At 59.3% G+C, this 140,468-nt stretch overlaps 1 protein-coding gene across 2 annotated transcripts; it reads right to left on the bottom strand.

Annotated features, from left to right (window-relative positions):
• Positions 1-26,170: 26,170 nt before the first annotated feature.
• Grm4 (glutamate metabotropic receptor 4) lies at positions 26,171-116,287 on the bottom strand. Of its 2 annotated transcripts, XM_026383604.2 has the most exons (10): positions 115,769-116,287; positions 81,293-81,509; positions 58,999-59,134; positions 56,165-56,319; positions 54,092-54,232; positions 42,048-42,248; positions 41,717-41,853; positions 37,726-38,661; positions 31,408-31,654; positions 26,171-26,220 (listed from the first exon to the last, which is right to left on the bottom strand). In XM_026383604.2, exons 1-10 carry the CDS (start codon positions 116,285-116,287, stop codon positions 26,171-26,173), a joined length of 2,739 nt encoding a protein of 912 aa, XP_026239389.1. The 2 variants fall into 2 exon arrangements, with proteins under 2 accessions (XP_026239389.1, XP_026239390.1); XM_026383605.2 differs by lacking the exon at positions 54,092-54,232.
• Positions 116,288-140,468: the final 24,181 nt, after the last annotated feature.

The raw sequence follows: 140,468 nt of genomic DNA, 5'->3' as shown, positions 1-140,468 counted from the left end.
TCGAATGTCCTCTAAGCAGCATGGGGTACGCTGGCAAGGAAATTTCGATGCGTCATTCCTCCTTGGCAATGGCCCTCAGCATTTCTGTCCCACGAAGAGCTCAGAGACTCAGGTCCGTCCAGCTCCCGCTCCACCTTCCCTGTGTTTCCCCTTGGTCATGACCCACAATGGTGGCCATAAGGGCTCTGTTCTAGGCGAAGGAAGGAAGAGAGAAGACGAAGGGCCAGGGGCACGCCAGATGTCTTTTAAGGAAAGTTTTTAGAGGCTGCCCCATCATGTTTCTATTTACATTCCAAAACCCAAAACTTAATCACATGACCATGCTGGCCGCAAGGAAGACTGGGAAATGTAGTCTTCACGGGGGGGGGGGGGGTGCCTTGTGCTCAACCACAAGGATGGATGTCAGGAAAAGATGTACAGTGAGCATTTCTCAGGAAGGGGCACAAGGGGGAACTTCTGAGGTGACAGTAATGTTCTGTGACTTGACAGAGGTTGGATCACAAGATGCATACATTTTTCAGAGCTTACGGAATGATCTAGTTAAGATGTGTGCATTTCATTTTGTGTAACTGTCATCTCTACGCATCTCTAAATGAGCACAAAAAAGAACTGTAAACAAACATTGAACTCTAGTTAATGATGTGCACGTGAAGGGTGTCTGCAACTTTGAAATGCATCAAAAATAAGATGGATGGGAGGATGGAGAGACGTGAAATGAAGTAAATCTAGGGATTGTAGAACCTGGGTGATGGGTAAAATGTTTAGAGAAAAGATGGCTCCCTTGTCCCTACCCCATCTTCTAACCACCCAAATCCACCTGCCTGCTAATAGTGTGTGCCAGTGGCAGTGGTGCAGCCATGTCCAAATGCCATACACACATTGAGTGTGGTGGCACATGCCTATAATCCCAGTTTCTCAGGAGGCTGAGGCAGGAGGATCACAAGTTGGAGGCCAGCCTCGGCAACTTAGCCAGACTCTGTCTCAAAATAAAATAAAAAGTGCTGGGAATGTGGCTCCCTGGATTCAATTCCAGTACTTAAAAAAAAAAAAAAAAAAGCCATACACAGAGCAGTCTTTGTCTTCCCAGACTGCCAGCCTGCTTGTTCATTGATTGAGAGAAAGCCTTGATTGAAGTACTTGGGGACCTGCCCTAAGCATCCAAAGGTGGCAACCCCACTGTCCACCGCCCCTCATCACCTTGAACATCAGCTGCCCATCAGGCCCTGACCCTCACCCATCTGCTCAGTGAGTCCATCCATCAGATCCCCTGAGAGCCCCCTGCCCCTCAGAGCCTCATGACACCCCCTGGTCCTCCCAGAGAAGCTGCTCACCCCGCTCCTGCACCCTTTGCTCCTTGGGCTCCTCCTAGTCCTTTGGGTCCAGCTCTTTCTCCCACCAGAAACAGTGACTGGGCCCCATGGCTGGCGTTGCAGCATCCGTGGTAGGTGCTACAGTAAGGACGGGCGATGTGCCTTCTCCAACAGGCCGCCCGTGGGGGGCGGGCTCTGAGGGGCCGAGGCCTTTGGGGACAGGCAGATGCCTGGCTAGGAGGGTCAGACATGTCTAACTTTGAAAGAAAGGCTTGTCCAACTCCCCAGTGAGCCCTTCCCCTCTGCAGCGAGGCAAGTCCCCAGGCTGGCTTTGTCCCTGATGCTATGAATGTGTCCTCGCATGGTGCCTGGAGGCCCGGCAGGGGTGCAGTTTCCCTGTGGATTTGCAGAGAAGCCTTGCCCAGAGCTCAGGCCCTCTGCAGGCCTCCCCACTCCTGCCTCCAGTACTGAGGTTCCCCACCCCCACTGAGCTCCTCCTTCCAGATTCCGTTCAGGGGCCTCCTCCAGGGAGCCCTCAGCCCTCTCTCTGGGTGAGCACTCCCCACGCCCCATGTCCACCCGCTGTGGGCTTGGCTCCAGCCCAGCATAAGCCTGGGCATAGCCACTTGGTTTACCACTTGGTCCAGTAAAACAGAGAAAAGGGAAGAGAGCTCCTAACCAAGCCCTGGGTTCACTGCAGCCTCTTCAGACTTGCCTCCTACTGATAGAACATTCTGTCTCTGCTTCCTTTGAAAGAGGACACAGCTGTCCACGCCAGGATGCAAAGCCCTTGGAGTTGAGTTGGGGGAGGGGAGGGTAAATCCAAGGATTCACAACCTAGAGAGAGGCCCAGAAAGACTACCCAGGTATCTTACTGGCCCATGACCCTCTCGGTGTTTCCTTGTCACCAGGAGCTGAGAGACACAGGGAATCCAGAGCCCAGCCCCGCCCTGAGGTGCTGGGGTAGTTTCTTACCTGGGTTAGTCAGCTGTTCGTTACTATAACAAATACCAGAGACAATCAAGTTATAAAGAGGAAAGGTTTATTTTGGCTCATAGTGTTGAGTCCACGATCAAAAGGAGGTCTGAGTCTGCGATCAATTGGTCCCATTGCCTTTAGGCCCATGGTGAGGCAGGGTGACAGTGGCAGAGCAGACCTTCCCACCTCGTGACCGGAAAGTGGGAGAGGGAGAGAGGAGGGTGCCACGGTCCCACCCCCTTCAAACATAACACCCTGAAGACCTCCCACTAGGCCACACCTCCTGGGGACTCCACCACCTCCCTGCAGCACCACGGGCTGGGGACCAAGCTTTCAATCATGGCTTTTGGGGGACACTTGTTACCCAGAGCATAGCATCACCTCAACATAACTCAGCCCGTCTTGACATCCGCAGACGATCCCCGGGCAGACAGGAGGGCAGCCACTGTCTCCCGTTATATAATCCAGACACAGGCCCAGGGGCGCAGGCTGCAGCTCTGGCTCTGGTCCCCCCACCCCCCTGGCCGGGTCAGCGCCTGTGGAGCAGGCCCCGGGCACTGCCCTCCTGAGCCCGCTGACCCGTGGGCTGAGACGGCAGGAAATAAAAAGGCAGCAGGTCCGTGGGGGGCCTTCACAGCACGTGTGACAAGAGGCAAAGCCGCACGAAGAGGGCCCTGACCGTGGGGGTTTCGTCCTGGCCATGGTCAGGCCTCTCTGAGGAGGTGACGTGGGCAGAGACTGGAAGGAAGTGAGAGGGAGGGCCAAGGGGCATCCAGGGGAAGTCTGCAGCAAAAGGGTCTGAGCTGGGGGTCTCCGTGGCCCCTCGTGGGAATCCCAGATGCTGAAGGCCTGAGGCAACCGAGCTGTGGCCCTGGGGCACGTCCCCTCCCCTCCCCTCAGCCAGCAGCCAGGAGGAAGGATTAAGTTACACCAAGTTCCAGGGGAGCAGGACAGGCAGGCTGCCCTGGGGCCTCCTCCTTTGGAGTGCCTCAGCCTCCAGCCTCCAGCCCCAGACCCCCTCGGCCAGCCCTGGGGCCCTCCCTGGTGACAGGTAGCCACAGGAGCTGCTGCGTCCAGGAATCCAGAGCACCGTCTGCGCTGCTCGCCAAGTCCCCTGACGGGTTGTTGACTCAAAGCCAAACGTCATAATGCCTGGCAGCCCGGAACCGGGCTCCCCAGTCTAGATCCCCTGGAAACAGACTCGGGCAAGTCTGGGCTCTTCCTAGCCCCCCCCCCCCAGGCCCTTGAGGGTGCAGGTTCTGTCCCCAGCCCGGGGGCAGCTGGTCATTGGGCTGTCCAGAGCACTTACAGTGGAGCAGAAGGGTTATGTCAGGGAAAACCCAGGGGCTCCTGGAGGCTGCTGCCCCAGGCCACCAGGGCTGGGTAGACCCAAGGCCACACTGACCCCCCCTCCATGGGCAGTTGATCACCCAGGAGGTGCCTCCCCCTGTAGGAGGGCCACGGTGGTACCAGGGGTAGGGCGAGGACTGAAGAGAGAGATCTGCTCGGTGCTTAGCGTGACAAGGGCCATAAAAGTGTTTCTTAAATAAGAAAGGAAAGTGCTTAGTAGAGTGTATTTTAAAATCACTCTTTATTGTAATTGTATTTAAAATGTGCGGTAGGGAAAGGGTTTGCCCCTTTAAGAAGAGTCTGGGGAGAAGCTGCTTCTGTCAGCAGAAAGTCAGTGACTAGGAAACAGAGCCCAGTCGCCAGGGCTTAATTAGCTCCTTTCAGCACTAAAGCCCAGCCCAGAGGGACGCCTGAGCCGGTGGCCCTGGTGACCAGCCTGGGAAGGGCCCTGGCCCCAACCGCCAGGCATCCTGAGGCCCCAACCGCCAGGCATCCTGAGGCTCCGCCTGTTGGCACCTGGCCCCCAACAGCTTGGAGGCTGAGGGAGCGGGGCGCCAAGGCCTGGAGGGAGAGTGGAGGGTAAGAGGCAAGGACACCCCGAGAGAGCAAGAGGCCATGGAGGAAAGAGGAGTTCCAGGTCACCGCCACTTGGGCCAGGCCCCTGGGGGCCTTAGACAGCTGTCACCTCTCCACATCTCTTTGGTATTAAGGTACACATTCATTTGGCCCCTAGAAGGTGGGGGGAGCAAGACCCCTGGAGAGGTTTCAATTTGTGTCCACATTGGTGGCATCGGTCTTCCTTTGGGGAAAAATATACCCCAGTAGCACTTATTGAGCACCTAATAGATGCCCTGCAATGGTCACTCCTCACAACTGCTATTCACAGAACCCATGCTCTGGGAGGTTCGAGGGCTGTGTCGTGAGTGTCCGACTCACCCAGTCCAACTCTCCTCCCTAGAGCAGATTCTCTGGGGACAGGTCGTGGCTGGGTCCTGGTGGTCCGGCTTCCTCTCTAGATCTTTCCGTCTGTCCTCCTTTGGGACCTCATTTGCTGGGTGTGAAGGGATGAAGCCACATAACAAACTTCCTCATGGCAGTCACACGGCGGGAAGTTAATTCCCACCAAGGGCCACAGTCAGTGGGGTTAAAGATAAGCCCAGATGCCAGAAGAGCTAAGGAAGGCATTCACAGATGGAGAGACGAGCTGTGTCCCTGGACTGCAAGTTAATCTTGGTAAGATGCCGATTCTCCCTAAGATGATCTGTAGGTTCAACACCATGCCCATCAACATTCTAGCAGGTTTTGGTGGAAATTGACGAGCCAATTCCAAAATGTAGGACTGGGGGCATGGTTCAGGATGTGCTCAGCATGGAGGGACACAGCCCGGGTTCCAGCCCCAGCGCGAGGACAGGATAGGACGGGGTGGGATAATAAAATGAAGTGTGTGTGAAAAAGCAAAGGACCTACAGTAACTCAGACAACCACGAGGAACAAAGATGAACTACTTAAATGACACGATTTTATAATTTTCTGTAAAGTTTCAAGCAATTAGGCCATTGTGATACTGGCTTAAGAAGAGACAAAAAATATGAAAGAAGAGAGAATCCAAAAATAGACCCAGACGGATATGATCAATTGATTTATAACAGACTCTCGTGTAATTCAGCACAAACAAGATTACCTTTTTGACCATGGTGCTGGGCCAGTTGGAGCAATTGAATGGGGGTGGGTGGTGGGTGAAGCTTGACTCCTACCTCACACCATAAATACAGCTTGCTTTTTTCCCCTCAGTGTTAAGACTCGAACCCAAGGCCTCACTAAGCAAGCACTCTACCATTGAGCTACACCCATCCCAGCTCCTCAAAAATTAATTCTGAATGGATCATAGAATGTAGATGGCTAAGCAAGAAAGGATGTAGACAAGAACGTGACATCTAGACAAAGCATATCTTCAGGACCTTGGAGTAGGAAAAAGATTCCTTAAACATAACACAGAGATCTTATTTGTAGAGGAAATGATTGGATTTCATTGAAATGCAAAACATCTGGTCATCAAAAGACACCAGTAACAGCAAAAAGGCCGCAGAGTGGGAGGAGATACCTACTCCCTCCTGGAGCCAACAGAACTCTGGAAAGAAACAGTTCCTACAAATCGAAGCGGCAAAGACAAACAAGTCTATGAAAAATGGCCAAGAGACTTTGACAGACAGATCACAAGGGAAGATATCCAAATATTCAATAAGCTGTGGAAAAGTGCTCAACACCATTAATCACCAAGAAAATGCAAATTGAGACCAAAGTGAGACGCCATGATGCACCCACGCTCTGAAGATGCAGACCATCCCTTATGCTGAGGACGTGTAAATTGATGCAACCACTTTGGAGAACGATTTGGATCTATCCACCCCAGCTAAGGATGTGCCTCGCCCATGACCCAGCAAGCCCTCTGCTAGGGATTGACTCGAGATCCATCAAAACGTGCACACATGCCTGCGAAAGGACATACATGTGCAAGAGTGTCCACCACGGCTTCATTCAGAACAACACCCAAAGCTGGAAAGAACCCAAAGGATAAAACAACTAAGTTGCGATTCGATCATACAATGGAAGAGCACCCACCACAAACTGGAACAGTCTACTGACATATGCAACGACAAGGATGAATCTCACAAATATTTTACTGAATAAAATAATCTGGAAATAATCAAGCTATAGACTGATATTCACGAACTTTAAATGGGTTATATTTCAATTTTTTTCATGTAATAATTAGGACTGGGGTAAACAGCTCAGTGGAAGAACTGGGTTCCATCCTAATAATAATAATAATAATAATAATAATAGAGGGGGCTGGAGTTGTGGCTCAGTGGTAGAGCACCTACCTGGCATACAAGAGGCCCTGGTTCCATCCCCAGTGCCACCAAAAAAGGAAAGTAAGTTTGGGATGCTGAGTCTCTCTGGGGCTTCATCTCTCTCCTCACACAAAAGCCCCAAAGTCCAGGTAGGCTGGGGGCGAACCTCCAGAGATACCATACTTATCTTTGCTGAGTCCTCGGTCCTGCTCCTGGGTCCTTTCTTCAGTTCACCTCTCATTCCCCACCCACAAAAAAAATATGGCAAAAGACTTTGAAATGAGAGAAAGACCACATTCTATCGCGCAGCTTGGGGACCTGATTCTACAAGGACTTCTGTCTTTCCTCACCTTGAAGCTACTTTCACGACTCTTAGGTTGTACAAAATCGATGGATAAAGTATATTGCTCTTTTGCACAGAAATACAAATGAGTTTTGTCTAGCGAAGGTGCCATCACTGACCTGTGGATATTGGCCCATTTTGTCATCTCTTTGTGAGTTCATTTCTTGGGGGGGTCTATATAAGGATCTGCTCTTTGGAGTCTCCTTTGAACCAGTTGTAGCATCTAGCTGGTTCCCTCATTCAATAATGAGTTGAAGGTTTTTGTTTTGTTTTGTTTAAAGAGAGAGAGAGAGAGAGAATTTTTTTTAATATTTATTTTTCAGTTTTTGGAGGATAAAACATCTTTGTTGGTATGTGGTGCTGAGGATCGAACCTGGGCCGCACGCATGCCAGGTGAGTGCGAATGAGTGCGAACCGCTTGAGCCACATCCCCAGCCCCAAGTTGAAGTTTTTGACATGTATTCGTTTTATATTTATAGGACAGTCAAGATTTCTTTAACGACCTCTAGCCCCATTCCCTCTCCACCCTTTCTTCTCTCCGTCTCCCACTTGAGTTCAGGCCCAGGCACCCGGGAGCCTCTGATGTTTCAAATTCACCCCCATCATTGAGCGCCTGGTAGACACATGAGGGAGGGAGCCCCGTCCTGCCCTCCCCATCCAGCTGGTTTCTAGGGTTTTGAGGACCTTAATGGCTCCTCCCACGCTCTTTCAAGGCAGCCACTGTTATTGTTGGTGTTGGCATTCAGGGCCCCCCTTGGCTGGAGGGAGACTAAGGTCCTCGGAAGTGAAGCAGCTGGCTCCAGGGTGGGCCCAGGTCTCAGTCTCAAAGCCAGACCTCCAAACCCATGAGAAGCCATTTCACCAGGGGCCACTGAGAGAACTGGATGTCACTCTGCCCATCCCAATATCTCTGTCCCTCCAGACAGCCTGGTCCCACGGTGAGCCCCACCTCTGTGAGCCCCACCTCTGTGTGTGTGTGTGTGTGTGTGTGTGTACCTCTGTGGAGAGAGGACTTGCTGCATTCAGAGGCTGGGGGAGCTCTGGCAGGCTTGGGGACACACTGACACCTGAGCACCTTCCTCCCCCCTCAAAGGCAGTTTTGTGTTTTGTTTTGTTTTTTTCCCCCGGGGAGGGACAGCAGTGTCAGCCTGAGTCACACAACATCGACAGTGCTCACGGATGAGATCGCTGCTGCCACCGGTGGTGCTGGCCTGGGCACCCCCAGGTCCCTCCAGCTTCAGAACCTGCTTCTTCCAGTCCAGGCTCTGTCCTCCTTTCCCCTTCCTTGCCCCACTCCCAGCCCCCACGTCCACTAAGGGCCTCTCCAGAGACCACAGCAAAAAGCAAGAGGACTCAGGGGTAGAGAGAGGGCTGGAGGGCAGAACGGAGGGAGCACGGGGTGACCCTGGCTCCATGCAAATCCTGCTCCCCAAACACTAGAACACAGAAGGAACCAGAGAGATCTTGGTCTGTTTTGTGCCTCTGGCCACCAGAGAAGCTGGAAAGAGGACCCGCAGGAGGCCAAGCTCCTGGCTGAGAGCAGAAGGAAAGGGGAGACAAAGGCGGGCAGGGTCTGTGGCACTTCATCCCCCACGGCCCCCAGGTCCCTGACCTACACACTCTGCTTAGCGCCATCAAAGACTCCCCAGAGAACCCCAAGAAGTCTGGCCATGACTGCCGCATTTCACAGATGAATAAACAAGGCGAGGAGGTAGCTAACACGCGGGGATCGCATCGCTAGCAAGTGGGGGAGACAGGCTTCAGCGCCACGAAGCCAGGCTGGCATGTGGGGTCCCCCTCCGTCCTGATGACTCCACAGCCTTCACATGGGACCTCCCGCCGCCAGGGTCTGCCCTGCACTGGGCATCAGTGAACAGCAGTTTCTTGGCTCACAGAGATCAGTCTAGGGGGCTCCCAGAGTTAGGGTGTCAGGGAGAGGCTGTCCTCCATCCAGGAGATGAGCATGTGAAACTTGTCTCCCAAAAGAGGTGTGCAGTTGAAATGATTTTCTCTGCTGTCCCAAGCGTGGCTCCTCACCCTCGCCCCAGTCTAGGGAGGAACTGATACAGTTGATCCAGAGGGGAAGTGAGGGCCAGAGGGGGACCGGCGCTGCACCAAGTCTCACAGCTTCAAGGGAGCAGCAGAGGAAGGATTTGAACCCGGGTACCATGAGCTTCCCACCCAAAGGCCATGCAGTTACCGCAGTGGGCTGAGGATGGGGACAGTGAGTGGGGCTAAAGTTCGAGGTACCGTTTGATGAGTGAATAAAACCATCCACATACCCACACAGACACCCCCCCCACCCCGCTCGCATACTTGTTTTGGAAGGGTTCGGGTTTTCTGAGCTCCCGGAGGTGCGTGCCGGGTGTAGACGAGCTATCTCGCCGGTGCGGGGTGGGACGAGGGCGGGAGGCGGGTCCGCGGAAGGTGTGACCCGCAGCCCAGCGCCAGCCCCGCAGGGTAGGCTGAGCCTGCACCGGTTGGGGCGGGGCGGCTTCCACCGTCTCCATGGCGACGCGAGGTGGCCTGGGGAGGGGAGAGGAAGGGGGGTCCTCCGCAGATTGATCTCGCTCAGTCAGATTCAATCCCGAGTGAAAATGGATTTTTTAATGCGTCTATTAGCTGCTTTGAAAACGCAAATTGAGTTCAGGGGAGACGGAGGCCGTCATCAGAAAACAATTTGGCGTCTGAGACACTGGGGGGCAGAGGCGCCCCCGTGGGAAACAGCCCCCCATACCTGAACCTAGTCTCGGTGAGAGCAAAGGAGGGATCCTTATGCCCCCACCCCACCCCCCAGGCCACCAGATACACGGGTCTAGCCACCGGGGGTGGGGTGGGGTGTCCAGCTTTGCTACAGAAGGTAGCAAATTGCCACCCCAGAGGAAAGCCAGCTCTTACAGGGGGTGCAATCCCCGAGGGCTTCCCGGATGAGGCAGCTTCTGAGGGGCCTTTGAAGTTGCAGGCTAGCCAATCCTGGGCTTGGGTATAAACAACGCCCCCAAGACTCTGCCCGGTGCTTTGCCAAAGGCCCCTCGTGCATCCTTAGTTTAAGTCTTCCTAGGTCCCGTAAGGCCATGTAAGAATGTGGGCCATTCTCCAGCTGGGGAAACCGAGGATGGATGCTAGCACATGGGAGGCCTGTTGCCCAAGGTCACTCAGGCATGACCAAAGCTGCAATTCCCAGCCGCTGTTTAGTGAGACCCAACTCTCTGCGATGTGAAGGGGCTGCACCTGGGAGCCTGGGACCGCTCAGCTTTGCAGTGACATCAAGGAGGCAGGCGACTGGAGGAGAAAGAGGTAGAGGGAGAACTGGAAGAGTGGGGTCAGAGACGCAGTTACTTCCCTCTGTTGTCGGTTGTCGTTCTCTGGGTCTGGAGCCTTCTTTGCATATGCAAATGAGTTCATCCTTCTGCAATTACACAGTAATCAGGAGCAAATTACCTTCTTGCTGTTTACTTTCAGCGTCCTTAATTAATCCGGTTATTAGACAATTAATGGAGCTTGTTTGGTGAGAAATTCATAGCAAGAATGGAGGAGGAGGTGTGTATGGGTAGTGGGGGGACCAAAGGAGATACTTCCCCTACACAGAAATGAGGGCTTCCCTGGGGACTCCCCTCTGCACCCTCCCTGAGTAGCCTCTCTCCCAGCTCTGGGACTTCCTGCACACCCCTGACCCATCCACCTTTCCTCATCCCACTCAGCCCAGCTTCATCTTGGGGTGGGTCACCTCCTCCTTGAAGCCTTTGTGGATAAGGAAGTAGCCTCTACTGTCCTCCAGGGTCCCTTGGGAGCAGAGCCCCAAGCAGCTTGGAGTTCTAGGACTCGACACCCAGGCTTTCTCCCAGGGCCACTCCTGGTGCCCCAACTCCCACTCCCTCATGTTCGCCACCCTCCCCAGCCCTTGCTGTCTGCAAAACCAGCCCTTCCTATCTGGAGACTCAAGTGAGTTCCCCCAGCCCCAGTCCAGGCCTCTGCCCAGGGGTTACTAAGTGTGCCCCACATGTACCTGTACCCAGAGGGCCATGAATAGGGACACAAAACCACGAGGCCCAGCTTGAGGGAACCCTAAGATCAAATTTTAGAAATATTTTTAACAGTAACAGTCTGAACCCCCACCTGCTCAAACTACCAGTAGCCCAGCACTTCTCCTGGGGTCCCTTTCCCTATGTCATTTCTGGACACCCTGAGCACAGTGGTCACGTCCCACAGTTCAGTCCTGGGATCATTGTAATCCTACTTTTTCTGTCCAGCTGCATTTAAGATATTCTTTGGGGGTTTCTGCAAGTTCCCCTGTGATGTTTTAGGTCTGGGTTTCTCCTTATTTACTCTGCTTAGAATTCTTTATGCTTCCTTCCCAGGATTTGTCTTTTTTTTTATCATTCTGAAAAATTTCCCAGTTAACATATCAAATATTGCCTTTCCCAATTCTTTAAAGGTCTCTCTAATTCCTAGATGAGCTCCTCATTCTGTATCTCAGATCTTTTTTCCTTTTATTCCTATTTGTCTCTCTGTGCTGCATTATGGCTAATGATTTCTTCAAATCTATTTTCCAGTTCACTAACTATCTTTTCAACTGTATCTAATATGCTGTCTAACCCTTTGGTGGGGCTTTACATTTCAACATTATTATTTTCATTTCTAAATCTATTTGTTCACTTTCATACTTGCCTAGTTTTTCTTATAGCATCTTTGTTTCTTTAAGCATTGTAAACATCTTATTTTAAATAAATTGTATTTATATAGTCTGGACCTGATAATTTCCATATCTTGTCATGGAGGTCTAATTCTGCCATTTGTTCTTTTTATTGACTCATTTGTGATCGATTGCTTTGTAATTCTACATTGTAAACAAAGCTTAGCTGGGCTTTAGCCACAGGAATCCAGAACAGAGAAAGTTCTCCAAAACTCAAGAGAATTCACTTTTGTTTATTGCAGCCAGTTGGACAGCTGCTAACAGCATCACTCCAAACACACAGGTGATGCAAAAGCTCACCTAAAGCCCTGCGAGGGTGGACTTGTGGTCACAAGTTTAAAGAGCCCTCGAAATCTAGTACACAAGGAGACAAATGTCCTTGGTTTTGATTGTCACACTGGAGAGGGGAGGTGCTGCTGGCATCAAGTGGGTAGACGCCAGCAATGATGCTGAACTCCCTTCAGTTATTAGGGAGGACAGTCCCCCATGACAAAGAATACCCTGATCCCAAAAGCCAAATGTGGTGCTGTTGAGAAACTCTGATCTGGCTCATGGAAATGCATGAATAACCTGAGGTCCTCCCACAGCTCAGAGTCCCCTGACACTCAGGCTTCCAGCACCCTCTTTGACCCTAAAGGATTTCCTTAAATTCATTTATTCATTCATTTTACAAATACAGCCTTGCAGTTTTGGGAGCACTTCTGGGTGTTCTACAGTAGGAGATTTTCAAGATACCCACTGTCACTCTGTTATAGTTTGGACCTGGAATATCCCCTAAAGGCCCATGTACTAAAGGTTTGTTTCCCTTTAACAAATGAATAGAGTACCACTAGTGGGAGGTTGTGGGACCTTTAAGAGGAGGAGCCTAATGGGAGGTCTTTAGGTCTCTGAAGGTGTGGCCTTGAAGATGGTAGGGGGACCCCAGGCCCTTTTTGTCTGTCATTCTTGCTTTCCAGCCATGAGGTGGGACTTTGCTCCACTTGGTCCCTGCCTCAGAGAGACCCCAAAGCCATGGAGTCACTAGAACATAGACTGTAACCTCCAAAACTGTGAGGCAATATAAACCTTTTCTCATTATAAGTTGATTGTCTCTGGAATTTGTTAGACTACCTCGAAGCTCACACACACACACACACACACACACACACACACACACACATGCCCCATTCCTCTACCTAATTTTGCCGCTCCAGCCTGCAGCTCACTGTGGTCATCGCCTTCTCCACTTCATCTCGTCTCCATGTACCCCAGCTGGGAGCCTGGAAAATGTATCCCTGAAGGTTCCAGAGGGAGTCATGAGAGCTCTGAGAGTGTGTGACGTGCCCAACAGCAGCGGCTCTCATACCCAAGTCCCACCCTCCTGGGGCCCCAGCCTGACTCTACGAGGCCAAAGTCTGATTCCACAGCCTCTGGGCTCCTCAGATTTCTGGGTCCTCTTCACCTGCCTGGCTCACAGCCTCAGACAGAGTGTGGTCCCCACTCCAAGCCCAAGACCTAAGCAATTCCTGCTGCTAGAACATTCCTTCCTCGCTTCCAGGGTGAGCATCAGCCTGTTCCCGCTGACAGGCAGGCTGTGGCCTGCTCGGGCGCTCAGTACTGACCTGTTGAATGAATGAACAGATGGTGCGAGGCCTAGAATCCTGATACCCCAAAATACATTTCCCAGGGTCTGGGTTATTCGACTTCACATGGATACAGTGTTAACCAATATTTCCGGTTCTCTCCTCTTAGGCAAATGGGATTACTTAGCCTTAGTTCTTGGGGTTGATGAGGTCATAGGACTCACTCTGACCAATGACAGATGAGCAGAAAAGACCTGTGTTACTCCCAAGTGGAAGCAAGTAAGAGCTGAGGCCTCCCTGACTTCTACATTTAGGGAAAAGCAGTTCTCTAAGGCCTCGAGGGCGCAGGGGGCAGAGCTACTCCCACTTTACCTGACTGAAGAGCATACTTAACAGGCGAGCTGCCCCCTCCCTCCGGGTCCAGATTGTGGGACTCCCCCTGTGCACCTGTAATCCCATTGGCTCAGGAGGCCGGGAGGCCAAGGCAGGAGGATCACCAACCTCAGCAATTTAGCCAGGCCCTAAGCAACTTAGCGAGACCCTGTCCCTAAATAAAATACAAAAAAGGGCTGGGATATGGCTCCATGGTTAAGCAGTCCTGGGTTCAATCCCCAGTAAAAAATAAATTAAAAGAAAAATCCAAATTGTGGGATTTGACATCTCAGTTTCCACTGGGAAAAGCACAGTGGGCTCTGCTCTGGGCCTTGGGTGAAGCAGCAGCCATGGAGTCTCTTCTGAGGTACTTAGTGCTTCACTCCAGAGTCCCAAAGGCCAGCCAATCCCAACTGGCCTCCCCCTCAACAAAACAAAGCAAGGTGTCCGTCTGGGTCATGCCTAGCCCTCAGGCTCCCTCCGATCTTTCAGTTAATCCGTATCTACAGAGCATCTTGCACGCGCAGGTGCTGTTCAGGTCCGGAACATTCGATATAAAACAGAGCAAAGTCCCCACCAGCACAGAGCCATGTTCTTCTGGGGAGAAAGACGAGGAAACGTGGCGATATCAGGGGAGACACCATTGAGTGGCCTGAAGTGGGCAGTGACCGCAGCGGTGGGCGGCCAGGAAGCACCTCCTGAGGAGAGCCGCTGGCACCTCGAGGGAACAGCAACCAAATGCCCTCCAGGGGGGTGGGAGGCCGAGGGTTGGAGGGAGGAAGAAGGCAGGCCATGGGGTGGGCAGGCGTCTCACAGCTTGGCCAGAGCCTCGGGTTCATTTCCAGTGTGATGGCTGGAAGCAGGGTGGGGAAGAGCCGATTGACGTTTTCCCAGGATCCTCTGTCTGCTTTGGACAAGAGAGGAAGCCAGGAGCCATTTAGGGGTTTTCAGATAAAGGGTGACAGGGGTTTGGACCAGCAGTGAGAAGCACTGGGATGATGGGACACCTAAGGCAAGCCATCGGAGGGGCTGATGCGCTGACCACAGGGGGAGGGAAGAGAAGCCAAGGCTGATCCCCCCTTCCCAGGATGATGGTGACTCCTCCCCTCCCCCTTCCCCTCCACCATTCTCCTCTCCTTTCTCCTCCCCCTCCTCCTCTTCCTCCTCCTCCTGATCCTTCCCTTGTATCCTCCTCTCCACACCCTCGACCACTCTGAACCAGCCTCACAGGCCTCCTTCAGTTCCTCAAACATGCCAGACCCCCTTCTCACTTCAGGGCCTTTGCACATGCTGCTCTCTTTGCCTAAAAAGTTCTTTCAGAGTACTTATTACAAACTGAAATTATCTGTATCTGAGTGTATTTATTTGAGTAGTAACTGCCCACTGTCTGCCACTGACCTTAAGCTCCAGGAGACAAAGAACCTTGTCTTTCATGGCCACACATGGTAAAACGTATGTTGAAGGATAGGTAACTGGGGAATGGAAACGGGCCCTGCTGCGCCTGGACTATGTTTTTAATATTGTGGGACCTTTTAGCCCTGGATCATGTGGTGATCAACACGGCTAATCAGTATTTCTGGTTTTCTCCTCTTAGGCAAATGGGATTAATTAGCCTTAGTTCTTGGGGTCGATGTGGTCACAGGACTCACTCTGGGCAATGACAGATGAGCAGAAAAAACCTGTGCTACTCCCAAGTGGAAGCACTTAAGGGCTGAGGCCTCCATGCCTTCTACAGCCAAAAAGGACTCGTGGGGCCCACGGTGTCTCAGATGGCAGAGGCCCCGCCATCTATGGTCCCTGAGGAACTGTGATGAGCAGGCTCCCCTCCCTGATGCATGTGGGTAGGTGGTGTAGACAAAGGAAAATCCCTGGCAGCACAGCCCAGACCACCTAACTAACACAGCGAGCCCATTCCATCCTTCCATGCCCGTCATGCTGTCTGTGCCCACTTCTCAGAAGTATTCCACCAAGGTTGGGCCCAGTGGCACACGCCTATAATCCCAGTGGCTCAGGTGGCTGAGACAGGAGAATTGTGAGTTCAAGGTCAGCCACAGCAATTTATCAAGGCCCTAAGCAACTCAGCAAGACCCTGTCTCTAAACAAAAAATAAAAAGGGCTGGGGATGTTGCTCAATGGTTAAGGCCCCTGTGTTCAATCTCTGGTACCCCCCCCAAAAAAAAAAACCCAAGTATTTCTGGGTGTAGTGGGACAAGGCCACAATCCCAGTAACTTGGGAGTCTGAGGCAGGAGGATCACAAAATTGAGGCCAGCCTCAGCAACTTAGTGAGACTCTGTCTCAACATAAAAAAATAAAAAGGACTGGGGGTGTAGTTTAATGGTAGGGCAGCCCTGGGTTATATTCCCAGTTCTCTCTCTCTCTCTCTCTCTCTCTCTCTCTCTCACACACACACACACACACACAGTATCCATCAGTACATATAGACTGAGCCACTACGTAAAGGAGGCACTGACCACAGAGAGAGAATAAGGTGTTCACATCCCTGAGACACTGGTGCACAAGAAAGGGTCAAATAATAGAGGCACAGCAGAAAGACTGCCCCCAGAGGAAGGAGTACCCAGGTAGAATGGGACCTGATGGTGTCCGTAGTCCAGGAAGGTGTGCCAGAGCTGGCAGCCCTGACACAGGGTAGGCAGAGATCAAGACGGGAAACGGCATGGTAAAAATCAGTGGTATAGAGTTCAAGTACACACCACGCTGCTCTCCAGAGACTGTGAAATGTTTTAAACAAACAGAAATTGCATTCTCTCACATGCACATTCCAGACCTGAGTGCTTCTAGGCTATAGTGTGGTTCTGCTCTTCCCCACACTTGCCTCAATCTCTGAGGTCAGAGTGCTACTCCAGCTCCTGCCATCACATCTGTATCCCAGCCAGAGAAAAGGAAGAGTTAAATAGAGTGCATTCCCATTCCTTTCATAGATACAACTTTGAAGCACAAGTCTTTACTCTCACAGTAGCTCTACCTTCCAGGCATCAAAACCAGTTATTGCCCCCAACTCTGTCCCCTCGTTACCTCTACATCCAATCGAGTGCCTCCTCTCAGGTCCTCACCTCTCACCAGGCCTGTGGCACTAGTCTCCTACTAGGACTCAGTCTCCAGGCCAGGCCCTTCCAATCCATGATACATGGAGGGAACAAGCCGACTGACTGCCCCAGCCAGGCCACTCCCTACTTAGAAGAGTTTCCAGGCCACCGGACACAGCACCTCCCCACCCCCTTGTCCACCTGTCCAGTTTCATCTCTCACCACTGAGTGACCATCTTCCTCCTCCCAATATCCCTACTTGGTCTCTTTCCCCAAATATGTCATTTATCACCACTGTCTCTTGCCCATCCCTGAAACCCTCCCTGCCCCCATCGTGTAACCCTCCATCCTGCAGGAACCTGCTCAGGTCACTGCTGCAGGAAATGGACTCAGGGCCCTCCTCTGAGCTCCTGGTATGGACGGTTCCATTCCATATTTCATAATGATTTCTTCCAACTCGTCCCACGTGTCCAGGAACTAACAATCGCCCTGGGCACCCAGTGGTGCTTGAAAAACAACTAAAAGGAGAAAACCGTGGTGGAGGAAGAAGATGCCCAGTGTGTCTTAAAGAGGCAGCACGGAGTGGAGGCTGAGGGTGGAGACTGGAGTCGTGCTGCCTGGGCCCAACTCCCAGCTCCACCACCTCCTGGCTGCACGTAATTGATTAAGTTACTCAGCCTCTCTGAGTCTCGGTGTCTCAGTTGTAAAATGGGAACAAGAAGAGTATTCCCCTCATATAGACATTGTAAAATTAAATGATTCAATGCATGTATAACTTAGAATAGTTCTGCTTGACACTGAGCTCGCCCTTCTTGCTGTTAGGCAGTGAGAAACCTCAGATGAGCAGGGGAATGGCCTGATCAGATCTGCATCTTAGAAGGACCGGAGGACGCTTCCACTTCTAACTGAACTGGAGTATGGGGGCTGTCTTAGTCAATTCTGGCTGCTATAACAAATTCTCATGGACTAGTTGGCTTATAAAACATCAGAAATGTATTTGTTCTAGTTCTGGAGTCTGGAAGTCAGAGGTTAGGGCCAGCATGCTCAGGTACTGGAGAGGACCTCTTCCAGGCTGCAGACAGCTTACTTCTATCTTCTTACATGGCAGAGAGAGACGCAAGGTCTTCAGGACTCTTACAAGGGTGCTAATCTCACTTTTGAAGACTCAGACTTCAAGACCTCATCTAATTAATTAATTAATTAATAACCTCCCAAACCTGGCCCCTAACATCAATACTTTAGAGGGGTAGTTTTCACATATTAATGTTGGAGGGGGCGGTCCCTAAAAAGGCACCAGGTTACTTTCCCATCTGAAATAAGGAAAAAAAAAAAAAAGGAAATACATGAGATCATGGTTCTCAAGACATTAGACATTAAGCAACAAATGACCGTGAGCCCTAAGAGATTGGAAAACAAAGGAAGTAAGCCTACAATTGTTGTCCTCCTTAGTGCTCAGAGAGCTCTCAGCCTGTGATACAGGAGCAGGGACACAGGCAGAGGAGCCCACACTAGAGTCCATAAAAGCTGAAGTGGCCAAAGGGTCATGGACAAAGTCCAGAGAAGAGAGAACCCAAGAGGCCCCTCATGTGTTCCCCTGAACATGATCAATGCCTCAGGTTCCAGAAAGGAAATGAGCAGAGGCTGCTGGAGGGGAAATTTCCCAGACCTCCCACAATCCACCAGCCACAGGGGAAGACTCACAATTCACAGGGCACAACCTTGAGTGGGCACAGGTCCTGCCTACCAGTGGGCACAAGGAGCCCTGGAGGACATGCCACTCAGGTCCCTACAAAGCTGAAAAACAACACCCGAGGGATCCAACTATTTCCAGGTAGCAACCACACTCCAGTTAGAGCTCGAGATTTCTTTGTACCCAATAATAAGTAGCACCCAATGAAGTCAGATTCACAATGCCTGGCACCCGGTAACCAATTACCTAGTACACAAAGGGGGAAGCTGAGGACCATAATGAGAAAAAAAATCAATCAATTGAAACTACCCAGAAATGACACAGGTGGCAGAATTAGTAGACAAGGATATTCAAACAGTTCTGATAATTGTATTCCATATGTTCAAGAAGATGGGGGAGGGGGGATATGAGCATTTTAACTAGAGATGTGGAGGATATCAAAAAGACCCAATCAAGCTTCTAATGATAAAAGCTACAGTACTGAGATTTTTTAAAAAGAAATGCACTGGATACAATCAACAGAGGATTGGGTGACACAGAAGAAAAGGTTAATGAAATTGAAGAGAGCAATAGAAACAATACAAAATGAAACACAGACAGAACCCCCAAAATAGAGCGTCATTGAGCTGCCGGACAATTCTGAGGACTGATATGTGTGTAATAGAAGTCTCTGGTTGAGGGGAGACAAAGGGGAGACTGAAACAATTTTGAAGAAATAATGGCCCCAAATTTTCCAAATATAATAAAAACTATAAACCCGGAAATCCAAGAGGCTCAACGAAATCCGAGTACAAGAAACCTACACAGAGGAACATCGTAATCAAATTGTTTAATAAAACTAGCGACAAAGAGCCCTATGAGGAGCCAGAGGGAAGAGACACCTCCTATATAAAAGGACGGAGATAAGATGACAGCAAAGAGCCACCCTTTAAAAAGTGCTGAAATGAAGACTGGACTGCGTCCTTCCGTGGCCGGGGGAGGGATGAAAGCAGGGCGTGAATCCAGGAGGGCTGTGGGGGGGAGGGCAGAGACCGGCTGCAGTGAGTGGCAGCCGATGACAGGTGGGAGGGGTCCGAGGAGTGTGCAGGTTCCTGGTGAGCGGGCTGCTGATCTCCCGATAGGGGACATGGGGTGCCGGAAGAGGCACAGCAGGAGAAGACTGTGGGTCCCCCCCCTCCCGCAGACAGGTCTGCGCAGCCTGCGGGGTGCTGGGGAGGCCGAGGCTGGCAGAGGTGCATGCAGCTGTCACTCATCTGATGCCCTTAGGATAGGCGAGGCTGTCACTCAGTGACACCGAAACCCTGACATCTCGGCACCGAAGCGTAGAAGTTGATTCTTATTCAAAGAAAGGTCATCCTGGGTTGGCAGAGCCTCTGGCCCTGGGACCAGATCCCCTTGCCGTCGCGCCTCCCTGGCCTCAAGTAACTCCCGTCTGCTCAGCGGAAGAAGGCACGTGTGGCGGCGTCACTTCCGCCTACACCTCATTGGCCAGCAGAGGCACGTGGCTGCGGCCCGCAGGGCAGGCTGGGAGTTGTCAGGGAGGACGCCGAGTGTGCGCAGAGCCCCGAGCGCGCTCTTTAATGAGGGGCTGCGGAAGTTTGGAAGTGGAGGAATAGAGATGGACTCAGGCCTGGGGCTCCAGAGAGGCCCTAGAATTTGAGGAGTGGGCAGGAGGAAGGAAGCTCAGCACCACAGGAGAGCGTGTCGGCTGGAAGGAGGGAGCGTCCGTCCTGGAAGGTGAGGCAGCTGGACTCCGGGGTAGGGCCCCTCTCCTGGTCTCTCACAGAGGTTTGCTTTTGTTTTGTTTTGGTACCAGAGGTTGAAGTCAGGGGCGCTTGGCCACTGAGCCCCAGCGCCGGCCCTTTTTTAATTTTAAGACAGGGTCTCACTGAGTTGCTGAGGCTGGCTTTGCACTCGTGATCCTCCTGCCTCAGCCTCCTGAGTGATGACAGGGTTGGGCCACTGCGCCTGGCTGTCACAGTGATTTTATGGTCTTAAGATATGACAATCTTTGTTCCACAGAGGCAGCAAGTGAAGTTCAGATGGCTTCGAGGCTTCCCATGCCCAAGACAGAACCAAAGCCAGGGTCTCTAGCCCCAGATCCCTGTGGGCTGCTTCTGTGTTTGCCTCCTTCCTGCCACACCTAGCAGGTGCTGAAGGCAGCGGATCACCCCAGGGTTAGATGCTCAAGGTGGCTCCCTACCCCCACGCTCCTCTCCTTGCTTTTCTGAGAGCAACTCAGAAGCTCATCAGGGAGAGTGTTTCCAGGCTCAGCAACACAGAGAACCCCTAACTTTTGGTGAGAGGGAGGGGGAGACAATGGTAGCCAATCAGGATGCAAGAAGGGTCTTTCTGAAGCCTCTCAAGTTTTGACAAGCCTTTGACTCTGCAGCCCTCAGTTTCCTCCCCTGTTCATGTGTGTGTGTGTGTGTGTGTGATGGAGACAGAGGATGGTCTTTGGGGCCTCATCCAGCTTAGACAGTTACTTCTTTGTTTTCTTTACTGTCTAGTGAAGGTGTTGCGGTGTGCAGAGAACCCCTCTCCTCTTGTCCTCCTCCACCTTTTCCACCCTCTTCCACTGCTCCATAACATTAGCAAAGCCTCTTCCTCCTCACAGACAACCTAGGCTGGGGAAACCAAAGGAAGGGTCCGATTTGCATACTCTAGCTCCTCCCCCACCCCTTTCCGACTCAGTTTCCATGGCAACTGGCTCCAAAAGACTCTTATCTGAAGTCACCTCCCCTTTTCAGTACTGAATAAATGTTGGCAGCCTACTCAGGCTCTGAGCTCAGAGCTCAATTCCTCATTTTAAGGCTGAAGAAACAGGCCCAGAGAGGGAAAGTATTTGCCCAAGGGCACACAGCAGAATTGATGCAGAGTCTTACCTAGGATCTGGAAATCTTCTGATTTCCACTCCAGGTTGCCTAGCATCCTCGAAAGGGACATGGGAGCCAGTTATTACCCAGTGACCATCATGCTATATCCATTCTCTTCTAGGTCTCTGGGGAAGATCTTAGGAAGCTCAAGTGAAGAAATTACCCATTGGATTTGGGGCAGAGACTCAGAAATAGAGGTGAGTGCCGTGGTCAGGGGTATAACTAGCCAGGTCCCTCTTGGGGCCCCAACCAGCTGCCCTCACCCAATTCAGTCACTCAGCAGGTATTTACTGCCTGCCTGCTCTTCTGTTCTAGGCCCCAGGATTCAGCTGTGATTAAACAGACACAAGCCCCTGCCCTAGTGGGGCTGGCATTCTGGTAGGGGACAGAGACAATGAGCACACAGATTGAGTGTGATATGATGACTAGGGTGAAGGTGGTATTCAGAAACTGGTCTGGGCTGCTACTTGGGTTAGGGTAATCTAAGAGCTCTCTCAAAGCTTACCTGTCCCTTGTCCCTCACCCTTAGGTGACTATGTGTTCAGGTCTGATTCCAGTTCTCTTGCCAGGTGGTTGATGTGCTTTGGGTGTCAATGTCTTGGATCAAAAGCCTAAGGCTTTAACTGCAGAATTTAAGGCACCAAAGCTGGCAGTGGGCTCCCTTGAACCAAGTCAGCAGTTCCTAGCTGGCCTGCGGGCTTGACAGTCTGATTTTGGATGCCCCAGATGAATGGCAGAAATGCATTTTCTGGCCCATAAAGATAGCCCTTCCCCCGCCCCCCCCCCCAGAAAGGACAAGGGATGGGGTACAGACTCCAGACCCACCCGCAGGAAGCAGCCCCGCCTGGAGCAGAGTTTACTTAACTTTTTATTATGGAAATTTCCCAACATAAGCAGGAGAACAGTAGAAAGAATTCCCCTGTGCCCATTCCCAGCTCAAGAATCAAGTTATGGCCACTGCCATTTCCACTGTCCCTCCCTGGCCGCTGGCTGACTTCAGCATACTGGGACTGGTTTTATGAGGAAAAGGGGAGGAAATTATGGGTGGAGAGTTCACAGGGAGGGGGCTTGGGCACGAAGTTCACTGGAACCCTGAGAGCTGAGTGGCCCCCAAGAGGTAGCTGCACCAAGTGGGGCAGGAAGAGGGGCTGGTTGTGGATGGAGGAGAAGCCTGCTCAGGGGCCAGCCCCACTTCCTTCCCGACCCTGCCTCTCTTTGTTTCCTTTCTCCCATCTTCCCCCCCCCACTTGCAATAAAAACATAATTATGGGGCTTTATAAAAAAAAAAGAAAAAAGGCAAATTATGGTGACATGCTTTAATTATCTGCCGAGCGAGGCGGGTGAGTTACCCGGGCAGGGCCTTGGAGGCTACCTAAAAATAAAGCAAGAAGCCTCATTAGATGCTAATTGCTGCTTTTGCCAACTGAAGTGAGATTTTGGTGCTGAGTGTCATTCAGTGCTGGGTTGTCTGGGGGGGTGACCCAAGCCCCAGGAGGCTCCGAGTGTCAGGGCCAAGCCCTGGGGGTGGCCAAGGCGTACAGGACAGAAAGGCAGGAGGAGCTCTCCGTTTCATCGGGGGTGCCTCAGTTTCACCTCAGTGGGAGATGGAAGCTGGGGGCTGGAGGGGGTGGGGCCAAAGGGAGCACAGGCTGAGCTTCTGCCTGGGGCTTCTGAGATGCCCTTGGTGGGGTACAAGCTGGGCATGGTGCGGATATGCAGAGGGAGGCTGGCTCCAGGTCTCCGTCCCATGTTGCCTCTACCTCTAGGGCTTGAGAAGGCAGAATAGGAGGGACAGACCACAGGACATTAGAACCCAGAACCAGCCCATGTGCGCTGGAAGGGACCTGGGTGCCAGCAGTCTGGCAGCTCCTGGGCTTCTGCTTGGGCTGGTGGCAATTCAGTCTTGGGGGTGAGTCCCAGGAGAGCTGGTGTGGGGACATTGCTGTTCCTTCCTTGGCTTCACAAACCCAAGGTTTGGCCCACACCCAGGCCACTTGGCCGCACAGCCCGTTCTCTAGGGAGCTTCCAGAGCATTCTCAGCTTTACCCACAGGGGTCCAGATATTGTCCTGGGAGGCCCCTGCGTTCATGTTGCCTAAGTGTTCCCCAGGTGGTCAGCAAGTGCACGTGAAGGCCGGGCACGGTGGCGCATGCCTGGAATCACAGCCATTCAGGAGGCGGAGGCAGGAGGAAGGCCAGCCTCAGCAACTTAGCAAGGCCCTGTCTCAAAAAAATATATAAAGGACCAGGAATATAGCTCAGTGGTAGAGCACCCTTGGGTTCAATCCCCAGTACCCACTACCAAAAAAATTAAAGAAGTAGAATTCCCACTGGCCCGATCCTTTTGGCTTGAGGAGCCCCATGGTCCCTGGGGAGGGGAGACTCTAGACCCTGGAATAGCACAAAGACCTTTGGCGCTGCTGGCTCCCTGTCCCTCAGGGGCAAAGCCCACCCCCTACTTAACCCACCTCATTGCCATAGTGATTTGGCTTTGGGACATCAGCCTTTCTTCACTCAGCATGGCTTCCTGGGGGCTGCCACCCTACTTAGATGGGAAGCCCCCTGAGGGCAGGGCTGTTTCTCCCCACTGACAGAGGACTAAAGCCCCTTGAGGGAGGTGCCTAGCTGCCCTTCACCTGTGCCTTTTCAGAGCCCCCAGTAGGCTAGCTTCAGCCCTTGCTAGGATGCCTAATGGCTGAGCCCCAGCAGGGCACCCGGTCCCCACAGGCCTCTTCTCCCTCCTCCCCACTGGGAGAGACCTTAGATGTTGGCCTCTGCTTCCTTCTCAGCCTCCACTGCCCTCCTGAGTGCTGAGGGGAGCCCAGCACCCCCGATTCTCCCCTGGAAGCTAGATGTGGGCTCTACAGACAGGGTGGGGGTTGCTCCTGGGCTAACATCACATCCATGGCTGCAGTCCAGACCACCGCCTATCTAGCCTTGAGCCCCAGAGCATCAGTCACCTCAAGAGGGGAGTGGGCAGAGAGGGCAAGGCACCAAGATCCAAGTGCTACAGGGAATCCCAGGGCCAAGCTGGTCACAGCCCTTCTGCATCCAACCCTCCCCTAGGCCAATGCTACCCTGAAAGCTTCTGGCAAATACCTTGGTCTGACAACCTATCTGTGACTGCACCACAACTGGAGGACTCCCTTCTGGGTTGAGGACTCGGGACCATCCTGTACAAGCAAGATGATCAGCGGAGACACCCCTCCTATCCTTCCCTTACGCAGACACTGACCGAGCACATATTAAGTGCACAGATCCGGTGGAGGGAGGAGAGTTTTCCTGAGCACAGCTGCATGGGACTCCCTGGGCTAAGGACAGTCTCATTAAGGGGCAGTAACACCTGGTGCCATTCAGTGTCCCAGCCTCACCTCTACTTGGTCCCTGCCCAGGTCTCCGCCCAGGTTCTTCCAGTCCCTTGGCCATAGCTGGCTGTGGAGGAGGGAGGGGTGCTGTAGGGGGCAGCACAGGCACCCTGGGCTCCAGCTGTGGCCTCTTTGTGTCGCTAGCTCTATAATTTCCGCTGGCAGGGCCCAGCCCCTAAGTCACCCCCTTCCCTACCTCTGGACCTGCTGGCCATTTGCCTGGGACAGGTCCTCAAGACAGGGCCATAATGCAGACTCACCCTCTTGGGCCTAAACAGACAGACAGACATGAAAGACAAACAAGCGCACACACTGGGTGCAGTGGGAATAGACCAACGCAGCAGGGAGCCTCACACCACACCCGTGCGCCACACACGCCACGCGCAGGCCTCCAGGACGCATGGCTCAGGGCCACGACTTGGAGACAAGACCAGCAGGAGAAGGTGCCGTGGGGACCAGTTTCTTCAGAGGAAAAGGAGGGAGAGGTTCAGATTATGGGGTGGGCAGGGGCCTGGGTGTGAGGGCAAGGCACAGGAGAGGAGGGCAGGGTCGGCCTCCCCCTAGGGCTGCAGGGCAGGGGTGGGGCATCCTCTTCACTAGAGGACCACCAGCTGCCAGTTTCGGGAATGTCCTGCAATGTCCTTTTCCCCACCTGAAAACCCAGCCCTTCCGCACCCAAGGTTCTGCAGAGCACCCCAGATTCCACCCTTCCCCAGGAAGCAGCCCCTCGCAGTCCCCAACCCTGCATCTCCATCACCCAGCGGCTCCTCCTAACTCCAGGCCCCCTGCTGTGGCTTGAGCCCGTGGTCCCACTGCAGGGCCCTTAGCGGATGGAGCCCAGGTGCAAAACCATGTGTTTATTTTTATTAGAAATGTTCTTGGTATAAAAACAATCATGCGCTACACATTGTCATCAGTAACCATCACCAGACACCCAGGCACTGAACTCCGTGTTGTCGGCAGGAGGGGCAGGCGGGCAGGCGGGCAGGACACGTGGCAGACAGGCGGGGGCAGGCGGGCAGGCTGCGGGCCACAGGGACACACACAGAGGCCACCAGGAGGACGCAGCACTTCGCAACACACTCGAGATTTGTTTTTGTTTTGGCTTTTTTGTGTTTTGATTTTTTTTTCCTTTTTTTTTTTTTTTCTCTTTTGGACATGGAAGATTTTGTGGATCAGAAAAGGATGGTGGGGTGGGGGACTGGAGGAGAATGACAGGGACAGAAAAAAATGCATAAGAAGTGACATGGGGGGACAGAGAGGGAAGCCAGAGGAGCAGGACAGAGCAGATGGGGGGCAGAAAGAGAAGGTAGAAAAGCAACTGAGAACCCAGGTGACAGGGACGCGCAGAGGGAACAATGGCGATACCAGAGAATGAAGAGGAGGGGACAGAGGCAGACTGAGAAGTCACCAACAGGACAGATGAGGCAGTGGAGGGAGAACAGCTCTGGGCCCCAGGATCTGAGCCCCTGTGCTTCAGGCCGGGCGGCGACAGTCCAGGACGCAGGCTCTCCCGTGGCCCGAAGCAGCCCCGCCTGCCAGCCACCTCCGGTCGCCCCCCTGGCTTGCCCAGGCTGCCCAGTAGTGATGGCTGGGGGCTCCGCTGTTGTCAGCACCAAGCCACGTCCATGGGCACCATGGCAGGCAGGACCCCACTGGGCCCTCAGGAGCAGCTCTAGCTGGGTGCCCGTCCCCATGGGGCGCGGCTCCTCGGCTGCTCGGCTCCGCGGCTGAGCTAGATGGCATGGTTGGTGTATGTGACGTAGGTCTGTTTGGTGGCCAGAGCTGGAAGGAGAGAGACCAGAGGGGGTCAGGGGTCAGGGGCCACCTTCCTCAGCCATCCTTCCACACAGCGCCCTGCTCACCACCCAGGACCCAGGCCTCCAGCTCCGGCCCCCCTGCCACGGGCCTCCTGCTGACCCTGACCCCGCTCCCAGCGCCAGGTCCACTGTCCCCGCAGGGTGCCCTCCTTCACACCCCTGCCCAGGCGGGGCTGCTGTCCTGAGGACCTCCTGCCTCACTAACCCCCCAGCTCTACTGTGGAGGCCACCGAGCCACCGTCACTGCCTGGCCCCACCACATACTGACGTCATGATCTTATTGGTACAGCTGTGTGACCTTGAACTCCCGCAGAGGAGAAGTCTTGTGGAAGACAACCACAGGCGCTGTGGGAGAGCACGTGTGAAGAGTGTCCCTTAAACATGGGGGCAGTGGCGGGAGGAGTGAAAAACAGAGGGCGCCTCACTCTGGCGGAAACAGCCTCAGAACTGAAGTGGCCCTCTGCCCTAGGGAATTGCAGGGCCCCAGCCCAGGCCTCTGGGCCTCTGCCTTTCCATTTCTTGGCGCCCCGTCCCCTCCTCCAGTCTTGAGACCTTTTTGTCCGCCTGTCCCTCTTCTACCCCACAACTGGGAATGGCCTGGACCTCTGGGTGTCTCCTGTTTCCTGGCCACAGCCCCCGGGGCCCTCTCCCCACAGATCCCGGTCCAGTGTCAGCTCTAAAGCCAGATGTTGACCTGAGTGTCCCCTGCCATACTGGAGGACAGAACTCACAGCGCCTAGTGAGAAGGCCAGAGAAGTGCCACTCCATTTGACAGAGGAGAAACTGAGGCCAGAGGTGCAAGGGTTCTGGCCAGACTTCAGCTTTGTCCTGTCCCTCCAGGGCTCAGGCTCTGTCTCAGTGGTTAGTCACCAGGGGCAGTACTGCTGCCCACTGAGGGGCTGTCTGCAAGCTCAGAAGGAAGAAGCTGCCCTGACCCTCTGCTGGGCTCTTGTCAGCTTGGAAGAGGAAGCACACCTGGCAGCTGAGGAGGGGAACATCTGGCCTAGAGAAGAGGAAGCCAGGAGACCAGTGTGCTGGTCTGCAAAGCATCGCCAGTGCGCCAGCCTGCCTGCCTTCCCTGGGGACAGTGTTACCCAGCCTCCCTGGCAGCGAAGTGGGGCCTCCCGTGGCTACAGTCTCACAAATGAGATGAGGGAAGGGACTTTGTGCAAACTTCTAACTAAAGCAGAGTGTGTCCCCTGGACTTCCTCTTTTCCCATCTTAGAATGGACACTGTGGTCAGCTAGCCTCAACCCACTAGGAGCCAAAAGAACAAGATGGAAGGAACCTGGGCCCCACTCCGGCCCCATCAGGTCACAGAGAAACAAACATCAGTCTGATTTGAGTCTCTGTTCTGTGCTGGGACCTTTTTGTCATAGCAGCTTAACCAAACGAGTACAGGCAGCACTGCTGTGTCCACGGGGCCCATCGTGTGTGGAGGGGAAGGGGCGAGCTGGGGCCACCACGGGAACAGCAGGGAGGCAGGAGGACCAGATTCCAGCCTGGCTGGAGGAAGAGCTCTCTCCTGGCCAGAGCTGGGAGCGTGCCTGTCACGGCAATGTTCAAGCAGAGGATGAACAGTCACCGTCCACCCCCTGCTTGGCTGGGTCTGTTCCCTGCCTGAAGCGAGAGCGAGTGCGGTGGCCCCTTTTGCTGAGGCTTTTTTTCCTGAGGGGCTGCCAACCACCTCCTCCACCCCTCCCAAGCCCCCATGGTCAGAAAGAGCCTGCGGCTGGCTCTGCCAACCCCCGCAGCAGGCCCGGCCACTGAGAAGCGGCCCCCCAGGGTGGGCTCCGTCACCCCCCGGGTGAACTGAGAAAATTGAGTTTCCAAACCTGTAAAGCCCTCCAGCGGCTCCTGGCTCACAGGTGAGAGAAAAGCTCAGCAGCATCCAGACCCCTGGCTGTAGGGGACGCCAGCTGAGCCTGCTGCACGAGGACAGAGGGACAGCTAGGCTTTCCCCATGGTGTCCTCTAGAAAGGCCAGTTCACGGGCTCTGGCACCCGGGGGAGGTGACCCTCAGCTACAAGCCAGGGCCTGAGTCCCCCAGGTGAGCCTCAGTCTCACCAGCCAGAAAATGGGAGCCGTGTGTCCACCTGGGCCCCTAAGCTCCACGCAAGGCTCAAAGAGAGTCCGCCCAGGAGCTGGGGGACCTGGCCAGCCCTGGCCTCGCCACAGCATCTGCCAAAGGCCATATGTCAAAGTGACCCTCTCAGAGCTGCACTTTGCCCATCTGTAAATGGGTGATGATAAACCCCATGGCTGGCTACCAGCCAAGGGTGGATTAGACCCTCCAGAGCCTACAGAACGCTGGGCAGAGGGCAGGGCAAGAGGCCACACTGACAACGGGCACAGTGACACTGTGGAGCATCTTCAGGAGAGTGAAGGGGCAGGGGTGTGGCAGAGGGCCACAGCCACCCCTGACTGATGACAGGCCTCCTTGCTGTTCTCTAGGAACTGGAGGCTCAGATGACAATTAGCTGGTGGCACAAGGCGTGAGCTGACAGTCCCCATTTGTTGCCCCATGTCCCCGCGCCCAATCTGCCTGCAGTCAGGCCCTCAATTATTTATTCTGTTGTTTGTTTAAAGATACGCGGCCTGCCAGTGACAGAGTGAAAAGTGTCCCTGCTCCACAAAAGTGACACCTCCCCTCTCCTGCTTGAACTGCCCCAGTCTGGCTGTCCCAGGAATCTGTCGCTGGGTGCCTGCGTGACCCCTGTCACCGCACTGAGAGACAGCGAGGGCCGGGGCACCTCGGCCTCCATGGCAGGGTGCCAGCTCTCAGCCATCCCCCACAGGAGCAGGGACCAGGATGCTGCCCCCACTTCAGGTGACCAGCCAAGCAGATGCAAGGACAATGTCAGTGTTGGGCCATCACAGCTCTCCTGGAGGCCCCTGCCCTTGACGGTCCCCTCTGGCTGTCGCAGCACCATTACTGTCCCCTTCTGGGAGCGGCTCTCAGGAGCACTGGGGTGAAGCCCACAGGCACAGGCTCAGGGCCTGGAGGAGGGAAACCCTTTGGGTGGGTGCAGGAAGGGCTCTGCCTCTGGGCCCTTCCTGGCTAGGCCTGGGGAGGGCTTAGCGTGGGGATGCTGGACATCCAGGTGGATGTGGAAGGCCAGAGCAGAAGTCCTGTGAGGACGCTCTGCCCTTTCCCATCTTGGTATGGAGGGCCAGGGAGGTACCTGAGGGGAGGCCTAGGGTCACAGTGGAGGTAAGGAAGGGTAGAACTGGAGGGAACCAGACTCATGAGGGTATCAATCAAAGGGGTGGTGTCAGGAGCCAGGCATACTGCTCCACACAGAAGGTGGGGACCACAGACAGGGAGGCTTCGTGAGTCAGAGCCAAGGAAAAGACACCACGGTGGGGTCTGCTAGTCGCCATCTTGCTGTGTGACTTCAGGAGAGCCATACACCCTCTCTGAGCCTCAACTCAGGATCAAACCTCTCGCCCAACCAGGGCCTCTCAGGACCTGTGAAGATCACTCAGTGGGGAAAGGACTCTGAGAGTGAAAAGCCCCATTTGGAAGTGAAGGAAACTTGCCTCCCTTTCAGTTAAGATTTATTCTGTCAACGCACTAAACATGGCTGAGGAGGGAAGGAAGGTGCTTCATCCAGGGTCTTAGGATGGGCTGCCCCCCCAGATAGCCCGGGCGGAAGGTCTCCTGTTTCTCCCAGCCGTGAGGTGAATCACCAACCAAGGGCCTCCTCTCTCAAGCTAGGCTCGGGGCCTCCTCAGGGTCCAGCCCACACCCCAGCTAAGCACCTTAGCAAGATGGCATCTCAAAATTTAAAATAAAAAGGGCTGGGGGTGTGGCTTGGTAGTTAAGCACCCAGGTCCAATCCCTGGTACCAAAAAAAGGTCACTTCTGGACCTTCCCCAGAACTAGAGGGAGGGAACCCAGGGTCTCTTCCCAGGTCCCCCAGGGTAGAAACCTGTGGGAACAAGGGCTCTTGACCCCGGCCCCGCAAAAGCCTCCCAAGACTTGAGTGGGGGCAGATGCAGAAGGAGCTGCATTTGGGCCACTTTCAGGTCCAGGGAGGGAGCCACGGCCTGCAGAGGATCCGGGTGACCACAGCCACCTCTCTGTTCCACACGGCCCCAGAGCAGCTGGGAGTGAGGCCTGGGGAGGCCCTGGTGCTACGCGGGCAGAGGACCCCATCTGTCTGAGAAGGCAGGGGCAGCAGGTGGCTCGGTGACCCTCCCCTCCTGGTCCTCATTTGTAAACACACGATGTCAAGTGCCGCCTTCCGCCTTCCGGGTGCCTGCAGGACAGGAGCATCAGGGAGTAGGCGTGGCCCAACTACGGGGACCTGTCCTGCCACGTCCTCGCACCCCGCCCCCGCTCCTGGCTGCCCCTGATCCCCACACGGAGAGCCGAGGGCCGGCTCCACCAGGAAGAGAGACACCGCTGCTTCCCTCTGCAGCCCTTCACTGGGGCGCCCTGGGGAACGAGGTCCCTGCTGCCCTCCCTCCGGTCATCCTGGGTCTGCGGCTCGGGTTCTGCGGCTCGGGTTCTGCGGCTCGGGTTCTGCAACTCAGGCGTCTTGTCCTGGAGAGAAGCTCACACACACCCGGCAAGCATGGCCTGCCTCTGCTGAGCCTCCTGACGACCCCCGGGTCACACTGCCACCTGAGAACTTCAGCCTCTGTAGGTCCCAAAGCCCAGCCCGCCCCTCACTCACCTGTCCTGGCCGGCCCATGTCCTGGGTCCCCATCTCTCAGGGCCCTGCTAGGGGGCTGCTGGACAAAGCCAAGTGGGGTGTTACAGCTGCTCTGGCACCAGAGCCCCTCCCAGGTCACCAAACGGCCAGTGGCAGGGCCCCCCTGAGCAACCCATCCTCCCTGAGGCACTGGAAGGGCAATCTCGGGGTCCCACTGCCAGCATCACCACCACTAGAAGGGGGCGGAAGCACAGGGTTCAGGGGACTCTGCTCCCCCAAGGCCACCAGGACGGGTGAGACAGCACGGGCTTCAGCCTGGTGCCCAAGCTGTCCCTGAGCCCCCTACGGACTGGTGCTCATCTGTGGCCTGGGGGTGCTCCGAGTGTCCCCAGAGATGGCAGCCAGGGGCCATGGCCAGGAGCGCCTCCCCAGAAGAGGCGGGACTGGGCGGGTCCCTGGGCTGGGGCCAGGCCGGGGCGGCCACTCACCTGGGGCCTCAAGGTTCTCGCAGAGCTCGGACTTGGCCTCCCCATTGGGACGAAAGTTGCCCTTCTGCGTGAACTTGTTGGACATGGTGGCGGCGGTGACGACGGCTTTGAGGCTGCGCTTGCGCTTGGGCACGTTCTGTTCCGGGTGGAAGAGGATGATGTAGACCTTGGGCATGTAGAGCATTCCCAGGGACACGGAGGCGCTCAGGCTCACTGAGACCGTCAGTGTCGTCGTCTGGATGTACAGCTGCAGGTGACCAGGTGGCAGCATCAGAGCCAGCTCTGCCAGGGCCTCCTGGCCCAGACCCTGCCCAGGACCCACGTGGTGTCTGCTTCAGGGGACAGACCTGCCTGTGTCTGCTGGACTTTAGACCAGAGTTCCTGGACTCCAACCTGGGCTCCAGCTGTGATCATGGGCAAGTCAGGTCCTTGTGCCCTACGGGGACCATGATCCCAGCACTCGCCCCTCAGGGCTGTTGGGTGAAGCTCCTGACCTAACACTAAGCGTGGGAACCCTGCCAGGCAGGTGAGCGCAATGGGGTTGCCACAGCTGCATTCTAGCTGGGGGACATCCTTGAGGAGGGCCTCTCATGGGACCACGGCTGACCTTCTCAGGAATGGTCCCCCGAACAGGGCAGAGGGTGACAACCACCTGTTGGTACCTTGAAATGACTCCCAGTGGCCGTGCCACCGCCTGCACACCAGCCCCTCATTCAGTGACTGTCCCTCTCCCCAAGTGCCAGCCTGGGAGAGCAGGCCCTTGGCATGGGACCCACAGCACCCGGCACAATAAAAGCTCATTTCACGCTCGTGTGCCAGCGCTAACGGTGACAGATGTTTAGTGAAATGAAAGCCCATTAATCTGGGTGTCGGGTAATCCGTTCTTCAATAGTGGCGCTTTCCAGGCAGGCCGGTGGGCCCAGCAGCACCCCCCCCCCAGGCCTGGGGTTCCCTCCAGGGCTCCAGGCCTCAACCGCCCTCTGGCCTCTCAGCCAGGACGGCGCCAGGGGAGACCCAAGCTGCACCTCCCAGGTCCAGGGGTGGAGGAGGCCGAGCGTCCCCATCCTCAGATCAGATGGCCCACACCCTGCCCAGGGCTGCCTCTCCAGGAAGGCTTCCCGGCCCTCAGGGATACCTTCACTTGCACCCAGACCAGCAGTAGGGGACACAGCTCTGGACTGGCTTCCTGAGGTCATGGGCCCTGGCCCCATCGGTGGCCCCTGGGGATAGGGGCCAGATGTCCCACTGTCATACTCCTCCCTGTGACCTGTCCCCAGCCTCACAAGCACCTCATGACACTGGAACCAAAGGCCTGCCTTCCCAGCCACCCCTCCCAGAGGTCGGAGTGTCTAAGAGGAGAGTCGCCCTCTCGGGTCTCAGTGTCTTCATCTGTACCAGGGTGACAACGCCGACCCAACCATGAGGTTACCCAAGCACAGATGGCGAGGCCACACGGAACCTGCTGTAAGTAGTCACAGGTGCCGAGACCTGCCGGCCTGGCACACAGCCTCGATGCCCCCACGCCCAGGAGATGGCAGCCCTCAACTCCCTGTGTCTGCTGGTAGCTCGGCCCGGACGCAGCCAGGCTCCATCAGGGAGGCGGGTGGAGAGGCTGTTCCACTGTTCTGCACAGAGCCACAGTCACAGTCACAGTCACATTCGTCTGTCCCCCAGTAAGCATGTGCCCCAGTGAGCATGTGCCCCCAGACACAGACAGGCAAGCCCCAGTCCTCACCCACCATCCACGCTCACCCCAGCACAGAGCTCCCTTCCTGGCAGGACAGGGCAGGACAGGCCGGGGATGACCAGGTGGCCCTGGGGGACAGGTTCCTGAGGAGGATCACAGACCACTGGAGACCTGGCAGCTTGAGAACAGCTTTGTCATCTGGGTCTTCCCTCTCAACTGGGAGGTCCCTGGGGACAAACTGTGTCTCCCTCATTGAACTGGAGCTTCCCCGAGGGCAGGGCTGTCTTTGCTTTCACCTGGGGGCTCTTGGGCACAGGCTGTGTTCCAGGCCAGATGCCCATCTTACCCGCCTGCCTCCACCTCGCTGATGGGAGGGTTTGCACCTGGGCCCATAGGAGCCTGCAAGGCTGGGATGGAGCCTCTCTCTGGGCAGAGTGAGCCTGCAGCAGACGCTGTGTTAGGGGTTGGGGCTGGGCTCCAGGTGCCACTCCGCCCTGGCCTATGTGGTGCTGAGCAAGTCTGCCCCACTCTCTTGAGCACAGCGCCTCAGCAGGCAGATCTGACTTCACGGGGACTGTTGCTAGGCAGGGCCCACAGTGGTTTGATGCCCTGCTGCCGCCATCGTGAATTCGGAACCATTTCTGCACAAAGGGCCCTGAAAATGGTGCTAACCCTGAGCCTTCGTGGCGCTCTGCACTGCTCTGTCCTCCAGCCTGAGAGCCTTCAGATGACAAAACACAGGAAAGGCACAAAGAGACCAAACAGAGCAAAGGCGTCCTGTAACCTGTTGGGCCTGGCATGAGCCCTCCAGGCTCCCTTAGCCACCCCAGCTCTGCCCGCCCCAGCTTCTCTCCCTGCTCCAGCACGTGGCACCCCCCTGCACCCCTGGAGCCTGCCTCGGGCTCGGCATTGTTTCTGGCATCCCTGTGTGAAGGTGCACGTGGTCACCAGGAGGTGGTGGCAGGTGAACCCTTCTCATAGAAGCAATGGGCCCACAGAACCCAGCAGCCACCCCTGAGGGAATGCATCCAGGCACCAGGAGGGTCCTAAGGCAGGCAGAAGGAGAGGCGGCCACTGGAGTGCGGTGACTTCAGTTCTCTCCTGCAACTCATCCCTGGCCGGCTACACGCTGACCTCCACCATCCCCGGTCACACTCCACCTTCATGAGGAGCCCTGCACAATCCTCACCAGCCACCGGCTCCCAGAGTGCAGGAGGTTGTCTACCCTGGACTTGGTGGAGGCAGGGGCACAGAAAGAGCAGCCATTGCGTAGATAATGTTTTCGGGTTTCATGGGAGGCAGGGGTGGGGGGTGGGGATGGGGGGTGGGGCCCGGACTGTGCCAGGGGCTGGACAAGGAGCTGAGCTCTGCTGCTCTCGGCTTCTTCCCAGGGCACCCCCTGGGGACAAAGATTCTCAGAATCTGTATGAACCAGACCATAAGTCCACACACACCCTGGCTGGCTTCACCACCACGTCCTGCCCCAACCTGGCTGAGCAGTCACCCTCGCGGTGGAGAAAGCCTGCTCAGGACGGCCCTGGTAATGCCCGGGGCTGCGGGGCTAAGCCCTGGAAATCCAGGCTAATGCTGGGAAATCCGTCCGCCCGCTCAGTAGAGCGGCAAGACAGCTCCACTCCACCAGCACCTGCGCTCCAGGGACAGGCCCGGTTCAGCCAGCACCCCTGGGACACACCACGCTCCTCGCAATCACTGTCACACTGCACACCTGTACTCCTGCACCTCTGAGCTCACATGTGCACACTCATGCCGCAGACACCCGCTACCCAGGTGCACTCCAGCACAGCTGTGCAGTCACCTGTGTGTACCCACTCACACCTGCACCCCCACACTTGCACATCTGCATGCAAATACACTTCTAGGAACACACATTCAATCTGCACACTTATACGCACACTGGCAGCTAGGAACCCCTCTGCATGCACACTGCCCAACTACGAGCACAAAAGGGCACACTCAGACCTGTCCACACACACTTCTGTACCTGTGTCACAACTCCTGACAACCGCCCCACCCCCCACTGACCCATACACACAAGAACATGCACACCCGTGGTCACACGTGCCACTTGCACGGGGGCTTTTCCTAGCTCTGGTGCAAGTGACACAGCCGTGACACAGCCCAGACACAGCCCGGAGGCTGCCTGAGCCTCTAAGAAGCCTGGGGCCCGAACCCATAGGGACTTCAGAGCGTATGTCCACCACCATGCCACTCAGAGGCCCAGAGAGGGACTGGGTGGCTACCACGGCCCATGCCCCCATGGGTGGAGCTGGACGGTCCACTCAAGTCTCTGTCCCTCTGTGGGACTGTGAAGAGATCATCTTGGGCTCTTTCATGGTCAATGCTGAGGCAGCCTAAGGAAGAAGGCATCAGAGACGGGTGGGCAGCCTGGAGACTGGGAGGGGACGCTGGGCCCTCAGCCCGAGGCAGAGGGTCCTGAGACTTGGGATGACAGGAGCCCACTGGGGAGGGAGTGCGGCAGCAGTCGGGGATCGCAGGGAAGGAACGGGCTTCCCATCAGCTGCGGCCCCCGTAGTCCTGGCTCCTCAAGGAGGCAGGAAGAGGCCTCTGGTGCTGCCCAGGGTGATTTCTCAAGCTGCAACTTCCTGGTGGGTGGGATCAGCCACCCAGCCAGCTCCAGGGACCTGGTGGGCACAGAGGGACATGGGGCCTATGCCTACTCCTGCCCTTAGCAAGGAGGGCCTCCCACAGTGGGGGCCACAGAGCTCGGTCCCACTGTGTGCTGGGGAGGCAGTGACCTGGCTCAGACACGGGGGCATGGCATCCCTCACTGAAGCCAGGCCTGGTCTCAGACCTCAGGCCACTCCCTGCCAGGCCCAAGGTCTGTGTCTTGGAGTCCCCCAGTCCCCAAACCTGCCACCAGAAGACACACTACAGGTTTGCCTGAGCAAAGCCCAAGGGATTCTGGGTGAAGGACGCAGCTTCTGCCCTTGAGGGAAGGAAGTGGGCGCCTACAAAGGATGTCCCAGGGCAGTGAAAGTGTCCCAGGGCTGCAGTGCAGGGGCAGTGGGGGTTGGAGGAGGGAGGGTCCTGAGCTAGACAGAGACAGCTCAAGTCCAGTTGTGCCATCTACTGGCTGTGTGATCTTGGGCAAGTCACTTTACCTCTCTGTGCCTGTCTTGGTCTATAAGTGGGGGTGGTGATACTTACCCTTGCCAGCTGAGGTAGGGCCTGGTGGCACATGACAGGTACCCTGTCCATGGCAGTTTTGCAGTGCCTCTGTAAAGGCCAAGCATCCCCAAGAGCTCACGCCTGGGCCCCCAGCTTCACGCTAGTCCCCAGTTATGTCTCCACCTGAAGTCAACCCTCTCTCAGCTGCTGATGTGACAGCTGCACCTGGACATGTGTAGGTGCCCCAAACTTGGCACGTCCAAAGGTCCCCAGATCCTGCCCCACACAGCCTCCTGTCACCTCCCCCTTCTTAGTGCACTGGAACTCTGTCCTCCTGGTCACTTGGACCAAAACCTTGGAGTCATTGCGACTCCCCCTGGGCTCCCCGGGCACGAGCCACCAGAAGCTGCCACCTCTTCTCCAGACACCCAGACTCCCCTGCGTCTCGCCACTTCTGCTGCATCACCTCCTGCCCCCCACCACAGCAGCCTCCTCACAGCCCTGCTCCCATCTCACCTGGCCAGGGCCCACCAGCAGCTGGCATGCTCCTAACCCTGCACCAGGTGGCCAGGTGTGCCCTCCCTCGGGGCTCTCTGATTGCTCACAGGAGCCGGGTCCTGCCCCCAGCCCCTGGGTCTTGCCATCGGCCTGTCGCCTCTCTGACCTGGTCCCTCGCCTTGCCCGCGTCCCCAGTCCCACTCCTTAGAGTCTGCACTCACTGTCTCACACTGTGACAGCGCCTGGAAGGACCGTAGGAAGGCTCGTGGTCCCATCTTATGGTGAAGAACCGGCCAGCGAGGCCGGCCAGCTTGCCCAGAGGCCACGTTTAGACGGGAGCCCAGGCCGGGAGCCGGGATCCTCGTCGGCCAGGGTGCCTGGCCTCAGCGACTCCCAGCCCTTCCCAGTTACCCAGGCAGCGCCGGGCTGTGTGGGCAGAGTCCACGGGGGCCTCGGTGTACAGACCCCAGGCCAGACAAACGGCCCTCAGCTGGCACTGCCAGGGCCCGGGCTGCTGGGCCTCAGGGCAGCTTGGGGCTGGCTAGAGAGGAAGCGAACCCCTGAGACACATCACACCTCCAAGGGGCAGCAGGCCCAGAGGAAGACGGGGCGGGGTCCAGAAAGCACATGAATGGGGGCGCAGCACCCTCCGCTGATAAATGGGAGGGGGAGGGGAAGGGAGGGCCAGGCAGGCAGAAGAGGGGGGGGAAGGGAAGGGGAAGGGGACACAAAGAGGGAAGAAAGGAGAAGGATACAGAGGGAGAAGGTGGAGTGGCAGGAAAAGGGAAGGAAGAAGAGGAGGCAAGCCCAGAACCCCGGGGAAGGACTTGCACCCCGTAGAGAGTGGGCAGCAGGAAGCATGGGGGGCAGCCTGGGAAGCTGCCATGTCCCCATCCCCCACCCGCCCTCCATCCACCTCCTTCCCCCCTGCCCCCCCACCCTCCACCCACCCCCTCTCCCCCCTGGCCCCCCCACACACATACCTTGTCCGCGGACTGCGAGGTGCCAAAGAAGATGGGGATGAAGGCCAGCCAGACGATGCAGGTGGTGTACATGGTGAAGCCGATGGGCTTGGCCTCGTTGAAGGTCTCGGGCACGCCGCGCGTCTTGATGGCGTACACGGTGCATGTGACCATGAGCAGCATGCTGTAGCCCAGCAGGCAGATGAGCGACAGGTCCGAGATGTCGCACTTGAGCACCCCCCTGGCGAAGCGGGGATCGAGCGTCCGCTGGTCCTGGAAGTCCACCACCGAGTGGGAGGGGTCCACCACGAACCACACGCAGATGCCCAGCAGCTGCAGGGAGATGAGGCTGAAGGTGATGGCCAGCTGCGAGGCGGGGCTGATGAAGCGCGGGGCGCTGACCGACCGCTTGCCCTGCTCGAAGATGCGGTAGATGCGGTTGGTCTTGGTGAGCAGTGCGGCGTAGCTGATGCTCATGCCCAGCCCCAGGAAGATGCGGCGCAGGGAGCAGGTGCCCAGGTCCGGCTCGGCGATCATCAGGAAGGTGGTGGCATAACACAGGAAGATGCCCGCCAGCAGCACGTAGCTCAGCTCGCGGCCCGAGGCCTTGACGATGGGTGTGTCATTGTAGCGCACGAAGGTGACCACCACAAACAGCGTGGCAGCGATGCCCACCACGGCCAGGAAGAGGGGCAGCACTGCCCAGGGCGAGTCCCACTCGAGCTTGATGATGGGGATGGGCCGGCAGCCTGTGCGGTTCTCTGTGGGCCTCATGTCGTAGGGACAGGTCTTACAGGTGTAGCGGTCCACCTGGTACTGGTACCCCGTGCAGGGCTCGCAGTGCCAGCAGCAGGGCATGCCCTTCACCGTCTTCTTCCGCTCGCCCGGCTGGCAGGGCAGGCTGCAGATGGAGCGGGGCAGCTGCTGCCCGCTCCCCGGCCAGTGCATCCTCTCTGTCTGGCAACAACAGCACCACAGAGTGGACCTCAGGACGTGCCACCCAGCGCCCCGCCCACCCCATGGGGCGGTGCCCCACACCTACATGGGACAATGAGTTGGCTCAAAATGCAGCTGCCTGGATCCCACCAGGATTCACTGCATCTGACAGCTGGATTTAAACAAGCTCCAGGCAAGACACTGACCTGGGGGCAGCCCAAGTGACTCCAAAACTCTGAAGACTCCTATGGAGACACTGCGCCCAGAGAGCAGTAGTGACAACCTAGTGTCACACGGAGGCTCCACAGCAGGGCACAGAACTCAGGATCCTGATTCCCAGTCCCTGAGGCCTTGCCAACAGCAGCGGCAGCACCCAGGAGCAGCACCCAGGGAAATGTATGTTCAGCCCCACCCCAGGGACCACCCCAGGTTCTGTGTTCCAGCAGGAACCCCCTAGCCCGTGATTGACGCGCACTTCAGAGCAGGAGATGCGCTGCCCCAGCTCAGCCCCTGGCACTTCCACCCAGCGGCAGAGGGAGCGGGCTGCGCAGAGAGTGAGGAGGAACCAGGATTTAACCAGAGGATGCTGGACGGGCGCCCAGGGGGTAGCGTTTCCTTACTTCCTGCTCTAAATTAGCACTGCTCACATTCCACGTCTCTGGAGATACAAACGCTGGGAGCAAAGAAGTCACAGAGTGCTGTCGCGCCCTGCTGAAGGTGCCACAACATCTGGAAAGTAAACACGTGGCCCCAAAGAGACGAAGAGGGCGGCGCAGGGCAGAGGGAGCCCGACTGCCTCGGGGCCTGGTCAACGCGCTGCTGCCGGGGAGCTCGTTCCCCGGGGAGCCCAGCCACCTGGCCCCGAGTGTGTGTGTGTGGGGGGGGGGGTCCTGGAGAAATGTAGCCAGTGGTTTGGGGGCTGCTCAGAGGGTTTCGGAGCGGAGAAAAGCAGCAGGGAGGTGGCAGGGAACCCAGAGCCGGCCTCGTGGCAGGTGGGAAGAGGTTATAAGAGGTTTGTTCTGTGGCTCTGGGCCTCATAAAATGTGTCACCCGAGTAGCCAGAGGGACAGCAGTGACCAGCACAGGGTCTGGAGGAATGAAAAGGCCCTCACCATCCCTGCCCACTGAGCCCCCCGCAGGGGAAGACCTTCCTCCCAGCTCACAGGACCATGGTGGGTGTTCTGGAAACCTCTGTGGTTCCAGGGGAAAGGACAGCAGAGGTGGTCCAGTCCTAGGATCACGGTTCTGTGGCGAAGGGACTTCACAGCCCTGAACAGGACCTTGGCCTCTCGGGCCTTCGTTTTCTCATCTAACTTAGCCACAGCAGGTAGGACGGCACTTTGCCCCTCCTTACTTAAGGGCAGTCCCCTGGAGGTCTTCATGGGACAATTTTAATACTTCATGGAAACAGCAGCTCCGGGAGGACAGGACATTGCTGCCCTGGCTGCTGGAGAGATGGCCACACCTGGGCAGCCAGGCTCGGCTGTAACGAGAGGCCCTGGCTCAGCCCCTGGGGAAGACAGTTTCAGGTAGCAGAAGCCTCCCCCGCGGGTCCCAGAGGGCCCACAGTGCAGCCCAAACAAAGCCACCTAAGGAGAAAGCCAGCCAGGCCCAGCCAGCCCACGGCTCCAGCAGCTGACCGCCATCTGGGCCTCCAGGCAAGGGGGACCGAGGACCAGGAGGGCATCACGGGCTGGGCCAGGCTGGGCCCTGGAGATGGCCAGGCAGAATGCAGGGGCTTGTATTGCTCGGGAGGAGTCCAGGGCCACCTCCACAGACCCCTCCCTTCATCAACAATCTGGGCAGTGGGGATAATGGCAGTGCCTACCTCGGAGCTGCCACCCTCACAGGAAGGCACCATGCTCAGGACAGCCCTGGTGCACGCAGTGCTCAGGAAACCAGCAGCCAGCCTGCTCTGCCCTCTGCCCCCAGGGAGACACCTCCATTGCCCGTCGGGCTCCACCTTGCTGAGTGCCTCCGCCCTGATCTGTCTGTTCACAGCCAGGGGCCTCCTCACAGGAGGCTCTGGGTGCCCTGGGAGAGCTCCTTTGCCTCCTTGGGGCTGGTTTTCCTGACCTGTGTCCTCTGGCCTAGAAGGGACTGCATGGTGCTGGGGGCTAGAGAGTGTCACAGGAGGACACGGGGACACCATAAAGCTCTCCCAGCATCCTGGAAGAAAGAGGACTGAGGCCGGGTTAGGACCTGGTCTCCTTAGTCTAGCCCTTTAAGGTGTCACACTGTGCCCACCAGAGCACAGCTCACCCCTTCACCCTTGCAGGGCAGTGACATGTCCACAGGGGTGTCCCTAAGGAAGGAACTGGTGGTATTTTCTCTTCCCAAACAAGCCTCTATTTCACAGATGGGGACACTGAGGGCTAGAGGTAAAGCCACCACATTCCTGGGTCATTCTGTGAGCTGGGAAGGTGTGACTAGGAGAACCCAGAAAAATGACTGCCATCTAGCGTGGTTTGAAGGGATGGGGACTCACTCCCTGGCCACAGCCAATGCCAGAAACCCAGCGCCTCTCTGTGCCCCACCATGAGACTCCACCCCCTGTCCAGACGCAGACTCCCAAGTGGCCCCTCCCGCCAAGCCTCTGGCCAGGTCTGCGTGTGTGAATTCCTCTCTCCAGAGCCCCCAGGCTCCCTTGGGGAGCAGCCTGGAAACCCCTGAGCCTTGGGAGAGGACAAGGCACAGAATGGCAGCAGAACTCCAGGCACTGCCGGGCACAGTGGCACACGCCTGTAATCCTAGTGGCTCCAGGGGGGTGAGATAGGAGGACCCCAAGTTCAAAGCCAGCCTCAGCACTGGTGAGGCCCTCAGCAACTCAGTGAGACCTGTCTCTAAATAAAATACAAATAGGGCTGGGGATGGGGCTCAGTGGTCAAGTGTCCCTGAGTCCAATCCCCCGTATGCACCCCCCAAAAAATAAACTCCAGGCATCCTGTTCTATTTTGGGGTGAGGTCTGGGAGAGACCCTGGGAAGGAGGCCCGGCTGGCAGCCACGCCTTCCATTGGCGCCCACCCACAGCTTGGGATGGCATGAGCCCCTACAGGCCCCTCCCGCCCCGCTTACTCGGAGGTGGAGGTGGTCTGTCCAGGAGCCAATGACCTTGTACTCGGCAGAGCCGTTGCGCAGCTGGTACTGGTAGATGTCATAGCGCCCAGGGGCATCTCCATTCTCATTGAAGGTCACGGGGTTCCCTGCGATGCCTGTGGGTGGGGTGTCTCGCTGAGCCTCTACACAGAGGCAGAGACATCTCTGGGAGGCCCCTCCGTGGAACATCTCGGGGTCCCTCCTCCTGGAGGTAACTGAGGAGACTCCCATTTCCAACCCAGGAGCCCCAGGACTCCTTCCCGCAGCCCAGGACCCCGGGGTTGAGCAGCGCCCTGCGCCACGCCCCCACCTGAGAAGTTGACGTTTCGGATGTACTTAAGCAGCTGGGTGCCGTCCACGGGGTCCATGCGGGGGCAGAGCCCCACGCGACCAGGACACAGGTCTCGGTGCATGGCATGCAGCGCGTGGCCCATGGCATACACAGCGTCGATCACAAACTGCACCTTCCCCTCCTGTTCGTATGCCGAGTCCTGCCCAATGCGCTCGCGATCTGAAACGAGACCCCCAGGACCGGGTGCCTGTGAGCCCCCCATCTCACAGTGGAACCAGAGTGGCCGTTGGGGCCTGGAGGGGCGGCCCAGCCAGTCCATGCACACATCAGGGCTTGCTCTGCCACCCCGGGAGCTGGTCCTGCAGGGGCACCAAGGAGATGAGAGGGTGCACTGTCCTGCCATAGCACCACTCACGGCTGGGTTCCCCGCGACCCCAGAAGAGCCAGGACGCCCCGTCACCTGCCACCCTGTAGCTATGGAGTAGCTGCACGGCTCAGGCTAGGGAACGGCCAGGACCGGGCTGTGCCTGTCACAAAGGAGAGCCATGCTCCCAAAGCAGCTCACCACGGACAGCCTCTGCAGCCAGAGGACGCCAAGCTCACCCCAGGCTGCAGGTGGAGACACGGAGGCCCAGGGAGACTGTCTGGTCTCCTGAGGCCCTCAGTGGTTTCCAGCCATTCCAAACACCTGAGTCACCATCATCCCCAGCCACTCCATCTCCACCTCAGTAACAGCCTCCCCCAGGAGCCAGGGTGGGAGAACGTGGCAAAATGGGGAATGGCCTCCATCACCCCCTCACTGTCAACTGCCACAGCCCTCCAGGCCTCGAGACTCTGACCTGTCCTCGATGCCCACCCAAGCTCTGCAGCATGGCTGTGTGACGCTCCTGTGCCGGGAGCCATGCATGAAATGTGCGAGTCCCAAATCGACATGGAAGCCATTGGGCAGGACAGTCTGGTGTTGGAAATGCCCAGCGCAGCTGTCCCTGCTGGTTTGAGACCGACTGCCCACTACGTGTGACTTCCTACTCCGCTCAGCCAGGCTCAGCACTTCACTGGACTCGGGTGACCCACTGGAGCCACACAGCCCAACGGCCTCTCAGAGGTAGGTGTAGCTTCCAAGATGCCCACAACCTGTTGCCTGCTGGTCACCACCAGGCAAGGCTCCACCCCTGAAGCCTATTCCTGCCCTGGATGCTCTGTCAATCAAGAGCCAGAGCGGCTGCCAGTTGTCCAGCTCTGCTCCTGTGGGCCCGCAGGACCTCTCAGGCACCGTCTTCCCTTTTAAGTCTAACTTCTGGCTCTTATTTCTTTACTAATTATTCCAGATTTTCTTTTTCTCAGGTGGTTCACACCTTCTGAGCAGGAAACTATTCCGGTGGGGTGCTGGCCACCCTGCGATACTCCTGGGCTGCCAGAGGCCTCTGGGTCCTTGTCAGTAGAAAGAGGATCATAACTGCTCCAGAGGCATGAGGCTGCAGTGGGGTGAGGTACAGAAACACTGGGCACAGAGTGGACGGCCAGCATGTAATGCTGCGTGCAAGGTCACAAGGGAGGCTTCTGAAGTGGCCACGGGGTCCCTGGGCTGGAGCAGCACAGGAGGTCTCTTGGAGAAGGAGGTGGCTCTGGCAGGGGCCCTAACAACTAGCACTCCCAGCTCCCAACGAGCACCTGCCACAGGCCAGGCCTGGGCTGGGTGGCGACGGGCTTTACCTCCCAACAATGCTATGACCTGGGTCATGGACCCCCAGAGAGAGGGGGAAACGGAGGCCCAGAGAAGCTGGCAACGCTGCGGGAGCGCGCGGAGCGGGATCTGGACACGGGCACTCCTGCCCGAGCCTGTACACCACGCTAGACAGGGAGAGGCAGCAGCAGGTGGGGAGAGCAGGAGAGGAAGGCTGGGGTCACCAAGGAGAGGACACGAGGGCAGGAAGACAAGAGGAGGGGGACAGAGCCCTGGGGAAGCCTGGCTTCACTCCCAAGGCCACAGCCTCTGCACACTGCCCGGCCCACAGTGTCCTCTCAAGGACGGAAGAAGGAAACTGACCTAAATAAGCCCCACCCCCAGCTCCCAGGGGGGCCAGGTTGGCACTGGGCCCTGATTCCCTGGGGATTCCAGAAGTCACTGTGTCCGTCTCCTGCCTGGGACATCTCAGAGGCAGATCCAGGGTGCAGACTTCCCACTGCCTTTCCCTGTGACCTACCCACCATCCAACCCCCCACACCAGGAAGGGCAGTCACCACCCACAGCCCCGGAACGGGGCTGACTGGCCTGTGGCACGTCACCCTTCGGCCAGCCTGGTCACTCGGTTTAACCTGCCGGCCAGGAGCCCACACCCTGCTCAGCCAAGCTCAGGTTAGACATTCGCAGATGGCCAGGTGGATGTTAGAAATTGTGGAATGACCCCTGTGACCCCAGCTCCCCTGGAAGGAGGCAGAGACGGGGAGATGGGAAGTGCAAGGCAAACTCAGCAAGACCTTGTCTCAAAAAATAAAAGAAGGCTGGGGATGTAGCTCAGTCGGTCAAGCACCCCTGGGGTCAACTCCCCGAGCTGCAAAGAACAGACAGACATAAATAAATAACAGACTCGCCACCCTGGGGCCAGGGGTCACCTGCCCCACTGACGTTTTACATCCAAGAAGACCGAGGCCTGGAGAGGGAAGCCCCGGTCACACGGCCAGGGAGCTGGGCTCTGGCCACTGCTGAGTGCTCCCAGCTTCCAGACCCCACCCTGCCTCCCTCGGGCCGCATCTGACCCGAGGCCTCTTTTCTGATGTGACGCTGCAAGCTCGGCAGCACTATTTCTAGGTCAAGCACAAACAGAAGGGGACGAGCATGAGACACATTCTCCAGCTTCTCCATCTGCCTCTCTGTCCAAGGCCTCTGACCCCGGGTTCTGAAGAGCCAAGAGAGAAAGAAAAGGGCCAACTGTGCCCAAAGGGCAGGTTCCCTTGGAAAGCAACTCCTGCAGCCAGGCTAGACCCCATGTGCACCCCGACCCCCAGCCCCAGCACTCGCTCCGGCAGCTCCCACCACACCCGACTCAGCGGAGAAGAGATCAATTATTAAGCAGGGACAGAGCGGGAGGCTGCGGCCACTGCAGGAAGAAGACAGCACTCTCCCAAGGCCAAGGACACCTCAGGTGACAGAGGCTGGCTCCCCTCTGGGGAGATGCAGCTCCCCCACTAAGCCATCCTGGGTCTGTCCTCTCCAGGTTGCCCCCCAGGTCCCTCCTCAGAGGCCCCTGCTGAATCTCCATTCCTGAGTCCCTCCAGGTCTCTTGCTGGGCTCACAAAGCCACCAGGGTTGCTGCTGGAGGGTGGGCATCCCCCAGGGGTATCCTTGCCAAGAAGGCGCTCCCCCCCTGGGGTGGCTCCTGCATAAAGGGGTCCGGGGTCCTGCAGACCCTCAGCAGCCTCGCGCCCCGCCTCCCGGTGGTGCGGCCCAGGGACCCTGGAGACCTCTGCACAGCTGCCCGCCGTGACCTGTCTCCAGGTTGATCCTGTTACATGAGACAACCAGGGGGCAGTGAGGTGCCCTGCAAAGGGGACACCAAGCCATGAGCACGCATATTCTCTCCCTCCCTCCCTCCCTCTCTCTCTCCCCCCCCGCCCAATGCCCTCTCTCAAATGGCAGCTTGGACTCCAGGCCCGGGGCCCCTCATCTGCACCCCCCAGGACCCAACAGTGTCAGGCGAAGCGCACTCCCACGGTGAGGCCAAGGGGAGGGATTTTGAACCCAAATCTCTTGACTCCAAAGGAGTCCACTTCCTGAACAGCCCCCGCCCTGCCCCGGCCCCTCCCCTGGGGTCCAGGCCCTGCCCCTGCCTGGCCAGGCTTCAGTGGGGTGAAGGAGCACTGCGGCAGGTCCAGAGGCGGTAGGCAGCAGTGGAGGGAGGGGCCTAGAACATTCCCTCCCGTGGGCAGGTGGGGTCCTGGAGCCCAGGACCCGCAGCTCTGGGAAGGAGCACGACTCGCATATCTGAGAGCTATTGAGGGAGATAAATTCCAGACACATGGCGGCACTGACAGCAGCAACAGTTTGAAGATGTCCTAATTGTGTCCCGGGGCACAGTGAGGCAGAGATGTGTTTGGCTCTGCCACGGGTGACAGCCAGCCGGGGAACCATCCGGAGGATTTTCGCCGTCAAACCCTGGAGCTGTGGTTACTACGGTGACTGCAGCCTTTGTCTGCAGGTTGTAAATTGTAATTGAAATGAGTTTTCAAGGTTGAAATAATCAGAGCCCTCCCTGTCTCCCCCTCACCTCCTCACGGCTCCCCGGCCAGCCGAGGTCTGCTGGTGCACGCAGGGGCCTCGCACCCAGGTACACAAAACAGCCACCCAGACGCACGTCCTCGCATCCACGCATGCAGAGTAGCCAATGCACGAACCGGCACGCATTTACGGAAGTCATACACACAACATGGCAGGTGTCTCATTTGGGAAGGGAAGGTCGCCAAACCAGGTGGGGGTCAGTCCCCCTGAGGACCTCCAGGAGACTGTGCAGAGGGCACCTCAGGGTCACCCCATCTGGTCAGTCTCAGGCCAGGGATGCCTCCAGGAGCATTAAGCCCACTCATACCACAGGGTGTGAGGGCTGGGGTCCTGGGGACAGTGACGGGGGACTGACAGCATCTGCATAAACACGTGCATGCTCCTGAGTGAGACCAGATGTAGATGGATGCACACGCCACACACACCTACACACACGAACCTGCCTCTACAAACACACACACACACCAGTTTTTGTCCCTTGAGAAAATGTCCAGAGAGCAGGTCCAGGGCCCGGGTGCCCCCAGGAGACCAGCTATGGGATCCTGGCCAAGCAGCGGTCTCCTGAGGCCTCTGTGTCCTCCGCAGACGTGAGGCCCAGGTGGTAACACTGGCCTTGAGGGGTTACTCGCGACTGAGGGAGACGGGGAGGTGGCCCCCAGAGCCACACCTGTGCCCAGACAGCTCCCCTCGCCCCCCACTCTCTCCTGTTAGAAGATGCCCGGTCCCTGAGGCCAACCTCCCCCCATGGCTTCCCCACCCCGTCCTGTGCAGCTGGCTCAGGCTGGCCCCAGTGCTGACCCACATGGGCTGACATGGGATGGGCACGGATGTCCAGTGCACCTGGACCTGCACAGAGGGGCGCCTCCCTCCTCCCCACCCACCTCCTGCCGCGGCTGAGCCGTCCTCCTGCCCCCTGACCCACCAGGGCATTCTGAAGGCCCCTCCAGTCCTGCTCCTGAGGCCAGGATCACTGTCACCTGATCCTGTGCAGAATTCCCAGAAGTCCCCAGCCAGGGATCCTGGGCCGGTCACCTCCTGCTCTCGGCAACACACCGCGGTTTCTGCGGGTCCCTCCCTGGACCTGGGGCACCTCCAAGCCACTCAGCCCCTCCTTCATCCCCAGCTCTGTCCCCCAAACTCATCCCCAGATCCATACCAACTCCCTCCTGTCCCAGGGGATGCTGGACCCCAGCGTCTGGGGGGACAGCTGGCACACACGGGGTGGCCATTTCATGAGGAAATGGAAGCTCAGGAAGGTGACGCAGTATGTCCAGCGGAGACCCGACCTGGCCACCCAGGGGCTCACGGTGAAGCCCAGGGGCTCTGTGGGGCAGAGCCGGCTCCTCACCCTGGGGCCAGCTGCAAGCATTCGGGTGTAAACCACCCAGCCCGTCCCGCGAGTATGACCAGGATGACAAGGTCTGCTTCAGAGCTCCAGTCCCAGCTCTGACAGTGACTCTGACAGTGACCGCAAATGATCACTTCAGCAGAGAGGTGGGGACTTTGGAGCTGGCGGAAGTCACTTCAGGACGCCCTCAAAATGAAACCGTGAACCTTCTGGATCCTCCCGAAACACCTGGGTCCCCAAAGAGTCTGACCCCAGGGATCCGTCTCCAGATGCCCACGGACCCCAGTTTGAGAAGCAGGACATGATCACCCTGCGTCCACCTCTGGCCGGGCCTGGGGAGATCCCCAGCCTCTCTGAGCTTCGGCGTCCTGGTCTGTGAAGTGAATGGCACCTGGGGCCACAGGAGGGGAGTCACACCTGCAGCTGCCGCACCTGACGCCTACCCAGGCCAGAGCCCAGGACAGACGGGTCCCCAGCCCCACCCTGGTTCCGAGGTCTCCCCTGCCCCAGGGCCAGCCCACCTCTCCCTAACAGGACGGAGCTGCAGGCAGAGCCCATCTGTGTCCTGGTGACCCCCACCCAGGCCACACAGCCCCATCACTCAGCACCCCCGCGCCCGGGCCGCCTGTCCTCTCCCGCTGCTTCAGTCCCCGCAGCAATTTCTCGGCTCCATTTTCTCCCGACCAGCTCTGGAGTTTGCACCTGCCTCTCCAAGGACACTGAGCTCACGGCGGTCACCAAGGACCCCAAGTGGCCAAGTCCAGTGGTCCAGCCCAGGTCCCCCTCTCCCTGGGCTCCCTGCACCTCCAGAACCCCATGCTCAGGTTCCTGCTGCCCCCCCCTTTCCCTGCCCTGCCCCCAACCTGCCCGTGTCCAGGGCTCGGTCCTGGCCCCTCCCAGGTCCTCCCAACAGCCCCCTCTGTGCCCTGCCACCTCCTCACAGTCCAAGTTCCCAGCTGGCTCCTCCTCCCGTGGCTCATCTCAGGCAGAGTGGCCATCCCACCTGCTGGCTGGGCCAGGGACCTTGGAGACACCCTGCTTCCTGTCACCTTTCTCTCCCCTTAAATTCTTCAGCAAACTCCACACACCTCTGCCTCAGGCCCTGGCACCGCCCACCAGGGTCACAGCCCCAGTGTCTTCACCGTCTCCCACTCTGCCCTTGAGCCCCACCTCCTCCGCAGGAAGCAGCCAGAGTGAGCCATCGGAATATAAACCAGGTCCCCTCCATTCTCTCAAGCCCTGCAGTGGCTATTCTCATCCTGTGAAAGAGACTAAGGCCTTTCAAATTGCCCACACGGCCTTCGTGATTCTCCCCACCTCTCTGACCTCATGTGCCCACTGTTGCTCTGCTCAGTGCTTCCTCACGGCTCCCCAGACCTGCTGAGCTTGAGCCCACCTCAGGGCCTTTGCACGTGCTGTCCTCTACCTGACATGCTCTCTCCTAGATTCCCACATGTCTCATTCTTCCTCTGCCTCCTTGTCTTTGAAGGTTTGCCTCCTCGGTGACACCTCCTCCAGGAGTCCTGGGTCCTCCTCTGGCCTCATGGATAGCCTGCCCTGGAGCCCATGACACTGGCTGCCAGGCCACCCCACCCTCTGCCACCTTGTCTGCAAGGCCAGATTATCTGCCATTTGCAGGGCTTGGGGGACTCTCCAAAGCAGGTCTGTCCCCTCGACCAAGCCTAGCATAGGCTGGGCACCTAGTCAGCCTCTTAATCAGTGCTGGTTGGTCTCCTGGCTGAACAAGTGAGAAGGAGCATTGAGGGGCAGGGCCAGGACCCTGTCACCACCCTGCAGCGGAAGGTCTGAGTGACAGCAGGTTCTTCGCATGGTTCACAGAGGTGCACAGTGGGTGCTCCCAAACACGGGTCCCTTCCTGTCCCCAGGAGGGAGGCTCCTTTGGTTCCTCTGGGGATGTGGAGCTGGGAAGATTCTGCAAAAGAGTCTGGGGTGACCTGGGGCTGGGACATCAGCTGGCCTGAGGCAGGACATCTCTGGAGCCAGATGGCTCTGGGGTTCAAATCCCAGCTCTGCTTCTTACTCCCTGGGGCAAGTCCTTAACCTCTTGGGGCCTTAGTTTACTCGTCTGTGAAATGGGTTTTTGTAAAGACAAAAGGCCAAACCCTAGAATTGGGCACAACCTGCACTCTTCAATTAACGGTGCTATGTAAACATTCGCTGTTATTATTCTTCCATTTTTATTACTGTTGTTATTGTGGCTGTTGGCCCAGGCGGGTGATTGGCGTCCCCCACACATCCCCAGCCACCCTGCGCCGTCGCCCCCCAGCTCCCCGCCCTGGGAGCAGCAGGCAGTACATTTTCCCTGTCTCCTCGTAAACCGTGCCTCCTCCGCGCAGCCATCACCTGGCTGGCAGGGCTGTCAAAAAGACGGATGCCACATCTGCCTTGTTTATGGCTTTAATTCCCCAACCCTGCTCTGGGCTCCCCGGGAGGGGCTGGGAGGAGGGGCGGCAGGCGGTCCCCCCACGGGCTCCGCAGCTGCAGAGGCCCCTCCTGGTGACCCCGACCCCGCCTAAGTGTGGGAGGCCCAGGGGTGAGCACCCCACAGAGCAGCGCCATCTCCAGGTAGCTGTGGGGAAGGGAGTGCCCTGCGGGACGGCCCAGGAGGTGCTGGGCAGGGGGGACAGATTCCTGTTACAGATGAGGCAATGGAGGCCACCCGGCGAGTAGGTGGCAGCACCAGGAGGCACAGCCAGGGCTGCGCACAGTCCCCAGGCCGCGGCCCCTGCCCCCTCCCGAGGCTCTCTGGGCCCAGCAGCCGGTTCACACGGCTGAGGTCCCCGGACCACCACCCAGTGACCGCCCAGGGACGGGCAGCTGCTCCCACGGCCCAGCTCCCACGCCCAGGGGAGGTCGGGGAGTTTGCGCCTCTGTCCACCGTCCCCAGGGGACAAGCGCCAGGTGTCCCCCGGTAACCTGCTCAATGTCACAGTTGCTGCTTCCTCCTCTCCTCGCTCCTGGGAGCCCTTCCCAAATAAATGGCTTCCCCTGGAAGCCTGGTCCCAGGGGAAGCCGACTTCAGACAGCCCTGCAGGACGGATGGAATCTTCCCGAGTGTCAGCCCCCGTGCGAGACGGTCCTTCCCACCCTCTCCAAAGGTCCCCAGGCCCGTTTGCTGACAGAGGTGAGGAGGAGTGGATTTGGCAAAGCAGGGGACAAACACAGGAATGGCATCTGCTGGGTCTGGGACTGAGGCTGGCACAGGCAGGCTGTGGACTGTGGGGAGCTGGGGAACCCGGGAGTCAGGGGCTCCTGGCCACAGCTGGGGGGAGGGGGCAGAGGGAGGCCTAGAGGGATCAGGAGGGACCAGGGAGGGAGGCAGGGCCGGGAGCCGAACTGCCTGTGAGTCAGCTCTGCCATCTTTCTCACAAGTGACGTTCACAATTCGCCTCCATTTCCTCTTCTGTAAAATGGGTGCCACTCCTGTAACCGTCACACCGCCCCTCGGGGTGGCACAGTCCCTCCTCCAGGATACGAGAGCAGACAGACAGACTTGGTACAACACAGGCTAGTACACGACCCGAGTGCCTGTCTGGATCCCACGGCTCCTTCCGGTCGACGGGGACAGCCCTCCATCAGCACCTGCCATGCGCAGCACTTTCCAGACAGCCTCGTTATAGGCTGCATCCTCTCAACCACCCCCGGAGATGGGAGGTGACATCCCTGTTCTATAGAGGAGCATCTGGGACACAGAGAAGTTCAATAACTTGCCCAAGGTCACACAGCAGGGAGAAGACAGGGCTGGATCTAGACTCAGGATTGGGTCCTTCCCTTACCCTCCTCCCACGTGCCCAAACCAGCACTGGGGTCCCCCTGTCCTCCTCTTCCTGCTCACCCCTGGGCAGGACATAGGGCACCAGCACCAGATCTCAGTGTCCCAGGTCCCACACACATTCCCAGTGGCTCCCTGGCCCTCGCTTCCCCCAGAGATGGGCACGCTCACGGTGTCCAACGTGGGCCACACAAGAACCTGGACCAGCCTCTATGGAGCTCCACAGGCAGCGAGAAGATACAGGTCCCCCATCCCCCTCATGTCCACCCGTCTCCCTCCACCCCTGTGCCGCACCCTCTGGAGCCTGGGGTGCCTGCCGTCCTCTGGGTGGCTCTGCCTTCCCTCCCACCACTCAGGTCTCCTCTGAGTCAGAGAATCCCCAATTTTCTGCACAGTAGAACCACCTGGGGTTCTTTAAAAAAAAAATCCTGCTGTTCAGATGTACCCAGAACAAATTAAATCAGAGTGTTCAGGGGTAGAAGTCAGGTGTCCGTGTTTTTAAAAGGTCCCCCCGATGATGCAATGTAGGAAACGCATAGGGACCACTGCTCCATCCCTAGGTACATATTAAAATATTAAAATCACCCGGAAAGCTGAACAGAGAAAATATCCGCAGCCCCTGAGGTCCTGGCTCAGTTGGCCAGGCAGCAGGGGACGGGGGGTGGGGGGTAATAGTTTTAAAAGCTCTCCAGGCACAGCCAGGCTTGAGAGCTACCATTTTACAGTTCAGCAAGTACCTCCATTAATGATCCCTTCCTTGCAGAGACATCCCCTGGGCTGGCTCGCCATCAACCCCGTTTCTCAGATGAGCAAGCAAAGGCTCAAGAGGGTCACGGGGCTTGCTGGAGGCTCGGGACAAAGCTGCCCTCTTCAGAACCCAGCTCAGGTCCCCCTCTCCTACCTGCTCTGACAGGCGGAGCGGCGCCTCCCTTCAGGGCTGCTAAAAGGGTTCCAAGTCCCAACCCAGGTCTGCACAGGGGCCTTCTCCCCTCCGTCCCCCACACACAGTAAGGTGACTTCAGACAGTGCCTGGCCCTGGACGGCCTAGGCGCTGGGGCTGGAGGCCCAGTTGCCTATCTTGCCCCCCGTACCAGGCTCACCATGCCATTCCCATCCCTAGGATCAGGGGTCAGTACAGTTTTTCACTCCACTGGGAGCACTTTTGAGAATAAAAGAGGATGTTCTCCATAATTACACCAGAACAGGAGTGAACCTGGGTATGTGGTCACACTGGCCTGAGGGCCCAGCCTCTGTGACCATGTGGCTCTAGACAGACAAAGTGATTTGGGCTGTGAGCTTGCCTGGGTCTCCAGGGGATTCCCCTGCGCCCCCCCCCTCCCATCCAGTGGCTATGAGCCAGCACAGGACAGCACACCCTCCACTGACTACCCCCCACCTCCCCTGGCTCCCTCCTCCCCTGGCCCTGGTGGACCAGCATCTGTCAACGATTCCAGGAAGCCTGTCCCTGGCCCCCCTGAGCCTCTGCTTACACTGCGTGGGCAGAGTGGAAGGACAGAGGACAGAGCTCCTCACCCTCACTTAGGTACCACTCAGGTTGGGAGGCACCCAGAATTCCCCTCTCATGTCACTGAGGGGTCCTGCTGCAGAGCTGCCCAGACCCAGAGCACACCCACAGCCACATCCAGACACGCCCCCGGGGAACAATCTTGCTACCTTAAGTGCTGAAGGCCAAGAGCTCAGACCCGGGTTCAAATCCCGCTTCATCATCTCCCATCTGTGGGAATTCAGGTCCCTTTACTCACCTCATCTGGGCCTCCCTTTTCCCACCTGAAAAATGACCAGTCGCTGCCCTCCACCAGGTTCGCTTCTTTCTTCTTTTCAGCCTCAGACGTCTCCTTTGCAGGGAGGGCTTCCCAGGCCTCTTGACGGTTGCAGTTCCCCTCCCCGCACAGCCTGCCCATTCTTTTTCCTATCCGTTTTGTGTCTCCTGCACATTTCCCTTCGGACATAGTCTATCACTTATTTATCTTGTTTATCATCTGCTTCTTCATTAGAATAAAAATTCCAAGAGAATTCTGACTCTTCCGTTCATTACTAGATCCACTATGCTCAGCGCCGGGGCAGGGCGTCCTGGGAGTCAAGCTGGTGTTTGTTGAGTGATTGAGAGAAACCCAAGGGGTTAGAATGGTTTCTATAGCGTCCAGACCACTGCGTGCCAGGACTGGACACAGGGCAGGTGGGGTCACTTCCGTCCCACTGGTCTAGGGCTAGGGATATGCAGATGAAACCCAAAGCACACGCTGGAGGGGGCCCCTGCAGAGACCGAGGAGCCCCTCTGACTGTCTCCGGAGAGGACACAGTGGTTTGCTCTAACCGAAGCCCTCCACAGCACCCTCAACTGGCTGTGGCTCCGCCCCCAGGCCCCGCCCATGCGCTCCCAACTCCGCCCCCAGGTTCCCCTTCATCTCCACACCTGCTGCCTCCCGCCTCCAGCCCAGGGGTCCCGAGGTTATCAGCTCTTGGACCCCCTGGACTCCTCCCTGCCAGGCTTTCTCCCTGCAACTCCACAGGCTCAGGGCCCAGCCCCTGGCCCCTCCAGCAGTCCCCGCCCCCACAGGCCCCGCCCATCAGGTTCCGCCTCCTCATGCCCCGCCCATCAGGCCCCGCCCCAGGCTGGTGCTCACTGGTGCACTTCTTGACGTGGCTGCCCTTCTTGAGCGCGTGGCGGCTCAGCTTGCAGTGGAAGTTGTCCTCCCAGAACTCCGCAAACCAGATGTTGCGCCGGTTGTTGTCCAGCGTGCGGCTGGAGAAGTAGCGGTCGAAGCCTGGGGAGGAACCGGGCGTCAGGGTCTCGGCCCCGCTCTCCCCGGTGCCCCCGGCTCAGAGGTGGCCCAGGCCAAGAGAGGGAGGGAAGCGCACACCCTCTGATCCAGGGCCAGCTGGCAAAAACAAAACTGGGAACATTTCATTTCATTCAAAATGAAAAGAGCTGGATTAAGTCCCAGGGGGAGCATGTGTAATCTACGCTGCTGCTTTATGGGCGCGAAGCACGCTGACGGGGACGTTCCTGCAGCCTGAAGCCACCCAAATGCTAACAGCAGACTTCTGGGAAAAGGAGCGGCCCGGGGGTCCCGAGATGAAGGCAGAGAGGCTGGTGAGGAGCCCTGGCCAGAGAAGGGGGGTTCACCCAGGGCACACTGCAAGGCCAGGACCTGGATCTTCCCCTTCAAATCCAGAATGTCCCCACTGATGACAAATGCAGCCTTCTCTTCTCGTGCTCCGCTAGACTCACAGCCCTGTTCCAGCCCAAGCAGGCTGCTGCTGGTGAGTGGTGCCCTCTCCCTCCTCCCAGATGCCTCTGCAGCACTGACTCCCCTGTCCCCAGGTGGCTAACTGCTGGGGACAGGCCAGAACATCTGAAAGTTCAGTGGCACCCACATCAAGTGCTGAGCACCCTGTCCATGGAAAGGTCCAGACAGAAGCTCAGTGACTGTCAGAGCTGCAGGAGAAAAACCCCTGAGGGATGGTGACACTTGGCCTACCCCAGGGCTGCTCTGCCTCTGCTCTGTGACACTTTGGGTCAGGTTGTGGGGGTCTCTCCTGTGCAGTGTAGGATGTTGAACAGCGTCCCGACCCTCTACCCACTAGATGCCAGAAGCATCACCCCCTAACTGTGGCAACCAAAGGAATTGCCAAGCTTCCCCTGGGGGCAAAAATCACCCCCGGATGAGAACCACTGTTCTAAAAGCTTCTCTAATGTCCCAGAGACAAAAGGTACTTCCTAAGCAAGTCCTGTGTTCAAAGATCTACTCTGCCACTCACTGCCAAAGGTGCCAGTCTCTCTGAGCATCACTATATTCCTCCAGGAGAGTGGGTAGGGGGGCATCACATAGTCTGGGAACACTCCATGTGGGATCTGAAAGGCGACTAGCATTTGAGGGCACCGGGAAGCCAGGGCTGTTGTCATTTTGTGCTTATTAAGGTTTGGGACCGAGAGGGGTGGTGTGGAAACTTCCGCTGCCTGTGCGTGCTGTGCCTCAGGGTGAAGAGAGGACACTGCTGCATGACCTTGAGCTTGTCCCCTCCTTCGGCCTCAGTCTCTTGGAAAGTTTGACCGAGAGGCAGATGTGCGCTCCATCAACGCTGGGTTCCAATGAACAGAGAGAGGGCAGCAAAGGAGGAGGCCACCAGCCCGCCTCCCCCGTGGCGAGACCGCAAGGTCCCTGCCAAATCAGGCCATTAATGGAAACTTCATGCCTAGCACCCTGCAAGGCTCTGCCAGAGCAGTTTGTCCCTATCCAAGGTGACTGTGGGTTTTGCCCTGAAAGGAGGGGATGCAGGGCAGGCCTAGCCCAAGGCCATCGGAGGCCTGCCAGCCTCGGCAGGCTCTGGAGGCACCCCGTCTCCCAGCCTGCTGGCAGCTCCCCACCCTGCTGGCAGAGGGCTCTCCCAGATGGGAGAAGGGTGGAATCATGTGGGGGGAGGAGAACCCTTCGCAGAGGAGCCTCCTGAGCGTGCCACACGCCTCCCACACCCAGAAGTATCTGAGAAGAGATGAAGAAAGGTCCTGAATCTGCACTTGAATTCGGCTATGCTGAGCGGGGCCTACGAGGCTCCTCAGCCCAGCGCCACTGTACACAGGAGGCTGCGGGCCAAGGCCAGAGGAGGGAAGATGGGGGCAGAGAGGAAGGAAGGAGAGGAGGACAACAAGAGCAGTGTGGGGTGACGGGCAGTGGGAAGGCCAGCGCCATGCCTACCTCGCACAGACATCCTCTTGGGGAGGATAGTGACGGCTCCCTCGGCCACCTCCTCCAGGTGCAGCACAGGTGCGATCTTGGAGCCCCAGCTGTCAGAGCCCATCCAGAAGAAGTGGCCTGTCTGGTTGGCCTTCCGCGCCGCCTCCAGCACGCGCCTGCGGAGCACACGCCGGCCCGGCCCCCCTGTCTGGCCACATAGCCGCCCCACCACGGCCACAGCCCACACCATGCTCTCCCACAGCCCAGGCTCTCCCCCAGGCTATGCCTGGCCACCTGCCAATGCCCCCTGAGCCCTCTGACCGTACCCACAGGCCCACGGAGCCCCCAGCCCTGGCCCACACTTGCCGTTGGCACAGCTACTCCCCTGGCCTGGGCCTGTGCCCAAGCCCACACCTGTCTCCCCAGACCCACACCTGCCCCTGTCTGACTCAGTTCCAGAACTACATCTGCCAGCCCCTGTCCCCTCGCACTTGTGCCTTCCTAGCTGGATGCCACCCCATGTTCCTTAGCCCCTCCTTACTTCATACCCATTGTCACACGGCTACCCCGCCACTACCCCCTCCTCACCCCTCTGCACACAGTGCCCTCTGCCCATTCCTCTCCTTCCTCCATCTTCTGTGCCCAAAATCCAGGTCCCTCAAAGAGCTGTTCCCCTCACCCTACCCAGGTGGATGGGGGGAGGGCTGCCTGGTGCTCACCCCCTACCCCGTCCTCATGGACAGAGGTCTTTTTTGGGGTATCAGGGATTGAACTCAGGGGCACTCGACCACTGAGCCACATCCCAGCCCTATTTTGTATTTTATTGAGAGACAGGGTCTCCCTGAGTTGCTTACGGCCTCTCATTGCTGAGGCTGGCTTTGAACTTGTGATCCTCCTGTCTTAGCCTCTGTAGCCCTTGGGATTACAGGTGTGCACCACCACGCCCAGCCATGGACAGTGGTCTTAAACCAGGGACTGAGCCTAACACAGCAACAAGGAGCCCACAGTGGTCCACGGGTGCTCACTGGATGCAGGAATTAAGTGGCCCCTGCAAAGGCCTCTGGGAGGAGAAAACCAGAGAGGAGTGGGCAGCTCCCCCAGGGGAGGGTCTGGGGCAGAAAGGAGGCGAGTAACTGGCCACCCTTGTGCCTGGGGAGGACCAGGCCTGGACTCCAGGACCTGTGCGGCTGAGCAGGAGTCCCTGGGGCTTCCAGAAAGAAATCCCTGCAGGCCCCAGAGGCAGCACCGAGCTGGCCTTGTGGCCCATCCTCACCCGTCACCTCCCTACTCCTGACCTTCCAGGTCCTCCCAGGCAGCCCCCCCCCCAGCAGGCTGCCCACAGCCTGTTCATACCACCTGCATCCGCTAGCCCACGTGACCAGAGCTCCCAGCCCTCCATCCTGCAAAGCCACCTGGGGTTATTTTTACTTCTGTTTGCTTCTGGAAATGCATGTGGGTTTCCAGAAATGACCTGCCTCCCCCACACGCCCACAGCCAGCTCTGGAGCCAATCTAAGTCCCTTCAGGTCCCTCCCTTTGGGGCCTCTTCTCCAGGACAAAGGACTGAGCCTCATCCTCCCTCCCAGCAGGCAGCCTGGAGCAGGGTGCATGGCCGAGTGGGGGTACGGGAAGTGGCTGGCTTTGGGGAGTGGTGGCAGCAGGGACAGGGACCGGTGGCTCAGAAGGGGCCCCCTTGCTTCAGGCAAGGCTGGGAGCATCAGTAACATCCAGAGCCAGAAGTTAGGGACCTGTTCCCCTCAGACGCTGCCTCTGTGAACCTTGGGGGCGGTCAGAACGGGACCCTGAGGACAACCCCCTTCCCCTGCCTGAGACCCCCATCAGAGGTGTCCTTTGGCTCTTGAGGCCTTAGTGACCTTCCAGAACTCCCTCCTGTATCCATCCTCCCCGACCTGGAAATGTCCCTGGGGATTTTCTGTGTCGTGGGAACTCAGGAGTCCAGAACGGGGTCTTCACCAAGTGACCAAAAGGGTTTGAAAGGAAAATGCCCCAGGGCTGGGGTGTGGCTCAGGGGTGGCGCATAGGTGGGCAGGCAGGAGGCCCTGGGCTCCACCCCAGGCACTGCCAAAAGGAAAGGGCCCGGGTCTGCCCATGGGCCCAGGCAGCCTGGGGCAGTGAGTGCAGAGGCTGTGTCTCCCCCCAGACAGGGCATTGCTAACCAACCTGACCCGGCCACCAGGCTCAGGGAGGAGGGACAAAGAAAAACCAAGAGGAAGAAAAGGTCATCCATTAAGGCCATCCCTACCCAGCGGAGAGCCCGCAGAGAGGGACAGGCCCAGGGTCTCTGCCCTGTGTGTCCAGGCAGCCACAGCCCCCTGCCCCCAGTCTGCAGACGCAGAGACAGAGGCCCTCGGAGGGAACCATCCTGCCCACAGTGATTATGTGCCCAAGCGAGTCAGCCCTAGAACCTGGCCCAGACTCTTCCCTGTCCTGGGCTCCAAGGAAAGGAGGGAGGGACGGTGAGGTGGCCAATGTGCCCTGGCACCCCCTTCATGCCAGGCCTACCGTAAGCCCTTGACGCCCATTCCTGCATTCCGCTCTCGAACACCAGCAGGCAGGCATCATGAGGTCACATTTTTAACAGCAAAGTGGCCCAGAGAGGTTAAGAATTCACGTGGGGTCACACAGCTAGTAGGCAGGATGAGAACCGAGGTAGCCTGGCCCCAAGCCATAGCCTCCAGCCCTCCCTGGGAGGCAGAGTGGATGTGGGAACGGGGTGGGGAGGGAAGCGAGGCCGTTAGCAGTAGCCTAGGTCCCCGCCCGAAAGTTCTCTCACATCCACCTGCCCACTCCCACCTCTGTGCATCCCGTGCCCACCCCACTGCCACCCGCACCCACCTGATGTCATCTTCGTTGGCAAAGATGATGACGGCCCTGGCGTTGGAGGTCTCCAGGAGCCGCCGGATGATCTTGTCAAACTCTCCCGTCTTGGGCTCCCGCGGTATCTTCACTGACTGGGCGATGCACACGCCCCCTGAGGGACAGTCTGTGGTCAGCCTGGGTGGGTGGGGGAGCCCGAGTCCCCCCATGGTCCCCTCCACACACACACACACACCAGGAGACGGGGGCTGCCCAAGGTCCCCAGCCTGACTCTCAGCCCCCAGGTCCCAGCCTCTGGACACAAGCCGTTCAGTCAGAACAGCCACAGCGCAGAATTGGCTCCACTCACCAGCTGGCCTCAGTTTCCCTACCCAGCAGTGGGAAGCAAGTGCAAGAGGCGGCCAGCATCACGCTTAGGAGCCAGACTGCCTGGGTTCAGATCTCAACTCTGACGAGGCACAGCGGTGCACACCTGTAACCCCCGTCACTCGGGAGGCTGAGACAGGAGGATTGCAAATTTGAGGCCAGCCTCAGCAACTTAGTGAGACCCTGTCTTAAATAAAAATAACACAAAGGACTGGGGGTGTAGCTTAGTGACAAAGTGCCCCTCAGTTCAGTCCCCAGTACCAAGAGAAGAAAAATCTCCACTCTGCCACTTACTGCTGTGTGACCTCAGCTGTTGACGTATTTGAGACACATCACTTATAAAGTGGAGATAATGAGATTCTGTACTTCACTGGATCGTTATAAAATAAATGAGCTAATACATGTAAATACAGTTAGCGTCTAGTACACAAGAGGCGCTTAGCAAATATTGGTTATTTTTACTGGAAACATCTCAGAGGGGGTTTTAGAAGATCCGCTGAGAAGGAGAGCCACCTGGACCATCAGTGTCCCCAAGCTCACATCCACACACTTCTTGGGCTCCTGTCCCTGAAGCCACCCACAGGCCCTGGGTAGAGGTAGTGACCCTGGCCGGAGCCCGGCCTCGGTTTGAATTCCCACCCAGCTGGTTCCCAGCCTCAGACGGGCCTCTCAAGTGTGGCCAAGAGGGGGTGTCCTTCATGGATTTAAATCCCCCCGACCCCCTGGTATGGAGGCACTTGTGGACACCTGTGTCACCCTGCACCTGACAGGTGGGGAGAGCTGGAGTCAGAGGGTGACAGCAGCAGAGGGAACAGACCCTCCCCACTGGGCTGCAGGGCAGGGGCCTCTGAGGACAAGGCTGAGGCCCTGGTGGTGTGGTCGGGGCTCCGTCAGTGGTGCCCCTCTCCCTCCTCTGGGTCCCTCTCAAAACAGGGCTGGCTCCAGGCCCAGCCAATGCCCCAACCACCCACCGCGGCTGGGCCCCGGCCGCCAGCCCAGTCGCCCCCAGGCCTCCACCTAAGCCCTCCGCAGACTCCCCCACCCCCGGCATCTCTGTGCAGGTGGCTGCGCCCAAGGACCTTGACCCCCGCCCCACAGGAAAGTGGCAGCACCCGGCACCACACCGAGCTGAGCCTTGGCGGGGTGGCACTTGTCAAACCCTCCCGTCTCGGGCTCCCGCACAAGGAGAGAGTCCTGGGGGTGGCTGCTCTGGGCCAGGCCCCTGTTGGACCCCAGGCTACACGTGTGTGCTTACTGTGCTCTCTCTCTCTCTCTCTCTCTCACACACACACACACACACACACACACACACACACACACACACCTCCCTGGTCTCTCCTAGACCCCAAAAAGTCCCAAACACCAAAGAAGAGCATGGTCCCGGGAGGTCCTGAGGCAGAGGGAGAAGGTGCCAGGGTCTTGGGCAGGACGGAGCCCTCCACCCCGTCACAGGAAGCCAGGGAGTGGCCGTGTGCCCTGGGCTCCAGCTAACCCCTCCATATGGTTTCCTTCCAGTTAGAAAGTGGGCCAACCGCGACATTTCTCCCCCCATCTGGGGAGACAGATGGACAGAGGAAGAGGCTGGACTAGCAGGGGCGGGGGAGGGAGGATGGCCACCTGGCTCTGGGAGGGAGGGGCAGGGGACCCGAGTTAACTGCCCTCAAACTGGGAGAAACTGTCAGGTCAAGTCGCGTTTCTGGGCGACAGTCCCTCAGAGGCGCTGTGTGCTGGTCCCTCCTGGCCCTCCAGGCACATGGCGGTGCTTCGTTTTGCTAGTGAGAGGGTTAGGTGACCGCAGCTCAGCTAGGAGGGTGTGCCTGGGTCCCCAAGTGCTGGGACGAGAGTGCAGTCTGAGGAGGGTCCCGTGTTCTCACAATGATGCCAGGGGGTCCTGGAGGGAGGGGGATCCTGGAGGGGAGAGGGGTCTTGGAGAAAGGGGGGTCCTGGAGGGAGGAGGTCCTGGAGGGGAGGGGGATCCAGGGGGGTCCTGGAGGGAGGGGGTCCTGGAGGGAGGGGGTCCTGGAGGGAGGAGGGTCCTGGAGGGAGGGGGGTCCTGGAGGGGGGTCCTGGAAGGAGGCCCTTGTTGCGGAGCTCGGGAGGCCCCCTCGCTGACAGGGCGCCCGGGGCAGGTGGGACAGTCTGTCAATTCTCCGTGGATTCAGGTCTGAGGTGGCACCAGCCACATGTCCAGCTTATAGGTGAGGACACAGGCAGGGGGTGAAGGGCTTCCCAAGGTCGTGAAGACAGACAAGGGCAGAGCCAGGGTGGAACCCAGGCCATCTGGCTCCAGGGTCCCCTTTCAGCCCGTCCTGTGGGGAAGAGAGAGGGTGTGGGGTCAAGGGAACCCAGGGACCTGGAGCTCGGGGGCTCAGATGGGCGTCGCCGTCCCCGGGATGCGAGACCCTTGGCTCACTGCCCAACGTCAGTGTGGCTGCTCAGGGGACAGGGGACCAAGGGGTGGCTCACCAGGGACAATCCCGGGGGATACAAGCTCCTGGTGGTGGCACAGTCTCAGCCTCTTCTGACCCTGGCCACCGCCAGAGAGGACTGAGGTGGCCCACAGGGACAGCACTGACCGAGACCCACCACATGCCTGGCTCCACTCTGCAGCGGGGCCTTAAGGGGGTCCTTGCCCACCTCTGGGGCAGGTACTGATATCCCCAACTTACAGATGTGGAAACTGGGGCTCGGAGGTGCCCAACAGCCTGACCAAGGTCACGCTGCCAATAAGGGGGACTGTGATCCCTGCCAGTGCCCAGAGCCTCCCTCAGGCTGAGAAGCCCCCACGTCTGCAGCCCCTGCCCGCTGCTGGAAAGCACCCTGTCCTCCATAGCTCCAAGCCGTGAAAATCCCCCACAGCGACTACCAACACCAAAGGGCAGGGGTTTCCAGGCCGGTCTCTTCCGCAGCCTCTGCTGTTTAGTGGTGGGTGCACACACGTGGGCACACAGATACCAATGCACACACCAGTGCCACCAACGTGCACGATCACATGCAGCCCACACACTACAGACCACAAGCCACACACCAGCCCGCTGCGCTCCTGCTCCCAGGCCCTGGACGTCACCACGGGAACCACGTTAACACTCCCTGGGACGCCCTCCCCCACGCCCTCCCCCACGCCCTCCCGCCCTCCAGGCTCTCCTCAGTACAACAGGAACACAGGAGTCCAGCCCCCAGCAAAACCAGCACATAAAACCCACAGAGCTGCCAGGCACCTGTAATCCAGAGGCTGGGGAGGCTGAGGCAGGAGGCTGACGATTTCAAAGCCAGCCTCAGCAACAGGGAGGTGCTGAGCAACTCAGTGAGACCCCCTCGGTAAATAAAATACAAATCGGGCTGGGGGTGGGGCTCAGTGGTCGAGGACCCCTGAGTTCAATCCTCGGTGCCAAAAAATAAAAAATAAAAACCCCCACAGAGCCTGGCTGTCTTAGGGCAGGGCCAGGGCCATGCGGGTGCAGGGGTCTGGGCTGATGCCCTGTGGCCCCCAGGCCCTCCTGGTCCCCCTGGGAGCCCCTCACACCTATCCCCAGCCCCTGCTGAGCTTGCTGCCAGGACCCTGCCCACTCAGCCCCCTGATCAGAGCCCACCTGCCACATGCCAGCTGCCAGCCCTGCCAGCCCAGCCAAGGCTGGCCTCTGCCTGCTGGGCCAGGGGCAGGAAGCCACCGCCACCTGCCAAGGACAGTCGAGCACGTGAAGGCTGTGGATCTCGGTGGCCCTTGTGTCCGAGCTGGATGGAGAGCTAAGAGGCTGAGGCCAGAGAGGGACTATGCCTTATCCAGGGGCACACAGCAGCTGGGCAGAGTTGCTGGACAGAGGAGGCCGTGCTCCCTGACAGGAGATTTAGGTCCTGGGCACCACTGACCACTTCCCCACGGGCGCTGCCCCAGCCCTGCGCCCCTCCACACCTCCCCTTCTCCCTGTGCTCCCACCCATCAGTATTGGCTGGTCCTTGGTGCCGTCCCTCAACTGGACACTGATCAAGGAGTGTCCTTCAGAGCACTTTGGAGGGTCTCGTGGCCGTAACTCACGTGTTCTGGGAGCCTGCCAGCCCCTCCTGACCCACTCATTCCCAGGGAACCTCTGTCACCTGGCATGGGACCCACAGAGACGCTCACCACCGCCCCCCCCAGCCTGAGAGAGGAATGGAAACACCTAAATGTTTAACGACAGAAGGGACAAACGGGCATGTCCCCCAGTGGGACATGAGGTAGTCAGGATGACTGAAGTGGCTCTCGTGGCAGCCGGAGTTCTCCAAAACATAAAATGGACTCAAACAAGGCACGGGCAGCTTGACCGGTCCTGTTTACATAAAATCTAGAGACCATGTCGTATCCCTCATCCCTGGGACACACAGGCGCCTTCCTACGGGACAGCTGCGGGCGGGCCGGCCACTGCGGGCAGCTCCCTGCGAGCTCCCTGGCGCTCAGGCTCTGCTCCGCCACCGTGGGAACTCAGAAGCGCTGGTGAATGGCTAGACAAGGACCCCAGGGAAGCCACCGCTTCAGAACCACGGTGACCCCAAGGCAGGAGAAGAAGGGACCAGAGCTGAGCGGGCTCCTGGGGGGCTTCCACTCGATCCCCAAAGTTTGACTTTTTAAAAAAAAATTGCGCGGGGATGGGGAGACTGGGGTTGTGGCTCAGCGGAGAGCTCTTGCGTAGCACATGCGAGGCCCTGGGTTTGATCCTCAGCACCACATAAAATGTAAAATAAAGATATCGTGTCCACCTATAACTTAAGAATAAATACTTTTTAAAAATCGGGGGGGGGGGGTATCATGCCTGTATCTGCTTCTTTTTGTCTGTGGTGCTGGGGATCGAGCCAGGCAGGCGCTCACCGCTGAGCCCCGTCCGGGCCCCTGCTGGTCCATGGTACAGCTCTGGGCTGGAACCCAGGGCCCACGGGGGCCAGGTGAGGGCTCGAACCCTGAGCCACATCCCAACAGAACTGTTAGAAACAGGTGACAGCGAGGGCACCCAGTCCTTGAGCAGTCCTGCCCGACGGAGGGCTCCTGGTGCCCCCGAGCCCCATGCCATGCTCATCTGTGGGAGGGACCGCACAGTCACTGTGGCCCGGGGCACCGACAGCGCCTTCCCCACCGCCTTCCCCCAGGCCTGCGGAAGGCCTGCCGGGCCTCCCGCTGCCAGCCATCGGCTCCTGAAACCCTGTCTTCCCTGAGGGTGGCTCTTGCCTGGTTGCCCTTGGCTCTAGGAGCAGGAGTCCCCTGTCTCACCGACTGCCCCGACCCCAGGCGCCTCCCTGACGCGGACATGATACAGACAATCCACCAGCAGAGCTGCTGCGGGGCTCCTGTTGCCTTCTGTGGTCCCCGAGCCCTTTCCATGTGTGGTCAGTGGTGCTTCCCAGGGTTCCCGGTGCCACAGGCATGTCTGTGCGTCTGCCTCTGGTCGCTTCCCCGAGGGCGGAGCTGAGTCTGCACGTCCATCTATTCTTCATTCTTTCTTTCTGTTTTGAAAAGGGCTCTACTCTGTTCCTGGCATAGTTAGTCCCCAAGAAACAATAGCAGGGAGGAGCCGTCTTCAGGAGCTCACGGTTGGGGAAGCAAGACCAGAAGGGACAGTGATGCCACCCCTGCCCTTCATTGACCAGCAAGTGTTCACTGAGCACCTATTATGTGCCTGGCCCAGTGCTGGACACTGGGATAGAGCCGAGAGGATGGGCCCTCCACACCCCAGGGTGAGGGTGAACGGTCAGCACCTCAGAACAGGAGCAGCACCCGAGAGGCCTCATGGTGCGCAGGAGGCTGCAGAGGGCACCCCGTCGGGGAGGCTGGGGTGGCCACGTGGCTGAAGGGGCAGGGGCTGCGTCTGAACTCAGCCCTGGCTTTTCCCCAGGAGCTGCTGCCTTGTCAGGGACCGAGGGACCGAGGATTGCAGCGTGTCGATCCCACCTTCACCGAGGACGCTGCTAAAGTGAATCCACGCCCGTCCCCACCACCTGCGATGACCTGTGCCAGGGCCTTCCCCCTCGTCACTCAGGGGACTTGGGTTTACGTGCAGGGAGGGCTCCTCCCCTGCAGCCTGAGGCAGGCAGGACCCTCTGAGCCGGGGCTCTGCCTGGGTCCCTCCCTGCCCAGCACTGCCCTGTCCCCCAGCATGGCTCTCCCGCTCTGCCTGTCTGAACGAGTCCACTCTGCCACACTGTGGGGCCACCGTCCTCTGTCTTCGAGGTGCTCTCAAGTGTGGCTTGTGCCCACCCTGGCACTGTCAGCCTGGGCAGGCAGAGAGGCCTCACAGGACAAGTGACGGTCTGGCGGCCAGGCCCTGTGGGCTTGGGCATCTCTCTCCGTCTCTCCTTTTATTCTCTCATCTGCTCACCTTGAGACCTACCCTGGCCAGGCACGGGGACAGGCTGGGTCCCCAGGAAGGAGCCACTACCCCGAGGGCAGTGCTGCACTCCTCGGCTCGCAGCAGGCTCCCCACCCTCCCTCTCTGGCTACAGTCCCAGGGATCGCACTCTCACCACCGGCCTGCTGCTCGGTCCCCGGCCACGTCTCCGACCCTGGACGCCAGACAAGGAAGGACAGAAATCCTGCAGGGCACCCAGCAATTTCCCAGCGCTCTCTGCCTCCGTCTGCAGGGTTCAGTAGGGCTCGGCCCCTGGCAGCCCAGCCAGCTGCCCCTGGAGCCTGCGGAAAGCCATCGCCTCTCCTCAACATCCTCTTCAAAATCCTTTCAAACTTAAACAAAGTTAGAACCCAGCCTCAGCAACTTAGCGAGACCCTAAGCAGCTCAGTGAGACCCTGTCTCTAAATGAAATATAAAATAGGGCTGGGATGTGGCTCAGTTAGTGAAGTGCCCCTGAGTTCAATCCCTGGCACCAAAACAAATAGATAAATAAAAATGGAGAAAAACAATGAAAAGACAAACCCTAGGAAACCAAGTGGGAAAACCTACTCCAGCAAAACCGCGAAGGGGCAACTTGCAAAGAGGTGGGGAGGGGGGTGACTGGAACCACGTGGGGAGGGGTCCCCGGCTCCTGGGGTTTCCAGCAGAGAGGGACTCAGGGACTCGGAGTCACCCCCTTCCCTCCGACCCTCAAAACCAGGCCCTCAGCAGCCCCTTCCCCAAAGCAGCTCTCAGAACAGGGACCAAGACGGCCACTCGAGGGTCAGTGACTGAGAAGATGTAACAGTGGCCCCAGGCAGCAGGGCTGTGTCCCCGCAGGGTGGGAGGACACCAGGCCCTGAGCCAACGCCCCTTTCCTGGAGGCTGCTGGGTGGTGTCCCAGGGAGGGGTGGTCCCAGCTTAGTGGGTCTGGGGTCTGCCGAGAGCCCCAGGTCATCCGGAGGGTGGCCTGGGCCTGGTTTCCATCACCAGCCTGTCCACTCTGACTCCTCTCTGAGCCACCTTGTCACACACGGGCACTGGGCTCTCACTGGTGCCTGGCATCCACTTTGCATGGGGCTCTAGGCCACAATAACCCACACTTGGTGCTGCTCTGCCAGGGCCACCTGTGGGCTCTGGCCCCAGGCGGGGGGACATACCTCACACACGCGGGGTCCTCCTCAGTCCTGCTTCTATGGGGGTCACTTTTCCCACCCAGATGCAAATCACTTCCTCTCCCACACAGGCCCCCTGCCGCCCATCCAGCAAGGCCTGGGGGAACCACCTCTCAGAGCCTGGCCACCCCTCCAGGCCTAGGGACCTCCCCCACTTTGCTGGGGAGGGTCCTAGGCTGACCGGAGGAGCCAGGTCCAGCCGGCTGGGGAGTCGCACAGTGGCCGTCCCTCTGGCCTGGCCCAGCCCTGCCCATGTGGGAAGATCTGGGGGAGCAAGGATGGCCGGGGAAGAAGAGAGAGGGGAACACAGGTACCAAGAGTTGGCACAAGAGCCCAAGCCCACACAGTGGGCCCAGGTCCCATCTCAGGACCTTACTGAGTCCTGGAAACAGCCAACCTCCTGCAGCCCCCTGCCCCCTGGACAATGGGGTGGTGACCAGCCCCACACAGCAGGGTGCAGGTGAAGACAGGCCCCCAGGGACTCTGGAGGAAGATGTAAGGGAGACCCTGCTATCCCCGCAGGAGACTGCCAGGCCACCAGGAGGGCAGCATTGTTCAGAGGCGCATTATTCATGGCGCTAGACTGGAGCAGAGGGAAATGGTCGACCTGATAGCTTAACACAAACCCATTGAACGGAACACCCCTGAAGTGAGGAAGGCAGAAAAAATAGGGCAGGGGCCTGGAGGGAAGCGTTTGGAGGTGGGGGTGGCAGTCAGGACCGGGGCGGGCACAGGAAGTGGCCAGTCCCTGGCTCACACGGGCCCCACCCCAGGCCCAGCCCAGCCCAGCCCCTGGCCGCAGCGGCCACACACAGCCCTCGCTGTGACGGAGGGAGCCCCCTTCCCAGGCTCCCCTCAGAGAAGGCAGGGGACTTGCTGAGGCCCACCCAGGCCCAGAGCAGCCGAGGTCCCACCGGGCCCTGGACGGGGCTGCAGCAAGCAGGGCCTCAGCCCGACCGGGCTCCACAGGCGCCTCACCATGCTCAGGAGCCACGGACAGAACAAGACCCCTCTCTTCCCTGCCGGTCCCCGCCATGACACGCTGCGCAAGAAGGTCACCCGTGGGCTCTGCAGCCCCTTCCCCCCCCTCCTGCCACCTCACCCCTGTCACAGCAGGACCCTTCTCTCCACCCCTGCTGGAACTTCCCACCCTCGAGGTCCCGCTGCCAGAACTGCAGCTTCTCCACCTGCCTAGGGCCCCGATTTCTCCACCGCCCCCTACAAAACAGCCCAGCTCCTTCCCAGTCACCTGCCATCCTCCACCTTCTATAGTGGTCAGTTTCATAACTTATCTGCTTCAAGGAGAGAGCTGGAAGCAGGTGGCCAGGGTTCAAACCCCAGCTCGACCACTTCTTAGCTGGGTGACTTTGGACAAGTTACTTAACCACTCTGGCTCTTGTCTCCCCAGAAGAGAGTGTGAACAATGGGTCAATACACATAAGACTTTAGGACAGTTCCAGGCATGGGAGTACTCAGTAAGTGCTTGCTATTATCACACTGTTGTAAGCTTCCTCCACCGGCCCGTGAGTCCCTTCAAGGGGACACTGTCTTTCTCATTCCCGACTCCCCAGGTTCCAGTGCGGGGCACACAGGAGGTGCTCAATCAGTGTTCACAGAACTGATCTTCATCTCCAGCCACATTGTCCGCCTGACGCCTGGGAGAAGGAGGGAGCGCTGGGCGGGTGGCAGAAAGCCCTGCATGGGGGCAGGGCCCAGAGGAGATGACCCCTGGCCAGCTCCCGGTCAGCAGCAGGAGCCTGGGCCGGTGGGGAAGAGCCCAGGTCAGGGGCCCGCAGCTGGGCCTGAGGTTTGGCCAGGATGAAATGTCTAGGAGCTCACGTCCCCAGGGAGTGGAATCTGATGGCAGAGTGACCAGAGGGGTAATGACGCAGGCGGCCAGGCCAACTCCCACCTGCCATCAGCAGGCAGTGGGTGACGAAGTCCTCCGGACCCCGCTCCTCTTCAGGCCAGGGCAGGTGGGGGGAGCAGGAGCTGGGCCCTGGGTGGAGCCATGGCCCCAATGTAACGGGGTGAACCCTTCACCCCACTAGAACCAGCTTCCTCAGGACCATGGTGCTGTCCCCCCATGCCTGAGATGGAGGACGGAGCCACCAGGATGGAGCAGTGTCCCCAACCAGCCTGGGGGCAGGATGCCAGCTAGGGTGACCCCCTTCCACCGGCCGGAGAGCAGAGGAAGCCGCCCGACCCAGGAGCCAGGGGAGACCCTCCAGCCCTGGGCTGCCTGTGACTCGGGTTAGAGAGCTGATGGACCAAGGTCAGGGCTCAGGCCCAGACGAAATGCCCACCCCTCCCCCAGCGACCGCCCTGGGCTCCGCTGTCCTGTTGGCAGAAGGCTTGAGACCCAGAGCCTGCTTGGCCGGACCTGGGAGCAGGGACACCGAGTTGGGACAGGAGGGGGACGCTGGGCCAAGGTCCTAGAGCAGCCCAGGGTGGGCCTCAGGAGAGCTCCCAGAGCAGGGCAAGGTGGGGTTAGAGGCCCCTGTAGTTTCCCTCCACAGACACTGGGGTGACATGATTTCCCTACCTTGGAAGTGTCCTATGCAATACAGGGACATCCTGGGAACCCGGGCACTGGATAGTATCAGCAGGGGCCCAGATTGTTATAATGATCTCAAGTGCCCCAGCACGGGGCGTGCCCCAGGGCAGGGCGGGACTGCCCCTTGATTCAGCTCCTTTCTGACCTAAGCCAGGAACCAGGGAGGGACGGCGATTTGCCCAAGGCCGTCCAGCCATGTCCCCCACACACTAACCAGGCCCTCTCTGGGCTGGCCCGGGAGCACCAGGGAGCTCAGTGCCAGTCCCACCTCACCAGGGCCTAACCCCACGCACCCCTTTCCCATTGACACCACCCAGCCTGCCCACCTGGCCCCCACTCTCCCTAACACTCCAGTCCCACCCGCTCTCCTCAGCCCCATCCTGAGGCCCTGCAGGGCTGAGCCCAGCCACCCTCCAGTTCAGCCCCATCACGCCCACCCAAGCAGCGCCTGCTGTCTCCAGCCACACCAGGTGTGCCACCCCCTGTTCGTGCCACCTTGATGTCTAGCTCCCCGTCCTTCCCAAACGCCTCTCCTCTTGCAAGCTCCTCCCATCTGTCCTTGAGGATTCAGCTCAGAACCCCGCCTCCTCCAGGAAGCCCTCGGGGTGTCCCCAGGCCCCTCCTCCCCTAGGTGGCAGCAGAACCCCCGGCTGCTCTCCTGCTTATGGAAAATTTTGGACTCGGTGCCTCTGTGCACAGGCGCCTCCAGCCTGGGGGGGGCGGGTGGCCCAGTTGGGCCACATGCACTGCCAGCAGCCCCTGAGTCAGCAACTCGCCAGCACCCCAGGGCCAGGACAGTCCTAGATGCTGGGGACAGCCACCAAGAGGACACACAAGAACCCCGCCTCGTGGGGCTCACATCTACCAGGAAGCGCAGGACGATGGCCACGAGCCAAAGACAAAATGAAAGAGCGAGCTGTTGGTGACTTCACAGGGCCCATGACCAGAGGGCTCTGGGGCCAGCTCCAGCTCAGCTCCTCCCGGCTCACGCCCCTGCCATCCTCTGCCTCCTCTCTGTCCCCTCCCCTGCTGGCCCCTCATGACCACCCAGCCCGCCACTAGCTCCTGCCAGTCAACTGTCCCTGCTACCATTTCACACCCAGGGAAACGGAGCCCGGGGCCAGGGCCTCGCCCCACCGCCCCTTCTACAACCACCCCCCACCTTTCCACGTCTCCCTGTTCCTCCCCCCTCCCACCTTCCTGGGGGACCCAGCAAGGGGCCCCCTAGCTCCAACTCTGCAAAAGCAGAAGGGAGACGGCAGGGGCTCCCTCAGCTCCCCCCTCCTCTCTCCTCCTGCTTGTCACTTTGTCCCACTTCCTCCCCCATCCCAGGGCCTCCCCTGAGCCCCAAGACATCGTTAGCTTTTCTCTGGCTCATTAAAAGTGAGAATTTGCATAGAATATCCATATGATCATCTGTCTACCGCAAAATGGGGCACAGAGAAGACGCAGGGTGGGGGCTGGGGGGAGCTGAGGACGGTCGTGGGCAAGGAGGGAGGACCCTGACCAGGAAGGGGCCACGTGCCCACCTGGGGGCCCGAGGCCCCGGAGGCAGCCCCTCACTGCCTCAGCCCGTGCCTGGGCTTCCTGAAGCTAACCCACCTGCTCTGGCCATTCTTGAAATAACCGCAAGAGTACAATTATCTCCACTTCACAGACACAGACCCGGTGCCCGGGGGACAGCGGCCTGTGGGAGGACACGCAGCAATTCTGCCCGTCCTAGGGACAGCCTCCGCCAGGGAGCCCCACCCCAGGGACCTGCTGCTCTGAAAGGGGCCATCCAGCCTGAAGCTCAGAAGAGAGCTGCAGACGCCCCCAGGACCCCCCAGGACCCCCCCAGGACCGCCCAGGTCAGGCTCCCCCTCCCCAGCCCCACCCTGGCTCCCCTCCCCGGCCCTGCGGTTTAGCCAGAGATGGGGGTTGCTGGAGACAAGGGCACCCCCCTCTCACCCCAGCTTCAGAATTGCACTCAGACCTGCCTTGTCCCCAGAAGGTCACAGCAGTGCCCAGACATAAACTCCGTGGGTAAAAAATAAGTTGATAACAAAATACAGGGGGAGGAACCTGTGCTTCACAGCTGGGGTTCGCTCAGCGGCCGCGGACTGACCACTGACCACAGGCTGGAGCCAACCAGCACTTCCCAGCTCGCCCGGCCTTGGGCAGGGGAGAGCCGCTGTCCGTGGTGCTGAAGCAGGAGTCTGGGCCTTGGCCCGCCCAGCTGTAGGTTCAAGCCACAAAATGCACCCCAAATATGTCCCTTCTCATGCCTTCACCCCTGATCCAATGGTCACCTCTAGCCTAGATGACCACAGTAGCCTCCTGAGTGGCCCAGGTCTCAGTCTACTCCCCAAACAAGAGCCAGAGGAGCCTGTTAAACTCCAGTCTGCTCACATCCTTCCTTGGCTCACAACCCTCCAATGGCTCCCAGGTCACTCTGAGCGAAAACCAAAGTCTTCACAGTGGCCCCCAAGGCCCCATGTGACCTGCCCCTCCTCTGCTCCTTCTCTCCCCTCACTCATCCTGCCCCTGGCTCTTGGCTGTTCCCCAATACCAGGCAGGCTGCACCTCAGGGCCTTTGCACTTGCTAGTGCTCAGTCTGGACCCACAGACTCTTCCCACAGCTCTCCACTTGGCTCACCTCTCACTGCCTTTGGGACTTCATCAAATGCCACTTCTGCAGAAAGGCAGGGCTACTCGGCCCTCTGTCCACTTACCCCCCTCGTAGCCATGTCTACCGGCTGCTAGCTGAAGTTCTAGTAAGTAACCCTGTCCTGGCTTGTCAATCACAGGATGCCTCTGGCCCTCTCCTCGGATGGGACTGCAGGGGCCAGGGCCTTCATCTGTGTATCCCTGCAGCACTCCCAGTGTCCCTGTCCCAGGCCTGGCATCCAGCAGGTGCTCAGTAAATATTTATTCTGCACATGAATGAATGACTGCGCCAAGGTGAGGCATAAAAGGGCTGATGAACAGAAGAAGGAGCACCCACCCCTTCCCCACCAGCCGCCTCCCCTTGGGGCAGCCCCCTCCCTCCCCCTTCCTCTCCCCCTCCCCCTCCCCCTCCTCTCCCACTCCCCCTCCCCCCCACACTCCCCACAATGCCAGGGTCATCGAGCCTCAGACTTGAAGCCACAGCTCCTCCGTGACCCCTGCTGCCACCCGCAGCCTCTCCTCCCTTCCTCCCTGGCCCTGAGCAGAGCGTCGGCGTGGGGAGGAGGAAGGGTGGATGGAGGGAGTGACAGGCGGAGGGGCTGTGGGGTCCCCGTGTGTCCACATGCATGAGCACGGAGGGAGGCACACGGACCCCTTCCTGGTCTGGCAGATGCGGAACTGGGGGCTCCTCGGGGGAGGGGACTTGCCCACGGCACGGGCCGGGCTGGCGGACCCCCCTCCTGGCCCTCGGCAGCCCCTGAAGCAGGAGGGAGAAGGGGAGGCCAGGACAGAGCGCTGAGCCACGGCTCCCTCCAGAGCCCAGAGGACGGCTCCTGCCACTTCTCCAAGGGCTCGGAACAGGGGCTGGGGGCTGGGGCCTTGCCCCGAGAGGCACGCAGGCCCCGTCCAGAGCCATCAGGTGGAGCGGGTCCTGCCCTGGGTGAGCCGGGCGCGGCCCTCAGCAGATGTTCTCCACAACAGGGAACCAGGGACAACCTGGACCCCCACGAGGTGAGAGAGAGAGAAACCCAAGAGCTGCAAAGACCTCCACCATGGACGCTCAAGGTCCCCTGATCCAGCCCCTTCACATCAGTGAAGAAGCTGAGGCTCAGAGAGGGAAGGTTAGCAGCCCAGAGTCACACAGCCACCCAGAGCCAGAGTAAGGACTAGAACTCAGCCCCCACTCCCAGCTCAGGGCCCTTGGTCCCTCGCTCTGCTCTGGTTAATGATGATAACAACTGACACCTTTGGGGACCCGGGGCGCCACAGGAGTGCCTGTGCTAAGGACTACATGTGTCGACTCAGTCTCCGTCAGGCACATGGCCTGAGGCGCTGTCCAAGGTAGCGCAGCTCCTGGTGGCAGGGATTTGGCCCAGCTGTCCCTTGGCCCCAGCATCTGGGCTGGGAAACCCTCACTCCACCAGGAGGACCGGGTTCCAAAGGCCGCAGCCGCAGTGAGGCGGTAACCAGCGGAGGGAGGGTTTCAACCCCAGGGGAACGGACACCTTCACAAAGGAGGTCAGGGGGGGCTGCTGTCCCCGTCCGTCTGTCCGTCCGGGAGGAAGAGATGCAAATTCAGAGCAAAAAAAGCTCAGCCTCCGACATCTTCCTCCTGTCACTGTCACCAAGCTCAGAGGCACAGGCCGAGAGAGCGTGTCCTCACCAGGACCCACACCTCGGAGACGAGGCGCGGAGTGCGGGAAAAGGTGCCACGCAGCGGGGCCCAGGGACACCCAGCCCTGGGGACTCACAGAATCCAGAGGTGTCAGCTCTGCCACAGGCCAGAGCGGCAGAGAAATCAGAGCAGACGGGTGAAGTCCCCGGGGCAGGCCAGGCAGGCGCAGGGGCTCGTCTTCACGAAGGGACAGGATTGACCTGCAATCACTGCGCAGTCACATTAACCACAGCCGCCTGCCAATCTCCCAGGCCGGCAAGGGGACTAGCTGCACCCGCTGGACCTGGGGGTTCAGGAGGGGGCGCTGGGGCCAGACCCACTTCGTCCCCAGGGCAAGGGCCGGGCGGCAGAGGGGGAGGGAGGCACAGGGAGTCTCAGGTGCTGGCGGCCTGGTGGATGCTGTGGAGCCGTGGGGACCGGCTGTGTGGCGGGGCCCAGGATGTGGAGGGCGCTCGATCAGAGGACAGAGCACCTGGGCCGTGGGCGGCTGAGCCCCTGGGCGGCCCGTGGACACCAAGCCAGGCCTGGCAGCAGCGCCTCCCCTGCTTCTCTGGCCCTTGCACCTGAGCCAACCTCAGCCACAGCCATGGAGCAGGACACCACTGTGCGCCAGGCACTGTCCCGTGCAACTGTCCCCCTCCCACACACACACTCCCCAACCGAAATACAAAGCCCTGAAGTGGCCCCTGGGCCGCCCGCTGCTCAGGCCTCATGGGTGTTTCCCTTCCCAACACCCCCTGGGGGGACTGTCCTAAATACAGTGGCAGCAAATGTCTGGGGGTGTCTGGATGAACCAGAATCGCAGGGAAGAAGCCGAGAGGAACCTTTGCTTGTGGGAGAAGCCCGGAGCCTGGGGCCTCAGCCTGCGAGGCCACATCCTGCTCTGAGCCAGCCGGTGCCGGGGCGAGCTGGTGCCCCCACACCTGTCACAGAGAGCGCGACATGCCCAAAGGCCGGGCGCTGGTCATCTGTTCATGCCACAAACATCTACCGAGGCCCGCTGTGCATAGGAAGGTGGGGGCTCAGGGATGAGTGGGGTCCTGGCCCTTCCTGGCCACAGGAGCCCAGAGCCAGGGGACGAGGCAGATGGAAGGCAGGGCAGACAAGACAGTGAGCCCAAGAGGAGTCCCCACGGCTGCCTGCTCCACCAGGGACGCAGCTCTGCCTGAGGCAGGGCGAGGGGAATCTGCGGGAGGGGCGCTGAGCTCCTGGGCAGGAGCAGGCTGGGCACGGGCTGGGCAGGTTGGCAGGCTGGGCACAGGGGCTGGGCAGGAGCAGGCTGGGCACAGGGGCTGGGAAGGTTGGCAGGCTGGGCACAGGGGCTGGGCAGGTTGGCAGGCTGGGCACAGGGGCTGGGCAGGAGCAGGCTGGGCACAGGGGCTGGGCAGGAGCAGGCTGGGCACAGGGGCTGGGCAGGAGCAGGCTGGGCACAGGGGCTGGGCAGGAGCAGGCTGGGCACAGGGGCTGGGCAGGAGCAGGCTGGGCACAGGGGTGCGGATGTTGTGCACTGACACGTTCCCATCAAGCAGGCACCGCTGAGTGCCAAAAGGTTTCCGAATGCAGGGCTGGCCTCAGCGAAGCCCCCAGCCCCACCACCTGGTGCGCCTGTCCTGGGGTCACCAGCACAGGCCAGGCCCCTCGCCAGGTCCCCGCTGCCCTACTCCTTCCTACCTCCAGGCCCTTGCTCAGGCTGTCCCCCTGCCTGGCCCGCCGTCTCCTCCTCTGCCTGTCCAGGAGCCCTCGCCCAGCCCTGCACAGCCCCCATGCCAGCCGGGCAGCCCAGGACAGCGCTCACCCACTCTAACAGGGAATGTCACATCCTGCCACCCACTGGGGCCGGCTCTCCTGAGCACTGCTGTGCTCACATGTCCCCTGAGGAGCCCTGAGAGTAGGGCCCTCAGCTGTGTCCTCTGACACAGGGGCTGGGCACCCCACAGGAGGTGCCACACAAACCCACGAAGCCAGGCTGCTGGGAGCTAGTGTCATGGAGGGCATCTCCTCCTCCTCTTCCCCAGGACAGGCGGAGCCTCAGGACAAAGCGTCCAGTGTGGCACAGAAGCGGAAATGCGAGGACGTGCACCCCATGTTTCAAAACAAGAGAACCCTGACCCAGCCTCTGGCGGGCCAGAGGCCCCCCTCCCTGCCCACCACTGCTGGGAGAGGATTTCTGTCCTTGATGAGTCAGTAGAGGCTGGGGGACAGCCGGAGAGCCCAGCAGGGGAGGAGGCTGGGGTCCAGGACAGAGCCTGAGCCCCGGTTTGTCCTTCTGTGGTCTGGGACAGCCACCTCTCAAGCCCAGGGAGGGAGGAGGGCCTCAGAAGTAAGTGGTGGGGGCTAGATTCTGTGATCAGCCATCAACAATTATTGAGCAACTACTACGTGCCAGGGGCTGGGCTAGATGCTGGGGGTGCAGCAGGGAACAAAACAGGCAGACTCTGCCCTTACGGGCCGTAAACAGATAAACAAAAAGTTATTAGTTTAGTGATATAAAGAAAAGTGGGGTACGGTACAGGGTGGAGAGTCGCGGGGTAAGGAGAGGCGGTTTATGCAGGGTGCTCAGAGGCCAAGGGCGAAGGGGACTGGACGCTCTAAGGACGTGGGCCACGTGGATGAGCAGGGAGAGACCAGGCAAAGGCCCTGGGGCTAGCTTGCACCTGGCACCACAGCAGCAGGACGGAGGCTGGTGTGGCCAGAGCAGTCGAGGCAGCAGGAAGGGGAGAGGGTGCTCTGAGCGCCCACCCTAGGGGCTTCTGGGTCTAGGGGCACCTAGAGGCTCCCCCAAAACACAAATAGCCCCTCTGGGTGGCTCGGCTCTTCCCAGTGGCCCAGCTCCCCCCTCACCCAGGAGCCTCAGCAGGTGGTGCCCATCCCAGCAGGAAGCCAGGGCCAGAAGCCCCCCAGCCCAGCTCTGAGCCTCCCAGCAGGGCCGCAGCCATCGCGGCTGCTCCGCTGACAGAGGCCATCGGAATGCCAGCCTGCCGCCCCGCCTGCCGCCCAGCCCCGGGCGCCGGAGCTGGAGGTCAGAGCAGCAGCCTGACTCACCAGCGTCTCGGAATACCAATGGGGGACTCGGGGACACCGGGAGGCGAGGCTCCAGAACCTGTGCTGTGCCCGGGACAGAATGTCCTCCCAAGAGGCCTGAGCCTGCTCCCTCCGCCCGCCCAGACGGGCCACCTCAGCCCCCAGGAGCACAGCGTGAACGTGCCTGGGAGCACTGGATCCACCCACCCGATTAGGCCAGAGCCCAACTCCCAGGGGACCCTATGGAGAATGTCACCTGTGTCCTTGTCACATGCACCCAAGGTGGGACAGCTCGTTGGCTAGGGAGACCCTCAGCTAGATCAGGATCCTGTCCCTCTGCCTTCCGTGTGGCTCTGAGCCTCGCTCTGGCCTCTGCGGTGGGGCCACCTGAGGGCTTGAGAGTGGACGCCGTGAAGCAGGTCCTGGGGCACAGCCTCCCGCCACCCACAGGCGCCGGGCTCTGGCACGCAGGCTCCCTGAGCCCTGGGGCTCCTCACTGTGGAGTGGGGGCGCTGGTGCGGGTCAACTGAGGCCCACAGCAGGGCCCAGGATGCAGAGGGCTGAGGAGCCGCAGGCGTTCGTGCTCCTGTCCCCAGGGTGCCCAGAAAGGGGCCTCGGGGACCCGGCCACCTCTGCACGGGCCTCTCCACCTGTCTCTCCTCCGCCTGCGACTCACAGGCTGTATCTGGGGAGCCCAGGCCACTCTGCGCCTCTCACCCCAGCCCTGGCCGGGCCCTCACCTCTGCCTGCAGCCCCTCCCCAGGGGCTGAAGCCCACCCCGGGGAGACACGGGGGAGGTGCACCAGACCCTCACGCCACCCCCGCAGGCACACACGGCTGTGCCCACCGATGCCATGGAGGCAGCCCCCAGTCACATGTCCAAAATTCACACATGGACACCGTCCCCAATACGCCCACACATGCCCCGCCCTGCCCAACCGTGGAGTTAGGGGCTCTGCCCCCCCCCCGACCTCCCCCACCCCCACCCCCCGCTTTCCAGTAAGGACCAGCTCTGCCCGACTCCTGTGGCTCTGTCCCCACCCCTGGCCATGTGTGCTTCCCTGGTAAGAGCACCGCCTGGCCCCCTCGGGAGCCCCCTACCCCATGCCACCCCCTTGGTTCCAGCAGTGGCCAGGTACCAGGGCAGGCGGGGACCCAGGGAGTCGGACCCTGAAAACAAGCTCCAGGGCTCACCCCTGAGTCCCCATCAGCAGGTGCCCAGTGCTCATCTCTTTAAAACTGAGCTCAGAGAGGCTAAGTGACTTCCTCAGGAGCACACAGCCAATAAGTAGCTGCCCTGGAGCCCAGGCCTGTCCTTAGCAGCCTGAACCTCACACAGAGCGGCCTCTGTGATACAAGGTAGGAAGGCAGAGTGAGGTCAAGGGCCTGGTCTGACGGCCTGGCTCAAAGCCTTCACTGCGCTCTGAGCCTTTGTTTGCCCATCTATAAAATGGAGATAAATACACAGGGTGCGGGGGCTGTCAACAGGATTCACAGCACTGAGCCATCCCAGGGGCCATCGGGGAACTCCCCTTGCAAAGGACAAAGCTAGGTTCCTGTTCCAAATCCCCCATACCCTGGCTGTGTGACCTTGGGAAAACCACTTGCCCTCTCCGGCCTGTTTCCTCGCCTATGAGATGATCATAAATACACTCCTCTGAGACACCCAGAGCCCAGCCCAGGCTAGAGCCTGGACTTGCCCGCCACCACTCTGATGTGCCATGCCAGCCCTTGAACGTGCCCTCCCTGTCTCCCCTCCCCTCCCCGTGTTCCTCTGAACAACTCACAGATGATTTATACTTCAGAGGACGAATCAATACCATATGCGGCCAAAGACATCTTTAATCTTTTGCAGGGATTAGGCTACAAGGTGCAGCGGCCTCTTTCTACCAGCCGCTCAATTCTGATTTCAATTTGGCCAGCCGGAGCGCCGCTTTCTCTCCTTTTCTTTTCACCCACCCAAAGACATTCTTCCAAATCAGATTTCGTTTAGCAGGTGGAGTCGGGGGACCTGGATGCCCATCCACGGGGCCAGGCTCAGCTGGGCTCCAGGATGGACTCACCCTGGCACAGGGAGCAGCAGGAGGGTCTGAGGACACGGGAGGCCCAGCCAGGTGGGGAAACAGGCCCTCGGCAAGGTGGGAGTATCCCCAGGGGCAGAGGTGCTGGAGGGGCCCCAGGACAGGAGGGCCTACGTTGGGGCTGGCACTGTAGCTTGAGCTCTTGTTTATCTCGAATGCTGGGTCCTTTGTAAAACTCTTGAAGGCTTTAGTTTTTCTAACTCCCCAGCATCTGATTAGATGCTTATAAAAGATTCAAACAGCAGCTAGGTGAGGTGGCCACACCTGGAATTCCCGCAACTCAGAGGCTGAGGGAGGAGGATCACGAGTTCAAGGCCAGCCTCAACAACTTAACACGTTCCTAAGCAACTTAGAGAGACCCTATCTTGAAATAAAAAAGGCTGGGGAGGTGGCTCCGTGACAAAGCACCCTGGGCCAAAGCTTCCCAATTCCCAGCATAAAAAGAAAGAAAAAAGCAGAGCAGTCTCACCGTTAGCCACACGATGCCCAGACCCGGACCCTGCCGTGGCTCTCCACCCTGGAAGGTGTGTGTCCCTGTCACGCCCCAGCACTCACTCCCAACCTGGTCCACATGGGTCTCAGCAAGAGGGACAGCGGAGGGAGAAGAGGGGCAGACAAGGATACAAAACCACGTGAGCGGGCTGGGGATGTGGCTCAAGCGGTAGCGCGCTCGCCTGGCATGCGTGCGGCCCGGGTTCGATCCTCAGCACCACATACCAACAAAGATGTTGTGTCCGCCGATAAAATAAAAAATAAATAAATAAATATTAAAATTCTCTCTCTCTCACTCTCTTTAAAAAAAAAAAAAAAAAACCACGTGAGCCCTCCGGCCCCGTGGCCAGGGTCAAATCCCTCTTTGCCTCTCATGTGCCGAGTGACTTGGTGCCAGTTATCAGGTGGCTTCTCTGTGCCCCAGCTCTTCCTCTGCTGCCCAGTGGGTGAGCAGTGCCTACCTTGAAGGACCATCCAGGACAGCGGTGCTGGGCCTATGGGCGGGGGCAGGCTATGTGAGTCCTGGGCGACCTCTAGGTCTCCTGGGCCAAGGACGGAACACAGCCAACCCCTGAGGCTCTGGGCCCTCTGTCCTCGCACATGATACCTGTGTCTCTAAATCCTGCAGAGGTTGTCCCTTAAACAGAGAAGGCAGTGGGCTCCTTAGGGGAAGAATTCAAGCTATGGGAGGGGAGGGGCCTGTACAGAGCGGTGGCCACAGGGAGGTGCAGAACCGGATCCCAGTAGCCGAGGAAAGGACAGGGACCGGGCGTGAGGGCTGTGGCTCCACCAGGGTGCTGACCACCAGTCCTCTTGGAGGTGGGAGGGGGTCCAGTGCCTTGTGTCCCTCTGCCTGCGCGGGGTGGGAGAGGCCCAGAGCAGGGTGGGCGTGGCCTGGAGCCCGGTGGGTGGGGCCTGGAGCCGGGTGGGCGTGGCCTGGAGCCCTCCTGGCCATCCCTCGGAGCTTCCCCGCTCCTCGCACCAGGTCGCAGGCACCCAAGCAAACCTCAGCCATGCAATTAAAGGGGCTTATCGGAGATTTATAGCAGGATTATGCCCGCAGGGTGTAGCCAGTGCCAGCCTCCAGACACTTAGGAAAAGCAATTAGAGTCCTGGGCGGCGCACGTATCAATGCACAGATACCAGCACCAAGGTCAAGAGCGCCAGAAGCTATTTAGAGACAGGCCTAGGGAGAGGCCAGCAGGGGCCGGAGCACCCTCTCTTAGGGACCTGGGCTGCCAGGAAGGGACTATCCCCCTGGGGACAGCCTCTAGGAGCCAGCGTCCTGCCCTTGGCTGTCCTGACACAGGGGTCTGCCTGCCACCCCTGCCCCACAGGCGGCCCCCCTCAGTGCCCTACTCAGCTCAGGGTCGGTCAGGGTCCAGGCTGGGGCCCCCCCAAGGTGTCACCCTTGTTATCTCAGCCGCTGACCTACGCTGGGGCTTCCTGACAGCTTTGTCACAGCATGTGAGGACAGCAGTTTAGGTGACGCATTGAGCTCAGTGGGAAGGTGATGCAAAGCACCTGCCAGAGCTCCTCACCCGAGGGACACCACTGTCACCCAGGCCCGAGCCAGCACAGCACTGCAACAAGGCAGCTCAGCTTTAGGTCTCCAAACTCCCCGCCCTTCTGACAGGGGCCACCAGTTTTGGGTCCCCGGTACCTGATTAAGCCAGGCCCTCCATGCCTACCTGCCCCTTCCTGTCCTTGGCCTGTGAGGACAGCTGCTGTCCCACCGTCCACACCAGGAATGCACCGCCCTTCACTAGCACAGCCATGTCTGCAGAAGGCGTCACCTCACCGACGAGTCGCCCGTCAGGGAGCCCCCCAAACCCAGGCACTCAGGAGACGGAGGCACTGGGGGAGCGGCCGGGGTGGGGGGAGAGGGCAGGGATCACACCAGGGCCACACGGTGCCACGATCCCACGCCCCTGCACGTGACTCACCGTCCTCTCGGGACTTCTGGATGAAGGCCTCCACTCCGCTCTCGCCGTAGCTGCCCTCCGAGGCCAGCGTGGACACGTAGTTCCACTTGAGGGCGCGGACGATGTCCACCATGGCCTGGGCCTGGTAGGTGTCCGAGGGCACCACGCGGGAGAAGAAGTCGTAGCGGCTGTTGTCACTCAGGTCGGGGGCTGTGGAGGCGTAGCTGATCTGGGGGATCTGGGGGCGAGAGGGACTGCTGACGAGGGCGCTGGCACCTCCCTCCCGTCCCCACAGCCTGGGACCCGCGCCGCCCTCGCCCACAGGCACTGCCTTCTCTCACCCAGGAGGGGACCCCGCTCCACAGAGGAGGGGACAGGCCCAGAGAGGTGGTGACAGTGCTCTATCAGCCCAGCCTCCGGCTCCAGCCAGGTCCCCCGGCTGTGGGCTCCTGCGTGTCTCCTGGGATCCTGTCCACCCCATGTGGGAGGGGGACTTGCCCACAACAGCACCAAAACCACCTTCCCCAGGAAGCCCTCCCAGCCGGCCTCCCTGGTCGGGTGTGTGTGGGATGTCGGCCCACACACCCGACCCAGGGATGTGCCCGGGGGGTGACATGATTTAGCCTTCAGTTACGGGTGGGGATGTGAGTCCCAGGGCCCTAAGGGGTCATTTGCTCCATCCCCTGTCCCCAGGCAGCCTCTCTGGTCACCACCCACAGTCCGTCCCCACAGCTCTCTCTGGGCCCAGGTTCCAGCTGCCCCTGAGCCCCGCAGAAGGAAGGAAGCCCAGGTGGCCAGGGCAGGGGGACTCCAAGAAGTCCTCTCCCCACAGCCTGGACGCAGGGCCCAGGAGGGCAAAGGGCGGACGCAGCCCTCCCAGCCACAGAGCACCCTCCTGCCCACCCCCCCCCAGGCAGGGGTGAGACTCAGGCCCCTGAAGTGGCCCTTTCCTCTCATAGTTGTGGCCAATATCCCCCAAGACACAGAAGGGGCGTGTGGACCACCCTCTTCTGCCACCTCATCCCGCCACCTTCCATTGCCCTGTGACCCAGAGGCCCCGCCCACTGGTCCCAGGGCCGGTCAGCACCCTGGGCCTCCATTCCCGCCCCCGCCCACGTCAGTGCTCAGGATTCCTGTGCCCTCTGCCCTGCCCTCAGTGTCCAGGTGACGGGTGGAGGGAGTGGCCACACTGATCTGTGCTGCTATTGAAGCTAAGGTCCCACCCCCTAAGAAGTCACTAAGATCCAGCAGAACTTTGGGTCCTGGGAACCCCAGAGCAGAGGAATGTTCCGGGGTAAGAGGATTGGGGGAGCATCCTGGACTAGTGGTTGCCCACCTGGCCAATGCCTGGGGTGTCCCTGTCCCCAGGCACCACCTCCCAGATCCAGACAGCTCCCCTCCCTCCGGGTGGAGGCAGAGGCTTTGCTGACCTAGGATCCCCTGCCGAGATCCAGCCATTCCACCTCATTCACTTCGACAGAGACTTTCCTGAGCACCTACTATGTCCTAAGTGCTGGGCACAGCAATGACCAAAACACTCACAGAGCTTCCATCCTGGAGGGAGGGCGACACAGCCAGCCCTCACCCCAGCGATGAGGCCCCTTAAGGGCACAGAGGACAGGGCAGCTGGTGTGCAAGAAGCCAGGGGAGGTGACGGGCTGAGCCGAGCCAGCCCCAGGAAGGCTGAGGAAGGCGATCATGTCAGGGAGTGGCAGGGGCTGGGGACAGCTGGGTGGTGGGCAGCAGAGGGAGAGGCTGGGGCAGCTGCAGCGAAGCAGGAAGAGGAGCGTCAACACACAGTCGTTCTAGCTGTCATTAAAAGGGACAGATGGCTAAAGGGAAGATGGACAGGGTCCATCCTGCACTGGGGACACCCATCACCAAAAGGGCCCGGCCCCACAGCCCCCGAGGTGCCCTCCTTGTGGCCCTGCCGGCCCCCACGGCCTCCCCTCACCCTGTCTCCCCTCGCCCTGCCTGGTAGGAAAGGCCTGGATCCCTGGGACCCTCAGTGAGGAAGATGGGGGGTGGGGAGACAGCTGATTGGTTTGGGGGGGTTTTCTGAGCAACTGAGAGTTAACTCCTACGGCCTCTCCCTAGAGCTGTTGTGGTCTATGTGAAACAGTAGGCACAACACTATTCACAGGCACCCTGTGTCAGAGCAAGACTTTGGAAACAACATACATGTTCATCAAGAGGGGATGTTTAAAGGAGTCCTGGCCACACAAGGAAAATTATACAGCTGTGAAAAAAGGAGGAGGCCACTTTCCCTGTGCCACTCTTCAAGGCATGGCAGGGTAAAAACAATGGCAGCAAGAAAGCCAGGTGCTTTATGAGTGGGAGGGAGGAGTCTGTACTCACACTGCCCTGGAACAAAGGCTAGGTGGCCAGGGGAAGATGCCAGGTGGCTGGGTGCAGGGTTGAGTGGACCATGCACCTCACACCCAGTGTCTGTTAGAATGTAGAGCCCCCCACACACACCCCATTCCTGCACAGGATAGGCACGTACATCACCCGGGAGGTGAGCAGCGCACTCAAATAAATGTGAGTACACGGGTCACCTTTTGGACGTCTGTCAGCAGTGCCCAAAAAACACCACCCTCAGCCCCAAGGACACTCTGCGAGGAAACAGCACCCTCTGAGGGGTGAGCTGGGCCAGATACTCAGTGGTGAATGCAGAAGCTGTCCATCGAGAGGGTGAAGGAGGGGTGGCATGGTAGGCTTCTTGGTTCTCGGGGACCCTGCCCCTCCACGCTGCTGGCCCCTGAGGGGAGGGTCATTCCTTGTTGGGGACTGTCCCATGCCCTGCGGGATGTTTAGCAGCATCCTGGGCCTTCACCAGCTTGGTGACAGTGGCAACCTCCCCCCCCCCCCGCTGTGACAACTGATGGCCCTATGACGCCGCGGAGGGGGCAATACTGTCCCCAGTTGAGAGCCACTGTCCCAGAGCTTGTGCTGAAATATTTAGGGATGAGGTGACATGCGGGGACCTGGAATCTGCCTCAAAGGAACCAGGGCAAGGGGCAGGGGAGGGATGGACAAGATCCCACCCGGCCAAGGGCTGGCCGTGCCCGGTGACGGGAGCGAGGGGCTGGTGGCTCTGCTGAAGTGTCTTTCTGTATGTACACCGAGTGCTGCTGGAGCCCAGCGCCCCAGCTCTGAGTCACAACCCCAGCCCCTCTACTCTGAGAGGGTGTCTCGCCGGGTCGCCCAGGATGGCCTCAGTCGCGTGATCCTGCTGCCTGGGCCTCCAGAGTCACTGGGATCACCCGAGTGTGCCCTGAAGAAACGTCCATCTTCTAAACAAAACTTTGTAAATGAAATCAAACAAAATCAATGCACCCCTGGGCCGCCCCTCCCCACAGAAACGCCCTGAAGGAGGAGCTGAAGCTGGAGAGGAGGTGGAGACCGAGGAGGCCAGACGCCCCACCCAGCCTCTTCCGCAGGCGCCCTGCCAGGCCACGGCAGAGCGTTGACTTTCTCACTTGACCACTGACCTATCTGCCCGGTCCTCAGCGAGGAGTGACAATCACACACCTAGGTCTCCACCGGCCTCCTGATGAAGCCTGTCCCACTTCTGAGGTGCTCCGCCAACGAGGGCTGGGGACATGGAGGGGCGGGAGGCCCACTCAGGCGTCGGGACTGGACCCAGGTCTCAAGGATCAGCCCTATCCCAACAAGGCTGCTGCTTCTCACTCACCCCACATTCCTCCTTCCCAGCCACCTCCCTCTTCTGGTCAAGCTGCCCGCGGCTCCCAGCATCCACAGTGGACAGCTGGATGCCTCTGGGTCCAGCCTCTGTCCATGGCTTCAGACCCAGACTCACACTCAGAGGGGCCCCAGATGGACTGCCCGCTGCCCGTGCCCCATTCCCTCACAGGACGGGAGCCCAGCGTGGGGTCCTGCAGGTCTGCTGTCGGCCTGCGGGAAGACGGGGCTCTGAGCCGCCCCAGCCACACCTGAGCTCCTGCCCCGCAGCCTCCCCATTCCCTGGGGAGGCGGTTTCAAGCCAAGATGGGAACTAAACCACTGGGGTTCACACCCGGCCCCTCCACTCGCCAGGAGGGAAAACAGGTGAGTGACCTCCCTCCCAGGCCTCCGCCTCTCCAGCTGTGAGATGGGAATGAATCAGGAGCCGTGGCCTGAGGCCATGAGGGTCACCCGGGTCACCCGGGAACTCCCGAGCTGCTTCCTGCACAGAGGCAGGCCGTGGCTCCGGGGTGATGCCCCACCAGCCCCTGGGCCGTCCTCCGGCCTCTCTTGGGCCTCTTTCCTCCCAGGACCTGCCCTCTCCGCCTGCCCTCCCAGCCCAGTCTCTGTCACCATCATGGGGACATCCTGGGAGAATCTCCAGGGCTCCCTCCCCACACTCTGCCAGCCTGGAGTGGGGTGGGGACAGGATTGCCTTAGGGTCACTGTGCCCCCTCTGTGGGTCTGGAGCGAGCAGGTGACTGGGACATGCTGGCCCGTATGGGGCACCGCCACGCCCTGCACTCAGCGGCCAGGCTGGGGACGCCCCGTCTGCACTCTGCTCAGGAACCTCCCCAGCTCTCACGACAGCAGCACCAGAGGGCGAGGGCAGAGCCCCCCCAGGCCAGCGGCTCCTCCCCCAGCCCCACAGTGAGCACCTACTGTGTGCTGCTTGCTGTTCTGGTCACCGAGAGCCCCTCGTGGGGCAAGAGCCCAGCAGCACCCGTCCACCACGGGCACATGTTCCTCTCTCCTCTCCGACCGTCATCCTCCACCCCTGAGCCCATGACCTCAGCTCCCCACGCTCCAGACCCAGCTCCGGAGCTGCCACCTCCAGGCAGTCCACCCGGGGCCCTGCCCTCAGCCTCCCACAGCACCAAGTGCCCCTGCCCCAGGGGACCCGAGGCGCGGCCCACAGTGTTACAGTTCTTGGCCATTTGTTGATCCGACAGGACTTCTGAGCTCCCTTTTGTGCTGGGCAGGGCCACACTGGGAGATGCAGAGGTGAACTGACTCGGCCCACCCCCACTGCATCCTGGGAGATGCCACACTGGGAGCTGGAAGTGCTTGTGCAAAAAGTGCCCTGTGGAGCCGGGCACGGGGGTGCACGCCTGCGATGCCAGCGGCTCAGGAGGCTGAGGAAGGAGGATCTCGAGTTCAAGGCCAACCTCAGCCATAGTGAGGCCCTAAGCAACCCAGGGAGGCCCTGTCTCTGAACCAAATACAAAACAGGGTTGGGGATGGGGCTCGGTGGTCGAGTGCCCTGAGTTCAATCCCCAGGATCCCCCCAAAAAATGTGCCCTGTGGGCTGGGACCCTGAGGAGGGAGGTCGGATGCCAAGTGACTTACGTGGGGCGGGGTGACAGGGGACAGGAGGAGGGCGTGTGTATCAACCTCCCTCCCCTCTCTCCCCCTCTTGTCTGGAGTGACAGGAGGTCCCTGCACGTGGGGGGACAGACGCTGCTTTCAGCCTTGGGCACAGTGAAGGTGGGTTCCCAGTGCATCCGTGTGCGCGTGTGCATGAGCACAAGCCGCAGCGTGCGCCCCGAGCGCCTGAGTGCCCGGCACGTTCGCTCCTTCCTTCTACGATCGTCCCCGGCACCGCCGGCCCGCCAGGCGTAGTTCAGAGGGCAGCTGGCCCCGTGGGCGCCTGTCCACCAGGGCTCCAGCCCAGACGCAGCCCAGGGGTGGAAATAGGAGATGCTGAGGTTTGGGTGGGAATTTGGTGCCAGGAGAAAATAATGACGTAAGGAGGAGCAGGGGAGGGGGAGGGATCAGGAAGGCCCCACTGACGGGTGACACTGGAACCAAGATCCCAGGAGAGGGAGGGCAGGAGCCACGTGGGTATTTGAGGGGATTCCGGGCACAGGGGATAGCCCGTGCCAAGGCCCGCACGTGTGCACACCGTGGATGCACACACGTGTGCTTAGGATCAGATCTGTTCTCAGGCTGCCCGGGCCTGGCCAGCAGCCCCCCCCCCTCGTCCTGAGCAAGTGACCAGGACAGACGCACAAGCAGAGCCAGCTCAGGCTCTGGTCAGTGGTTCCCAGAGCAGCAGAATCTGAGGCCCCTCGAGAGCAGCTAGTCCATACCCACACCCGGCACAGGAGGGTCCAGGACAGAGCCCCAGAGCCCACCCAGGGCACAGTCCCCTGGTCTCTGAAGCTGGGGCTCTAGCCCAAAGCGTCCAGAGCAGTAAGGGTCAAAACCTCACCCTGACCCCCCCAAGGGCCCAGAGCCAAGTGACCCGACACCCAGGGCCACTGCCTTGTGGACAGTCCAGGGGCCATCTGCCAGGAACCACGCTGTTCTTCCCGTGAGCCTGAGCGTGAAGGCGCCTCCCCTCCCCCTCCCCGGTGCTTGGCACATAATTAAGCCTCCAGCGCACTCCGGAGCCAGCGCGGGTTGCCGCCCCGTCTTGCTGTTCACCTGTACAACCAGAAGCAAGTGGGCGACCTTTCTGGGCCCCGGTTCCCTCCCCTGTGAGGTTATCACAGGAACAGAGGCTGCGCTGTGGAGTACGCCAGCAGGGCTCAGAGCCTGGCACCTGGGGACCCTCGGCAAATGCCAGACCTTCAGGTTACAGAGGGAGGCAGGGCTAGGCCCCTAGTGCCCATTTCGTAGATGAGGAGACTGAGGCTCAGAGAGACGGTAGAGCTGAGCATCCCAACCCAGAGAAGCAGAACCAAGGTGCTCCGTGGTGGAGCGCCTGCCTGGCACGGGCGGGGCCCCGGGTTCCGTCCCCAGCAAGGCCAAATCAAAGACAAGCTGCTGGCCGGCCTGTCCACCCGCCCCGGCCTGGCCCAGCTCCGCCACCACCGCTGCCTGCATTCCTCTGCTGCCCAAAGGCCAGGCCAGGGAGCCACAGAATGAGGCCACCACCCCGAGTCACCAGCCCAGCCCAGCCCGCCCAGGACCCAAGCTGGCTTTGGAACCCCATCCCCGAGGCCGCAGCCCCTCTCTGAGGAGCCGGGGACCCTGCCTGGGCTGGCTCTGGCCTGGGTGGCTGCCCACGGCCACCCGCCTGATCCCGGCTCTCAGCAAAGCTATTTTCTTCACAGATGAAAGGCAGCGACTTTCAGGTACATGAAAGCCACGGCGGCTGGACGCGGGTTCAGAGCGGCCAGGGGAGGGCCAGCTCCCGGCGCCCTCGGCCCGTGGCACCCACAGCCCCCACCCCGGGGCTTCAGTGCCAGACCCGGGCCCAGAGGGGCTCTGCAGCCCCCGCTGCCCCTCCTGCCGCCACCCGGGCCACCCCCCTAAACCCCAGCAGGGTGGCCTGTCCCCTCCTGCCTGCCCAGAGGAGCCCTGGCGCCCCTGGGGCTCTGAGCACAGACTTAAATAACTTCAGAGAGCCGACCCGCGGGGGGCCAGACCCTGTGCTGCCAGGGGAGAGGGAGGGCCCCGGGACACGAGGGGCAGTGGGGGACGGCCGGGAGCCAGGCTGGCTGCCAACACAGGCCCCACCTGGGGACCAGGCCCTGCCAAGGAAGACCCTGGGAGACTAGGGGGATCGAGCCGGGCACAGGTGGCAGGACCAGCCCTTGGCCTTCGGTGGGGACCGTCTGGAGGGACAAACCTGGCAGCCCCGGGCGGGGGGGCTCGGGGCACAGTAGAGACAGAGCAGGCTCTGGGGGAGACGGGCGGCTCAGGAGGTGACGCGGGGAGACTCACAGCACGGGGACCTTCATATGTGGGACGGTCTAAGATGACCCCGGTGTGGACCGTGGCCACAGGGCAGGGAAACAGGCCTGAGGAGGGGTCCAGGAGGAGGCACAGGCAGGATGGGGGACGGGGGTCCCAGGGTGCGTCTGAGGTGGAGGGTGTGAGGCGTCTGGAGGGACGGGAGCCAGAGGACCACAGCTGGCGGGAACAGGGACAGTGGGGGAAGGGGGCCACAGTGACTCGGGGGCTGTGGTGGCTGAGGGGCGAGCACAGGTGACACTTCCCAGGGAAACTCCGGACGGGGGAGGAGAAGAGGCAGCGGGGACGGAGCTGGGGCACTCCCGGGGGAGGACTGGGTGCTGGGCCCTGGGGGGCAGCAGAGGGGCCACGGAGGGGTCCTCAGAGTGGGTGCCCCTGAGGAGGGGGCCAGGCATGGCAGCGAGGGACGAGCAGGCCCCCAGGATCATGGCACGTCGTGGACAGCAGGGAGGGCTGGCCGTGTAGACAGGCCTGTCCCAAAGCTTGATCCTCTGACTCCCCCTTGAGGGCCAAGGGCTCCAGGTGGTGTGATGAGGACACCACGGGGCCGAGGGGGCCAGGGCACTGGGAAGGGCAGCCCCAGAGAGAGACGGACACAGCAGAGAGCGTGCAGGGGACAGCAGAGGGCAGCAGGTCCACCCTGCACCGACCAAGCCATCTCCGACAGGGACTCTGGGGCTCAAGCAAGAGTGACACACACGATGTGGGACCACCCAAGGGGGTCTCGTGCTCATGAATCACAGAAAGTGGGTTCCAGGCCCGGGGGACGGGGCACCTGGGCAGAGGGGTGGACTGGCACTCCTGGTGGCCTCGGGGAAGGACAGGACAGGCCCCAGATGAGGAAATCTCCCAGGGCGCCCCCAGGGCCAGTCACTGGGGCCTTTCCCCTCCCCTCCCCCACACCCGCTGGCGCCAGCTGAGGGGCACCAGCCACCTTCCCAAAGTCCCCGGGCATTCGCACCAGACCAGCCTGGGTGGCGCGCTCGGGACTCAGCCCATCGTGAGTCAGAGCTTAGCACTCTGCTCTATGGACATCGACCAGCTGAGGACCCCAGCCGAGTCTCTGGCCACTCTGGGTCTGGCACATGCCCCACCTGGCCCTGGGCTGGCAACCATGAGCCAGCGTCATCATACAGGCCGCCCAGGCCCACCCAAGCAACTCTGCTCCGGCCTTCTTGCTGGGAGCCTGGTGCTGTCACCTCCCCAGGGCACGGAGCCTTCCCTGTCCTGCTTTTCCCCAGGTCGGTCGAGAAGCTGGGCCTCCACTCAGCCTGGTCCCAGAGGGGACCCTGGCCCTCCTCTGCCCCTGTAACCAGTGTCCCTTCTCTCACCCCAGGCCTGCAGCGTGACCACTGTGGCCAAGAGCACACACCAGTGCCAGACTGCAGACACATCACAGGAGACAATACAGGGTGCCACAAGACCCCTGTGATCCCTTCACCTCGGCTGCTCCCGCGGCTGCCAATCCGCTGAGCACACTCTCAGCAAACTCCCATGCTGCTCAGTACCCTATCAACCATTCATGGACTCGCTCAGTAATGGCTTATTGAGCACCTACTGTGGGCTTCGCCCTATCTGAGGCACAGGGGTGAGCACAGAGCCAAACCCCTGTCTTCGTGGAGCTGATTCTAAGAGAGACCATCAATAAGAACTGAACACACACCACAGATGATGAGCGCTGGGGAGTCGAGGCAGCGGCCGAGCACTTCCAGCCCCGCCTTCCTGGCACACGTGAGCCACACTACAACTCTCTGCCCCTTGTGGTCTTCCAGGGCCACATGAGTCCTCGTCAGAGAGCTGGGAGCAGAAAATGCATGTCATTTCTGAGCTAGAACGTTCATTTGCAGGTGCAAGACCCTGCAGGGCCCACATTCTTCCTGCTACTGTCACCAGCAAGGTTCAAACCCAACCTGCGTCCCTGAGGAAACAAGGACAGAGCACTCAGCCAACCTGGGAAGACGAGTAATGCAGCAAGTACCAAGTTTAGGTTCTGATGAGCCACAGAGGTTTGCAGACTGGTTGTTACAGCAGCATCACCTCACCTGTGCTGACAGATAGAGCCAGAATTTATACACAGCTAATTTATAAACATGATGCTGGAGCTCTGGGACGGCCAGGAATGACTGATCTATCTCCACCGCAGAGCCTGGATGTGTCAGGTTCGTACTCATCATGCCAGAGAGGTTGGGGATGAATCAAACTGAATTAAATTCAGACACACACACACACACACACACACACACACACTTACCACCAGCATCCACATCATAACTTTTCATAAATGCTTCCTATGTGCCAAGAACTATCCTAAGTGACCTTATACACCTTAACACCTCCAATCTTATAATAACCCTATGCAGTAGGTCTCCTTGCTCTCTCCATTTTTCTGAAATTAAAGTACAGAGAGGTTAAGCAACTTGCCTAAGGTCACACAGCTCAGCCAGGATTTGAATCCAAGGGGACTCACTCCAGAGCCCATGATACTAACTTTCATGTGAAACCTCAGTGCCCCCCTTCCGTAGATGGCCCCCACACACACAGGCATGTGTGTGCACGCGCACACACACGCACACACACACACACACACACGAACACAAGTACAAGCTAAGGGGGAGCCTCCAGTGACCAGGGCAGCCCACCCCTCCTGTGGGGCGGATCCTTAGGGTCACAGCAGGGACAGTCAGCCCGACTTCCGCCCCCTGCTCAGGCCCCACCTCCACGCCTGCCTGTCACCTTGGCTGAAGTGGCCCATCTGTCTCCAACCCAAAGGGCTGGGGGCCAAGGACCCGGAGGGGGTGTCTAAATGGCTCTGCTTTGAGCAACAGCTAATTTATAAACATAATTATTAATTTCATGCTTATCGTATGCAAACCTCTGTCTCCCAGACGAGATGAAATTGATTTAATTAGAAATCCCATCACCAAGCCTTTTGAATCCAAGCTTTTAATTAGGATCACGGATCCCACCCCAGGCCTCAAGGGGGCTGGTGGCCCCTGACTTCCCTCTCTGAGGATCCAGGCCTGGCCAGGATGGTGGGCACCTCCAGCACAACCAGCACCCCTCGCTGGGACCCTTCCCTGTCCCCGTCCCTGTCCCATGGCCTCCGAGTCCTAAGTGGCCTTTCTCTTCTCTTGACACCTTTATGGGAAACCGTTTGGGGAGCCTTGGTGTCACCCTGCAGCCAGGGTCCCATTGAGGCAGGCGAGGGACCGCAGCCGCGACCCTCCCCCTCTCAGAATTCAGACCAGCCTGCTCTGGGGAGCCCCCGACGGCGCGGATGCAGTGCCCTTTCCAGCTCACTCAGGTGGTCCATCAAAATGACTGACACTTGACATTTTCACAGCACGTGTCTCAGGCAGGACTTCTGACCCCCTGTCCCCCACGCCCACCTGGCCTCCACCACGCCCGCCAGCCAGCGCCCTGCACTGCAGCTCACCAGGGACCCTCCGCCGCCGGCCTCCACTCGGGCTGACCCCATTCCTGCCCCCCTTGCCCCAGAGATCCACGGCCAGCTCCCTCCTGTCCCCTCTCAGGAGCACCTTCCCTGACCACCCTCGTGAACACCAAGCCCACGTCCTCCCCTGCCCTGTCTCGGCCACCCCTGCTGGACTTCCCCACGGCCACCATCACATCCAACACCCCAGGTCCCCTGGCTCCCTCCCTTTACCATCCACCTCCCTCTGAAACCTCAGCTCGGGGATCGGTGTCACTGGGCCCGGGAAGGATGCTCAGTGAACGGCACCCAGCTGTGGACCAGCGCCCCTGGGCTACTGGGTCCTGGAACAGGCGAGGAAACTGGGCTTCCCAGGGCGCAGAGCTGGACGGATCCTCGCGTGGCCTGAGGCTGTGCCTGGGCGACCCAAAGGGAAGCGGCCACCCCCCAGAACCAGCACCTTAGTGGGCGCACTGAGATCCCCATCCCCCCACCCCCGAGACAGCAGGACCCTCCCTCTGGCATCCCTGCCTCCAGGGGGCCCCAGACAGCAATCCGGGATGTCCCAGGCCCCGCCAGCCCCTCATCAGGAGAAGGAGGGACACCTGGATGAATTTCCAGACCTTTCTGAATGGGGCGGGGCTGCGGGGCTGGGCGCTCACAGTCCCTGAGGCCGCCCACAGCTCGGTCCTCAGCTCACCCTGGTGACACCCTGGGTTTCCTTAGGAGCATGGCTGGAGGGGGGCAGGGAGCCACTCCGTGGGCCAACAGAGGAGCCTCTGCAGGCACAGGGACCGCGGACAGGAGCGGGCGGGGAGCAAACAAGATCCTCAAATCGGCACTTGTCCTATTTCATAAGCGAAATGTAGATCAATACGTTACACTCGCTGCCGCAGCCTCACATGCTGACCCGGCACCTGTCAAGAGTGGAACAGGAAGGGGGGCAGGAGGGGAGGACCACGGGGAGGGGGAGGGGGCAGGAGGGGAGGGCCACTGGGAGGGCAGGGGGGAGGCCCCATGGGGGGGCTGGGGGGCCTCCTGCACCCTCTCCAGGGAGGGCTCCAAGCCAGGATCCCAGAGCTGAGGAGCAGTCACCGTGTGACTCTGGGCAAGTCACTGACCTTTCGGGCCACAGTCTCCTCATCTGTCAAGTGGGCACCAGACTCTGGGCTTTGTCAGGTTCACCATGAGGGTCACACAGGACAGTGGATGTTAAGAAGTGCACCAAGAGGGACGGAGCGGTGACTGTGACCTGGGGTGCAGGCCAGTGCGGTGCCGTTGGTTCCGATGTGTCCCATTATCAATCCTCACCAGGCCCCAGGTGGAGAGCCTTCGCCCCGAATGACAGAGGAGACGCTGCCTCTCAGAGAGCAGAGGACTGTCAGGACCTCCAGACCCACCTGAGAGCCAAGCTGTGGCTGCCCTGTGCACACGCTGCTGGGGGCCAGGCCACGCCCCAATGACCCAGGGAGGGAGCACTGGGGACAGCCCAGGGAGGCCTCAGGACCAGGGCCCAGGCTCAGGACGGGCTGTGCAGGCTGCTGCAGGAGCAGGTAACAGGCAGCTCGGATGTTTGTGGGGATCCCAACAGGGTAGCAGCTGCCGTTTAATGAGCACCTACTGCATGCCCAGCCCTTCACAGGGATCATCTCTTTTATTCCTCATACGGCAGCCTGGGTGCACACGCTACTCATTACCTTCACTTTCCAGACGAGGACACCGAGGACCAGGAAAACAGAAGCAAGATCGCACGGCAAGGGGCAAGGTGGGACTGGAACTTGGGTCTGTCTGCTCCATCGCCTGAGGGCGCCCCTCCATTCCCTGCCTGGCCCCGCCCACATTCACCCCAGCTTCCTGCCCTGTGACCACACCACCCCAACCCCCAGGAAGCAGCCGGGTGGGCCCTCCGGAGTCCTCCCGCTGGCCTTTCCCCAGCACCTTCCTGGGGGATGGGGTCTCTGTGCCTCAGCTCCCACATCTGTTCAGTGGGAGCCGATGACCCCTGCCTGGCGCCCAGGTGAGGACAGAGGGAGGGGCCTCCGCAAGGTGGGACGCACCTGCCAAAGCCTCTTCCAGCCAGGCACCGTGGCACACGCCTGTAGTCCCAGAGTTTAGGAGGCTGAGGCAGGAGGATCACAGATTCAAAGCCAGCCTCAGCAACTCAGCCCACAGGCTGCAAGACGCAGGGGCAGGGGTGGGAGGTGCGGGGGACCGGGCAGCCAAGGCAGCTGTCACTGTGCCTGATGACCATTCACACAAAGAGCGCCAGCCATGTGGGTGTGGCCAGCCCAGAGGAAATCACCCCGCGTCTGCCCAGGGCTCGCCAAGTCCAGTTAATGCGCTGCGCGTGGAATATATTGCGCGGCGTTAATGTAATATGATCTAATGGGACGTGTTAACGTGATCGAGCGCACAAGCCGATAAAAGTCACAGCATTGCTCGCCACAATTTATAGCACGGCCACGGCAGAGCCCGCTGGCCGCCAGGCGGGCTCAGAGGATGTCCCATGGGGGCTCTGGGGGCTTCCACCAGGGAAAGGGGACCTGAGCCCTGGGTGAGGGAGGGAGGTGCAGCCGGGCAGGCCAGGTGGTCCCCTTATGCCAGAGGTGCCACGCTGTGCTCTGGGACTCCCGTCCCCACCAGCCCTGCAGAGCTGATGACCCACGTGGTCCTTCCTACCCCAGGTCCGGGGGCCTCCTCCTCTGGCCCTGCCCCTTCCCGACTGACCCAGCACCCCCAGGGCTCGGTGCCCGCTGCCCTCTGTGATCCCTCCACTGGCTCCCTGGGGCATGGCATGCCACCTGCCGGCCTCACCGGCCACCTACAGCCCAGAGTCTCACCAGGGTGCCCACTTGACAGCCCTCCAGGCCCCACCCAGCAGCCGTCCCCTGGCCTCCTAAGGAGTGTCTTGGACTTTGCAGGTCCAAGGCCGAGTTGCTGAGCCCCGGGTCCTCGGGAAGCCCTGCCCAGCCAGGGAGCTGTCCTTGTCCTTCCAGCTGCCCCAGCCAAAGCGCTGGACACATCCCCGGGCCCTCTTCCTCATATGCCCAAAATCTGATGTATCAGCAAATATTGTTGGCTGTGTTTGGAAAATAGACCAGAATCCAGCCACGACTCACTGACTCGGCCAGAGCCACCCAGGGCCGGCCCCAGCTCCTCTGGCTGGGCTGGTACACAGCTCCTCAGCCTCCTCACTGGCCTCCTGCCTCCTGCACAACCCCCCGACACACACACACACACACACACACACACACACACAGTCATTCCCACAGAGCAGCCAGAGGACCCATCTGAAACCTGAGTTAGATCAGTCTCTGGGCTCCTCGAAGGTTCCCGTCTCATCCAGACTGGAAGTCAAAGTCTGCCAATGGCTCACGAGGCCCTGTATGACCTTCCTGCTGGGGCCCTGACCTCACCTCCTCTACCTTCCCTGCCTCCATGCTGTTCCTCCCAACTGACCAGGCAGGAGCTGGCCCCAGGGCCTTTGCACCAGTGGTTTTCATTGACATAGTCAGTTGATGGTAAAGCCTCCCCATTCGAAGGTCAGTCCAACAAGGACAACATGGATTCTCCGTCCACTGCCATGACCCCAGGACTCAGGACAGTGTCTGGTGCCACAGTCCTCACTGGGAAGGCTCAGCCCGTAAAGATGAATGACAACTGTGGACAGGCGGACCCACACAGCAGGCTGCTTCTGCCCGATTCCCACAGTGGGTTCCCCACGCGATTCTCTTGGGGAAAAGTCTGAGCTTCTGACATTTGAAACCACTGGCCCTGTGCAGGGCGGGCGAGCGAGCACGGACCTGCCCGGCACAGCGGGCCAGCAAGACCAGCCGCGGAGCGGTCCTCCCTCTGTCCGTCCCACCTCCGTGGCCCCGAGCACCCAGCCTGAGGGAGGCACTTCACCTGGAGTCGGGGGAGGAGGAACCGGGGGCTTCTCTCCCTTCCGGGTCACCCCCTGCGCTGCCCTGAGGTTCCAGGAGTCCCCTGGTCTGTCAGTGCCTCAGGAAGGCCAGCAGGGCCACACTCAGGCGGCCCCCACCCTCCTGGGGGGACACTGTGGAAGGCCCATCTCTGCAGAACCAGGGCTCTGGGCCCCCGCAAGGCAGGCGGCACTGTCCCCACCCCATCATGCGTGCCCTGAAGTGTCCCCGGGCATCTGGCACCACAGTAGGCACCGGGTGTCACAGCAGGCAGAAGGTGACAGATCCCTGTCTTCATGGAGCCGAGTCCAGTGAGACAGACGCCTCTAACCGGACGCACACAAGGACACACACATCATCACCACATCCAGGAAGTGTCGGAGCTGCGAGGGCCTGAATAAGGACCCAGATCTGACCAGGGTGGCCAGGAAAGGGACATTGAGCTAACATCTGAGCCATACCCCAGTGAAGAGGGCTCAAAAAGCATCCCAGGAAGAATGGGCAGCTAGTGCAAAGGTCCTGAGGCCAACAGCCCACAGATTCAAGGGACTATAATGCAAAACACAGAGGGGAGGGAGATATAGGGTGAGAGGGGGAGGTACAGAAAATAGACCTCAGGGCAAGACGGGGCCCTGGGAGGACAGTGAGGGTACTGAATAGTCCCAGTAAGAGGTGACAGTGGCCTGGAGCAGGGATATCCACAGAGATGAAGAGAAGCGGGACCCTCCCCACAAGCCCTCTGGCTCCCAGGTGTCTCCTCCCTGGACAACCCTTGGTGAACCCTTGCCAAACTATAAAGTCCTCCGGGGCCAGCTGCCTGTTCCCCTGGGGGCCACCCACCTCTTCAAGATAACCAGGCTCCGAGGGCTCCCCAGCTCCCCGGGACCAGCGCAGAGCAGAAGGCCACCCTGCCTCCCACACCATTGCCGTAGCCTTCCGCAGCTCCCTGGGCTGCCCCACGGGACAGACCCTGAGGCCTGGTCCATCCTTCACTCGTGGCCTGAGCGTGCCAAGACCCCCCTCCCTCTGCACCCCGGGCTCCTCACCTCAGAGTCACAGTGACTCTGACAATCACCAGCGTTTAGTGAGCACCTGCTGTGTGCTGGGCTCTGCTCTCAGGCTGCCCCACCAACAGAGACCGGCCACACACGGGCAGGAGCACCTGGCCCAGCTGACAGGTGAGACCCAAAGACACTCAGGCGGACAATGGCCCTGGTCACAGCCTGGGGCTGGGCTCTGCCAGCCCCACACCGTGCTGCCCCCACAGAGGAAGTAAGGACGGGTCTGAAGCAGCGTGGACCCTGGGGCTGCTCCTGGGGACCTCAGCCCGGACGCCTGCCCCTGGCCCAGAAGGCCCCAGCTTCCCCTGAGGGGGACAGCCGGTCCTGGGGCGGAGGTCTGCGCAGGACCCCTCCTTCTCCCACCTTCTGCAGACACCTCCAGACGTTCCTGTGGCTCGGTGGTCACAGTCCATCTGTGTGCCAGAGACTGGGACGTGGGGAGGGACAGGACCGTCCCCGCTGGTACTCAGAAGGTCTCCTGTGGCCCTGGCCACCCAGGGAGACGCCTGCTCCAGGGGCTCCGGCTCCCTCCCCCACCTTCCCTTGGCCCTGGGGTGAGGTCCCAGGTGGGGGGCCACCATCCTCATCTCAGGTGTGCCCCTGGGGCTCCGCCCTGCCACAGCCCCTCCAGTGTCACCCCACCAACCCCAGCAGGGCCCTCCAGTGTCACCCCGCCAACCCCAGCAGGGCCCTCCAGTGTCACCCTGCCAACCCCAGCAGGGCCCTCCAGTGCACATCACAGTCCTCAGGCCCCAGACGAGGACTCAAAGGCTCCTCACTCCGCTGTTGATTAAAATCTAAGCCCTTCCAGGCCAAAGGCAGAGACATGTCCCCATGGCCGTGCCCGTTCCATCCGCGGTAAGGGCCACCGGCACATCTGGCACCGTCCAGACACCAAGGGGGGACGCAGGGGGCCCACGGGCAGAAACACACAGGCAGAAACCCCAGCTTGTGCAGCGCGTGGGGCCACCTTGGGGCACTCCACGTCCCACGTCTCCTGGACACGCTCCCAGGCTGCAGGGTGGGACGCGCCCTGACAGCACCCACATGTGCGCCCCCAAGACAGGCGAGTTGGGGGCCCAGGAGAGCGTGGAACTCCCTGGTCTCGCTGCCCACCCTCTGCCCAGCGAGGTCCTGGAACTCCGCGGGCGTCTGTGCGCGGGGCAGGCTGACCCGCCCTCCCTGGGGACCCCAGCAGGGGTGGCTTTTCTGCAGGGCTGGGCTCCATCAGGGGACAACAGACAGAGCAGAGTGTGAGGGGCCGGCAGCTGCCGGGGGCATGGTGACCTGAGGAGGCGAGCAGGGACACCACCGACCCCCAGGGCAAGCTGGCAGCCCTGCCCTCTCCCTGGGCACCGGCCCACCCAGGGGACGGGATTGCTGGGGAGGGTACCGAGGCCCCCACCTGCTCCACTTCCTGTGTGTCTAGATTTTCCATCAGGCCTCGGGGACACGAGGGCCCTCACCGAGAAGTGGGGCCTTCCCCGGAAACCTGGGGTCACGGAGGGACCCTCCCTCGTCCCACGCTGAGGCTCGGTAACTGTGGTGAAGGGCCCCAGGTCACCCCTGTGCGCCCAGCTCCTGCCCAGGGAGGAGACAGGGCGCTGCGGTTTGTTTGATAATCCTGCTGAACTGGGGACATTAACCAACGGGGGACCAGCTCGGAATTAATCAGACCTCTCCCTGTCCCTCCCCCACCCTCCAACTTCATGGAGGTTATTTATCCCACAAGCGACAAAACCCGGAATTAAATTAAACAGGCCCCTCTCCCCCTCCTCCCCCTCCCTGCTACGGCTCTGTAAGCTGCAGGGGCTGGCGGCCCTGGTTACCCCAGACGCCGACCAGTCAGGACACGGTGGTGCCCATGGAAGTCCAGCCAGAAGCCCCGTCCTGGCCCCAAGCTCTTGGTGGGAGAAGGTGCTGGAGCGGCAGGAGGCGGAGGAATGTCGCCCCCCACCTGCCTCACACCCCACCCTGTCTCCCTGACCCAGGGTACCTGGCACCCCAAGGCATCGTCCTCCCAGCCAGGGCTGCACCCACACCCTTGACTTTGTCTGGCAGCTCCTTGGACCTCCCCAAATGTCTCTTCCCTGTTGCTTTAGAGCCCATGTGTGCTTCTAGCCAGGGCCATCCTCTGGTCACTAAGCTACTAAGTCCCAGGTGCAGTGGTGCACACCTGTAATCAAGAGACTGAAGCGGAGGATGATCTCGAGTTTGAGGCCAGCTCAGCAATTTTATGAGGGTCAAGCACATCCCTGCCTCAGGGCCTTTGCACTGGTTATAGCCTTTATCCAAAGTACCAATCAGCCACCAGCTCCCTTCCTTACACACCTGAGTCCCTGTCCAAATGTCCCCTCCCAGGGCTTCCCTGATGGCCCTTTTATACTTCCCCTGCTGCAACACCCTATAAACTCTACCCCTGTGAAATTTTCTCCTATGGCACCTGTCACTAGTTGAATTACCACGTTTACTGTCTCTTCCCCCCTCTGGAAGGTCAGCTCCATGTGGGCAAGAATTGTATGTTCCGTTTTCTTCCCTGCTGGATTCACAACCTGCCCAACATCTGGCTCGTAACAGACATTTACCAACTCTCTGGTGTCGGAATGAATGCAGGTCACTGTGCTGCAGACCGTCACCTCCACTCCAAACCCTTCCGCCAGCCTCCTGGTCACCCTCTCAGCCTCAGGTCTTGCTCCACAATGGACACCCCACTCCACACTCAAAAGAATATTCTGGCCCCGAAATCCAAGCAGGGCACCACCTTGCAGGGTCAGGTTCACCCTTGGCCCCAGCCCCACTCCCCCATCTGCCCCAGTCCCCTGACCACTTACCCATCCCCTGATCCCCCCAACGCCACCGTCAGGCCAGGCACCCTGTCATTAGCCACCCTCTGCTGAGAGCACTGTCATGGCTCCATCTCTGCCTGCAGGACACCAGCCACCTCCTCCAGGAAGCCACCCGGTGCACACCTTGTCAGAACGGCCGGCCCCTCCTCCTGGCTCCCAGCGCTCACCTGCACCTCCACCACCGCCTCCCGCCCCCACTGGAGCCGTGACTGATCACGTGCCTGTCACACCTCCCCGCCCAGGAGGGACCCAGATTCTCGCTCTGGCAGTCCCTCCCCTCCACCACCTGCTCCGGTTTCTGGCACAACCTTGGAGCTCCAGAAATATTTGCTGAATCAAAGGATCCAGCTCACACTGAGCGCAGGGAGCAGCCCCGCTAAGAGGGTCCTTTCCTCCAGGTCACTGGCACTAGGGGCTGCTCCAAGGACCGAGGGACCTCTAAGTGCCACTTAATCGCTGCCCCCGGGAGCAGCAGGCCCCCGATGTGCTCCCTCCCCTCGGGGCTGCCTGGAAGGAAGCCATCCACCAGGGGGAGAGGTGGCCAGGGCCCTGTACCGCAGCCACACCTGGCCCTGGCGTGGCCACCCGCCCAGAGCAGCAGTCCCTGGCCCGCCCAGCTGTGTGGGCAAGCGTGCGTGTGGCCACCCCCATGGGCAAGGCCAGCAGCCACCACAGCCACCGCTGAATTATTTATTTGGTACATGGTTAGCGCAGCAGAGAGAGCAACCGTGTCTCCAGGCTTCAATTAAAACATCCAGGCGCCCGCGACGTCTGCCCAGCCACATGCCCGGCTCCCCCCACCACGAGCTGCAGAGAGAACCGCGGGGCAGCCACCAGCGCCCGGCCACCAGGGCCCGCGGCAGCCTCCCGGGCGGACTCTGTTCCAGGACCATGGACAGCCGCCTCGGGAGCCCGCGAACTCCAGTCCAGAGGCCCAGGCCCCAGACACCTGCCCGCCCAGGCCTCTCCAGGGCCATTCAGAAACCAGGGCCTGAAGTGCCTTTGCAGTTTCCCACGGGGGCCCTGGGACAGGCCCTGCCGCCACCTCCCCAGACGCCACAGCACCTGCCGGAGCAGGAGCCCCACGTCCCTCCCTGGGTCCCTCCCAGGGCCCAGGAGGAACCCAGGCGCATCACAACTGAGGCCACAGGTTCCTCACTCAGAAAAGGCAAGATTCAGCAGCAGGCTCAGGCCTCCAGGGACGGCCACCTCCAGGGAAAGGGACCCTGAGGAGGGCAGAGGGTGCGGTGTCGGACACGGCAGGAGAGAGCTTTAAGGGCACACAGGGGGTTCCTGTGGCCTCCCGGCCTCCAGCCCAACCTGGACGTCCCCAGTTCTGGGCCACACACTGAGGATGGCAACGGAGCTGACAGAACTCGGGGAGCTGGCTGCGCCACAGCTAACTGGGTCACCCACGAGATTCACTCCAACGCCCCAGACTAGGACACGGGGCCAGTGAATTAAAGTGGGCGAGCTGGAAAAGAGCAGGAAACGCCAGACACGTGGCGCCTGGCACTGTGGAACGCGCACGGGCTTCGGGGACAAGCAGCGCTGCAGCTTCCGCTGGCTTAGGGACAAGCCTCAGTCTCCCCACCTGAACAACGGAGCCCGTGATACCGACTTCCTGGCTGGCAAGGTACACTAGATGACCTCTGCCAAACTACCAGCACATGCCAGCATATGAATCCAATGCTGTCTTTTATTGAGCACCTACTGTGTTCCAGGTGCGGTAGACAAGAGCAGGAAAGAAGAAAGACACAGTCCTGCCTTAGGAGCCCCAGAGCCCCAGAGGCCAGCATTGTCCATGAGGATGATAGAAGAGGTTGACATTTGAGATGGGCCCCAAAGCACAGGTAGGATTTCCAAAGCAAAGAAAAGTGGCAAGAAGGTCCAACCTCTTTGGGAAAATGAATGGCAGTACCTCCTAAAGAGGGTCATTCATACATCCTTATGAGCCAGCAATTCACCTAAAACACACACGTATGAGTGTGCATGTGCACGCGCGCACACACACACACACACACACACACACAAGAAGTAAGCACTTACATCCACTTAAAGATACATTCAATCCCAGCAGCTTGGGAGGCTGAGGCAGGAGGCTCCCAAGTTCAAAGCCAACCTCAGCAACCTAGCAAGGCTCTAAGCAACCTAGTGAGACCCTGTCTCAAAACAAAATATTTTTTTAAAAGATCAGGGGATGTGGCTCAGTGGCTAAGCACTACTGGATTCAATCCCTGGACAGAAACTTAAAATCAGACACAAGTGTTCAGAGGAGCAGCCTCATTCCTTGTAGGCAAACACTGGACTCAGGCCAACGTCCAGCAGCGGCAGAATGGATACATAAATTATGAACCAGCCCCATAATGACACAATGGAATAGTACGGAACAATACAAAAGAGTGAGCCCCCCCGTACCCCCACCCCTCGGGTGGATCTCACAAGCAACGTGAACAAAGAAACCAGGGAGGAAAGACGCGCTCTCTGCCTCCCTGTAAGGAACGCTCAGGCCAGGCAGCGCTGAGCTGTGCTGTCGGAAACCAGGCTGTGATTATCCTCAGGAGGGAGGGGCACTGGCCAGGAGGAGCTCCAGGGAACTTTCCGGAGCACTGGAAATGTTCTCTGTGCTGATAAGTCAGATAAACCCGGCATTTATCAGAGCTTATCAGGGCCAGCACGGTGGCACACCGCCTGTAATCCCAGCGGCTCAGGAGGCTGAGGCAGGAGGATTGTGAGTTCAAAGCCAGCCTCAGCCACATAACAAGGTCACAAGTCAACAGCGAGACCCTGGGTCGGAATCAAATATTTTTAAAAGGGCTGGGGGTGTGGCTCAGTGGTTAGGCCCTGGCTCGGCGGGCAGTACATCTGCCACATAAATATTCTACGGTGACAAGTTACACCTCAACCTTTCCACACTGGGAAGGAACAAAACCGGGGGGCAGAGCAGCCTTCAGGGGGCAGTCTTCTGAGGGCACATCAGACGCAGAGGCCAGCAGATGGGAAGCCGGGAGCCCAGGGACCTGGAGCAGGACCCCGGGAGAGAATGGAGACGAGGTGACAAGCCAAGCCGGGCCAGGACCTAAAGGGCTTCCGAGCAATGCCAGCCGGGAGCCCCAGGGCCTTCCCGCCTTCTCCCCGGCCCCTGCCACGCAGGCCACCTGTCCACCGAGAGGAGCCTGGGAGGTCACCACCCTCCCTGCCAGCTGGGTCCCCTGCCCACCTGGTCCCCTGTCCACCTGGTCCCCTGCCCACCACCTCCCTCAGCCAACATGCTCCATTTACAACCTTGGACTTAATTTCCAGGGTTTTGGAGGCTTTCATCCTGAGCAGGCATAAGTGACACCACAGTCCCCAGCCTCCATGCCAGCAATTCAGCTGGGCACGTCTCTCCAGGCCCCGGTCCCACGTCCATGGCATCACCCAGGATGCCAGGCTCTCCTCCTACGCGCCACCTGCAGTGGCCGCTCCCCACCCACCCCCCAGGGAGCTCACCTGAGCACCTGCCACCCCCTCAGGAGCTGCTCCGGTCAGCAGGGCCCTCCCTCCTCCTGCCCCACCACCGCGCCCGGAAGGCGGCACCAGCACGTCCCCTGGTGGAGAGGCCACTGTGGGGAAGCAGCCCCCAGACCCACAGCCAACCAGCCTCCGTGGGCCCTGGCGTATCAGAGATGCCACAGCCCCTGGGTGACAACGTAGCACTCAACACCACGTTCCAGGGACGGCTTGAGGGCACTGGAGATGCTCGGCACGAGAGCCCGGCGCAGACACCGGCTACGACCCGGAGAGGATGCCATCTCAACCTGCTAAATTATACAGAAGGGCTCAAAGGAGGGACGGCCACATCAAGGTCATCGCCCTGGAGAGCGGGGTCACTGAGCCATTTTTACTCGCTTCTTTAGGGCTTCTGTTTACTTCCAAGCCTGCCACAGACATACTGGCTTTTACAGCCACACCAGGAAGGAGTCCAGGGACATGGGGCCACGCTCACACATAGGGACCCAAAGCTGACTCTCTGTGTCCCGAGGGACCAAGGGAGGGCCCACTAGAAGGACCTGTTTGTGACCTTCAGATACAGGTCGGGGCAGAGCTCTGGGGTGGGGGGCTGGGACCCTGATTCTGAGCCCACCTGTGGTTCTGGGTGGTCCCCAACTCACTGACTTCTCTGGACCTGTTTCCTCATCTATAAAATAGGGCGGCCAGGGCTGGGGCTGGGGCTCAGCGGCAGAGCGCTGGCCTGGCATGTGTGAGGCCCTGGGTTCGATCCTCACAGAGAAATAGACAAATAACATTAAGGCAGGCTGTCCATCTGCAGCTGCAACGAAAGAAAAAAATAGGGCAGCTGTACTCACTGCTTTGTAGACCCTATGGAATGACCAAAAAGTGACCACAAGGTTATAAATTGTGAACTGTTGGAATCGAACCTGAGTTTCCTCTTGACATTCTCTGCCAGGCCCAATGTCCCCACCATGGTTTCTAAGAAATGCCCAGGAGCCACCTGCAGCAGAACTCTGAGAGTCCAAAACACCACGGGCCACACTCAAGCACTGGACCCCAAGGTGCACATAAAATGCACTTATAACCTGGACTGGGCACGGTGAGGCACACCTGTCATCCTAGTGACTCGGGAGCCTGAGGTAGGAGGAGGACAAGTTCAAGGCCATATTGGGCAACTCAGAGAGACTCTGCCTCAAAATAAAAATTAAAAGGCCCAGGGGTGTAGCTCAGTGGTAAAGTGACCTTGGGTTCCATCCCCAGCACCAGAAAAAAATAGACTGAATCCTAGGGAAAATACTACCTCCCTGTTCTAGAGCAAAGGAGGGGGCCTGGCAGGGGGGGATCCTCAGTAAACATTTACCAAAGCAACACGACAGTACAAACAAAAGCAAACCCAGGCCATCTGCTCCCTCGTGAGCAGGGAGATGCTCCTGGGGGTCAGGTGCCTGCTGCCTGGTGTCCCCACCCCGCCTGGGTTTGGAGCAGAGATGAGCTTTTCAGACGTTGACACCTCTCTGCTAATTTTTTAAAACCTCTTCCCTCTAGGTATTGTGGGAATTCACAAAAGAAATAGGCAATTCTACTCCAGATGAGCTACACAAGGCCACCACACAGAGACTAGGTCAGGACCTGCCACAGGCTGTCCCCGGCCAGGTCCCCCTGCCTGGCTGGCAGCCGAGGTGGGGGCCCGGCTGCAGGACACCACCAAGCCCAGCCCTCAGCCCTCACTGATGGGACAGCAAGGTGGCCACATCTGCAGAAACGACAAGCACAACTGCACTGTGACCCCGAGCCAGGTCAGGGCCACCCCAGAGCTGTGTGTGGTGGCCCAGGCAGAATCGCCCACGAGGCTTTACTGTAAAAGCCAAAGACTGGAAACCACCTGGGTCCATTAAGGGACCAGGGAGAGTGATGTAGCCACTCAAAGGGAAAGGCCTCCTGCTGTGACACCGTCCCCAGGAGCGCTGCAAGGTCACCAAGCCAGCTGCTAGCTGCCAGGGAGGACGTAAACAGGCCCTTAGCCTCCTCCTGCCCTGGCCCTCGAAGACTCCAATAAAGGGGCCACTCAGGCTCCGGCCCTGGGCGCAGGCCTGAGAAGGGCCCCCTCGGCTGGGCCAGGTCCTGTGGCGTTGGGGACACCAGGCCATGGGTGCTCCAATGACACCGTAATCTGAAAGACTGCCAGGCCTGGGGACACTCAGACTCCCAGGGCTGCTGCCTAAAGACCCCTTCTTTCAGGAGAGCTGCTTCTTCAAAGGGGATGACCCTCCCCGTCCCCCACACCCTCCCCGTCCCGCCAGGCCTCTGTGCTGGAGAGAGGAGCTGACCTCCGGCTGCAGAGCCCCGTGACCGGCCAGGCGGGCGGGGCAGGGCGGGGTGCAGCAGGTGAGAGGGCCTCTCCCCTCCTGTCAGGTTGTTGAACTTTCCTAATTGATTTTGTGTCTGTGTCCCCAGGATCCTTAGGACCGTCTTAGGAAACCACTTAAGCAATTAAGATAATCAAAGTACTTAGAAGGCACTTAACATTCCCCACTCCAGACGCCCCCAATAGCCACCCAGTCCTCACTGTCAGGAGCCACCACTGCAGGGAGGTGGATGCCTGTCATGTCCCCAGCAACCGCCTGTCACCCTCTTGGCCACAGCACCCCTGAGCCTACTCACAAGCCAATCGTGCTCTCTGCCACCAGGCCTTGGACTCACTGTCCCCTCCCCTGAAATGCCCTCCACAGCTGCCAGCCCCCCTCAGCCTAGCTAATGTGGCCCCCGAGTGCCCCACAGGAAGCCTTCCCGCACCCCAGCCCCACCTCGCAGAGACCAGCGCCTTCCAAAGTCCCACCCCAAGGGAAAGATGGGCCGGAGGGGCTCTCCACAGAGCCCAGGCAGGGCGGGACCCTCTGCCACTAAATGCCAGTCTAAGAAACCCCCAGGGAGCTTGACGCAAGACTCGGCCCCAGAGAGTCCCCCCAGAGGGCTGTGCAGGCCCAGAACCTGGGAAACCCCTGAACAGGCCCCAGGGGGACTCCAACAGGGGGCGGGTCTCTAAGACAGACAGCCCCCTGCCGAAAGTGGAGAGGGTGAGCTGGCAGCCCCCGGGGAGAGGTTTTACCCCCAGGAGCCTACAATCCCCCTCCTGGGCCTGACCAGCAAGGAGCTCTTCCCCTGCTCAGGGGAATATGGGCAAAGACGTCTGTGACACCAGAAAGACCCTTGGGAACAACTGAGTGACCACAGGAGGATGGAGGAGTAAATGCACAGGGGCAGAGTCCCACGGCAGAGCACTATGCAGCCAAGAAAAGGAACAAAGCAAACCAGCGAGCAACAGGCCTGAGGGAAAAGAAGCGAGCAGAAAGCACACGATAGGCCCCCTTCTCAAGCTCAAAACACGCAAACCTGAACTAAGTATTATTGATGAATTTTTTTTTGAATTGTACACATCCAAGACAAGGCAACAGTTGCTTCAAGGAAGAGAAAGGAGAGGGATGAGGCGACACACCCGGGGGCCTTCCAATAGACTTACAAAGTTTCTTTCTTAAAATGAAGACAAGCTTTGCCAGTTACAGTGGCGCACACCTGTAACCCCAACAACTCAGGAGGCTGAGGCAGGAGGATCATGAGTTCAAAGCCAGCCTCAGCAACAGTAAGGTGCTCAGCAACTCAGTGAGACCCTGACTCTAAATAAAATACAAAATAGGGCTGGGGAGGGGGCTCAGTTGGTAGAGTGCTTACCTCACATGCACAAGGCCCTGGTTCAATCACCAGCACCTCAAAAAAATGGGGCTGGCGATGTGGCCCAGTGGGTGAGTGCCCCTCAGTTCAACCTCCAGGACCAAAAAAAAAAAGAAGTAAAAAAATACAAACCCCACACGCAGGGCCTTGTGGCAGTGAGGAGCCCTGGCATGAGGTCACCTTGGCGGTGACACCCCGTTTCAACAGAACAAAAGGGCGACCTCCACTCCCTGTGAGGCCCCCTCCCCCCACATCCCCGCCCAGCCCTGGCTCATCCCCCTCCGGGGATCCTCCCTTGGGGTACAGCGCTGGTCTGGCGGGGGATCCCACTGATCCTGAGAGCTTCCAGACCTGAGCTCAGCCAGGCTGTTTGAAATCCCCTGCTGGCCCTTGGGGACAGCGACCCAGCAGGCAGTGGCCTCCACGAGGTCTGTTCTACCCTCACTGGGCCAGGGGCAGGCTGAGCAGAGCATGGCTGGTCCTGGGTCACCCTGGGACCTGGAAAGTGACCAGAGGCCTGGAGAGGAGGGAGGTCCAGGAACAAGGGAACCCAAGGAGGGGACAGGGTGAGAGTGCAGCCCCCCTCCCCACGGAGCACACCTTCCACCGCCACGGTTTCCTGAGCGCCGCTGCGCGCTGCCCTGTGCTGATTCCACTAACATCTCAGCTGCCCACTTTACAGACCGGAAACCAGGTTCAGAGAGGGCGAGCGAGCTGCCCGAGGTCACACAGTCAGGCCAAACCCAGAATCTCGATTTCCCTTTTTGCAGCAAGTTCACACCCTTGCGAGCAGCCTGACCCCCACGTCCCTGGAAGTATTCAGAGCCCACCTCATAGCCCCCGGCCAGTCAAGAAGAGCTCCGAGCTGTGCGGGGACCCCCTAGGTCAGGGGCTCTGGAGGCCACGTGGGAAGAAGGTTCTGGGTGTCCAGGGAGTGCTACCTGCCATGCCAAGGCCACAGTCGAGGGGCCAGGCAAGTGCACCAAGGGTGTCAGGCCCTTAACCAGAGTTCCCCAGCAAGGAGGCCATGCCACGCCACCCTGAGAAAGCCAGGCAAAGAGGGGTCCAAGGGAGGAGGAGGACGGGGGAGGCCACAGAGGCAGACAGCTGGCGGGGCTGGGGACACCAAGGAGCAGGGGAAGCTAAAGGCACCTCCTCCTCCTCCTCCAACGTGGCTCCGGGCCACAGGTCCCCCTGGAACTGGGGTCCAGGCCCCGCCTGCCCTGCTCACCCGGGCCCAAGCGGGAAGGTCAGTTGGAACCCAAAGTGGCATCGGCCTCTCTCCTCCTCCAAGTCTGGTCATCCAAAATGCTGGTGCAGTGAGTTGGGGGGAATGAAGGGCCCGTAGGTCACTAGAGGGAGGCAGGAGCGGGGAGGCCTGGCCCACACCCACAGACCTGGGGCCCCCAAGGTTGCTGGCTCCCCGATTTGCCTGCCAGTCTGTCTGTCTCTGGGCACTGGGGGCCGGGGGAAGACCAAGAGAGGTCCAGCCCACTCCTCCCTGGGCATGCTCACAGGCCGCGGAGGGCGTGAGTGGCCCCACACACCCGTGGAGGGTCAGCAGAGTCTGGCTGGATCCTGAGCAGGGCCTCGAAGGAGGAGTCTGCTCCACCCCTGGGTGCTCTGTCAGCAGGAGAGGAGGACCAACACCACGAAGCCCTACAGTGTGCCTGACACGTCACCAGCTCCACTGCGTTGTCACTCACACCCTGAAGGAGACCCAGGCTCTGCCCAAGTCACAGCCAGGACGGGCAGGGTCCAGAGGCTTAGTGACTGGCCAGGGTCTGGGCCTCCTGCTTGCGCTGCCTCCAAAGCCTGGGCTCCCCTGGGTCAGCACGGCCCTGGGCATGTCCTGTGGACCCCCGTTCAGTCCTCACAATGCCTCCCCCAGGGGGTAGGAGCCACAGATGTCCCTATTTACAGACAAGGACATCTAGGTCCAGAGAAGCCCAGTGACTTGTCCAGGGTCACAAGAGCCCCTCCTCCCATAGCGGGCCCTGCAGCAAGAAGGGGCCCGTGGACCTCGGAAGCCCCTCCCTCCCCCGTGAGGTCTGGGGTAGGGGGGGTAGGAGTCCTGCTCCGAGCACAGCAGACAGGAGGGGGTGAGCCTCAGGGGCCTTGGGGAGGTGAGGCCTTGTCAGGGGGCCGGTGGGGCTGAGTCTAGAGGCCCCAGGTCCATAGCTACAGGCTCTGGCTGTCCCTCTCCCATCAGATCCCATTTTGGTGTCTACCCAAATACATTCCAGCACCAACAAATCCCAAGCTAAGGGCTTTGCATGTGCTACCATTTCTGCTGAGTGAGTATCATCATGCCCATTTCACAGGTGAGTAAACTGAGGCTCAGAGAGGCCACACAGAGTAAACGTTGGACCAAGCCTCACACCCACACCTATATGGTGATCAAAAGACAGAACAGTGGAAGAGAAGGGTAGATCGGGGCCAGACAGGCTGGATCCATGTCCGGCTCCACCACTTCCTAGCTGTGTGACCTTGGGCACAATGCTTAGCTTCTCTGTGCTCCAGATGTCAGTTATGTAAAATGGAGATGATATAATCAGAGACATGATAAATTATGGTATAATGGTGTATTAACAATTGTAATGCAAAAATAAATTTAAAAATTTTTTAAATAAAATGGAGATAATAAATGTCCACCTGCCTCTGGGGGTTGCTGGGAAGGGATTTTCAGGAAGAAAACACATCCAGGTGACTCTGGGGCCACCAGAGGGGACACTGGCTTGACCTTGTGGTAAGGTGGCCCTAACTACACGCACCCCAGATCCGGCGGCACTCACACAGCCCCCAAGACCCCAGCTGTCCTGCTCTTGCTGAGACCTGGGAGCCCAAGACGCCTCCCTGCATTCCCTGTCCCTCCACGAGTCCCTCCAGAGGAACAATTGAGGCCTGGCGCCCGCAGGGTGGAGCCGAGTTCAGCAGGCCGCTACTCAAGGCCACCGCCGAAGCTCCCCCAGATGAGCATCGCTGTGCTCCCATAAAACTTTATTTAAACACCCTGAAAGTTTAATTGCATGTGACTTTCTCATGTCGTGACATTTTATTCTGATTTTTTTCCAACCATTTAAAATAGAAAGAACCAGGTGTGCACACCTAGGATCCCAGTCACCCAGGAGGCTGAGGCAGGAGGACTGCAAGTTTGAGGATGGCCTCAGCAATTTAGCAAGACCTTCTCTCAAAATAAAAAATAAAAATAAAATAGGGCTGGGCACGTGGCTCAGTGATGGGGCCACATCCAGCCACAGGTGAAGCCCTGGTTCCATCCCCAGCGCCACTAAATAAACAGCAAAGCCAAACACACAGAGCTTCCTCAGCCCTTGGACCGCACAGAATCAGGCTGCAGGCCACGGATCTGGCTCCGGGGCAACCCTTCGCTAACCTGGGTCTGGAAGAGAAGCCAAGGACAAACAAAAAGGGACAAATGTGTACATGAATGCAAATGTGATGAAGGCCCTGAAGGAAGAGAACAGGGAGAGGGAATAACTAGGGCCTGGGGGTGGGGGGGCTCTGAAGAGAGGCCTTTAAGCTTAAGGCGGCAGGAGAAAGGTCCACCTTCAAACAGTAGACGGAGAGAAGATTCCAGACAGAGAGGATAGCAGGTGCAAAGACCCTGGGGTTGAACAACAGCATGGCCTCAAGGAACACAAGGAGGCCGGTATGACAGGTGTGGGTGCCGGGAGAGACAAAGGTCCAGCCAGGCCAGGCCACCAGGCAGGCGGCACAGGGGACCAGGCAGGAGTTTGCATTTGAATCTGCTAGGAAGTCCTTACAAGGCAGATTTCCTTTGGGTTTTAGAAAGATCCTTCCAGCTCCTGAGCAGAGCTTTGGCCAAGGGGAAGCCATGAGGAGCGGGGAGAGGGGGGAGGAGGTTTGGGGAGAGTCCTGGTCCAGCTCAGAGTCTGGGAGGGGGGCGGGAGATGTAGCCCTGTCCACGAGGAGATCTGAGCTCTGAATTCCAAAAGCTGAGCCTGCGGGCGGCAGGTGCTGGCCAGGGGGAAGGTGGGGGTCGGGGCCAGCTGTCTCCAAGGGAGATGCTCGGGCTGCGGGAGGGTGGGGTGGACTCTCGGGGTCCCCCGAGTTGGGCCGTGAAATACACGGAGACCCACGAGCCACGTCACCTAAGCCACAGACACTTCCCCTGGAGCCTGGGGCCGGGCACTGAGGGCTGGGACATCAGTCCCTGCTCCGGAAGAGCCACCGGCCAGCCCCATGCGCACTGAGGGAGCCCCCTCCCGGGCCCACTGTGCGCCAGCAAGGAAGCTCATCAGCCAAATGCAGAGCTGGCGCTGAGTCCCGGCGCCCTGAGCGCGGAGCCCGTGGCAGGAAGACACAAGAGGCCCAGCAGATGGCGGGGACTCTCCAGGATCAGCCTCAAAGGTCACCGTCTGTCACTGCCCGCTGGCCGCATCCTCTTCTGCATCAGTGGAGGCTCGCACGCTGACTTCAGGCCCCGCTACAAGCTGCCGTGACATTTCCCGTGGGCTGACTGTGTGCCAGACGCGGCACAAGGTGTGCTCAGGCCTGACCTTCGCCCCACCCCATCTGGGAGGTCTCCGGGATGCGAGTCCCACCTTACAAAGGAGGAAGGAGGAAGGGAAAGGTGGGTCAGGCGGACAGCCCCCAGCCCAAATCCTCCGCCTCCTGCGGAGCCTGTTTTCTCCACCGCAAGACGGAAGAGAGGCTAAAATGATTTCTGGATTCTGAGCTCTTCCAGGTCCAGAGTTTGGAAAGTGCTTCTCTGAGGGGTCTGCACTCTGTTCCTTCACCTTGGAATAATTAATGGCTATTACCAGGGAAAGAGCCGATTGGCTCATTCATACTATGGTGTCCATGACTGATATGAGAAGCAGAGGTGAGTTAACTCGGATGGAGCAGGGATTCAAGTTCAGGTCTGATTGGCTCCAGAGCCTGGGCTGTCCCCCAAACATGGCATCACAAAGGCCACATCCTCTGGTTTAAGATTTTTTTTTTTTTGTACTGGAGATTGAACCCAGCTGAGCTTAACCACTGAGCCACATCCCCAGCCCTTTTTATTTTTTATTTTAAGACAGGGTCTCACTAAATTGCTCATAATCTCAATAAGTAGCTGAGGCTGACCTCTAATTTGCCATCCTCCTGCCTCAGCCTCCTGAGCCGGTGAGATGACAGACAGGTGCCACCACCCCACACCCCCAGCAGCAAGGTATTCTTCACACCTGTCACTACTCCCTGTCCTGGGAGAAGGGGCCCAAATGAGGATGAAGGAAGGAGGCAGGCGCAGTGAGGTCGGGGATGTCAACTATCAGAACTATGGTCTCCAGAGTCAAGGCTTCGGGTCCCCAAAGAGAGCCTGGGTTCAAGCCTCACTTCTAACTCGGCTTATTTCTGCAGGCTGTCTGCAAGGAGCCGGGCCTGGGAGCAGGGGACTGGATGCAGCCCTGCCCTATCACTTCATCAGGGCCCGGTCCCCACATCTGTACAACAGGGAGGTGGCCCTTCCAGCTCTGGTGCTTGCAGTTCTGCTCACATCTGGGCCCCGACTGCACCCCTGAACATTCTCCAGCAGGGAATCTCCTCTGTGCCCCACTCAGACCTCCCCTTGGGGCCGGGCACTGGAAACCCAAAGCCGCAGTCACAGCTCTGGCCAAGCTCCCAGCAGGGCCTCCTCCTGCCCAGGGCAGCAAGGGTTGGGTCAGGAACACCTGGAGCGGACCCCACTGCCCCCAGGGCCCTCCCTCTGCAGAGTTCAATCTCTGGGCCTCTGTGAGTGGCTTTCACGATTCTCACCCAGCCTCTCGTTCCTACCAGTTTAATTATTGAGGAGGACTCTTGTCGCCAGCCTGGAACATTAAGTCTGTTAAAAGGGACCCAGGGACCCAGGGAATGCAGACCACAGCCGGCTGCCTCCCCCTCCCAGCAGACCCCGCTGCCCACTCCTTCTCCCCCCAGGTCTCTACCTCTAGTCCCATCTGACTCTGTACAGCCAGGGGCCAGGACCCCTGCCCAACCCACTCCTTCCCTGTGACCTGAGGAAGCGCAGGCCAAACGGCGCCAGGCCCCCTCCATACCTGACCAGATGGACACAGGACAAGGAGCCCCAGGGGGCCCTGGGCTGGTCAAACACCACGGGGCTCCGGCCCTTCCCCCACCCCACCTTGCCATGGGGAGAGGATGGCACAGAGTTACAGTCACTGCCTGTCTGGGGTCCTGAGCACCTGTCCCAAAACAGCGGTGTTCCCAGGAGCACGCTCTAAAGCCTCACACTGAGAGGGACCATTTTTTGAGCTTTTGCAGGTATCAAGTGACCTGACCTCTGCTGAGAGGTCCTTAGAGCCTGGCCACCCTCTGGAACAGGGGAGGGACCTTCACTGATGTCATGGCTCTAAGCGCTGGGCCCAGACGCCTTATCATCTTTCTGCAAGACTCAGAGTCACAAAAGGTGTTGAATACGAAGATCAAATAAAGATCCCCCAGCAGCCCCTAGCAGCATGGCCTCCTGGAGGCTGGGGTCTGTGCCTGACAGGCAGTCAGGGGGCCCAGGCCTTGAGCCCTCTGCTGGATGCCCCAGGCCACCTCCCCTCCCCAGGCCTGGGTGAGGCAGCTGAAGGGCCAGCCCAGCATCACCAGGCCCCGGCCCTCCTGCCCCTGCGTCCACCCCAGGAATGGTCCAGCTACCCATTCCCAAACTGTCCCCCGAAGAACCCTAAGAGATCACCCTGGGCAACACAGTCCCCAGGGACTGCTCAAATTGCCCACTACAGGGGCAGAATGGCTTCCAGTCCCTTCTTCCTCTTTGAACCACATGCAAATTTGGCATTGTTCATAATGCATCCATTTGTTTTAAAATTAAAATCATGTTTTCATCCAGATCATCAAATAAAACCAACAGTCCAGGAAAAAGGACCCTACTTGAGGACCACATGGCTCTGCGGGGACACTGCTGATGGCTGTGTGACAGAGGGGTCTGGCCTATGGCTAACTCCTACCCCAGCCAGAGCTGGTGACAGGACAACTCAAGCCTGCTTCCTACTCCCCTGTCCCGCCACGCCACCCCCAGCCCCGCTGCCACCTCCAGTACAGACCCTCCTTTCCATTCATCACCCCTCTTGGCCCACACCCTGAGATGCCCCCAGGTACTGATGCATCCCGGGAGTTAGGTCAAAGGGTTCCAGGAAGGGTCTGGGTGACAGGGACCCACCCTGCACGGTGCCAGGCAGCTTCTCCCAGTTCTCTGCCAACTCTGGAGACAGGGGAGAGGAAGGGCCAACTGCAGAGGCCAAGATCTGACAGCTGCCTGAGGGAGGGACCCGGCAGCTTCCCCTTCCCTCCCCCCCCCAGCCTCTCCCCCTCCACACTCACGCCGACACCAGCACGCAGAGCAAACGAGGCAGGCTGAGGGAGAGAAGCGGGCACATAATTATTGGTAAAATGCTTGTAATGTTTTTCCCTCGCCCCGGTAGCTTTCAGTTGTTTTAGCAGCTTAGCGAAGCACTTGGCTCCAATTGAATTGCAAATCAGCAGCTCTTGCCCCGGGAAGAGAGGAAGGGAGGCGGCACAGAGGGGGCAGGGCGGGGTCCAGAAGGAGAGGGAGAAAGGTGTGTTCGCAGGAAGGGCAGAAGGAAGGCCCTGGGAAAGGGGGGGGTGCTCAGTGGAGGGCCCGGGGCCCAGAAATGGAGACCCAGCTCCCGGCACCCGCGGCCTCCTCTGCAGGCCCAGCAGCCCCACACCCTTCCAGAAAACCAGGACGCGGTTTCCAACCCAATCACGGGCAGGGAGGGAGGCACCAGGGGCTTCCTCAACTACCCAGAAGAAAACATCCCTTCCCTGGGAATTGCAATTATTTGAAAACAATGTCAAAACAAAAGTCTTGCTTTTTCTCCCTGCAAATCTCCAGCGTTCCCACTTCCGCTCTCTTTTCATCCGCCTGCCCTTCCTTCTCCCCACGTGTCTGTCTTTTCATCTGTCTGTCTGCCCATCTCCTCCCTTCTTCTGTATTACCCTCCTGGTTCCAAGTTCCCCGGGGAGGCACGGAGTCCCGCCCGGGGCTGCCAGCGGCCGCTGCTTCAGCACCACGGTCAGCACCATGGTCAGCACCACGGTCAGCGCTGGCGAGCCGGGTCCCTCCGCGTGGCCCTCGCGGCTGTGCCCACGCTCTGATCACGGGACAGGACAACACGCTGAGGCCAGAGGACTGACCCCGGCCCTCAGACACGGCTCCAGGGGAGACTCCCGAGGAGGCAGGAAGGGAAGAGGAGAGGAGAGAGACACGGGCTGGCTAGGTCCCCTGGCCTTGGGGGACTAGGACAGTTGGCGGAAGCACACCCCCGAGCCCCACCCCGGGCACTAACCTTAAAGAGGCGCAGGATGTTGGCCACCATGATGGAGACCGAGCTCCCTGAAGCACCGATGACACCCACCACGCGCTCGGGCTTGGTGATGATGGGCGGGCCACCGCTGCCACAGCGGACCTCCGTGCCGTCCTTCTCGATGAGCGCCTGCACAAAGGTCAGTGACTGCTCCAGGGCATGGGTGTCCCTCGAGCAGGTGTCCAGAATGCGGGCGCCCAGCGTGATGTTGGGCAGCAGGTCCGGGTCATTGTTGATGCGATCCAAGGCAAAGAGCATGGCCTCCAGCCGATGGATGCCCTTCTCCTTCTTGAGTTCTCCACAGGCCTTGCCCTCCGAGCCCCGGCCATGCACTGGGAACAGGCCTCCCAGGGTGATGTCCCCGTCTATGCGGATGGAGTTCATGTGGGGGTGGCCTTTGGGCTTCCCCAGGGAGGAAGGCACCCAGGGGCCGTAAAGGCTGAGGAGCAGGCAGAGGGGCAGCCGGGCCCACCACCAGCCCCAGCCTCTCTTTGCAGGCATCTCGGAAATACCTAGAGACCCATGAACGTGGCCCCTCCTAGCCCTCACAGGCCCCGGGGCCTCCAACCTGGGTGCGCAGGGGCAGGCTGCTTCAGCAGTAGGGTGGCCAGGGGTGGCCAGCTGGGCCCGCCATGCTGGGGCTCTCTCTGCCCTCCTCCTTGTCACCTGGGCAGTGCTCAGTGGCCCACACAGTCCAGGCCCACAGACGGCAGGCAGGGGCCGACCGGGCAGCAGGAAGGCTCTGATCCCCAAGTCCTGCAGGCCGGATCTTCATGGATGACTGTGGAAGGGTGGAGGGGTCCTAGCCCGTGTATCCTGGCATCAAGGAGAAACCAGCTCCAGTCCTCTCCTACCACCTGAGAGAGAGAGAGAGAGAGAGAGAGAGAGAATATCAAACACAAGCCCAGAGAAGACATTAGCTATTCTGATCTCTCATCATGAGCCTGGGAGAGGGAGATACTAGAGGTTATCGCCAAAGACTCCATAAATCTCCTCTACTGGGTTTCCTCCCAGCTGCAGCTCAACTCTGGTTGAAATGGGAGAGTTTGAGGCAGAAATTAGGTCACGTTTGAGGACTGCCCAGGGCCAGTGCCCACGGCCATCAGAGGCCCAGGCGTCAGACAGCACACTTCCTAGGAACCGCAGGAAGGGCTGGGGAGGAGGCCTTCCTCAACATGCCTGCAGGAGCCAAAGAAAGAAGCCAGCTTTGCCATGCCCAAGCCCATTTTAGAGATGAGGAAACTGAGGCCCAGAGAGACTCCCCAGGCTTCCCAGCTCTAGGCTCTGGAATTGGAGACTTGTTGACTCTTTGGGGACTTAGAAACCAAGAAGGCAACAAGGGGTGGCTGTGGTTCCCCAGATGAGCCCAGCTTGGAGCTGCTGATGCTGAAGGCCGGGAAAGGCCGGGGAGAACGGGGATGTGGAGTTCTGGATTTTCCTCCTGATCCATGAGGACATGGGGGGCCCTCCACTGGCACGTTCCCACCCAGCGGCTCAACTGTCCCAGGCAGAGGATAAAATCCAGCCACTCCTTTTTGCTCCCTCACCCTTTCCTGACTCTCTCTCTCTCTCCTTTCTGGATCACCCTTCTCTACTCCCCACACCCCTCCCTGTGAGTGGGGCTCAGGTTACGGCCTGAGCTACTGCACATTATTATGATCATCGTCATTATTATTGTTGTTGTGATTAAATATTTATCTGCCAGGGTAGAGGAGAGAACACCAGCTCTGCCTCATTCTCACTGCTAATTTGGGCTAATTTCCCCCGGGGGTTCCTTCCCTTTCCCAGGCTCCCTGCTCAAAGCCAGCAGCCTCCTTCCCTCCACCTAGGGAGGCAGGGAGTCAGGGCTTGGCTGGGAGGCCAGCTCCCGAGTCCCCCTCCCCGGGGATTGGACAAATGCAGACCAGGATGCCTCTTGGCCATTCTATGCCTCAGATTCTCTAGAAAGCTGAAAAAGGATTCGTGTTTGGATTGAGAGGTTGCCCCAGAGACATGGGCACCTCCATCAAGGCCAAGTGGAGGTCTTGGATCCAGCCCTCCTCCACCCACCATTCCCCCGACAGAGGCCCTGACTGCTCCAGTTCTGGGCCAAGAGGAAGGAGGGACAGGGTGTGACATCCCAGAAGCCAGCCTCAGCTCCTGGGCTTCGGCCTCTGCAGACCCTCACCTCACTCACTGAAATGGTCCCTCCACTTGAGCTCCTCAGGAGCCAAGAGTATGGCTACTAATTCCCTCTAGCCACACTCTGCGGGCAAACCAGTGGCCCGAATGCAAATCATGGCTCTTCCAATGTCACCCTGCCAATCAAGATGTGGGCAGGTCTGCAGTGGCACATGCCTGTAATCCCAGCTACTGAGGAGGCTGAGGCAGGAGTACAGCAAGTTCAAGGCTGGCCTCGGCGACTTAGCAACACCCTGTCTCCAAACAAAAAATAAAAGGGGCTGGGAATGAGGCTCAGCTGGAGAGCTCCCCTACCATCCCCAGCCAGCGCCAGACAGAAAAAAGAAAAAGAAAAGCTGGTGTGGAAGCCAGCTCAGCCACCCGGGAGCTCTGAGGGAGTCCAAAGATGATTTCATAATGCCACCGTCTCCAGGAACCAGTGACCCAGGGCTGAAGGCCAATGCTTCCAAAACCCAGGGGATGGGGAGGCCAGGTAGCTGGAGCCCACACCATCTTGTATATGAGTCTATGAGATCTCTTTCCTAGACAGAGTGAAAGGAGGCTGGCACTGGGTTGCTAATGCCAGCAACAGGCAATTCAGAAAAGAGAAACTGGAGAAGCCCCTCCACAAGTCCAGTCTGTTACTACTGTGCTGGAGGCAAAGCACAGCCTGTCTGGTCCTCAGTTTCAAAATCTGTAAAATGGGTGAATTGGAGCACAATCCAGTCTTTGGGCTATACTTCCCCTTGGGCATATTTTCTGTCGTCATAAGATGGTAGAATCATCAAGAAACCTATGTACAGGCAGGGTTCAAGGATACTAGACTTCCTGCTGCAGGTGGGAGAGAGTCTACTCAAGGAGACACTGTCTGTCCGGTGACAGGGCCCAGGGAGCCAATGGCTGTGCACAGTTGCCTGGTGGGCACCACTCTCGGTGCCTTCCTTACGTTTTTCCGCCCTGTGAGCCGTGTGGTGTTTTTGTCCCCATCTCACACTCAAGTGACAGGGCACCGGGGGATGTGAGGGTGTGCAGGGTGCCCGCACCCCTGCAGCTCCCTGCACTGGACCAGCCGGCCAATCCTTCAGTCCCTGCCAGCCCCGACGCCCTGTGAGTCCGTGATTGGTTTCCATGAATTTCAAATGGAGGGATCTTGGCACGGTGACAGAGTGTGCCACAGCAGGGCAGACTCAGCCCGGGAGGCCGACGCGCAGCCGCTTCAACAGTCGGGCCCTGCTCAGGCTTCCAGATCCTTCATGGGGGCTCGGTGCTGGCTTCCCCGTGAGGCCTGCGCACATCCGAGCTGAGCAGCGTGTGCACACGGGGACCCAAGGGCAGGAGGCCTTGGAGAGGACAAGGGCAGACACCCACAGGGCCAGAACCCAGAGCCCCGAGGCCCAGGCCCTGCCCCAAGCCCCTCAGATCCCTGCAAGCCCTCCCTCCTGGGGCCTGGGGCCAGCCCCTGCCCGCAGCAGGGCCCACTCCAGCCCTCGGTCCGACTGGGCCTGCCTTTCTGAGCTCCTCCAGAGCCGGGCAAACCGCTGCCTCTTTTAGCCTCCCCTCCTGCCTTTGATCATGTAACAGGAACAAGGGGAAAGTAAAAATACCCTGAGTGAAAGAAGCCACCGAGAGCAGGGGCGGGGGAGGCGCCCCGTGCTCCTTCCCACCGCTGCCTCCACCAGCCCAGGAGGGGGAGCAGGCCGGGGCAGGAGGGGGTCCTTCTTTGAAGTCCTTTCCCCCATCCTTAGACTCTCCCCACCCCCCTGGCCAAATCCAAAATAGCCAGGGAAGCTCAAGCCTGGGGCAGTGAGTGGGGGGCCTCCCCAGGGAAACCCCCAGGACAGCGGCAGATCCCAGCCAAGCCCACCGGAGGGGGGCCTCGCCCCACTTTTCTCTTCTCTCCTTCTCTATTCCCTGGCTCCTCCCCTGAAGGATGAGGGCCTAGAAGGAGCAGGGACCAGGGCAGAGGGGAAGGGAGGCCATCCTTCCCTCTCCACACAGAGACACTTCACAGGCTAACAGTGTTTTCCAGAACATTCTCTTTAGTGAACGGGGACATTTGGAGAGCTGGCAAGCAGCTGCAGGCTGCCCCTTACCCCTTGGCCACAGTCAGGGCAGGGGAGTCCCCAGCTGAGGGCCCCTGGCCCCTGAGGGAGGGCCCGTGTGGCGGGCCTCGGGGATCGCTGCTGCCCTGAGGAGCAGGCTCTGCCCTCCCCAGCCAGGCCCGAGCCAGGCAGAACCACAGGCCACAGAACAACACCAGATCTGAAGGGAACCACCGAGACTTACTAAACCTCCAATTATTTTTCACTGAGCTGCTCTTTATTCTTCCAAAACCAACGAAATAGAACAAAACCCAAACAGTAGAATAAAGAGAGGGAAGAGCTTTGTACCTTGCTCCTCAGGGTTGGGGCCAGAGCCAGAGTCACCGTCTCCTGCACTTGGCCTTCTGAGGGCCTTCCCACAGGAGACAGGCAGGTGCCGTCAGGGTGGCCAGGAGCGCACCCCACACCTCCTTCCCTGCGACTTGCTCCTTTGTCCTGTGGCACCCGACCCGGCCTCTCGCCTCCCACCTTTCACTCTAGTCACCCTCCCTGTACACAGCCCAGCCCTGCCCAGGGGCTCAGGAAGCTCTGGGACTGCGGCGGGAAGGTGGGCAGAGCGGGCTTTGGGTCTCCTGAGCTGTCCAGATGCCTCATGGGGACAGTGCGAGGAAACTGAGGGACTCTCCCCTTCCTTCACCAGTGGCCTCTCTTTGCCACCCCCCTGGCTGGGCAGAGGTGTGGTTTGCTGGACAGTCTCATCCCAAATGGACAGGGCCCAGATCCTGGTCACCTGGAGCCTTTCCCCCAACCCCAGCTGCACAGCAAGCCAGGCCCCGTGTGATCCCCACCGGTGTGACCAGCTGGCACCTCCCAACCCTAGAAGCACAGCCATCCCCCACAGCCCAGGCTGGCCTCCCCAGCAGGGGGGAGAGGAGTGGACCAGGGATGTGAGGGGAGGTGACGATGACCAGCCCTCCCAGGTAGCCCATCTTATTACAGGAGTCTTCTCCAGACAGTTCTTCACCGCAGGGGCCAGGTTCTAGTAGTGGGGCTGGGGACAGGGTTTGGGGCAGTAAACTCAGGACTGATGGGCTGGGGGTGGAACCTTGGACCCCCCAGACCAGCAGCCCTGCTCTAAGAGGGCTCTGGCTCCCCAGCCTCCTTTCCTGCGCCCCCCACAGGCTGACTGGTCTCCCCCACCTGGACTGGGAGCCCCTCGGAGCTCTAAAACCCAGACTCCACTCCAGCAGCCCCCTCCCTGTTCTGCCACAATAAGGGCCTGACGCAGAGGTGACCGGTTCTGTGCTGGCCATGGGTGAGACGCACTAGGGAAATAGGTATGGTGGGGAAATAGGTATGGAAGAAAAGGAAGGGAGGAGGAGCGGGAGGAGGGCTTGATTCCCTAGCTTCATGCCGGTGGAAACGAAGGAGAGAGCAACTTGAAATCAAGTGTCCCTGCCGTGCCCCAAACTGTGATTCCCTCCTTTCAAAAGGCAGCTGAGCTCCCTCCTCCTCCAGGAAGCCTGCTCTGATTTCCCCAGTTCCCATCACCTCGGGCCCCTGCGGAGCCTGCCACCTTGTTTTTTGACCCTGATGACCTGGAAACACACTAAGGGTCATGTGACAAGCACCCTCCTCATCTCTGCACTCCCTGTGCCCAGTTCAAGGCCCAAAACTCAGAAAATACGAAATGAATGACAGTCAAGTCCCTGCCCGGCGCCAGCACTGCAGCTGCACCATGACGGAGGCCGTGGCAGGGGACCTGCCGAGGTGCTTTCACTCCACCAAGGGGAGCTCGGGCCCCACAGCAAGTTCCCAAAGCTGTGGTGTGGTCCCATGCAGAATGTGACCCCTTCTGCCACCACCATTCGGTCTTTCATTCAAATGTGGGCTGAGCACTTGCCGTGTGACCCCACTCACACCCATGGGCCCAGGGGAGCACTGCGTGGAGCTCTTCAGGGGATCCAGGCTGTGGAAGATAAAGTGGAAGAAGAACTGACCCAGAGGGGCTGCTTCACAAGGAAAGAATCAGGGAAGGCTTCTCTGAGGAGGTGACACTGACCAGAAATTACGAGGCATGGGCCCCGTAGATAGAAATCTAGAAGAAGTGCATTCCAGGTACAACAGCAAGTCCAAAGGCCCTGAGGTGGGCATGGGCTTAGCTTCAGTGCTAGGAAACACAAGGAGTCTGGCTTTACCTGGAGGGCGCTGGGAAGGACTGCAGACGGGGTAAGGCAAGAAAAGCCACCTAGCCAAGACTAAGCAGGCCCTTATGGGCCACCAAGTGGATGAAGAAATAAGGGGTTCCTTGAGGGCTTTAAGCATGGTGACAGACAGAGCTTCTCTTGAAACATGAGGCCCATCAGGGCAGCCACCTGTGTAGGCATGGCCGCTCAGGACAGTTGGAACGAGCCTCACCCACTGCTCCAGCACTGGAGCACCGCAAGTTTAGCACAGGTCACAGGCCCTTGTCCCCAGTACAGCACAGAATACACCAGCACTGACCTTCCTCTGCTCCCAGAGCCAGGGGCCGGCCCCCACGTTCATACTGCCCAGGTCTCCACCGACTAGCAGACCTTGTCCACGTCGACCCCCAGCCTTCCTTCCCACCCCAACTCCCCCAGCCCTCGGTGACACCAGTGTCCCTCGCTTTCCAACACAGAGCCCAAGTGGGCAAGTGTCTTTGTTTGCATCTGGTGCTTTTGTGAGCTTCCCACCCCACGGCCTCCTCCTCTCCTCCCCTTCCTGTCCCCCTCCTTAAACTGGAGCTCCCCGAGCCCAGCACTGCCCTGGACACCTGGCACCGCTGCCTTGGCCCCGCCCACAACTAGACTCTACTGTCCTGCACAGCCATGGCTATAACACAGTGCCCAGGGGCCACACCACAGCCAGGCACCAAGACGGGGCAGTGAGTGACATCTGAGGATCAATCACCCACCAGAGCTTCAGAATCCAGGTCAAGTCCCCAATCTCCATTTCTATATATAAACCTCAAATAACCCTGTAGCGAGAACAGTGTTTTTACTAGAAGTCCTGCCCCAAACAGAAAGCAGGTCCAGCCCAGGGAGTGGAGGGGTGCTATGGGAGGCCAGGTATGGGAGGCCAGGTATGGGGGACCAGGTGGAACCCAGAGCCCCTGGTCTCAATGCAGGTGACCCAAACCAGGAGAGCTCCTGGACTCTGCCATCAAAGGGCCCCCTCACAACCAGGGTGGCCAGGGCCTTCTCCAAGGGAGCTGAGTGGCTTAACCTGATGCATGTTGCTTGGCCCCAGATGGCATAGGCTGTCATTAGGGGCTGTCATTTCCCAATTACTGCTGATAATATCCACCTTCATTGAATTGGGTCCCCATAATGTCATTACGCACTGCGTTCCCCAATTTATTTAACGTACGTGTGTACACATATATTTATGCCTCACTGCAGCCTTGAGATTGCTCAATGGGGAGGTTAATAATAAAACATTTCGACAGGAGGCATCAGCTCTAATTTAAGGGGTGGTTTTTACTATCCTTGTGGTATTCATTTTTCCAAGGAGCCAAAAGACACACGAACAGGCTGGAACAGCATCTCTTGGCCCACAGGCTAGGAGGCAAGGCCAGGAGGCGGCCGGCAGGCTGAGCTGGCCACTTCTCTAAGCAAGTTCCACTCCCTGCAGGCCCAGGCCAGGAGAGAGAGGCAGGGAAGTAGGGGACAGACGTCACCAGAGCCTGTGACTCCTGCACTGGCAGGGACAAAGGAAGCTGGTTGGGAATGAGGAGCCACCAGCCCGGGGAGGGAGAGGAGCCGAGACGGAGGCCAAGGGAGACAGAGGAGCCCCGCAGAGTGCCACCAAGCTCTCCAACGCCAAAGGAGTGAAACCCCTGGGACTTTGGAGGGTCCCAGGCAACAAGGGCAGAGTTGGCCCTCATGGAAATAAGCCCTCCCTACTCTCCCAGGGTTGGGTGGGAGTGACAGGAAGCTGGGGTGCCGCTGCCCCAGGCCCACTGCCAGCAGACAAGCCCCCCTGCCTCTCAGCCTCCTGCCTCAGGTGGGCCCACCCAGCCAGCATCTCTTCCCCAGCCCCAGCGAGCAGGGCCCCAGCCCAGATGCCAGCTCCCCCACAGCCTTCTCCAAGCGGCCACGGGCGGCCACTCTGCAGAAGTGAGATAACCTTCCAGCCGGCAGCCCGCAGGCCCAGCTGCCCAGGCTGCCAGCGGGGCCTGCCCACTGGAAAGTTGGGTTCTAGGCTGAGCAGAGGAGGACAGCAGGGTGGGTAGATGTCTTGGGGTGGGTGGTAATTAGGGGCTGCCTGCTCCACGCTTGTCTAGGGAGAGGACGTGTCTACTAGCTATAATTAAAAGCTCAGGAGCCGATGGGTCCTGCTCCCATCTCTTCCTACCAGCTGTCCCTGCAGCAGGGCTAGCACCATGTGGTCAAACAGCCTGGGGGCTGGGTCGTGGACCACTCAGGAAGGGGTGAGCCTGGCCCTCTGACCCTTCTAGATAGCATACTCACAGGCTGGCTCACCACCTCCAACAGAGTAGAGCTAAACCACCAGACATAGGTCTCTGGGATGAGGAGGGAGTGGGATGGAGGAGCAGCCCCAACCAGACCACTAAGGCCAAGAAGCAGCTCAACTCCTGACAGGCCCCCGCCTCCCGCTGCCTGCTCAGGACCAGCTCTGTAACAAGCTGCATTTCCCCGCTCATATGTCTCCTGAAACGCACCATTCATAGGACATCCTTTAAGTTAAACATGGCTGGCTTCCTTCCAGGGAGGGGATAACTTTTGGGGGTGTTTTGTTCCTAAAAGAAGCGAAGGTGTTGGCAGGTGGGGAAAGCTTATGTCTAAAAGGAGGTGAAGACAGTGGTCCCCTCCTTCACAAGTGAGCAGGCACGTCTATCCCAGGGCTAAGTGAAGGGAGGAGGACAGGGAGAGGGGACAAAGGCTCCAACCCTCTCCCCACTGCAGCCAGACCCTCTTTGCAGACCCTGTGGCCTGCCCAGGACAGACAGGTGCCTCTGCCCCAGGTGCCCCACCCAGGAGTCTCTAGGCTCCTCCAGAGCGGCTCTTCCTGAACCTCAGGAAGGCCCTAGAGTTCTCTGCTCTTGGTGGAAGCTCTTCCTCCAGGCACACGCAGAGCCTGAGCCCAGGGAGAAAGTGGGGCAGGCCTGGGCCACCTCCTGAGCAGTGGAGAGATGGCAGGCAAAGGTTCCTTGCCTCCACCATGGGCTGGCCTGGGGATGTGAGGTGGAGCTCTGCAGATAGTGCTCTATGGGACCAGAGCGCTTGGTACCCACGCCCTTCCAGCGCTGGCCTCCCAGCCTGCCCTAAACCTCCACTCTCACCCCAGAATAGACGGGGTGAATCTAGTATAGGGACACACACACACAACATGCCCTCCCCCATCACCTCCAGCTTCCTTCCAGACTGACAGAGGAGCAGCCACCACTCTGACAATCATGTGTCTTCCAGTTCGGTAAACCCAGCTCAGTCTGTGTTCCGAAATGCCAGTTTTCTCCCTTTGCCAGGAGCAGGCATGGTGAGGAGAGAAGGTAAAGAACCGAGGCGCCCCTCCAAAAAGGACTGACAGTCGCGGGGAGGGGGTGAGGGTGTCAATCAGAGCCTAGGGGCAGGGGGCGCTCGTACGTTCGGGCTCAGGACTCCCTGCCACAGCCACCGCTGCCCCATCTCAGCACAAACAGATTCAGACCTCCGAGGTGCGGGGGCGCCCCTCGCAGTCGGGTCCTCCACCTCCCGGCCCCGCCCCCGCACGGGAAGGGGACGCCTCCAGCCTGCGGGCGCCGGGGAAGACCGACCCCTGAGCAGGGGCCTCCCCCCAGCACACGCGCGCACACACATGCACACACAGATCCACACGGGCGCTCCCCTGGCCGGGTTGCAGCGTAGAGACTCAGGTTCTTTAGGGAAGGATGGTCCTGAGTGTCCGGAGAGAGCCTGACCCTGAAATCCCGGGACCTCGGGGAGACCCCAGACCTACGGGGATGCCCTAAGCCTCTGCGGGTCAGCGATTATCGGGCTCTGGCCGGTGGCGAAGGCGGCGCTGGGGCGGGCACCAGAGCCGGACGCGGTGCCTGGCATGGGAGCCAAGGCGCGCGAGGCTGGCGCTGCCCTCCCTCCAGGAGACCGCGGAGGAGAGGTGCAAATAATGCCCCGCGCCCCCGCCTGCCCTGCTCTCCGCAGAGCCGCGCGCTAATGCCGCCGCCCCCACCTGGGAGCTGGCACGACCCTCCATCCGATGGAACCTGACATAGCCGCTGACCACAGCGACACTACTTTCCCCCAGACCCTCAAAACAGCCGCTGCCCCACTCCTTCCCTCGGAGGCATCCGGAGAGGGGGGGTCTCAGCCCCGAGGGGAGACCCTCTAGCTCGGGTCCCGCACCCTCCGGCCTCGAGGGCTTTGGTTCGCCGGCTCTCCTCGGGGTACCCCGAGCGCGGGACCTCACGGGAGGCCACCTCCCCAAGCCTTGGTGTAGCCACCGCAGCCCGCGCCCCAGGAGGCCGGAGGGCACAGTCCCCTCTGCTCGTTCCCCTCGGGCCACAACTCACCCCGAGCCGGCGAGGTTTAAGCCGTGGCGAGGGGTCCGGTAGCGCCCGCCCGCCCTGGGGGCGCAGGGAGGCGGCGGCCGGACGTTCGGTTCTTGCGGTGCCCGGAGCCCGGCAGCGGCGGGCGGCGCTGACGCTGTGGACCGAGCCCGGCACGGTGCCGCCCGGAGTCCCGGACGCAGCGGGGATGAGCCTGCAGCCGCTCGGCCGGAGCCGCCGCCAAGCCCGCAGCGTTCGGCGGCTGCTCCGGCGAGAGAGAGCGAGCTGGGAGCAGCGGCGAGCCCGACTCCCGCGGCCGCGGAGCCCAGCGTCCGAGCCCGAGAGCGCGGGCGAGACGGTCCAGGGAGCTGGGTCCTGCCAAGGGCTCCGGGCTAGGAAGGGAGCGGAGCGGGAGCAGAACAGCCAGCGCAGCCGGCAGAGGTGCGGGCGCCGAGCGGCGCCGCGGCGGCGGCGGCAGCAGCAACAGCAGCAGGGAAAAAATGAGAGCAAGCCAGAGAGCGCGCTGGAGAGCGAGCGAGCGAGCGAGCGAGAGAGGGAGCGAGAGACGGGAAGAGCGAGGAAGACGCGGAGGGGAGGCTGCGGGCGGGGCGGGAGCGCGAACCGGCGAGGGGGCCGCAGCCGCTCGCCCCGGCGCCCACGGCCGCTGCCGCACCCGGGAGGCGCGAGCCCAGCCCGGCAAGTTTGCGCTGCAAGTGCGGGTCGAGCGCGCGGCGCTTCCGCCGGCCTTTTAAAGAGAGAGCACCTGGGAGCCCACCCCCTACCCGCACCTCCACCTCCAGAAGGCTGGGACGCTCGCGGCGCCCCGCCGCCCCGCCACGCCTGCCCCGCCGAAGGCTCCCCTGCACCACATCCCACTGTCGCCCCCTCCCGGAAGCCCCCTTTTCCCACACCTCCCGGTGCACGTGCCTGGCCACCAGCCCCAAAGATATGGCAGAGACCCCTCCTCACCCCAGAGGTGGAGGGTCAGGGAACAGACCCTCTTGACACCCTGAAAAGTACAGCAGAGCATGGGGAAGCACAGGGGGCGCTACCACGACCCCTTGCGTCACCAGAACCCCCATCTGCAGGGCTGCTTCTCACACATCCGCACACGTGGTGTGTGCCCCCATGTGGCACGTTCATCTTCACACCCCGGTTCAGGCATATGAGGAGGGGAGAAACTGAGGCCCAGTTAAGCAATTCCACGTGTCCCAGGTCTCCAAGCCTGTGGGGGAGTGGACCCCTTCTACGGAGCCTTCCACCACCTGAGAACCCTACCAGGCTAAGGGAAAATGCGCCAGCTGGTTCACAGCAGGAAGGTCTCCTTCCAGCAACGGTTTGCAAAGAGTAACAGGTGGCTGGTCACAGGCTACGGTGACCCAGAGAAGATTCCATCAGCCCACAGAGCTGGAACTCAGTTCCCTCCTTCCCAAGGGGCCTTTGGAATAGCCCAGGAGAGGGTTGGCCTTGGAGGCAGGCAGGGGAGGAAGCAAGGGAGGCAGCCAGGCAGTCCTTTTAGGATTGCAAGAGCATCTCACCCCAGACTGCAGAAGTGGCTCCAGTTAGAGTCATGATGTGACGTGTGACTGTCCTTGTCCCAGAGAGGCTGCACAACATAGAGCTGGTGGCTTCCCTTCCGATCAGTACCTCCGTCCTCCCAGCTGACCTGCAGAGGGCCACCTTGTGCTTGACTGTGCCCAGCCCTGGGAGTGCTCAGCCATCCTCCCAACCCAACCCCTAAAGATACCCCATTTATAGGTCAGAGGAATGTCTGGAGAGTCTGAGAATAACAGCCAGCCCTCTGGTCTACCTTCTCCCCCTCCACGCCCCTTAACCAATGGCCCACACCTTCCCACAAGGCTGCTCCTCCTCCAGCCCCCACACTGAGCAGGCCAGGACCTGTTTGTTCACCAGCCTTCATCCAGGGCCTGGTACCACACCTGACCACAGTGAGCTCCAGGAGTGCCTAGTGGGTGAAGAACTGCTCGCAGAGCATGCCCTGTCTTTGCTGTCACATGTGATGACCCAAATATATGTCTCATTTCCCAAATCAGTGTCTGAAGTCTCTCATGGAAGGGCCCAGATTGTTTCTCCACTCATTGGCACCTTTGGTCTTTATGTAACCAACCCTGACAGAGATCCTGCCCCACTCCACTCACAGCCTGAGAAAACACACAGGACTGAGTCTGCCCTGAGGAGCGCGCACCATGGCCATTTGGACCTCAGCAGGAAGCTCTTTATGGCAATATAAGTGAAGGCCATGGACTCCTGCTGCCCAGCAGCGCTGTCCAGCCAAGCATGCGCTGCTCTGGACCTGCAGGAGACTCTCGTCCCTGGAGAGGCCATGTCCTTGGGAACTGTCTTCCTGGGCTCAGACCCGTTTCCTGTAATCCAAGGATGATGGTGCTCACCTCAAAGCAGGACTGTTAGGTAGCAGGGCTTGTTCACTGCAGGGGGCCACCCAGTTGAGGGGCAGGGGGATGCTCAGATTCAGCCTGACTTGGTTTTGACAAAGGATCGGTCCTCTCTTGAGGCTGTGTCTGCCAAAAAGAGGGGGGTTCCTTCTCGGCTTCTCCACGGTTAGTGCCACATAGGCCACCTAGGGCCTGAGCCCTCCTCACAAGGTGGCCGTGAGAGGGAATGAGCTGATGTGTGCACCGTATCTGGGTCCCTGTGAGCAGGAGCCACGGCGATTTTTTAACACAACATAATCCTCAATATCCTTTTGTTGAATAAATGAATGGATGGCGGGATGAATGGATTAGTTAAACTGAAAATAACACAGGCCACGGTTTACTGAGAGTCCAAACGAACACCGCCACGCTCCCACCCCTGGCCGCGGTATGGCCTTCACTCTGGCCATAATTATCCTGCCCCCACCCGCCACCAGCTGTGTCACAGAAGGCTGGGCAGGCTATATTTTTCAGGGGTTAAAAAAAGAAATGCTGTCGGCTGGCAGATGGCTGAGTTTGTGGATGCGTCCAGCGTGCAGGTTCCCAGCCGGACGCCTGGCTCTTCTGGGCCGCTGTCCTGGGCCACCCCAGGCCTCCACAGACCCACAGTGCTCAGCCAAGACTCTGAGCAACAGCCCCGACTTATCCAGCTGGGACACCCTCTTCTGCCCCCGGGCAGTCTCTTTCAGGTCATGACTGATTGACTTACCGTGGAGACAGACGGACACGGGTGTGCACGTGCATACACACACACACACACACACACACATACACACACACACCCCTCATGGAACTTCCATGGGCATCCCCTGCTCTGGGGGACCAGGTAGCCACCCACTGTGGAAGAAGAGTGACTGGAAGTGACTTCAAGTAGTCACACAGCCAGGGCTCCCAGCCTGGACCAGCTTCCCCAAGGCCTGAATCCCAAACTGTCCTCCTCAGCAAGCCCAAGGGCACACAGAAAGAGGGTCACAGGACTGAAGCCTGTCTCCTAGGTCAAGAGCCACGCATAAGACCCATGAATCCTTCTGAGCATTGGTTTCCCCAGCAGTGAGACCCACGGGACCAAGATTTCTCTAAGGATCTGGAATTCAGTGGTGAGTCTTATTCGGAAACTTTACAAGAGGCTGACCTGCTACTGGTGAGTGAGCAAGGAGGGAGATTCTAATCCACCAGGCCTCCCGTGCACAGGCTCACCCGGGGGAAATGGAGACACCATCTCCACCCTGGAGCACAGACAGCTGAGAGAAGAAGAGGCACGTCATCCTATCCTGGAGAAAAAAAACAATACAAAGTTCCATGCCTGCGCTTCAGACCTCCATAACCTGGAAGTTCTTCCTGAGATCTGACCTAACTCCTTCCTACTATAGCAGATTCTTTCTTCATGCTTTTATTCTGGCCTCTCAGTGAGGGAAAACAAGTCGCCCAGAGCACTCCCCCGCTGTGTGGCAACTCATACCCACAAACCTGCTTCTGTGGCTGCTCCATTTCAAAAGAACCCTAATAGGAAAGGGCAATTGCCTTTGAACATTCTGAATTTAGCGTTTATTGAAATAAATCAAAGTGAGCTCAAGGTGCAAGGCCCCTGGGAGAGACTGCAGACCTGGAAACCGTCCCCATGTTGAGTTGACCCAGCCACTGCCTATGCCTCTGGGCCTGATGGGTTTCAATTTTGGCTTCCCCTAAACCAGGCCATTAGATGGCGACATGGGGGAGGGGGCGGTGCTTAAACAACAACTGTCCCCTGGCAGAGCATTTCCAGGATGAAGAGTCAACCAAGAAGGGAGCACAATGTCTCCCTGGCTCGGAGAGTCGCATGCCACCCTGCAGGGATAGGGACTGGTCGCCCTGTGCTGAGGTCAGAAGCTGAGTTCGGCTGGGAGCCCACGCCTGTCATCCCAGCAGCTCGGGAGGCCAAGGCAGGAGGATCAGGAGTTCGAAGCCAGCCTCCCCAATTTAGGAGGCACTTAGCAACTCAGAGACCCTGTCTCTAAATAAAATGTATAAAAGGAGCTGGGGACATGGCTCAGTGGTTGAGCGCCCCTGGGTTCAATCCTCAGTACCAAAAAAAAAAAAAAAAAAGAAGCTGAGGGCCCCCTGCATTAAGAATCCTGGGTAAATTGTTCCTACTGTGTTTCTTGGAGTTACCGCAGCCCCTTCTTCACCGTGCAAGGGATACTGAGAGTTATTTTTTCTCTCTTTATCTCTCTTTGGCACTGGGATTGAAACCAGAGGCTCCTGGGTTACCACTGAGCTATCCCTTGCCTTTATTTGTTTGTTTGTTTGTTTGTTTGTTTTTGAGACAAGGCCTTGCTAAATTGCGAGGCTGGCCTCAACTTGAAATCCTCCTTCCTCATACTCCCAAGTAGCTGGGCCTGCAGGCGTGCAGCACTGCACTGGTGATGATACTGAATCCCAAGGGCATGGCCACCAGGAAATCCCCCAGCCCCTGCTGTAGGACAGGCTGGGACAAGGTAATCCTGGTCCCCTGAGGGTTCCAGACAGGACCTCCCCAAGAATCTACTCCCTCTATAGACTGTCACGGAACCAGCCCCCAGGAACCGTCCCACCCTGCGGAACTTTCTCATGCTTTTTGGCTTGAAGTAGTGAATTGGCTAAAGCTGCAGCCCCCTGCCTCCATTCCAAAATCCAAAATGCTCCGAAAACCACAAACTCACTGATAAGAGTTAGGGACACTCATTTGACCCCAAGGCCTGACCTGAAGGCTCCCCACTGTGCCACTGAGCTCCTCTGGTGGGAGACACTGTTTCCCAGCGGGTTCGCCAGTCTGCAAGCTCGCGTGTTTTGTTTGGGGTCACTGTGTGCTCCAGGGTATTTTCACTATATTATCTTTGTAAATTCCAAAATACCCAGCATCAAGGGTGTCTGGGGGTCTGTGCACCTGCGCACGTTGCAGGTGAACCTGGGACATTCACATCCACAGCCTCCACCTCTCCCCATAAGCTAACAGGAGGGACCAGCGGGGCCACCTGGACTGCCAGATGATCGAGCAGGATCCCTCAGGATCCCTCGAACGATTGCCAGAGACACTCACAGAACAGGCATGGGGAAACTTAGGACCGAGCACCTGGAGGGGCCTTCGCCCATGCTGCGGGTACACAGGGGTGCAGGACAAGGAGCTAGAGGCTGGCTCAGGTCTCTCTCTCTCTTCCTACCTGCATGAAAGTCAAGGCAGCTGGACAGAGGATGGGCAGAGGAGCCATGGTTGGGGAGACTGAGGGAGAGAAGGGTCCAAGGTCAACCTTAGCATCCTCCAGAGCTCAGCAGATGACATTCCTTCCTCAGCCTCAGTTCCCCTACCTACAAGGCAGAAGAGGTAGTGGGTAGGAAGGACGGAAGGAGGGGAGGCTGGGCAACTGCTCCTCCATCAGCCTCGGGGCAGGAGCCAAGAGAACCCAGAGCCAACTCCTCCTGCCCTGGGCAGAGGAGGAAGTGCTTCATTCCAGGAGGAAAGAGGAACAAGGGCAACCCCAGCTAGTCAGGAGGCTGAGGCAGGAGGTCACGAGTTCCAGGCCAGCCTCTGCAACGTAGCGAGACCCTTTCTCAAAATAAAAAGGGGATGGACCTCAGTGGTAGAGCACCTCTGGGCTCAATCCCCGTGACTGTAAAATAAGTAAATAAATAAAGGAAGGAAGGAAGAAGGAGGGGTGGAGAGAGAGAGTTTGGGTGATGGATGGCCTCTAAAGCAGAGGTCGCAGTGTTCTGGGGCACAGGTCTTCTTCTTCTTTCTTTCTTTTTTTGCTACCAAAGATTGAACTCAGGAGGACTTAACCACTAAGCCACAATCCAGCCTTGCTAAATTGCTAAGGCTGGCCTTGAACCCACGATCCTCCTGCCTTAGCCTCCCAAGTCACTGGGATCACAGGTGTACTCACATCGACCCTCTGGGACACTGAGCACCTGGTACCTCAAACCTAGGAGTGGCCTGGAAGTGAGGGGGTCACACAGATTAGACTTTGAAAGAGGATTTAGAGCAACTGAGACTCAGACAAGAAGAAGCAGGGTGCACAGCCAGTTGGGGCACTGGGACCCTCCACGGGGCGAGGCTATGCATCCAGCAGACGCTGGGTAACTAGGGAGAAAGCCTCCTTGTTCTTCTTGATTTCCACTTCCCCCCTCCTCCTCTCTCTTTCTCTTTTTCTTAAGACTCAGGATTTTCCAGCCTCTTTGCCACGCTGCAATTTAAAACTACTTATCATCTCTCTCTATCTCTTTCCACATGTCCGGGGGCTGTCAACCTCGAGCCAAATGTCATTAGGATGGATGTCACAAGTCCGGATGTCAAAATACAATTAACATTTAAAAGCCCCTCCTGGCCGCAGCCTCTTGGCCAGCCTGCCCCTTCCTTTGAGTGGCAGGGCTCTGGGCACCAGGGGGAGCAGGCAGGTGACAGGCGCAGGAGGCACCGCTGTCCAGCTGGCTGTGAGAGGAGGCTGCCGGGAAAGGCAGAAGGGAGGGGGCCGCCGATCTGCAAAAGGGGTGTCTTCGCTTTGCAGCACCCCCTGAGCACCCCTGATGGGTACTCTCCCTCTGCCCCTCTGGTCTCAGGCACACTCGCCATGGGCCATCCCGGCCCGTCACCGTCCACAGCACGCACTAGGGGTGTGTCCCGGGCCTCAGAACCTCGATTGTCAAGTGTGACCCCGGATTTGGCCTGCAGCTCACTTCTGGGCCATGTTGGGGACAAGAGGGAAGGTCAGCCCGGCAGTGATGAACGCCTGTCATCCCAGCGGCTCCGGAGGCTGAGACAGGAGAATCGCAGGTTCAAAGCCAACCTCATCAAAAGCAAGGGAATAGGCAACTCAGTGAGACCCTGTCTCTAAATAAAATACAAAATAGGGCTGGGGATGTGGCTCAGAGGTCAAGTGCCCTGGAGTTCAATCCCTGGTACCCTCCCCCTGCAAAAAAAAAGAGGGAAGACCAGGTATGGCTAGTGCTGTCCAACTATCAGGATCCCTGTGAGAGGGGCCCTAGACTGTATCTGGTGGCTTTTGTCCTCCAAGTAGGCTCTAATCCCTTGGGACAAGGCAAAGGCCATACAGCCTAGCTGACTGACCGTGGGGTGGGAGTCCCTGGCGGGCCCCTGTGCCAATGTCCCCACCAACCCCACGCCAGCCTTGGTGCTGTTTAAGAAGCCACTGCAGCAGGGCATGGTGGCGCACGGGTGATCTCACGTCTTGGGAGGCGGAGGCCCAAGGGTCACAGGTTTTAAGCCTCCTCAACAACTCAGCGAGGCTGCAAGCAACTTAGTGAGACCCTGTCTCAAAATTTTAAAAAAGGAGGGGGGCTGGGGATGTGGCTCGGGGATGAAGCGCCCCTGGGTTCAACTCCTGGTACCAAAAAAGAAGCAGCAGCAGCTGCTGGCAGACAGCAGGAAGTGAGCCCCGTACTTGCTCCCTTCCTGTGAGGGACACAGACACTGATAGGACAGAAAGCTGGACACGACCCCCAGGTCTGCGGCTGGTGGAGCCCCGAGGAGCATCGACCCCTCCGGCTTTTCTCCAGAGATTTCCATCACGGCTCCCGAGGCACCACCAGCACCCACCACAGAGCACCGGGGAGGCCGGGCTGACCCAGAAAAAAGCCTGATCCAGGAAGAGCAGGAGGGGCGCCATAGTCCCACCCAGGGCTGGGGCTCAGCGCACCGCCCCCCAACTGCATGTCCTGGGGACCCGAGCGGCACCAGGGCTCTGCTCCCCTCAGGCAGCAGCGTTTCTGCAGACAAGCCTTGCCCTCCTCCTCCTCACTCCCCTCTCCTGCGCCACCTCTCAACCACCGCGCTACCTCCCAGACCCCCCAAAGAGGACAAAGCCGAGCTGGGGAGGAAAAGCCCACACCCGCCAGCTCCTACCCTCGTGGGCTGCATTTTAATGGCGTTTGATTGGATCGGATGCGCTTTTAATTCCCTCCTGGGACATCAGAAGGAGGAGGGTAGAAAAGAATCTTTAATTCATCAAACTGAAATATTAATAGACTTCCAACCAGCTGGAGTGGGGTATGAGGCCCCCACAATGGAATATGAGGGGGACAGGCAGGAGCAAGGTGAGGATGTGGCTGGGGATGGGGAAATGGCCTCTTGGCAGGCCTGGGGCCAGGCTGGGTGGAGGACAGGAAAGAAGGAGCACATTGATCTGCCAGGTGCTCCTCCGAGTAGCCCTGCTGCAGAAGTAGAGCTAGCCCCCTCCAGAGCCCTGTGACACAGAGACCGGGGTGGTGAGCCCCCTCTGCAAACAGGGAAGCTGGGAGGCACAGAGACTCACCCAAGGAGGCACAGCTGGCATGACATGCAGAACCCCTGCAGAGGGGAGAATGGGTCTGTGCAGAGGACCCTGCCCCCCATGCACCCAGCTCGTGCCTGCACCCACACCTAGCCTCCCCAGCCCTTCCTACCCTGGGACAGCACCGGTCTCTCCCCTGTTCAGATAACAACTGGGGCTTAGAGAGACCAGGGCTGCCCTGCAGTTTAATGAGAGCTGTCTCTGCCCATAGACCTCCTGGGGTGGCAGAGTATTGGGGACCCCCAGGTGGTACCTTTGCTAAGCTCCAATTGGTTCCTGCCTGCTGGCACAGCCAGAATCCCTTCCCAGGGGTAAAGGTTTTCCCCACACACTGATGGCTGGTGGCTGAGAGCAGACCCTGTCCCCAGAGCAGGGCATGAGTGGGAGACTCCATGAGGTGCTGAACTGATGTGAAGCAGGGCCCGCCTATAGTGCCAGCCCTCAGTACCCTGAAGCAAGAGCATCGCAAGTCTGAGGCCAGCCTGAGCACTTAGCAAGGCCCTAAGCAACTTAGGGAGACCCTGTCTCAAAATAAAAAATAAAAAGGGCTGAAGATGTGGCTCAGTGGTTAAGTGCCTCTGGTTCAATCCCTGATACAAAAAAAAAAAAAAACAGACCCCATGTGCTCCTGAGAGCCAGTGCCAGAGCCACACTGGGGGTGGAGGGGACTGTCCTTTGGCTACCATGCTCTGTGGTTAAAAGCGAGTCACTCTTAGCTAGGGGGTGCATGCCTGTAATCTCGGGGACTGCAGAGGCTAGAGCAGCAGGATGGCAAGTTTGCTGCCAACCTGGGCAACTGCGGAAGATCCCGTTTCAAAATAAAAAGTTTTAAAAAGGGCTGGGGATGTGGCTCAGTGGTAGAGCACCCCTGGATTCAATCCCCGGTTCCAAAACAAACCAACCAACCAAAAACCGCGAGGCCCCCTCTGAGTCTCAGGGCGCGATCACTCCCCACCCCAGCCTTGGTCTCCTGATCTCAGTCTTTGGGCAGCCACTAGCACAGAGTGGCCAGGTCCTTGCTCCCTAAAGTCCACAGAGCTCGAGCCCTCCACTTTCCTGGCCTCTGTGACCGGTCATCTTCTCTTCCACACCCAAAAGCCCCACCTTCTCCAAACGTCAACCTCAAGCATCTTCCCTGGCCCAGAATTCAGGCATCCCTCCTGGGACTGGGAGGGATAATGTCCCCCTACCCTATTTCTTTGGTCCAGTTAGCCGACAGTGGGCAACTAATTTTAGATGGACAAAAGGAAAACAAACCGACTGGTTAGATGGAGGGTTGTCCTGCCTCCTACGTGGGAAATGCGGGACAAAAGGCGGCAGCAGCTGGGCATGAGGATGGAGATTGGGGGGGGGGAGGGGGTCTGACGGCCCCAACTCTGCTGCGTCTGCAAGAAGGGGTACGCACTGGCCTGCGCAGGCCTCTGCCGGGCCTTCCTATGAAGGGCCCCTTCAGCCACCCACAAATGCAGGGAGACGATCTCTCAGGCGCCCAGGGACCAGGTGCGAGGCACCGCCTTCAAAAAGCCACGGCGCCGCACCTGCCGAGCTCCCTAGCGCGGGCCGGCAGCGCCGCCACGTGGTCGAGCGCCCTCACTGCACGCACCGGCCCGGCTCCGGGCGGGTCCCCGCGAACGTGAGCAGGACCCAGGCCCGAGCCTACGTAGCCCGCTGCGCTCGGCGCCTGCCCACTGCGAGGCCCGGGAAGACGCCCGGATGGAAAGGGTTGTTTTTCACCTGAGCAGATTCCGAGAGGAGGCTGCGGGGGCGACAGGGGTGTCTATTTCGGGGCCGCTTCCCAGCTGGGCCGCCGCCCTCGGATTCGTGCGCGGCCGGCTCACCTGCTCCGGTGGCAGGGAGCGGGCTCCCCTGATGCACCCACACGCGCGCTCCCGCCAATCCAAGGGAGCCCGGGGCAGGGGGCGACTGGCGGAGAGGGCCGTGGTTTCCTCGGTGGGGGGAAGGCGGGAACGCGGGTAGGTGAGCACCTCCGCCCAGGAGGTTGCAAACTCCAGCCTTGCAAATCAGCCCGCCTCTGCCATCCTAGCCCGACGGCACGCCCACTGTGCCAGGCGCTGGCCCTCAGCCTTGCTGCAGAGTTGAGAGTCACCTGGAGGCTTTTTAAACTCCCGATGTCCAGACTGCACCCCCAAACCAACTAGTCCGATCTGTGCAGGAGGACCTGGGCTTCGGGATTCCCAGGATGCAGAACAGCCACTTCAGAGCGCAGGGAGACCCCTCCTCCTCTGCATAGCCCCAGAGGTACAGGATGGTCCCTGGCTTCACAGAGGCTTAGGGAGGGCCACAGAGAATTGGGCTTCAACACCCAGGGCTGCAACTACCCAAACTAAGGCCCCATAGTCAAGAGGTGTGATCGTTTACATGCACATTGTCCATGTGACATTTTTTTTTTTTTAGTTGGACACAATATCTTTATTTTATTTATTTATATGTGGTGCTAAGGATCGAACCCAGGGCCTCGGACATGCCAGGCGAGCGCTCCACCACTGAGCCACAACCCCAGCCCTCCGTGTGACATTTTTATTAATACTACAGCCATGTCCTCCCAGGGGCTCAAGCACTAGGAGCTGATAGGACAGACTGCAGACAGACACTTCAGGAAAATTGCTGGTTCAACATCCGAAAGTACAAATGGCCAGGGGTGTGTAGCTGGTAGAAAGGGACTAAAGACGAAGTTCTCCCAGGTACCACCATGTACTACCGTGAGGCAAAGGGCTTCCTGGGGCCTTGGCCCGAGTCCAAGCCATTTTTTTTTTTTTTGGTACTGGGGTTTGAACCCAGGGATACTTAACCACTGAGCCACATCCCAAGCCTTTTTTTTAATATTTGACTTAGAGACAGGGTTTTGATGAGTTGCTTAGGGCCTCAATACGTTGCTGAGGCTGCATTTGAACACATGATCCTCCTGCCTCAGCCTCCAGAGCCACTGGTATGCACCACCACACCCAGCCACGTCCAAGCCCTTTAAAGGGGTTCCATGTGAGAAATACAATGCTCACAGCTGTCACCGTAGGACCCATTTCATAGACAAGGGATTGTGCCTGAGAGGTGCAGTGGCTTGTCCTCGGTCATTGTTGGACTCTCCAGATCCTGTCAGCCCCATCTCCAGAATATATCCTGAATCTCCCCAGCAGCAGAGATGCTGAGCAAAAGAAGCCAGGTCCCAGGACACATGCTGAGCCACTGTGACTCCATTTGTAACAAGTACAAAACCAGGTGAAACTAACCCAAGGGGAGAGCGAGGATATTGGTCATCTTTGAGGGATGCGGTGGCCAAGAGGGACGTGAGAGACACCAAGAGGGATGCCTCTGGGAGTGTACGTCCTGTCCTTCATCTGGGTATCAATGGCATGCCTGAGCTCGCTCTGGGAAAGTATTTACTTCACCGAAAATTAGTAAATTAATTCTCTCTACTTACTTCCAGTAGGTATAGGAAATTCCGAAGCTCCCAGGTCCCTGGGCTTCAACCAAGGGTTCCAAAGCTTGTGCACCGCTCCCTCTGCTGGCATGGGCCCTGCTCTGCCATCCAGCCCCATTGGTGACAAGAAACATGAATTGACAGCTAGGATTCTCCAGTGCAAGCAACAGGGCATCTCTGTCCAATCTTAAGCAAAAGTAAGACAAGTGTCTCCACAACCCATGGAGAACTTGCCCGTGGTCACTGCCAGCTTAGTAAGAGGCCTGAGCCGGCCTCCATGGTCCCTTAGGACAATGGCCATTGCCAGTTTCCACATTGTCCACATATCCTCCCAGAGCCACACAGAATGACAAGGAGAGCAAATAAAGCCATTTGTGCCCCTGCCTTTGGCATGGCCAGTAACAGGGTGCTTCACACTTTCATCTGCAGCTAAGCAGAGGAATAAACATCTGAATAACAGGGTCAGGGGGAGAGGAGAGGGAGGGCTTGGGGTGTGGCTCCAGGGCAGAGCCTTGCCCTGGGCTCCTCCTAACCCAGCACCAGGAGAAGAAAGGAGAAGGGGGGAGGGGAGGGGAGAAACAGGAAGAGCATCGAGGGCCCGGCTGGAGACAGACGAAATTCCCACCAGAGCCGGGATCCTGCCCTGAGCGGAAACACCTAGAAGGGGCTGATGCCATACTGGTGGAGCATGGATTTCTGGGAGGTGGGCTGGTAAGGGAGGGTATATATTTTTTGTTTGTTTGTTTGTTTGTTTTGGGGTGGAGTGTGCCAGAGATTGCACCCAGGGATGCTTAACTACTGAGCATTAGCCACAATCTCGGCCTTTTTTTTTTTTTTCTTTTCTTTTTTTTTAGGACAGGGTCTCCATAAATTGCTTAGGGCCTCACGAAGTTGCTGAGGCTGCTTTGAACTTCACTCTTCCTACCTCAGCCTCCAGAGCCACTGGGATCACGGGAGCACTCCACCTCGCCTGGCCAGAAGGGGTTTGGGAACATGTGGGACCAGAATGGGAGTCCACAGGGCTCTGAAGACACAGGGGTGGGGAAGAGCAGGGGACCTGGAAGAGGAAGGCGTCCCTGGAGGCTGGAAGATGAATGGAGAAGGGAGGAAGCCGCGGAGGTCTAGGGCTTTACAGCAACAAGAAGAACCATAAAATCAAAGGAAAGGCCAAGGCTGGGGCGTGGCTCAGGGGTGGAGCTCGCCCAGCACGCGGGAGGCCCCGGGTTCCAGCCCCTGCACCAAAGAAGAAAACTCAGTATCAATGGCAGCCCTCCCTCCAGAGGGGCGTCACTGACATTTTTTTTCTTGGTGGCACTGGGGATGGAAGCCAGGGCATCTATTCTACCACTGAGCTGCACCCCAGCCCCTCGCTGACTTGTTTTATAAACTTCTTTAGCAGAGGGTGCTCTTGTGGAGGCCTTCGGTCTCAGCTACTCGGGAGGCTGAGGCAGGAGGATCACCTGTGAAGCACAAATGACACAGGCGGATCAACAAGGGTCTGAGTTTTATAGGCTTCATTTAGAGTGGGACAGGAGGGTAGTTCCTGGAGTTCATTGTACTGGGGTCAGGTACCAGGCAGGTGCAAGTTCTTTTTTGGGGGGGTACCAGGGATGAACTCAGGGGCACTCGACCACTGAGCCACACCCCCAGCCCTACTTTGTATTTTATTAAGAGACAGAATCTCGCTGAGTTGTTTAGTGCCTGGCTTTTGCTGAGGCTGGCTTTGAACTTGTGATCCTCCTGCCTCAGCCTCCTGAGCTGCT

This window comes from Urocitellus parryii, chromosome 8 (assembly GCF_045843805.1).
Source record: "Urocitellus parryii isolate mUroPar1 chromosome 8, mUroPar1.hap1, whole genome shotgun sequence".
NCBI lineage: Eukaryota > Metazoa > Chordata > Mammalia > Rodentia > Sciuridae > Urocitellus > Urocitellus parryii.
Note: the sequence above shows the minus strand (reverse complement) of the source record. Positions and strands in the feature narration are given on the sequence as shown.

What these genes read in the sequence shown, in the direction of transcription:
- Grm4 (XM_026383604.2), bottom strand. Translation starts at nt 116,287, where the DNA reads ATGCCTGCAAAGAGAGGCTGGGGCTGGTGGTGGGCCCGGCTGCCCCTC. An exon ending in ACATCCTGCGCCTCTTTAAG is followed by an intron (nt 81,510 to 115,768) that starts GTTAGTGCCCGG and finishes TCTCGCCCCCAG; the next exon opens with ATCCCCCAGATCAGCTACGC. An exon ending in CCTCGCAGTCCGCGGACAAG is followed by an intron (nt 31,655 to 37,725) that starts GTATGTGTGTGG and finishes GGTCACCTGCAG; the next exon opens with CTGTACATCCAGACGACGAC.